This window comes from Coregonus clupeaformis, chromosome 1, assembly GCF_020615455.1.
Source record: "Coregonus clupeaformis isolate EN_2021a chromosome 1, ASM2061545v1, whole genome shotgun sequence".
NCBI lineage: Eukaryota > Metazoa > Chordata > Actinopteri > Salmoniformes > Salmonidae > Coregonus > Coregonus clupeaformis.
The window spans coordinates 81,219,249-81,339,907 of NC_059192.1; the positions used below are offsets into that span (position 1 = coordinate 81,219,249).

General features: G+C 41.2%; 3 protein-coding genes and 1 non-coding gene across 7 annotated transcripts; 1 reads left to right on the forward strand and 3 right to left on the reverse strand.

Moving 5' to 3' along the window:
- Positions 1-1,245: 1,245 nt before the first annotated feature.
- On the reverse strand, positions 1,246-91,718 carry prim2 (DNA primase subunit 2). 2 transcript variants are annotated; one of them, XM_041887783.2, is made up of 14 exons: positions 91,592-91,718; positions 91,137-91,309; positions 89,911-90,023; positions 82,684-82,778; positions 82,391-82,511; positions 78,876-78,971; positions 77,061-77,198; positions 35,233-35,300; positions 32,065-32,137; positions 30,136-30,321; positions 15,965-16,091; positions 15,575-15,657; positions 5,312-5,380; positions 1,246-1,648 (listed from the first exon to the last, which is right to left on the reverse strand). In XM_041887783.2, the coding sequence occupies exons 2-14, from the start codon at positions 91,282-91,284 to the stop codon at positions 1,418-1,420; spliced, it is 1,548 nt and encodes a 515-aa protein (XP_041743717.2). In that variant the 5' UTR covers positions 91,285-91,309; positions 91,592-91,718; the 3' UTR covers positions 1,246-1,417. The 2 variants fall into 2 exon arrangements, with proteins under 2 accessions (XP_041743717.2, XP_041743708.2); XM_041887774.2 differs by having other exon boundaries at positions 91,137-91,289; positions 91,592-91,716.
- A 311-nt stretch (positions 91,719-92,029) lies between these two features.
- On the forward strand, positions 92,030-109,746 carry LOC121575023 (ras-related protein Rab-23). 3 transcript variants are annotated; one of them, XM_041887794.2, is made up of 8 exons: positions 92,030-93,291; positions 93,717-93,798; positions 95,549-95,789; positions 97,871-97,956; positions 99,911-100,067; positions 100,220-100,302; positions 100,410-100,502; positions 108,373-109,746. In XM_041887794.2, exons 3-8 carry the CDS (start codon positions 95,635-95,637, stop codon positions 108,504-108,506), a joined length of 708 nt encoding a protein of 235 aa, XP_041743728.1. In that variant the 5' UTR covers positions 92,030-93,291; positions 93,717-93,798; positions 95,549-95,634; the 3' UTR covers positions 108,507-109,746. The 3 variants fall into 3 exon arrangements, with proteins under 3 accessions (XP_041743728.1, XP_041743732.1, XP_041743742.1); XM_041887798.2 differs by lacking the exon at positions 93,717-93,798; XM_041887808.2 differs by lacking the exons at positions 92,030-93,291; positions 93,717-93,798 and adding an exon at positions 94,562-95,189.
- Positions 104,816-104,891, reverse strand: trnas-uga. The gene has a single exon. It is a non-coding gene; the product is annotated as a tRNA-Ser (tRNA).
- A 4,273-nt stretch (positions 109,747-114,019) lies between the features above and the next one.
- On the reverse strand, positions 114,020-116,659 carry bag2 (BCL2 associated athanogene 2). Its single transcript, XM_041900000.1, has 3 exons — positions 116,379-116,659; positions 115,783-115,892; positions 114,020-115,240 (listed from the first exon to the last, which is right to left on the reverse strand). Exons 1-3 carry the CDS (start codon positions 116,501-116,503, stop codon positions 114,846-114,848), a joined length of 630 nt encoding a protein of 209 aa, XP_041755934.1. The 5' UTR covers positions 116,504-116,659; the 3' UTR covers positions 114,020-114,845.
- Positions 116,660-120,659: the final 4,000 nt, after the last annotated feature.

Consider the following 120,659-nt stretch of genomic DNA (forward strand, 5'->3'; position numbering starts at 1 on the left):
TCTTGCCTAAACAGTGCAATTGTAAACTGGTAAAGATCTCTGGGCTATTTTAAGTAGATAGTCATGTGAGGTTTGTCTGGAATGCTACATGGAACAACCATAGAAGCTCGTAAACTCAACATTAACTACATAGAGTATATTAAAATCTCTCAACATTAAGCACATTTATCTAAATCTGATACAGTAACTTAATTGATCAAGTTTGACTAGTTACACTGCGCAGAATTCACTGATATTGTATGATATTCTGTGGGCTGATGCGATTTGAATAACTAATGGAGTAAGTATGTGAGAAAGATTTGAAAGAAATATTAGCAATTTCCACCACACCACTTGGGTTATGCGCAACCAACATTTTCCACCTGTAATTCAGCCAAGAGGCCTTACAAATAATAAATAAATAAATAAAATAATATGCCATTTAGCGTACATATATATATATTTTTTTGTTGTGTGTATGGATGGTCCCGGGGATCGAACCCACTACCTTAGCGTTACAAGCGCCGTGCTCTACCAGTTGAGCTACAGAGGACCACAAGGCGGCAAATATTTCCTGATAGGGTGGGTTTGGGTAAACTGCATCAAGCGTATTCCAAGGCAGTGCAATATAACAGCAGAAATTGTGTTTCCTTGTTAGCCTCTGCCGAGTCCCCAACAACCGGATGTTCTGGTTTTCAAGGGAAATTGAAAGGGAGCCTGTGACACAACTTCCGCTTTTGGACGTTAACAAGGCGACACTCCATCTTAATTCCTCCTCCACATTTACTGGATTGGTTGAACAGTGCATAAGAGAACCTCCCAACAGTGTTTTTTCTTCTCATGAAGACCAGTATGTAGGGGGTCTAGTTTCAGGCGTTTATTTTACGTCTGCTATGTTAGGTTAATCCCTTGTGAGCAAAAACAATGACATTGCTTATGGGGCAGCTAGGATATTTTCTGGTCATAGCCCAATGAGCAGGCAAATCTTTGCCAGAGCGCAAAGTCTGGCTGTAAGCCATAGTTGTTTAAACCTGAATGGACCAAGCAGAAGATTAATAGAATTGCACCAATGTCAGCTTTCAAACTGGGAGAAAAAATTTAGATACATCACAGCAATGAATTAGAAAGAGCATCCAACTGTTCGGGTTTGAGAATTTTAGTTCTGTTGTCGGTAAATCCTAAGATTAACGTTAAGGTCAAGATTCAGCTTTTGCTTGGTATTGTGTTGCATTTGTCAACCAACAAATAAGCTCAAAAGATGAGATCTTCATATTATTCAACTTTATTACTACGTAGATGTGGAAGTAAAACAGAGGATAGCATTAAACATTTTGGAGAAGTATAGAAAATAATTTTCTTTGTAAAAAACATTTGACTGGATGGGAGCTTTATTCAAATCTACACAGAGAGGACATTTTATCAGGGATGTGTAGGAATATCAGGCATCTTGGAAGAAAGAATCCAGGTCCTCTGTTATTTCTGCTTCCACCTCTTGAGGGAGGTTCCCTGGTCCTGGTGTCTGGTGAGGGGACGGGTTGGGGGGTTTGGTGGCGGGGTTGTCCTCCCGCTTCACCTCCACCTTCACCCCAGCCCCAGGACCGCCTAGCAGCTTCTGGCTCTCCATGAAGTACTGGTTGGGGTGATTGAGTGAGAACCCAGAGTCCTCAATCTGGACACAACAGAAAAAAGTTTTGTTAGGTGTCAGACGGTAAAAAGAATACCTTGGACAGAAGAGTCAGAAAGGCAACTCTGCTTCAGTTCTTTTACTAATAGCATTGTACTGGTGTACTGAACTGATGCAATTCCTCCCTCCTATTTCAAGCCAGACTGTGTGATTGGGAGGGAACACACCGGCTTTGAAGTCTCCCTGATTAAGGCGTCAGCATGCTTCAATTCGGCTGGCGCCTAGCCGGGGCTAGCCAAACCGAACGAGTGTGCTTGCATATTCCCTTAAAAGACTGTCGCTTGAAAAACAAGAAAAAAGCAGCAATAGTACTGTTTCTCCATTTTGAGACGCCGTAGCCAGTATATAATTCCTCAAAATAGTCTGAATTAATCTACGATAACTAAAAAAAAATGTCATTAATTTTGACATTTATGGCGAGGAGATCTTAGTTGCACAATTTTACATCTAAGATGTTTGGTGCAGTATTTCTCAATGAAAACATTTGCATGAAAATGAGTATTGAAGAATCCCTACTGTTGACCAATCACAGACGAACAAAAAACGTCACAAATTTTTTTTTTCATAATATATGCACAAACTCTTCCTAACTGTTTCGGCTGGGAAGCATGCGGGCACTTTAAGTCCCTCTCCTGCCATCACCTTGAGATCATTGTCCGATTCCTTTGTCTAGCTAGGCAAATGCAAGCGGACTGCTCGACTGTATTTGAACCAGCTGGGGTCCACAGTGCCTGGTGATGTACGCCTATATATTTCAGCAGTACTTGATGGGAATATACTCCTTACAAAAGCAAGAATCAAAGACAAGTTCCCTACTCATTTAAGAGAAAAAAACCCATCTAATTTATCCTGTTAACTGTCCTGTCTGTTCACTGTCTGTGCAATAAACTTATGAAAAAGTAGAAAAATCTCAGAGCCACAGGTTGCACGAGTAGAGAACTGTGCAATCCATTACACCCTGATCTGTCTCAGCGTTACCACATAGCACTTGGCCTTCTGGATGTGACAAATGACAAATGAATAAACATGAAACAATCCGAACCCGAGATCAGAAACAAATCAATCTTTGAATAATTTTGCTGCTGCAGCACCCTCCCGCTCCCATAATCCGAGGTGAAGCATCTCGGAGCTCGCTCCTCTGGACGCCATTTCATTACTCTTTCTATTGTTTGATTTATTGCTCCTGTGTAAATATTTAATCAGTGAAGTATTATATTTTGACCTTTAATAAATGCTGCCAAGGAGGGAGGAACAACATATCTATCTGTACAAACCCACAGATCTGGAACCAGGTAGCACATTAGGGCTGGGATTTGCCAGGGACATCACAATACAATATTATCACGATACTTCTGTGGCGATACAATATGTATTGAGATTCTCACGATTCTATATGTATTGCGATTAAAAGATGAGATTTTATTACAATTTGATGTTCCAAACATATTGCTCACTATGTCTGCTGCAGAGAGACAAGAGAGAGCAAGCGGAAATAAGTGCTGAAAACACATTGGCTCACTATTTTAAAAGATGGCGATCAAGCTATAGGATGAAAAATACAGGCGTTTTAGCGCAGGTACAGCTGACTACCGCTAGGTAACTCTACCTACAGTATTAAAAAAATAATCCTGCGAAATGTAACTATCAATTTTTACCCCCATCACTATAGGACGTGGCAGATATTTAATTATCCCAGTCACAGGCAAAGGAGAAACGAGTTGGTAGTCTTTGTGCCCCATGATGACTATAATTTAGAGATGAGGGGGTCGTAGATTGGTAGAATTGCCCCCCCACACAAAATAACTATTCTTTACAATGCGTATTAATGTCACAATCGTGCAATTTGGACGACAGGACAAAAATATGGCTCTTGAATGTCATAAATGTGGATTTTTCATTTTGGAGGTGGTGGGGGGTTCCATTTATCTTTTAAAGGCTGTTAGAGCAAGCATGCTGTTTATCAGAGCTGCCATCTTATTTATTCCAGGGGAATTGTCCCTGGGACCCTCTGACTATACAGCTCCAGCTCCAGGCTATTAGTCAGCACCTATGACCCAGAGTACCGTTTCATTCCTCCAGAGGGTCCAATGAATGATACTCTTGGAAAGCAATGACAGAATTTACTGAAACACCATTTAGAGGCATTTAAATTGTTCTCTGTGACAGTGTGAGTATATTACAACACTAAATGAGAGGAGAAACATGCCCCACAAATATGAATCATAACCCTTAGGTGAATTACCAAACTGATAAATTGCAATAGTGGAATAGATTAAGGACATTTATGATACTATCGAGTCTAGATATATTGGTCTTGTAAGTAAGGCAAAGAAGTTGAGTAGAGCTGAAGCCAGTAGAAGGCTGTAATGGAGTATTACCTCAACCAATAAAGATAATTTAGGCTGGTAACCAGGAACAATGTGACCCACCCATCCAAGGGTGTAGCTAGGTCCCTGCAGACACAATGTCCTTTGCTTGGCTGGGGAAGTGTTCTCTTCAAGAAGCAAAGTGACTTTCAAAGTTACTTTTGGCTCTTACTCTCAAACTAGCAAAAATTGGGTCTTGTGAGTTGTAAAGTTTCAATGTGCAATGATGAAATGGAGTTTGAAGAAGAACACAACTATCATAAACGTGCCCAAAAAAGGCTAGGTAGTCTAAAACCTTATTAAATCGCTACATTTTGATCAGTAATCTGTCCTTTAAAACATATTTGGGATTACGGTATAAAGTATTATACATGTACTTTTCCTGGGTTATCAGATTGTAATGTGATCCGAGGATATTAGCTTCACAGAATAAACTAAGCACCAGAGCGATGGCAAACACTCTGAAAAGTTTACCTCCAACATTCACATCAAAGATGACTCCCTTCTCCGACTCAGTCAAATTAAACTGTCACATAGCAGATAGTCAACATTTACATCATGGTGCTACCTGCCCACATTCTCATCAGGATTCTGTCACTTCAGCTGCGTTGAACGCTGAGGGACAGGGGCACGTGTTAAAGAACTAATCCTGACTGACATCTCTAGATTATTGCTTTCTCACTCCCGCCCCCAAAAAACGCCATCTCTCTCCTCAGGCTGTCAGTTTGCAGAGCTTCCAATTTAAATACAATAAACAGTGCAGCACGGAAAATCACGCAAATTGTCAACACGTATCGGAGACCCGCTTCCACTCACTGACCCAAAAAAACACTGCTTTTATGGGTTGTTGGAAATAACACATTACCAAACCCAGAGACGTATGTAAGCAATCGCTATGATCAACGTGCATAACAGCAACCCCACACAGACAAAGAGCAATAAGAACATGTTATACCCTGCTTATTTCACATACTTTTTTTTTATCCCTCCTAAATAAGGAGTGAATATTAATAACCTTGAATGTGCCTGAAACTACGGATCTAAAAGTCCACTCCACTAAAAGGCATTAGATCAAATAAATGTAATATTCATTAGGGGCTAAATTAATCTAAAGTGCCATAATAAACACATAAAACTTAAACGGATATGACAGCTAATGATGGATGTGATTACAGAGCTCGAGGCCCCTCCAGAGGCTTCATGCATGTGCTGCCCCCCGGTCCCCACAAAGGCAGGCAGGCCACCCCAATTACATCCGGCCCCAAATGAAAGGCATCCTTACGCTGTGTGTCAGTTCAAAGTACTTCTGGCAGGCCAGCTGATAGTGCATTCCCTTGACCAACTCCAGGATCTGAAAACAAGAAATGAAAGCAAGGGAAATACAGACATTAAAGAGGTGTTGGGGTTAGAGAGAGATCTTGAATCATCATTTGTATACAACAGGAATGTTGTTGCGTTAAGAGAGGATTTGACGTTGACCAATAACGTGATTCTGGATGGCCAGACTGCTAGCAAGAATGACAAGAAACTGCCATGTGGTGAATCTTAAGTGGCTCGTTTCAGCTAGTTTCATATTGTTCTTGATACCATGACTTGTTTTGAGGTGCTTTTACTGGTTTCATGTCAATGCTAATATGGCTAAAATTAGCTAGTTAGCTAACCAACAAGCGCTCATTGTGCAAATGTATTGATGTTTTCAATAAACATTAGAGACGAAACATAGCTTACATGTGGTCGACAATCAAAGCCAACCCTTCTGTTTTTCCCCCTACTTGCGCAAGCGTCAGTTCTGTTGCTAAACAACCAACCCATCTATAAGCAGTTGCAGGAACAATTTTGCATGATGGATGAAGCGTTTGTGTTAAGGCCCTTGTGTTTTGTGGGTGCTAATTATGGAGCGTCATCATAGCGCAGCTTTAAAATGAGGCTCAAGGTATTACTGGAAATAATATACTGAACAAAAATATAAACGCAACATGTAAAGTGTTGGTCCCATGTTTCATGAGCTGAAGATCCCAGAAATGTTCCATTCACAAAAATGTGTTTACATCCCTGTTAGTGAGCATTTCTCCTTTGCCAAGATAATCCATCCACCTGACAGGTGTGGCATATCAAGAAGCTGATTAAACAGCATGATCATTACACAGATTAATCTTGTGCTGGGGACAATAAAAGGCCACTCTAAAATGTGCAGTTTTGTCACACAACATAATGCCACTGATTTTGAGGGAGCATGGAATTGGCATGCTGACTGCAGGAATGTCCACCAGAGCTGTTGCCAGAGAATTGAACGTTAATTTCTCTACCATAAGCCAACTCCAACTTAGTTTTAGAGAATTTGGCAGTACGCCCAACCGGCCTCACGACCACGTGTATGGCGTTGTGTGGGCGAGTGGTTTGCTGATGTCAACATTGTGAACAGAGTGCCCCATGGTGGCAGTGGGGTTTTGGTACGGGCAGGCATAAGCTACAGACATCGAACACAATTACATTTTATCGATGGCAATTTGAATGCACAGAGATCCTGTGACGAGATCCTGAGGCCCATTGTCGTGCCATTCATCTGCTGCCATCACCTCATGTTTCAGCATGATAATGCACGGCCCCATGTCGCAAGGATCTGTAGACAATTCCAGGAAGCTGAAAAAGGTCCCAGTTCTTCCATGGCCTGCATACTTACCAGACATGTCACCCATTGAGCATGTTTGGGATGCTCTGAATCGACATGTACAACAGTGTATTCCAGTTCCTGACAATATCCAGCAACTTCGCACAGCCATTGAAGAGGAGTGGGACAACATTCCACAGGCCACAATCAACAGCCTGATCAACTCTATGTGAAGGAGATGTGTCGCGCTGCATGAGGCAAATGGTCACACCAGATACTGACTGGTTTTCTGATCCCCACCCCTACTTTTTTTTTTTTTTTAAGTATCTGTAACCAACAGATGCATATCTGTATTCTCAGTCATGTGAAATCCATAGATTAGGGCCTAATGAATTTATTTAAATTGACCGATTTCCTTATATGAACTGTAACTCAATCAAATCTTTGAAATGTTTGCTTGTTGCGTTTATCTTTTTCTTCAGTATATATATATATATATATATATATATATATATATATATATATATATATATATATCCATGGCCTGACACTTAAAGGGATACTTTGGGACTTTGGCAATGAGGCCCTTTATCTACTTCCCCAGAGTCAGATGAACTTGTGGAAACCATTTTGATATCTCTGCGTGCAGTTTGAATGAAGTTACTAACTAGTGCTAGTGCAATTGCAAACTAGCTTTAGCGCAATGACTGGAAGTCTATGGGTATCTGCTAACATGCTAAAAAATGGGGAGAGAACTTGCAATACATCTTATTTGCACACACCAAACAAAAAATAAGAGCGTCTGCTAAATGACAAAAAATGTAAAAGAAGTGATTCAGAGGGTTTGTGTTATAAAGCGAAGCACAAAATCTCAATAAGCTATTGACCAGACCTTCAGATATTGTGCTTCCAAACCCCCTGTATTCCTCTCAGTACACCCCTGTACACCGAGTTGTGAACATATCGTAAGGTGCACAAATTAATTATCAACCTTAAGGAGAGATTAAACACCAATGTTCTACTTCCCACTTGTTAGGGCATGACATTAGGGTTTCTATAAAGCTTTATGGTGCCTCTTCTGCCATTCACATAGTGCAGAAGGGTGCATGCAAGTTTTTTTATTCCTATATTTATTGATATGATATTGAAAAAAAATGCAACTGATTTCAACAGACTTTCCATTTTGGTGCCCATGACTAGCTTTCCTGCTCCAACCACCAAGGTGAAAGCACTGCCAATGTCTGCCATTCTGAATGACAGACAGGTTAGCGCACATTCTTAGTGGGGGCATTGTCACATGTCGGTGTCTGGCCTCTGTGGCCTGCAGTGTCAGTTTTAGGGACGGGCAGCGCCATGCACACTGGGTGAGTGAGGACTGATGTTATGCATTTGAATCACTTCTCACTTTGGATTCAGTCTCTCACATTTAATAATGCTGCCTACATAGCCGGTCTCTCTGCTCAGGAGCCTACATGGTTCATGCATTGGCCTCCTGGGCTAAACTACACGCACACAGTGTCAGCGTGTCCTCCACTCAACGCAGAGTACTTCTATAGGGGTTGCTGAGGGGGACAGGGAAGAAATTATTAATTTAATTTGAAGAGGGATAAGCTCTCCTTGGGTTGGCTGTCCACTTAAATTAGCACGTTGTCATCTAGTCCTTCCCTAGTGCTCAATGGATTGCTTAGTACACAGATTATTTTAAATATTGATTAGCCTCTCAATAGTGTGTGGTCTTTAGACTTGTTTTTTTGCCTCTGTAGATTTGTACATCGAAATATAATCTAGATTTTATTTCTATAGATTTGAATACATAGACATACCTGGGCATGAATAGGCTACTTGACCAGTGCTAAGAATGGGCTGTGTTGAATGCTTCAGCACACAGTAACACTTAAATAAACTACCCTAAAACACTCACAGAAGCTGAATTGATCTCAATACATGCACTAGAGACATGTCTGGGAGCTGTATACAACCATCAATTTCATGTGTACTGTTTTTTTGGTGGGAAATAATTTGTGTGGAATGTTTGAGTGAAATACAAGCATAATGTTTGCACTGACAAGCGATCTGCTGACAATTTGTACTGCAAGTGACTCACTCATATTGAGAGCATTTTTCATTTGTCAATGAATCGGCAGAGAATGAAAAGTTTTGAGCTCTATTTATTGACTTGAGTGTTTTATATGGTCCCATTTTCAGTAAATAAATGTGGAAATGTATCAAATTCTAAATATAGCTTACAGATATTAAAAAGGGAGGAATCTTGCACTTGTAATACAAGACGTAATAGAGTTAGACTTTACATTACTGATCATGGAGGAGAGGTAGGAGAGCTGGCTTGTAGTCAGACTCCGAAGGAGGGCAAACCAACCACCGCTTCAGAGTATATAACTTGCTAATGTACAGTCTCTGGACAATAAGGTATGAGCATCTCCTTCCAGAGGGACATGAGAGATAGTTTTTTTTTTTTTTTTTTGGGGGATGGATCAGCTTAATATTGCAGATAGATTGTATCTTCTATCAATGTAACTGTCTGCATCACTTCCAATCCCCCATGTTTTTTTTTTATATACAGTGGGGAGAAAAAGTATTTGATACACTGCCGATTTTGCAGGTTTTCCTACTTACAAAGCATGTATAGGTCTGTAATTTTTATCATAGGTACACTTCAACTGTGAGAGACGGAATCTAAAACAAAAATCCAGAAAATCACATTGTATGATTTTTAAGTAATTAATTTGCATTTTATTGCATGACGTTATGTTCTTTAATGCAAGGCCGACAGACAAGTTCCTTACTTTCTCCCCCTTCCACTTTTGCGGTAAGGCTGCAATTATTTGGTTGTAATTTTGGGTAGAGCAGACATTTCCATATGTTTTTGTTAGCTGCATGTGCGACATAACTCCACCAGTCCTACCGATGATATCATTTACGAAGATTATACCCTTTTTAAACATTCTGTCCAAAAATAAAGGTTTTTTGTCAATTAGTATACAGTGGGGAAAAAAAGTATTTAGTCAGCCACCAATTGTGCAAGTTCTCCCACTTAAAAAGATGAGAGAGGCCTGTAATTTTCATCATAGGTACACGTCAACTATGACAGACAAATTGAGGAAAAAAAATCCAGAAAATCATATTGTAGGATTTTTAATGAATTTATTTGCAAATTATGGTGGAAAATAAGTATTTGGTCACCTACAAACAAGCAAGATTTCTGGCTCTCACAGACCTGTAACTTCTTCTTTAAGAGGCTCCTCTGTCCTCCACTCGTTACCTGTATTAATGGCATCTGTTTGAACTTGTTATCAGTATAAAAGACACCTGTCCACAACCTCAAACAGTCACACTCCAAACTCCACTATGGCCAAGACCAAAGAGCTGTCAAAGGACACCAGAAACAAAATTGTAGACCTGCACCAGGCTGGGAAGACTGCATCTGCAATAGGTAAGCAGCTTGGTTTGAAGAAATCAACTGTGGGAGCAATTATTAGGAAATGGAACGCCACTGATAATCTCCCTCGATCTGGGGCTCCACGCAAGATCTCACCCCGTGGGGTCAAAATGATCACAAGAACGGTGAGCAAAAATCCCAGAACCACACGGGGGGACCTAGTGAATGACCTGCAGAGAGCTGGGACCAAAGTAACAAAGCCTACCATCAGTAACACACTACGCCGCCAGGGACTCAAATCCTGCAGTGCAAGACGTGTCCCCCTGCTTAAGCCAGTACATGTCCAGGCCCGTCTGAAGTTTGCTAGAGTGCATTTTGATGATCCAGAAGAGGATTGGGAGAATGTCATATGGTCAGATGAAACCAAAATATAACTTTTTGGTAAAAACTCAACTCGTCGTGTTTGGAGGACAAATAATACTGAGTTGCATCCAAAGAACACCATACCTACTGTGAAGCATGGGGGTGGAAACATCATGCTTTGGGGCTGTTTTTCTGCAAAGGGACCAGGACGACTGATCCGTGTAAAGGAAAGAATGAATAGGGCCATGTATCGTGAGATTTTGAGTGAAAACCTCCTTCCATCAGCAAGGGCATTGAAGATTAAACGTGGCTGGGTCTTTCAGCATGACAATGATCCCAAACACACCGCCCGGGCAACGAAGGAGTGGCTTCGTAAGAAGCATTTCAAGGTCCTGGAGTGGCCTAGCCAGTCTCCAGATTTCAACCCCATAGAAAATCTTTGGAGGGAGTTGAAAGTCCGTGTTGCCCAGCGACAGCCCCAAAACATCACTGCTCTAGAGGAGATCTGCATGGAGGAATGGGCCAAAATACCAGCAACAGTGTGTGAAAACCTTGTGAAGACTTACAGAAAACGTTTGACCTGTGTCATTGCCAACAAAGGGTATATAACAAAGTATTGAGAAACTTTTGTTATTGACCAAATACTTATTTTCCACCATAATTTGCAAATAAATTCATAAAAAATCCTACAATGTGATTTTCTGGAATTTTTTTCCTCATTTTGTCTGTCATAGGTGACGTGTACCTATGATGAAAATTACAGGCCTCTCTCATCTTTTTAAGTGGGAGAACTTGCACAATTGGTGGCTGACTAAATACTTTTTTTCCCCACTGTATTTGAATTTAACCACAATATTTGTTGCATTATTTGTTGTGTCGTTTCTGGAGGATTAAATTGAAATTGCAACCAACTTTCTATGGCTTGTTTTAGAAATAGTGATATTTGGGAGATTATTTCCTTTTCAAATAACTGAAAGTGAGAGGTTGTAATCTGAATAAAGGGAAAAAGGCCTTTCTTGAACATTGGGTGAGACAATCTTACTAATTTGCTTGAGAACCAGTTCGGATTTAAGTATAACTTTTGTATGACTGAAGCTTTTAGTGATAGGTCTAATGCTTTAATATTTAATAATTTCTGTCCTCCGAATTCATATTCATTATATAAATATGCCCTTTTAATTTTGTCTGGCTTGCATGAGAGATTGTTAGATAATTTGTCTTAGAGACATGGCTCTCCCCTTCTACTCCATCCATACATCCTGTTGGGTTCTCCATACATCGCACCGACAGGACGAAAAAACTCTGGGAAAAGTAAAGGTGGAGGGGTATGTTTCATGATTAATAACTCATGGAGTGATTGTGGTAACGTACAAAAACGGAAGACCTTTTGCTCTTCCAATCTGGAATACCTCATCAAATGCCGACCCCATTACCTCAAAAGATAATTCCCATTGGTTATTGCCATGCAGACACCACAGTGGCACTCAAGGAGCTATACGGGACTTTAAGCAAACTGAAAACCGCATATCCTGAGGCTGCATGTTGTAGCTGGGGACTTTAACAAAGGAAATCTGAGGAAAATTCTCCCGAAGTTCCACCAACACGTCGTCTGCGTTAAACACGGAGAGAATACGCTTGACCATTGTTATTCTCCCTTTTGGGAGGGCTACAAGGCCCTCCCCACATATAGGCAGAAATTAAAGCACCTGTGGTAAGGACTGTTCAACGTTGTTCTGACCAATCGGAATCAATGCTACAGGACTGTTTTGATCACACAGACTGGGATTTGTTCGACTACACTGACTGGGTTCATCAGGCAGTACATAGAGGATATTGTTCCTACGGTGACGATTAGAACCTATCCAAACCTAAAACCGTGGATAGATGGCAGCAGTCGCGCAAAACTGAAAGCGCAAACCACCTGCATCACTATACGAAGAGTTTTGCGGTTTCTAAAATGGCTTATTTGGGTGTTTTTGGGGCATTTGTTCATGTTTTTTCAGGGCCCCCATACTACACAACAAGGATGTGGAAATAATTTGCTGATTGGGGTAAGTTTCTCAAAAACAAGGGAAATCACACAAAACCAGGTGTCTGGACTTCTCATTTAAGGACCTCAGCCACCCGAGCCATATAGCAGACAGAGATGGTACAAGTGCATCAGAGCCGGGACCGAGAGACTGAGAAACAGCTATCACCAGGCCATCAGACTGATGAACAGCCATCACTAGCCGGCTATCTGCCCGTAACTCATCCCTGCACCTTGATACTAATGTTCCATGACTATAGAGTCATTGGACGCTGGTCATCTCATTCCGTTTATACAGTATACTGTTTACTACCTGTTAACTGTAATTTTTTCCGGCACTGAGCAAATTTCAGGTCTGCCGAGTACAAACTTTCTGTGCAACTTCTGGCGTGCATTTATTGCGGACACCGAGGCTGCACCCGCTTTAAGTTACAGTTATAACAGTGGCCAAGTAGGCTACTGTGGCTACTTGATCATAATGTAGGCCTATCAGAGCGGCCTACCATTAAAAACAATGGAGAAAATGCATCTCATAACATTTCAACATGGAAATAGCTAAAATAAAGTTCATTATTATTCCCAATCCATTATTACAGAGAATCAGACAAATTATGCTACCCTCTGCCTATTGGTTAGTTAGTGTATTCAAGCCTGTCTCAAAATACAACACTGCCCTTTTAAAATAGAAAAAAATCTATTTACCTGACTCGCTTTTCAAAGATGGCTAGAAATGCACACGTTTTGTGCTCTTGTAGGAAGCAACCACTCCCCCATTGCTGACTAGAAATTTGCTATAACTGGGCTAATAACTCACTTACTAGCAAAGAATAAAAGAATATGAACAAATGTGCACACGTAGCTACATGCAGCTCTCGCGTTGATCTCAAAACAAGTGCATCTAATTGTGCACAATCAACGTTTCCCTTTACTGTGGCAATTGTGATCGAAACACATTATTAGTCACTTTCAATGCAACATACGGAAACAAAACATGCAAGAGATTTTGTTGTAGGCAGAACAAATCGGAGTAGGATTCTATTGTATTGACATGCACGACGCAGCCGTACTCTACACAGACCGGTGCGGCATAACCAGAGCTGCAGTAGGCCTATTTGCAAATAGACCATATGAATCTGTGCCATTTACTTTGAACTGGACTGTGTTTACAGCATGAGCGGTCGTGAGTAGATGCGCTTGTTTTGAGATCAAAGCGAGAGCTGCATGTAGCCACGTGCACATTTTGTTCACATCCTTTGCTAGTTAGTGAGTTATTAGACCAGTTATAGATAATTTGTGGTCAGTAATAGGGGAGTGATCGCTTCCTGCAAGAGTACAAAACGTGTACATTTCTAGACATCTTTGAAAAGAGAGTCAGGTAAAGAGCTTTTTTTTGTCTTAAAGGGGATGTGTTGTATTTTGAGACAGGCTTGAATAAACTAAGTAGCCAATAATGTAATAATGGTATGGGAATAATAATGCATTTTAATTTTGTAAAGTGGTTTCTTGCATCAAACAACAACATTTTCAGCCACCTTGTCTGAAGGACAAGTGGATAAACAGGTTAATGTCAAGCCCTGCATGTGTTTTTCCAAAAGTCTAATGGAATGTAGGCCTACATTGAACACCACACATTGGCTTCTACTGTAGGCTGAATGATAGAACAGCTATTTCCATTGTAAATAGATGCATTTTCTCCATTGTTTTTGATGGTAGGCCACTCTGGTAGGTCTACATTATGATCAAATAGCCACAGTAGCCTACTTGGCCATGTTAAAACTGTAACTTAGAGGGTACAGCCTATGTTTTGAAAGTAAACGCACGCTGGAAGGTGCACAGAATTTTCACATTGTTCAAGTTTGCGCTCAGCAGACCTGAAATCTGCTCAGTGCTGAAAAAAATGTGCGTGAACATTGGACGATTAGAATATGTCCCACAGTATAATCTAGAAATATAATGTTCTAAAGTCATTTGGAAGTGTCCTGATAGGCAATTACATCTAACAAAGTTTAGGGAATATAGACTATATTCACTTCCAAATGACTTTAGAACATTATATTTCTAGATTATACTGTGGGACGTTAGGCTGCGTGTATATGTTCTTCATACCAGACTTTGAACAGTGAACATTATGGCCCAATTAAAAGGGGACCATGAATTAAATTAACGTCCTGAAGGTCCATAACTCCATGAGAACGCAACGGCAAGACCTTACAACTTCATTTCATTACCTGCACCATTGAACCCAGTTTAATGTGTTGAGAAAACACATTGAAAGTGCTTAAAAAGTGCACTTGAAAATATGCCCCAATTCATTTTAAAAGACACAGATGCTAAGGCGGTCAAAGCTGTAAACTCAATGAGCTGAGCTGCTCATATATAAAAGCTGGCCTCTAGGCTGGAGCACTGCAGGTTTCAACTGCACGCAGGATATCAAATGCTAAAACTACTCACATACCTACCAAATACTACTGACGAGGCTAATGATCTCTGAGGAAAATTGCATCTGATGTCAACTGAAGCTAATTTGATTTGAGAAAATTGGTTAAACCTGTATTAAATAAACACTTAATAAAATACCGTTAACATATATGTTTCTGGTGTATACATTTTTTAAATGCATTGTTTTACTAAGAACTGTGAAAAAGCAATTAATTCCTCACTTTTTCTAGCGTTATAAAAATCTGTCGACCTTGTCGAAAGTGTGATGACAATCTACCTTTTGCGCTGCACTGAATACATATTCTAATCTACACCTAACTTTTAGTGAATTAAACTTTCTTCCTTTCCTTTCAAATTTCCTTTCTGTTATCGACAGCAGCTTAAGGCAGACTTTAATTAAGGAGGTCTGAGTTTTGTAACCCATTTTGGTGACACTGTACTGTTCATTTTACGTCCGTAATGTGTTTGTTTCTTGCCATCTAGGACTTGTCTATTTTTGTTTATTGTCAATAAAAAAAGTAAAAATTACAATAAGATCACCAGGTTAAACTACATTCATCAATACAAAGTAAATAATGTAGATGAGACTGCCTGAACATATTAGTGACAACTGCAGTCAGTTAATGTTGTATTGTGCCATGGGTTAACAACAGAGCATCTGAGAGGCCTGAGGCAGAGGCTGTTCTGTTGTGTTCTGGGCCTCACCCACCTGACTGATGCCGCTGGGGGAGACCTTATAGGACTGCAGCTTCTGCTTCAGCAGCTCTGGGTCACTGTGTCGGAATGGACAACCTGCAACCACCAGGTCATAGAGAGAGAAATTAGGCATGAGGGAATGGCAGGTATTCACAATAGTAGCTATGCCAGGAAAATTATTTTTTGCATGCATCAAACAATTAGACATTGAAATCAAAACACTGCCTTGCATCTGTTATTGCTGGGTTCAGAGGGAAAATTGAATGCATACATAACCCTTTTCATGCAGCAAATGTTCACCGGTGTCACTGCTACCAAGCTATAGGCTTAAAAGGCTAATAACGATAGAGAAAGGCTCATCACGTGTGCAATAACCATGCATCTCTCCAGGTCCATGACTCACCGTGCTGGTCGCCTTGGCTGGGTGGGTTTGACAAAATCACCTTCATGCAACTGTAAGGGGTGTAGTCTGTGCGCTTGCCTTCCTTCCCGAACATGTGGCGGATGCTGTAGGCATATGCTTTGTCAAACTGCAAGGCAAAAAGAGAGCGAGAGAGAGGAGAGGTGAGACATGGGGTTGTAGTGAAAGAGGGCAAGGGAACGGAGGGAGGGGAGGTTGGGGGTGGAAACAGAGACGTTGTCGTACATCATGTCAGTGGTGGCAGGGTGTTTTCCGCCATGAAATATCGCGCTATTAGAGGTAACCTGCTGCAGAGGTGTTGCCAAACTCCAGACAACTGTGACTGGATTATGGGTAATGTGGCTCCTTTCCCCCCTCCATCTCTTTTAACCCTCCATCTCTCTCTTCCCGGTTACTGGCTGCACACCTCTTCATATATGCTGTGATCATTTGTCAGAAAGGCGTTAACCAATTTAAAGCAGTAAAAACGCCAATCACACAGCAACACTATAGGCCCATACACTACAGACAACCTGTTATTGGAAAGTTCCTATTGAATTGTGGACCCATTGTTGTGGAAGATGACAATCAAAACCATCAACCCTTGTGAAAAAAATACATAGGCCTTTAATAATAATAATATAATATGCCATTTAGCAGACGCTTTTATCCAAAGCGACTTACAGTCATGCGGGGATCGAACCCACTACCTTGGCGTTACAAGCGCTGTGCTCTACCAGCTGAGCTACAGAGGACCACAAAGACATGACAAACACATACGGAAAAATAGTACTCAAAACTCACTCAGTTGAATAACTCAAGAAAACCCAACGAACCGCGCTGATCCAGTGAAAATCAAAATAAGCATTCAACAGTGAAGGCAGAATCTCTAAAGCAGCGTTTCCCAAACTCGGTCCTCGGGACCCCAAGGGGTGCACATTTTGTTTTTTGCCCTAACACTACACAGCTGATTCAAATCATCAAAGCTTGATGATTAGCTGATTATTTTAAATCATCTGTATAGTGTTAGGGCAAAAACCAAAACGTGCACCCTTTGGGGTCCCGAGGACAGAGTTTGGGAAATGCTGCTCTAAAGCATCCGAATCTTATCTTTCCATTTCATAGCCACAGCTCTCCCCCTCTTTGCAGACAGACCTACTGTCGATACCGCCACCTCAGAGGGTCCGCCTCCTGTCCTGCTCCAAAATATATGGCATGTGGTTAAGAAACCATTACAGTGTTTGCGTTCGATGGGGGTCACTGCATTCAATCTCAGCGGTGAACTCATTTTACCAATCATATGTACTCCTGTAGTCGCTCAAAAGGGAAATACGGCCTCCCCCTGATGGTAAAGTCAACAGTGGGCTGTGGGAGAGCGAAAAAACGTTAATCACGATTGTACTCATCATAATCCATTAAAGTTGCAATAAAACCCCTGAACTTGACAAGGTGACTCACTGCATCGTGGCAATATAAGGAGCGATAAAAACGACTCACCAATCATATTATTAATTATATGGTGCTCCTAAGGATTTAGGAAGCCATTTCCAGTTTAAAGATCACAGACTACTGTATTAAAATTGTTCTAGGAGCTCTTTGGTCGGTGCTTTGACATTTGTGTAAAAGTTTCCTGCGTTACTGCTATTCATGCATATTAATGAGTGACAGTGAACATGGATAGTTTGACACTACATTTTTAACATCGAGAACAGATAGTTAAGGAAAGGACCATCTTTTTTTGACAAGTACATCTACAAAACCACACAAGCTGAGAAGTTGGTAACTTTGATTGAAAGGTCACAAGCCACTACTAAGTAGCCCAACACCTGTATTTTGTCAACTCCCATGGTGCCTTCCGGATACCTACTGGTCCATCCAGTCATCAGAACAGCCTTCCGGATACCTACTGGTCCATCCAGTCATCAGAACAGCCTTCCGGATACCTACTGGTCCATCCAGTCATCAGAACAGCCTTCCGGATACCTACTGGTCCATCCAGTCATCAGAACAGCCTTCCGGATACCTACTGGTCCATCCAGTCATCAGAACAGCCTTCCGGATACCTACTGGTCCATCCAGTCATCAGAACAGCCTTCCGGATACCTACTGGTCCATCCAGTCATCAGAGCCACTCATATGGGAGCCGAGCTCCAAGGACAACAATGACATTAGCTAGATGAAGCCAGTCTAATTACACAGTGGCATAGCTATTGAGTGTCAGAAATGCCAGCCATTCATCCATTCAGTGCTCCGCTGAAAGACTGCCACACACAGAGCCTGGATTTCTTCCACTGCACACCCCACTTACTCTTATAACACTAGTTACTGTATTAATGTCAACTGCTTCCAAAGTAATGTATGCAAATGCTCATTGGAGGAAGTGCATTGTTATTCCATCACCGATCTTAAATTCCAGCGGAAATAAATTGGCAGCACGCTCTTTTCTTTTCTTTGCAATTGCAAGCTTTTTTTTAAGGCATAGTAGTAGCTGCTATTCTTTCCAATGTTTGACAGCAATATGTAGGCTAGTTGAAGTGAGATTCATGTAAGGCATGTCTGACACTAAACTGTAATCATAACTGAAAAGCTAGCTAATCCAATAATTAAATCACATTGTAAACATTTGTCCATTTCATAATCATTTATCTACAAAACAAATTCATTCAATAGCAAAAATGCCTCAAAGCATTCAGATGTTCTGTTTTGACCACCTACCAAAAACAACAAAAGCCACATGCATGCAAACAATAAAGCTCTCATTTCAAAGCTTTATCAAACACATCCCAAGGGGAAACAGTTCCTAAGAAGAAGTTGGCTTCAATGTGTCAAAATGAACAACATACAGTGAGGGAAAAAAGTATGAGATCCCCTGCTGATTTTGAACGTTTGCCCACTGACAAAGACATGATCAGTCTATAATTTTAATGGTAGGTTTATTTGAACAGTGAGAGATAGAATAACAACAACAAAATCCAGAAAAACGCATGTCAAAAAATGTTATAAATTGATTTGCATTTTAAATGAGGGAAATAAGTATTTGACCCCCTCTCAATCAGAAAGATTTCTGGCTCCCAGGTGTCTTTTATACAGGTAACGAGTTGAGATTAGGAGCACACTCTTAAAGGGAGTGCTCCTAATCTCAGCCTGTTACCTGTATAAAAGACACCTGTCCACAGAAGCAATCAATCAATCAGATTCAAAACTCTCCACCATGGCCAAGACCAAAGAGCTCTCCAAGGATGTCAGGGACAAGATTGTAGACCTACACAAGGCTGGAATGGGCTACAAGACCATCGCCAAGCAGCTTGGGATTACTTGGGAAAACACACGCCAAGGCAACAAAGGAGTGGCTCAAGAAGAAGCACATTAAGGTCCTGGAGTGGCCTAGCCAGTCTCCAGAACTTAATCCCATAGAAAATCTGTGGAGGGAGCTGAAGGTTAGAGTTGCCAAACGTCAGGCGCGAAACCTTAATGACTTGGAGAAGATCTGCAAAGAGGAGTGGGACAAAATCCCTCCTGAGATGTGTGCAAACTTGTTGGCCAACTATAAGAAACGTCTGACCTCTGTGATTGCCAACAAGGGTTTTGCCACCAAGTACTAAGTCATGTTTTGCAGAGGGGTCAAATACTTATTTCCCTCATTAAAATGCAAATCAATTTTTAACTTTTTTCCCTCTCTGTAAACATGCAAGTCAAAGTAGCGCACAGCCGGTGCGACTTCATTTAACCCAAAACAGTCCTCTACCCATTTTTACTGACGGGATTTGGAAGAGGCCGTGCGAAAACTATAGAAAGCAGCCAGAGCGGAGAGGAAGTAAAGCATGTTGACATGGCTGTTGGATAGTGTCTGCCCTGTGGGCCTATTGTACAGCCTGTTGGATAATGCAGTGTCTGCCCTGTGGGCCTATTGTACAGCTTGTTGGATAATGCAGTGCCTGCCCTGTGGGCCTATTGTACAGCCTGTCGGATAATGCAGTGTCTGCCCCGTGGGCCTATTGTACAGCCTGTTGGATAATGCAGTGTCTGCCCTGTGGGCCTATTGTACAGCCTGTTGGATAATGCAGTGTCTGCCCTGTGGGCCTATTGTACAGCCTGTTGGATAATGCAGTGTCTGCCCTGTGGGCCTATTGTACAGCCTGTTGGATAATGCAGTGTCTGCCCTGTGGGCCTATTGTACAGCCTGTCGGATAATGCAGTGTCTGCCCTGTGGGCCTATTGTACAGCATGTTGGATAATGCAGTGTCTGCCCTGTGGGCCTATTGTACAGCATGTTGGATAATGCAGTGTCTGCCCTGTGGGCCTATTGTACAGCCTGTTTACATCTCCAGTCCAACACACTTTGGCAATGGTGTCTGAGAAACAGGGCTAGAATAGAATGGATAAGGTGTGTGTGTGTGTGTGTGTGTGTGTGTGTGTGTGTGTGTGTGTGTGTGTGTGTGTGTGTGTACAAGCCTTGCCGTGGCTCCTCAGAGACAGTCCATTGTGACTGATGTGGCACTAGCCCTAATCCATTTTATGTGTACTGCCATTAAAACAGGTTTCATTTTAATTACCGCTACAAGCCTTATGCCAAAGAACACCTTGTCAAATTAAAGGGTGCAAACTCAGAGCAACATTGAAGATGAGGGACTCCACAATACATCATGGCTCTTCCCAAAATGCACATTCAGTTGTCTGCTGTTGCGGTTAAGAAAAGTGCAGCCTTCGGAGACCATTATATTAGTGGTTTGGGTAAATAGCTTGAGGATACAAGCTACATACATGCTACATAATTGTTAGGCACTTCCTGCCTTTATGGATGACAAATAAATGTGGTCCAACATTTTGGGAACTGTAGGCTGGCTGTGGATTTAGGTGGAAAGCACTGAGGATTTGGGATATATTAATATGTAAAGTCTTCTTAAAATCCATCCAATTTTAATCTAACTTCGGGAAAGGTTTCTTCAGAGAGTCCAAGCCCATTGTGGATTTTGAGGCAGTAGTCTAAGCAATCGTCATCTATGTTCAGAAGCTGTTTTTTTCAATACAGGAAGCCTTTTCTTTCAGTGTCAAGGTGCGAACAGAGCACAGCTCCTCCACCTTTCTCGTCTGGCTGTGTGAAATGTATCAAGAGCAGACAGCAAAAGCGAGAGTGCTCCAAAGACTAATGCTTCAGCAGAGACACTAAGCATAGAACTAGATGGAAACAGAGATTACATCCTGGGAGTGACTTGAATAATAAAAACCTGTAGCACCTTCAAGGAGCATTTAAATAGTTTGGAAGGGTTTTGCACACAGCCAGTCACGTACGGATTCGCCAGACACACTCAAGGTTCCTGGGTCATTTACTTAATTACCCGGTTTCAATCAAGGGCAGTGAATGAGAAACAATTCAACTACAGGAAAACAAAGTGCTTTATGGAGGACTGAGTCATGAGTAGGAGTGGATGGAGAAACAAACAGGACTGTTATAATAGGTGTTTTTGGTCTCACTGTAGGATATAATGAAAATAAACAAATACCTGCATCTAAATATCCATAACATCGAGCATAATTCTATTTTAGCGAACACTAGCGTATATTTACTACGGGCCTCCAGTTGAAGAACAGGATAGCCTACACTGTTCCGCCTCTGTCATGCATGGGTATATATACAGTGCCTTGCAAAAGTACTCAGATCCCTTGGATTTCTTCACATTTTATTGGGTTACAAAGTGGGATTAACATTTATTTAAATGGTCAGTTTTTTGTCAACGATCTACACAAAATATTCTACAATGTCAAAGTGTAAGAAAAATCTGTTGTTTTTTAAAGATTAATAAAGGTGAATTCCTTTAGCAAGCACTCTGACATAAGCACTCTGACATAAGTGGTCCTCTGTAGCTCAGCTGGTAGAGCACGGCGCTTGAAACGCCAAGGTAGTGGGTTCGATCCCCGGGACCACCCATACACAAAAATGTATGCACGCATGACTGTAAGTCGCTTTGGATAAAAGCGTCTGCTAAATGGCATATTATATTATATTATATATTATTATTATATTATATATATTATATTATATATAAGTCAAAACAAATGTTTGTTCTACTGCTCATCACACAAATGCAGAATAAACACGTTTTGTAGGTGAAAAAATAATTATCAGGAACTGCTAACATATCCAATTAGTACAGTAAGCTGATGCTTCTCGCTGTTTATTATCTATGCATAGTCACTTTACCCCTACCTACATGTACATATGACCTCAATTACCTTGACTAACCTGTGCCCCCGCACATAAACTTTCTTTTTTTCTTTTTATAACTTTAGTTTATTTAGTAAATATTTTCTTAACTCTTATTTTTCTTAAAACGGCATTGTTGGTTAAGGGCTTGTAAGTAAGCATTTCAAATAACATTTGATTTGATTTTGATTATATAGGCTAATCCAGGCCAAAACATCAACAGCGTTAACGCCTAGCAAGTACCCCCTCCTGATGGTTCAAATTGATTTAATGTGTTCATTTCTCACTCTCAACCACAACTTTAAAAAGGAGACTCAGCGATATGACGTAGATGCAGAAAGTAAACAGCATAGTGGGTCAATTTCTGCAACAACTAAGGCTCAACTTCTCCGCTATTTTGGTTCCGTGGCTACCATGCTGTAACAGCGTGAAGCGAACCCGTGCACATGCCCAGATACTGTGTGAGAATGTTTGAGAGCGAAGTGTTGCATCTCGCTCATTTCGCTGGGTCTACCTTTAATAAGTACAAATACAAACAAATAAGATCTGTGTTACCCATTGTCCCCAAAGTTATTAGTCATGCAAAACAATGTTTTCTAATCCAAGTCTTAACTTTGGAAAGATCATCGAGGTGATAATTACGCAATAATGTTTCAAAACCCAATGAACATTTTCGGAACTTTTGGAGGTCAAAACATTGCGCATAAACATAGTTAAATCAGATGTTATGATACTAAGAGCTATAGTTTCCATGATGCCTGACAGGCTTCTGCCATATCACTTTCACCCATCCTGTTTTCAGATTAGTGGAGATGAAGGAAAGGAGACAATGAGAAGAGGATGTTACTTTAGAGTTGAGATGCATCTTTGACAGCCACAAGTAAAATAATCTGACTCTGATCAGATAAAACCACTTTAAAAATCCAGCTCTCTTTCGATTTTGCTGCATAAATAGATTAAACATTGGACACAGAATTACTTTTCCACTGGAGCAACTCAAGTAAGGCGCTACTTCAGTCAAGGGCACATTTCATCAGCGTTTTAACCTGCTTGAAACCTTCACAGATCTAGTAGTGGTGAGTCCCACCCACTTCACACCCTGCCACCCTTGAGTGTCTCCTCTGTCTGTCAATTAGTGGTGGGAAGTCATGGAGGCGCAGGTGGGTTTTGTTGAGTAAACAGCGTCTAGGGCAGGCAGGTAGGGCTGCTTGATGGAGGAGGCCTCATTGGTGCTGTGGACTGTGATGTCTCAGGAGAAGGGGAGTGCTCTAATTAAACCGGCAGCTGCTTTGCAAGTGTGTGTGTGTGTGTGTGGCGCGTCTGTGTATGTGTGCTGTGTGTGCTGTGTGTGTGTGTGTGTGTGTGTGTGTGTGTGTGTAGATGAATGGGGATACTATACTACCCGTCTGGGCCGATCCTGCGCTTGTTGAACACCACATGCCTTTTTTGACATTGGAAAGGGGACAGCGTTTTTACCATACATTATACACCGCTTTCTGCCTGAAGGTGACAGATCAAGATATACAGTAAAGTAGACCTTGGTAGACAGTAGAGAAATAAAGAGGGTAAGATTGAGAGGACTACCCTGCTACTAAGCACAGCTATTCTGCACAGTAGTTGTAGAATATCTTGCCACTAATTGGCACAGAACAACCAACCACCTTTACGGCTCTATGCATACGTGAACAAAATATCAGGATTTGCATTACAAGTATGGGGCCTATACAATTTTACGCTGCAATAGGCATGAATTATCATCCTTATACCAAGAGCGATGTCGAAATATTTGAAACGCTTCTCAATTACAGACGCAGTCTGACCATTTACTCAAGCAGAGAAAGATAGAAGGGGCTGATCAATGCAGCTAAACTGTTGGGAGTGAAATTCCTACACGTAGCCTAGCTCTCAAACATCCCGTCAGGCTTAGACTGAAGTCTGGAGACCTTCCCAGGATACACTGCGGCAGGCAGCAGCAACCTAGGCAGAATCTGGCTGTGCTGGGCTGTTGCTGCACACCAGTGGAGAATATTAAGAATCTTGAAGAGGGGTTGGGTTAAATGTGGAAGACACATTTCGGTTGAATGCATTCAGTTGTGTAACTGACTAGGTATCCCCTTCTCCTGGTTGACTCCTTAGGCTGGCTGTTCAGGGAGCTGCTTCTCCCTCAGCCCTCTGTCTCAGTGGTCATCCTTCAAAAGCACCCTTCAGCACTTACAGCTCTACAGAACAAAGCCTAGTGATGCATGTGTTCTTAAAGTTTACATTGATAAAATAAAAAAAAGACACTGGCAATGTTAAAAAGCTTTGCTCTGCAATTTCCTGATACCATCCATTGTTGTCTGCCTATCTATCAAGCCATCTGTCCATGAGCAAACAAGACTAAATTCACTACACAAACTCAAATATTTTTTTTTGTAGAATATAAGTTTTACAGTAATAAACAGTCATTACGGTCCAGCCTGGAGTTAGCGTACCAATTTATAATCTATGCTCATCTCTTTTCAAACCAATTTCATTACACTTCCTGTGAATGATCCAGAGAAAAACAAACAAACAAATAGTGAATTCCAATTACAGTGCCTAGTGAGTCTACACACCTCTTGCACAGTCACCACATTTTGCTGCCTTAGAATTAGATCTAAAAATGGATGAAATTATTATTTTTTTAAATGATAAATGTTTCCCTAAGAGTTGTGCAAAGTTGGTAGAATCTTATTCAAAATGATTCACAGCTGTAATGGCTGCTAAAGGTGCTTCCACCAAGTATTAACTCTGGGGTGTGAAGACATACACAATCAAGACATGGTGGTTTTTTATTTTGTATTCATTTGTAAAATGTTCTATAAATTCTTCTTTCACTTTGGAAATGTGGAGTAGGTTGTATACATCAGTAGGAAAACAATTCTAATTTAATACAATTTTAGATCTAATTTTAAGGCAGCAAAATGTGCATTTTGGGGGTTGTATAATTGTTCTTTAACTTTGAAAATGAAATCAAAGTTTATTGGAAATAAATCCTTTTATTTTACCATATTTGACTGCAGAGTTAAATGTGGAGTAGGTTTTGTAGATTAGTAGGAAAAAACATCACATTTATTCCCTTTTGAGATTAAATTTTAAGGCAGCATAATGTGAAAACTGTGCAAGGGGTGTGTAGACTTTCACTAGCGACAGTATAACGGAATAATATTTGATTTGGGAGTTATCTGCAAAGTAACTTGAGTCTAATTCAGCTGAGCAGGAAATAAGAAAAGATCTCCTAGAGTTTTATGATATGCAATTTCACTCTCACTACATATGTAGCAGTTTTTAATTCTCCATAGACCTGGATATACATCCAACATAGTATCTGTGTTGGTGTCAGCTTCTTGAGGTCAACAGTACAACTCCACAGGTCCGTATGCCTGTGTTTATAGGCTCATTATACCAGCAGGCACTATAAAATATGCTCCGACATGCAGCTGCTACACAAGCTGCCAACACCTGCTAGACTGCATAAATAAAAATAAATATTTAAAAAAGGAGACCGCCAGCGCATTAAAATGCACTTTGGTCCAGACTTGCTGCTTTCATCTTCAGATGGAATGCGATTCGGAAAGGAAATAGGAATCACTAATGTAGATAGGGCATGGCGTGTCCCTGCATGGCCAGTTAGGAGGATTAGCTCCTCTGCAGGTCAGTCCGCCAGTGAGCCAGTCTAATGAGTTTCACCCTGACGCACCTCACATTGTCCACGCTCCATCAACACAAATGTTAACATTGTCCGCTTAGCAGCAGTGGAGACCTGGGCCGTTCTGCCCCGCCGGCCCCCTGGCCTCCATCCACAGAGAAGAAAAGGTTAACATGGTCCAGGCTATTGATATGGAGCGCATGCGGTCAGAGTGCAGAGGCACGAGACAGTGCAATATTGATGAGGGTTTTCTGAGGACGTAGTCACGTTCCAGAAGCATGGAGAAGGCTGAGAAGGAGCTGGGAGAGGGCCAAGGGGCTTCTTGCCATGATTTATTTACACCAAATCAACTTCATACTGAACTTAATCAATAATGAAATTTACATAGACTGGTTCATCACCAGTCGCCATGTCTGAGCTGATTCCGGCTGTTTCTCCTAATAGCACATCTCAGCTTGGGACTGATTTGACTAATGCAGTGCCACACTCGTGGTGGACATATTTGAGTGTCAGTCGGTTGACAAATAATTTACCTCCACTTAACCCCTTACACTTGTGGGGATTGGCCTATACGGATAGGGCTAAATTGAAATGTTTCTTACAAAAGAAATATGGAAAGTATATGCATAACCATGGTAGCAATTAAAAGGTTAGACGAAAGGTGAGGACAACAGTTCACCTGACTAGACTGAATCCAAACATTATACTTGATTTTATGTGCATTTTACATTTACTGTACTTTGCCACATTTGTTGATAATGAAATCTGAAAACACTCTGGACACATTCAGTTTCATGGTAAGAATATTCTTGGAAAATGTGCGGTAGGTGCAACATAAGACAAAAAGATTCCAAGGGTTTGAGTGAGAGGACTAACTGGTGTCTCCAAGTGGCCATGCACCTCTCCAAAGTGTGCACAGTTCCTAAGTAATGTACTTTTATGACTGAAGAGTATTCAACTATACGTTTAAAAAAAAAAAATTTAGCTCTCCTAGCTGTGCTGTTGAGGAACTACAGCAAGCACTTGTAGTTGTTTTGATTGGAACACAACCCTGTATCCCCGCCTTTACACAATTACAGTTGTTTACGCAATCCAAAAACGGTCCATTATAAATCGCAATCTGGGTCAGGCGGGCATCATTTGAAAGCTTGTTCTATTGCCAACATGACTAGCAAAATTATGAAATACGATCTTACAGTGTTAGGCTTTCACAAGGCAATTCAGAGAAGCAGATTTTGGTGCGCATAGAATGGAGTCATGAGTGCATTCAGGTGCGTGGTCCACTGTGAATTTTCTTCACAGTACAACAAACATAAGCTCATTCTGTTCAGGACAACAAAGGGTATAACGCCATGTCATATTGTAACTGTACATCAAACAGTGATCATAAATGTTGACACTGTATATTACATGAGGTTTATGATACAGAAATGTGAAGTACACATTTGGACTCACGGGTGTTTGGCTTGCTTGTATGACATCAAAGCGGTATTTATTATAATCCTCAACGTACTGGATCATCTTCCAAAATACATTGAGTCCTCGTAATTTACAGCATTTCCCTCACTCAGGAAACAAAACATTTGCAAAAGTTGCCCAATTACCAGGAGGGGTGGGAGCAACTTCTTGTTGCGCGTGCGGAGCTCAAGTTCAGAACGGCTGTCAGTCAAAATCAATACAGAGCGGTGAAGCGGCGACCCTCAGCTCTGACGTCATGTATAGCATGTTAGTGTACAGCCACTGCGTTCCAATTTAGGCGCTTATCGGTGTCCAAATCTGCCATTTCAACCTGTATACGGGTATGATTGTAAAGGGCTACCGTCAGATATCATAGCCAAGTACCCAGAGTCAACATAACTGCAAAACTGCAGCACAAAAGAGTAGTCATTCAAATTAATACCTTCCGGAGAAGCCCAGAAATCGATGGAGATCACGTTCGCTTCCATCCTTTTCTTCCTCCCTATTCTGTAATATTAGGTACCTATGCCAGCCAGGCAGGCCCTGTTTCAGCCTCGCTGGCTCCAATCTTCTCCCCCCGCGCCAGTCGCATGCTAATGGCGAGGCTTTATGCAGCCTGCCACGAACGGCACATACATCACTGGGAGAGCCACGACCTGCCTAGCACCAGCCTGCCTGTCCGCTGCCTCCTCCACCATGGGACAAAGGCCTGGGCTTTGTGTGCTCTGCAGTCCAGGTTACACCTGAGAGGGCAGACAGAGGGGACCCAGCCACCCTGAAAATAGGGCACTTTGAGGAGTGGCGTTCCATGACCGGCAGAGAATCTGTCTGCCCGCCCGGGCTGGGAGCCGCTTAAACAGGACAAATGGTGGGAGGCTACAGTAGGATGGGGGATGTGGAGGAGTAGGAAGTGAAGCTGGAGGAATGGAAAAGGGACACCCTCTTATTGCTTTTGAGAGTGTGTGAAAGTGGCTTAGCAGTAGTAAAGTAAAAGCAACTCTGAACTGTGACGTTCCTCCATAGAAGCCAGTACAGCGAGGCGAATGTTAGGTTGGCCCTGCTGTACTGCTGAAGGCTCAGTGGGAAAGGCCAGTCTTGATGGTGTCACAATGACCCTAATCTACTGGATGCCTAAGTCAGTCCGAAAGAAAGCTGAGAAGTGTATAGTACAAAATATACAGTATTGACTTATTTCACATTACTTTTTCCTCCCAACTTGTGAAAATCGAAGCGCAGCTCATTAAGTATACACTGCAGTGTGAAAGTGAGTGTATAAATTCAAGCGACAGTCAAATGGTGTTACTGGGTGGACATTGACCAAAGTGAAAATTGAATGTACATGAAATAATAACGTTAATTTCTATGATTAGCTAGTCTAACTCGTATCAAGTAGGCGTACATCAATGTAAATGTATGGCGTCTTATTCTGATTAAAACCTGTAAGACAATTCTAATTTCTAAGCCCCTGTTTGAATCTAGCTACTTGTGTTGGGCATGTCAGTTTATATTGTGAAACTAGAGTAATCTGTGGCCATTTGTCTTCCTTTTTGATGACATTTTTGTAAAGTGGTGCTTCAAAACAAGTCTTGTCCCAAAATTATTCAGCTAAATCTTAATTTATTGCTCTTACAAAGCAAAGTGGCAAAGGCACCCATTTTCTCAGCACTGTTGGCACCGAAATTGCCATTTTTAACATAATCAGCGAAAAAGCAGTATCTGCAGAAAGGGAACCATTGTGTTTCTTCTTCATTTTCCATTACTGGAGGTGCATAAACACACATCTTATCCCTCCCCCACCTGTCCTTGTATTGTCACAACGTAACACCTGTATTCTTAGCCCTCCATTGATCAATATGCTCGCTGCAGTCAAAGCACTTTAAAAAGCATACATTATTCATTTTGTACTATATTCTTCTCATTTGCAAGATAACACAGCTCACGAAGAAACACGAAGAAACAAACATAACCTTCCAGAAGTACGGTATTGGTTATGTTTCATCAAATCACGTTGTTTTCTTAATGCATAGATTATTCAGGCTCAACTGAAAATTCAAGTACAAATATAAATGAACAAAAGGTTCCCGTAAATGAATGATGCTGCTCCTACAGCATAACAAATGTTACGCCTGTGCTGTTGATACATTCTAGCCTATGTATACTGCCTGGGAATAACACTTGCAGAATCCTCATACACATGTCGTTAATGCAGATTTGAAAATCTATCCCGCACCCCTAGTATGAATTCGCCATCTTTCTGAAAATGTGAGTCTAAAAAGAGTGAGCAAACTTCCTCAAAACGTTTTTCATACTATAATTCCAAAGTTCCTAAAACTGCTGCTTTTATTTTGTCTGTTTACCCACCATAACTGCTCACATAACAGTTACGTGCAATCAGCCACTCAATCCACTAACCTTACCATACTGCCACAAATTGAAGCTCTTACCTGAAATACAGTAGCCACTAACATTATCACCATGGATGCATGCATGTAACTAGAAAACAGAAAGACCAGCACGCTTGACCTAACAAAGGGATACACTATCAGGGTGAATTTCACTTTAACAGCCAGAGATACAGCAGACATTGAGTGGCCAAGACTTGAGTGGGCAAAAAATTGGGAAGTGGGTGGTGTTATTCTCCAGCTGAGCCGGAGGTGAAATTCCACATGAACGATAAAGGAATTTACAGCTGAACAGCATGAGTGAGCATTCAAATCTCTTGACAAAGGAATATATTCAAATGTATGTACTGTTGTCTCCGGCTGGAGCAGTTATATATGCATTCTTTATTTTAAAAAATCAAATTAATTTGAAATCAAACTCAATCAAGTCCAAGAAGGTTACCTTGTCGGCGTCCACTTTGCCCTTGACGAACTCTGACCTCCAGAACTGCAGGGCCTGGTCCAGAGTGAGGCCGATGCCCTTGAGGAAGAGTCCGTACTGCATGCGCCCGCCGTGGCGGAGGTGGTGGCTATCCCTCAACCCCCGGTGGAGCTGCCTCATGCACAGGGGGTAGGACTTGGCCGATAGCTAGAGGAAGAGGAGACATTAACATATGCAGGCAAAAGGCAAGTCAACTATCTCACTCTACCATGGTGGTAATGCAATCAACAAGCTGCATGGAATGAACCATTTCATCGACCAATGACTTCATATTCCATATTTTATCTTTGCTCTATGAAAGCACAGATATGCAGCCAGTTTGTTATGTCGCCTGCAATATCCTAATACAGACTAAGCTAAAATGTCTTCCTGATTTCATCTAGGCCTGGCTTCCTTATCACTTAAAGCTGCGGTGGTACTATGAAATAAATACAGCTCAATATCATGTAAATAAAGCACCTCTACATAATTGCCTTCCTGTAGACTTTTTCCTATCTTGTTCCATGTTCCCATTTTATTTTTAATGCCCTCACTGTAGCACAGAGATGTAATGAAAAGTTCATTATAAATTAAATGTATTATTAATGGCTGATAAGAGGAATGCTTATTTAGCAGACTTGCGGGAGAGAGGAGTTGCGGTACCTGTCTAGCCCAGCCATCTGGTGATCAAAATGTTCTATATTAGCCACTCTTAGCCCAAGGCCAACTCCACAGGTGCCGATCAGAGGTAAAAAAAAAAAAAAAAAAACATTAATTTTTTTTTGATCCAAGGCCATAGACAGCCTTTTAATTCTGGTAGTAGAGTCTAGTACTGTGAGGTTGGAGACACAGCACCAGTTACCATCAGGTTAACTAATCTGTTGAGCACCACATCAAACAGTGAAGAGCTTAAAGCCCTCAGGTCTCGGTCTCACTCGTCCACACATGACAGGACCAAGTAGTAGAGGAAAGTCTTGCCAGTAGAGCAGACAAAAGCTGCTTTCCTGATCGACCCATAGCCTTGGTTTATTATCCATTTCCTGTTCACCTTCATGGCATGCCTGCGTCAGCACACTTAGAAAGAATGCTGTGAATTTGCCATTGAAAAATTTAGTACTAAATATGTTTTGCATAGAAAAAGAAAACAAAGCATTGTGTGGGTGACATTTCCTGTTGTATTGGGGGCAGGGAACATTTAATCCTGATTGCAAACATTTGAAGTCGAGTTCGTTGATTGAACGGAAATGTTCTTGTTTATGCGCCAGATCGTAAAAGAGCTTCTAATTTGATACATTACTTCCGTTGACAGCGAGTAAATGCAAACAAAATCTGAAGGACGAAATTAGCATTTGCTGACGGGCCACTTAATTGGAGCAGCAGCGGTCTCTGAAATGGAGAAAGTGAAGAATGCACAGGGAGTCTGAGCTGTGGCCTCGGTCAGTTTAACTCCCCCTATGAGAGACCACAATGGTTCATAAAAACCCCTTCGGAATCCCTTCTGAATGGCCATGTAGAGAACGGTCTGTGTCGCTAACGCAAAGACAGTAATCCTTGTGAAAACTGAAGACACAATTTGCCAAAACATATAAGCATGACATGACCCTGTGCAATCAATAGACAATTATTTAAAAAAGGTCTTTAAGACTATGTGCGAACTAGCTACTTGTTTTTATTGTGATCCTAAGGAGGTCTGATTATGGGAAAGCAGCGATGTAGTGGTAATAAAACATTAAAAGGCATTTACCCTCCACTACGCCACTGATGGAAACACACAGTATGGACCAATAATGAGATAGGTGGACAGAAAACTGCTGATATGACTGTTTACATTTCTGATATAATCAATATCCTCTCCATCTTACTTCTCCTCCCTAGTATAAATGTGCCCTTTGTGTTTCAATGCATACTCACCGGATCGATCTGCTCCAAAGAAATTTTCCCAATACTCTTCTGTATGCTGTAGTCCTGACCCACATAAGCATGGCTACAAGGACAGAAATGGACCAACAAGAGAGGGGCAAAGAGAAAGAGAAAATAGATTACTCCTGTCTATAACAATAGGTCCAGATAAATAACACAATGTCATTAGTCTACAAAGTGCTACAGCAGGACATGGTTACATGGTTATGGCTCAGGGTCCATTTAAGACCTTGAGACCACCGGCTCTATTACCTGGGGCTGTGATAACAAGCGTACTCTCAGCAGTCCTCATAGAAAGGTGTAATTGTGCACTATACATAAATTAAGTCTGACTTATTAATTGAATGGCGGCTTGCAGATACATTTTTCACCAAGTCCTTTAAGGCATAGTAGGGGGCAAGAAAAATATGTTTTAAATGCCCTTAAATTTGGGAAATAGGTCTAATGGGTCCCCTGTAGCTCAGTTGGTAGAGCATGGCGCTTGCAACGCCAGGGTTGTGGGTTCGTTTCCCACGGGGGGCCAGTATGAAAAATGTATGCACTCACTAACTGTAAGTCGCTCTGGATAAGAGCGTCTGCTAAATGACTAAAATGTCAATGTAATGGAAATGTTCAAATAAAGTATGGGGACCAGTGTTTCTGGAATAAGTCAAAAGTAACATTGTTCCTGCATGTTTTGCAGTTGTATCCATTTATATTGTCCCTCCCAGCAAAATGTTACATTGGTCAAGATCAATCCCATTGATCGATATCTGTGTGAATGATTTCCCAGTGCCTGACATTTGAACAGGAGCCCTCCATAAATTAACTGACTTGTCTTTGTGCAACTTTAGTATGCCTTGCCAAAGAACAACGGATCAATGAAGAGGCTCCCCAGAGTCCCTATGTATTACACAACCTCAGTAATCTTACCCAGTTAACAAAACACATGGGGTTACATAACTGGCTGAAAATTACAGGAAGATACTAAATTAATTTACACACTTTCAAATCAAAATATTGCTTCAATATTGCATTCTCTCAAATTGCCTAATTTGGGCATCTTGATTTGATGGTTTGGTGCCATGGGTAAAGGTCAAAACCATAATTAACCTACCATAATTAACCTACGAAAGCTTTATAAATGTGAGGTGTGTCTTCTCACTCTGATCACAGAGTCTTATGGCACTGATATAATCCAGATGACAGAAGTTGAGACTAAATGCCATTTGAACGGCCACTCGATTAAACTGGAACTCAACAGCCGGGTTAATCAGGTTTGTAAAACCGTATCCTGTATGACTTAGATTAGAGGCCTTGACCACCTAATTGCCCATGAGGCAACATTAACACAATATATTGGGTCAGACAGCGATCATTTAGAAGAAATGTGTTTAAACAAGGTCCTTTTTCAGCATCACTAAAACGGTGTAAACCTGAGCAGGGCTAAAAGCTCAGTGCCATTGCCTCTGTCACACGAACTTCTTAACTATAGCTGCAAACTTCTTAGATGAGGACATTTCATCTTATTGATTTATCATGTTGACTTACGGTAAACCAATATCTAAAAGCTTTGACATTTCATGGAAAATGATAGTGAATTATAACTGTATTTAATCAAATATGGCGCATTAATCATTCAGAATGTAGGTCCTATTAATTTTTGAATTTTCCTAGTATGCCTTACAATTCTAAAGGAGAGGTGGTGCACATTATTTTAAAAGGGGGATCAATGATGCACTCTAGAAGCTGCCTTCTGAAATTGGTTAAGCCACATTTGTGGTTCCCAGAGATACAAAGACAACTTTGGCCACGGATGAAACTGGACCGTTCCCTGGTAATCTAGCTTTTACCACAGAATGTCTCAAAGTGAAATGGAATAATCTGTGGGACCCAGCGACCGACGGTCCAATGAATACTCAAGCACAGGCTTTGGGCTTATGCTGCCTGCTCAATTCTGATGGAGCGTGGCCCTGCCAGCTATCGCTTTTGCGTCGAAGTCCTCTTGTTTTCCCGTTTCGATACAACAGCTGGTTTGCATGAGGACTCGGGTTTGTTTCGAGGGCACAAGCTGGCCCCATGACACTACCTTATCTGGCTGCCCCAGCAAGCATAGCCATGCATTGGAACACAGTGGAAACCATTCTGCAGTCGAAACAACCTAAGTGCCTGCAATGACGGATCCAATTAAAAGAGGCCTCAATCGGGCTTAATTAAAAACCAAATGACACGGCTGGTTGGTAGAGTTGCCTTTGGGGAATGCCTCCGTTGTTCCCCTATCCTTCACAATAATTGGACGGTGCAGGAAGGCTGCAGGAGGGCTAGATGGCCAGTGAGACGCAGGTGGAGGGGCTTTAATCTAGCCCAGGACATCCTGGTGGGTCCTTTTCTGAAAGCCAGGATGGGCTTTAGACCTGTAGGGCCCAGGTTGGATCATTCCTACACAGAGCAGGGGACTACGCCTGAGGCTATTTCAGAAAGCCATTGAAAGAGAGAGCATGTGTGGAAGAGATTTGAAGGAAGGAGAAAGAAAGAGATTGCGGAAAATAGAGGATGAAAGAGCAAAAGGCCGTGAGGGGGTAAAAGCACAAAATAAAATAGAGTCTAGTAATCTGCAGAGAGGTCATCGTGGTGATACAGAGGGGGATTCCTTGGCTTTATTTTGCTAAGGCAGTCTCTGCCGGTCATGGGTGGGTGGGTACTGTCGGGGCCTGGCTCTAAAAATAAAATCCCTGGCTTCCAGTTGACACATTAGCTTTGCTGTTTGCGTTCCATTATCACAGTGTTCGGAGACATAGGGGACACGGTCTCAGAGGGAATCTAGTGTTAGGAACATTAGGCCTTTTCAGGGAAAAGTGGCACACAAAGCGGAGTCGGGAACATTTGTGAAGTGAATTTGAGTCGACGTAGAAATTAACTTAAAAATAAGTACTGTTTTTTTAGGGGGTGGGGTGGGGGGAATCGTTTCTCACAGCTTTTTGGTTGAACTGCTATTCAACAGAGGACTCAAGGTGCGAGTTCACCACAGTTATTTCAGTACCCTTTCAATCGGGTCCCTGCATGCCCCATTGGTTTTGTCAAGCTGTATTTTTTGGGAGTGCAACCATGACTATATTGTCATAATGAATAAACTAAAGCAGCAGCAGAGAAAGCAATAATGCTACTAATGATGCCAATTACCTGAGGTGGTTAAGCAGAGGTTGGAGTCGTTCATCAGACTGCACTGCCGGTAGGGAGCGGGCTGTCAGCTGCAAAATAAAAAAAGGGCACCACATGAGAAACAGTAGCACATCAACATGTTTGGAAAACATCAGTGAACGTTGCTGAAAGTTGCTGCAATAATTCAATGTTACTGTAATAATACTTCAATCTAAAAAGCATAGCATAAAGCTAAGGTCTTACAAAGTTTAACATCCTCATTGAAATGACATCACTCCTTATGGAGAGAGGAAGTGTTTTTATTATCTTTGCCAGTTGGAAGAGTTAGGACACCAACCCAGCGATGTGATTCATGTTTTACACAAGAGATGTGTTATGAAACTCAACCACGAAGAGCCTTTTATCCCTCTCTGCACAAATTCCACAATTCTCACCCACCATTTTTCTAAACGAATACAGTGCCTTGCAAAAGTATTAATCTCCCTTGGCGTTTTTCCTATTTTGTTGCATTACAACCTGTAATTTAAATGGATTTTTATTTGGATTTCATGTAATGGACATACACAATATAGTCCAAATTGGTGAAGTGAAATGAAAAAAATAACTTGTTTAAAAAAAAATCTAAAAAATAAATAACGGAAAAGTGGTGCGTGCATATGTATTCACCCCCTTTGCTATGAAGCCCCTAAATAAGATCTGGTGCAACCAATTACCATCAGAAGTCACATAATTAGTTAAACAAAGTACACCTGTGTGTAATCTAAGTGTCACATGATCTTAGTATATGTACACCTGTTCTGAAAGGCCCCAGAGTCTGCAACACCACTAAGAAAGGGGCACCACCAAGACCAAGGAGCTCTCCAAACAGGTCAGGGACAAGGTTGTGGAGAAGTACAGATAAGGGTTGGGTTATAAAAAATATCAGAAACTTTGAACATCCCACTGAGCACCCTTAAATCCATTATAAAAAAAATTGAAAGAATACGGCACCACAACAAACCTGCCAAGAGAGGGCCACCCACCAAAACTCACGGACCAGGCAAGGAGGGCATTAATCAGCGAGGCAACAAAGAGACCAAAGATAACCCTGAAGGAGCTGCAAAGCTCCACAGCGGAGATTGGACTATCTGTCCATAGGACCACTTTAAGCCGTACACTCCACAGAGCTGGGCTTTACGGAAAAGTGGCCAGAAAAAAGCCATTGCTTAAAGAAAAAAATAAGCAAACACATTTGGTGTTCGTCAAAAGGCATGTTGGAGACTCCAAAAACATATGGAAGAAGGTACTCTGGTCAGATGAGACTAGCTTTTTGGCTATCAAGGAAAACGCTATGTCTGGCACAAATCCAACACCTCTCATCATTCCGAGAACACCATCCCCACAGTGAAGCATGGTGGTGGCAGCATCATGCTCTGGGGATGTTTTTCCATTGGCAGGGACCGGGAAACTGGTCAGAATTGAAGGAATGATGGATGGCGCTAAATGCAGGGACATTCTTGAGGGAAACCTGTTTCAGTCTTCCAGAGATTTGAGACTGGGACGGAGGTTCACCTTCCAGCAGGACAATGACCCTAAGCATACTGCTAAAGCAACACTCGAGTGGTTTAAGGGGAAACATTTAAATGTCTTGGAATGGCCTAGTCAAAGCCCTGACCTCAATCCAATTGAGAATCTGTGGTATGACTTAAAGATTGCTGTACACCAGCGGAACCCATCCAACTTGAAGGAGCTGGAGCAGTTTTGCCTTGAAGAATGAGCAAAAATCCCAGTGGCTAGATGTGCCAAGCTTATAGAGACATATCACAAGACACTTGCAGCTGTAATTGCTGCAAAAGGTGTCTCTACAAAGTATTGACTTTGGGGGGTGAATAGTTATGCATGCTCAAGTTCTGTTTTTTTGTCATATATATATATATATATATATATATATACAGTGGGGAGAACAAATATTTGATACACTGCCGATTTTGCAGGTTTTCCTACTTACAAAGCATGTAGAGGTCTGTAATTTTTTATCATAGGTACACTTCAACTGTGAGAGACGGAATCTAAAACAAAAATCCAGAAAATCACATTGTATGATTTTTAAGTAATTAATTTGCATTTTATTGCATGACATAAGTATTTGATCACCTACCAACCAGTAAGAATTCCGGCTCTCACAGACCTGTTCGTTTTTCTTTAAGAAGCCCTCCTGTTCTCCACTCATTACCTGTATTAACTGCACCTGTTTGAACTCGTTACCTGTATAAAAGACACCTGTCCACACACTCAATCAAACAGACTCCAACCTCTCCACAATGGCCAAGACCAGAGAGCTGTGTAAGGACATCAGGGATAAAATGGTAGACCTTTATTAGAAAATGGAAGAAGTTCAATATGACGGTCAATCACCCTCGGTCTGGGGCTCCATGCAAGATCTCACCTCGTGGGGCATCAATGATCATGAGGAAGGTGAGGGATCAGCCCAGAACTACACGGCAGGACCTGGTCAATGACCTGAAGAGAGCTGGGACCACAGTCTCAAAGAAAACCATTAGTAACACACTACGCCGTCATGGATCAAAATCCTGCAGTGCACGCAAGGTCCCCCTGCTCAAGCCAGCGCATGTCCAGGCCCGTCTGAAGTTTGCAAATGACCATCTGGATGATCCAGAGGAGGAATGGGAGAAGGTCATGTGGTCTGATGAGACAAAAATAGAGCTTTTTGGTCTAAACTCCACTCGCCGTGTTTGGAGGAAGAAGGATGAGTACAACCCCAACAACAACATCCCAACCGTGAAGCATGGAGGTGGAAACATCATTCTTTGGGGATGCTTTTCTGCAAAGGGGACAGGACGACTGCACCGTATTGAGGGGAGGATGGATGGGGCCATGTATCGCGAGATCTTGGCCAACAACCTCCTTCCCTCAGTAAGAGCATTGAAGATGGGTCGTGGCTGGGTCTTCCAGCATGACAACGACACGAAAAACACAGCCAGGGCAACTAAGGAGTGGCTCCGTAAAAAGCATCTCAAGGTCCTGGAGTGGCCTAGCCAGTCTCCAGACCTGAACCCAATAGAAAATCTTTGGAGGGAGCTGAAAGTCCGTATTGCCCAGCAACAGCCCCGAAACCTGAAGGATCTGGAGAAGGTCTGTATGGAGGAGTGGGCCAAAATCCTTGCTGCAGTGTGTGCAAACTTGGTCAAGACCTACAGGAAACGTATGATCTCTGTAATTGCAAACAAAGGTTTCTGTACCAAATATTAAGTTCTGCTTTTCTGATGTATCAAATACTTATGTCATGCAATAAAATGCAAATTAATTACTTAAAAATCATACAATGTGATTTTCTGGAATTTTGTTTTAGATTCAGTCTCTCACAGTTGAAGTGTACCTATGATAAAAATTACAGACCTCTACATGCTTTGTAAGTAGGAAAACCTGCAAAATCGCAGTGTATCAAATACTTGTTCTCCCTACTGTATATATATATTTGCATCTTCAAAGTGGTAGGCATGTTGTATAAATCAAATGATACAAACCCCCCAAAAAATGTAATTACAGGTTGTAAGGCAACAAAATAGGAAAAATGCCAAGGGGGGTGAATACTTTCGCAAGCCACTGTATCCCATAAGCATCAGACTTGGGAAGCTTCCAATTGGAAAACATGTTTGTAAAATTGAACAAGAAAGAAATACCAAGAAAGTCTGAAACGTCCTCAGGCCTTTAGAAAAGATGCAGAGATGTTAAATTTATGATATATGGATCCGACGAGGTCCAAAATGGCCACCGAAACAATTAAAGCACATACAGATATTTTGCCCTGCAAGGGTCATCAATTACTGCTGAAGCCAGCATGACAGGATATCTGTTTAGTGGAGCTAGAACAGAGACAATGAAGAGATGTGGCATTGGGAGCTTGATCAAACTATTGAAGCGGCGACAAATTGGATACCGTGGCCAGTCCACTGTGCCCTTTTCAGTCAATTGATCATCGCCTGCAGATCATAGGCGGTATCTTTCAGAGATTAAGAGCCAGACGAAAAAAGAAAAGAAAAAAAAAGACGCTGCAAACTGTAAAGGATGTCGTCTCACGGAGCTGGAGACAGATTTACTGACACAAGGGTCAGTGTTCCCCTTCCTCTGTACATTTACCTACAACAGCTGCTCGCCCTATTGACTGCTTCATTTTTCATGTGCCTTTTACTGAGGAGTGGCTTCAGTCTGGTCACTTTACCATAAAGGCCTGATTGGTGGAGTGCTGCAGAGATGGTTGTCCTCTCCAGAGCAACTCTGTGGAGCTTTGTCAGAGTGACCATCGGGTTCTTGGTCACCTCACTGACCAAGGCCCTTCTCCCCCGATTGCTCAGTTTGGCCGGGCGGCCAGGTCTAGGAAGAGTCTTGGTGGTTCCAATCTTCTTCCATTTAAGATTGATGGAGGCCACTGTGTTCTTGGGGACCTTCAATGCTGCAGAATTGTTTTGGTACCCTTCCGCAGATCTGTGCCTCGACACAATCCTGTCTCGGAGCTCTACGGACAATTCCTTTGACCTCATGGCTTGGTTTTTGCTCTGACATGCACTGTCAACAGTGGGACCTTATTTAGACAGGTGTGTGCCTTTCTAAATCATGACCAATCAATTGAATTTACCACAGGTGGACTCTAATCAAGTTGTAGAAACATCTCAAGGATGATCAATGGAAACAGGATGCACTGGAGCTCAATTTCGAGTCTCATAGCAAAGGGTCTGAATACTTAAGTAAATACTTTTCTTTTTTTAATACATTTGCAAACATTTCTAAAAAAAGGTTTTTTGCTTTGTCATTATGGGGTATTGTGTGTAGATTGCAGAATATTATTCATTTAATCAATTTTAGAACAAGGCTGTAACGTAACAAAATGTGGAAAAAGTCAAGGGGTCTGATTACTTTCCGAAGGCACTGTACACTTGCTTCGAGGCAAGTAACAACCATGCATGAGAGCACTAGCAGTTCCGGACGACTGTGCGACCTCGCTCGCTGTAGCTGATGTGAGTAGGACCTTTAAACAGGTTAACATTCACAATGCCGCAGGGGCAGGCGGATTACCAGGACATCTACTCAGAGCATGTGTTGACCAGCTGGCGGGAGTCTTCACTGACATTTTCAACTCTCCCTGACCCAGTCTATAATACCTACATGTTAAAAGCAGACTACCATAGTCTCTGTGCCCAAGAACGCCAAGGTAACCTGTCTAAATGACTATCGGCCCGTAGCACTCACATCTGTAGCCATGAAATGCTTTGAAAGGCTGGTCATGGCTCACATCAACACCATCATCCCAGACACCCTGGATCCACTCCCAATTCACATAGCGCCCCAACAGATCCACAGATGACGCAATCCTTATTGCACTCCACACTGCCCTCTCTCCCTCCTGGACAAGAGGAACACCTATGTGAGAATGCTGTTCATTGACTACAGCTCAGCATTCAACACCATAGTGCCCTCCAAGGTCATCACTAAGCTCAGGACCCGGGGACGGAACACCTCCCTCTGCAACTGGATCCTGGACTTCCTGACGGGCCACCCACAGGTGGTGAGGGTAGGCAACAACACATTCGCCACGCTGACCCTAAACATGTGGCCCCCTCAGGGGTGCGCGCTTAGTCCCCTCCTGTACTCCCTGTTCACCGACGACTGCGTGGCCACGCACGACTTCAACACCATCATCACGTCTGCTGACGACACGACGGTGGTAGGCCTGATCACTGACGACGATACCGTCTATATAGAGGAGGTCAGTGACTACAGGAAATGGAGGGCCGAGCAAGCCCCCATCCACATCGACGGGGCTATAATGGAGTAGGTCGAGAGCTTCAAGTTCCTCTGTGTCCACATCATTAAGGAATTAACATGGTCCACATACACCAACATATTCGTGAAGAAACGACAAAACCTCTACCCCCTCAGGAGGCTGAAAAGTTCTACAGCTGCACCATTGAGAGCATCTTGACTGGCTGCATCACTGCTTGGTATGGCAACTGCTTGGCATCCGACCACAAGGTGCTACAGAGGCTTTATTACAGACAGAATTACTCCTCAGTTTCATCAGCTGTCCGGGTGGCTGGTCCCAGACAATCCCACAGGTGAAGAAGCTGGATGTGGAGGCCCTGGGCTGTCGTGGTTACACGTGGTCTGCGGTTGTGAGGCCGGTTAGACGTACTGCCAAATTCTCTAAAACTGTAGAGAAATGAACATTCAAATCTCTGACAACAGCTCTGGTGGAGATTCCTGTAGTCAGCATGCTAATTGCATGCTCCCTCAAAACTTGAGACATCTGAGGCATTGTGTTGTGCTGTTCAATCAGCTTCTTGATATGCCACACCTGTCAGGTGGATTGATTATTGTGGCAAAGGAGAAAAGCTCACTAACAGGTATGTAAACAAACTTGTGCACAAAATTGGAGAAATTATATTGTTTTGCGTAAGGAAAATTTCTGGGAACTTGACATGTTGCGTTTATGTTTTTGTAGTTAGGACCACAATGGAAATAAGCTTTTAAGCTTTATTGTTTTATCCTTGATGGTTTTCTTAAATTGTATGTGGAGGCGTCACCGGCTGGAGCGCTCTTATGTATGTATTACAAAAAAAAGTATAATAAATTCAATAAAATCACTCAACTAAATAGCTACCCGGACTATCTACATTGACCCTCTTTGCACCAACTCTTGACTCATCACATACGCTGCTGCTACTGTTTATTATCTATCCGATTGCCTAGTAACTTTACCCCTACTTATATGTATATATCTACCTCAATTACCTCGCACATCGACTCGGAACTGGTACCCTGTGTATATAGCCAAGTTAACATTACTCATTGTGTATTTATTCCACGTGTTTTAATTGTTCTACATTTCTCTCTGCATTGTTGGGGAAGGCCCATAAGGAAGCATTTCACTGTTGTTTACAAGGCATGAAACAAATACAATTTTATTTGATCTTAAAGGGATACTTCTGGATTTTGGCAATGAGGCCCTTTATTTACTTCCCCAGAATGAGATGCTAACGCTAGTTAGCATTGGCTCGCAAAACTACCTCAAACTTCCTTCATACTGGACACAGACATAAAAATGGTATCCACGAGTTCATCTAACTCTGGGGAAGTAGATACAGGCCCTCATTGCCAAAACCCAGAAGTATCCCTTTAACATTTAAGTTTCATACCAATATGAAAGGTTCCAGTGTCCTTCTGGCAAACAATTATGGGGGGAGGGAAAACAACATTAATCAAAAAGGTCCAATGCAGCTGTTTTTATCTCAATAGCAAATAATTTCTGGGGTAACATTCTCTCAAGCAAGAATGTTGCTAAGATTGTCTGGGAGTCTGAGTGGGGAGGGGAAAACTGAAAACTAGCTGTTATTGCCAGAGAGGTTTGGAACTCTTTCTTATTGGTCTATTAACTGGTGATGTCACCAGGCAGGCCAAAACTCCATTCCACCAAAACAGGCTGAAATTTCAGGCGGTCTTTTCAAACAGCGCTTACACTAAAAGGGCATTATCATCATTTTCACAATGTCACAGTATTATTCCAACCTCAGTGTGGAAATGTATATAAAAACACAGGAGAATCACGTATTTGACTGCACTGGGCCTTTAAGAAAAAACATCTAAACATAAATTTGGCTTGCACATCACGAGAGCACTTTATGGTGCCATTTTACATATTCTGTGCAAATAACTGTGTTAAGCGTTTAAGTACATTTGGCCACACTAACGCACACCAATTAAAATTCCTTCCTGTATTATGTTAATGACAATACAGAGTTCTTCAGGACTATAGCGTTGCACTGATGTTTCCCACATAAGCGCTTCCCAACACCCCTGGGGCTGGTTTAATTATTTGCCCTGGGGCTCAAAATAGTTTTTATATGACTGACACTATTATATGACCCTATCCAATGTACAAAACGTGGAAAATAATGATAGTCTCAGTGTTTCTTCCTGTCAGTTATTGGACGGTAATTGTATTGACAGTTTCATGTAAAACACTTCAGTCTATTTCTGAGCAAAAAGGTTAGGTCATAATAACCTCAGCAATTTGAAGAAAAAATATGAACATGCTGTTTCTACAATTTAAATAAATAGGTTGCTTTCTGAAGTTAAAAAGTACTTGAGCAAACAATGCCTTTCACAAATGAACATGGTTCACTGGAAAGCAAATTGACTGCATAATGAAAAGACAGCTGCACCAACAGGCCAAACTGTAGAAAAAAACAGGTTCTCCAAGAACACAGTTTTTCCTCATCTTTACAATGAGAATTGTGTAGTCTATTCAATAACGGTCTCAAAAAATGTAATCATCACTTCAGGGTTTTCAAGAGACATTGACAGAATTGCTTTAGGCACTGCCTCTAGACTATTAGTATGAGGGACCAATGCACTGTTCCCCAATGTGCCATTTGGTCGACATCCAGAGTCCATCTGGATACAGAGAGGGCTTGAAAGCCAAAAAGGCTTGTGAACCAGACTGCCTCTGAACTTGAAACTTTGTCCTTCTAAGACTACCTGGGGTCATGCATCTGAAAGCAAATAAAATCAGTTGGAGATCTTAATGAGCTCACACACAGATGGCCAGATTGTGATTATAGCGTAATGCAATACTGAGGGAAGTTAAACTAGTCTAAGACCTATAGTGCTGACTGCTGAGATTCCTCAACCAGCCAAGAGCACTCTAGGAAGATTGACATTTCAGTGGCATTGTGAAAGACTGCATGCTTCATAAATGAAGCCGTTACAACATATGTCCCTCATTAGTCCTGGCTCCATTTCTTCATCAGCATGGGTCATCTGTACCTTGGACTGGCACTCCATGGAAACATCTTGCCAAGCATCAGCACGTAGCGAGAGGAGGTGGAGGAGAGGGGTGAGAAAGATGGGGAGTGAGTTGGGGTGGTTTCCAAAGTTACTCATCTCTAGAGCGTTGGTCAATAAAGAGCGACATCCCAGCTGCCTACGTTTGCAAAGGTCGACATCACATTGACTTCACAAATGGCTCATTTGCATGCATCTAATGATTCCCTAGTCAGCGGTTCTCCAGGTTTTAAAGACTTTTCTCAAAAGGGGAAAACGTCACGATCGCAGCGAAAAGTGTGTCAAAAAACACCAATTCCCTTTGGAGAAGATCTGGGTTTAGAAGATCTAGGAAGAGAGAAGTAAAGATATCTTCTTTCAGTAAATAAATCTTAAGGACCTTTACTCGTTTGAAAAAATGACAGGCAAAGAACATGGGACATTGAGTATGGTTACATGCACACAACACGATTGTGGATAGTCAGATATAACAGTTCATTTAAAACGTTAACATGCTTAGGAAGAAGCAGGATTTCCCTAATAATCCTGTTTACATGGACACATCTGAAATCAGGCCACCTGATGGAATTTAAATGACGAAAATCGACAATCAAAATAAACGTTCTACCACAGCGACCATGTTCTTTTTCCGAAGCATATTTTATTCAGAGTTCGGACATACGTTTGTATGTGAACTATTTCTAACATTCAGTTTTTCATAAATCACTTCACTCTCACATAAGAAGGAGGCTTGTGCTACCGGTGCTGGCACATGCGCAGCTCAAATACACAGCTGGAACGCCGATTAAGCTAATAATTTGAAAGCTCGCTCAGAAAACCATGTGTTTTAATCGGCGTAGGCTTACTTCAATTTTGACCATACGCCGATTCTGATAAGCAGAGTACAACGTTTACATGACTAATGCCAAATCCCAAGACGTCACTCTATATTGGCTATTGGATTAGAATGGTCTGGATATAAGATGGAACGTAATCTTCCCCTTGTTGACAGAGACATCAGCATCTCGATAGGCAATCAGTAATACGGAAATTGACTTTACAAGATTAACAATCTGGAACCAGTGAAGGGTATCTGTCCAACAAAGATATGGATGTTTAAGCACAAGGGGTTGAGTAGAGGTGTACTGCAATTGCTCCACTGCAAGAGATCCACAATATTGGCTATTTCTGTGTACATTCATTTCAGGAGCTTTGATGGTTATCGGAGAGCTAGCAAATAAATATTTTGGACACTCAAGTTCATTTTGGGCAAAAAAATTAATACAATAGGGAAATGTGTTCATGATCAGTGAATAGGGACTATCTCAAAGTGTGTTGGTGGTTAACCAAGCCCTGTGGTAGCATGATTACACCTACCTCTAAAAACATACCTCAAAACGCACCTCAATATTGACGGCTACACTCATGCATTTTTCGTGTATGAATAAATTACATTTTTAACATGCTCTGACAATGTGGCAGGTGGCAATGTGTCTATTAATTTAGAATTGAGACAATGTTCTGGTGGTATGGGTATCTGAGGGCACTAGTTTAAAGCCTGCAATGACAGGTGCGCTGAGGACTGGTTGCTAAGAAACACTAGCTCCACGCCTTGAGCATCTCAACACTACCACCTTAGAGGAAAATGAAGACAGGTGAGGGAATATTCTACTACAAAGACTGTCATTTTGCCTAACACAATGCAAATGAATTAGTTTAAGGAGTGTCAACAATACAAACAGTATTGTAAATAACTAAATTAATGTTGTTATACATGTTGTGTTGCTAGCGGGAGATATTAAAGGGTCTATCTGCAGTTGCTACATCCATTTTGGGACTTAAAATGTACCCATTGATTCTTGAAGAATATAACTTCAATACATAATAAGCTTAGTTCAACTGTTGTACCCCATCAGAACCCAAAATATAACCTTGTTTTACTCCAATGTTTGTAAACAAAGTAAAATGTAAACAAACACTATATAGCCTCATAACATGGTAAAAACGTTACATTTTGATATCATGATGGTCAGTCCTTGCATCCATAGCTCTGTCTATAAATGAGAGTGGTTACATTACTCCAGCCCCATCCCTCAGCTTTTTACTGGAACATAGGCGGGGAGGCCGCTTTGTTATGGTTTCAACTGCTGATTGCCGCTTTATGGAGTTAAAATCAACCTACAGTGGGAGTAACTACCTTCAGCTTTCCCTACTTTCACTGACTATTGGAAATAAATGTCATTATGAATCACATTGTGGCCTTGGTGACCAGTCACAAGCTTGCTGCATAAACATCATTATTTCTTTTATTTCAGCCAATGAAGCCCCATGATGCCAATTAGAACAGAGGAGCTTTCAGGAGCTGATTGATTAAAAACACCAACTGTCCTGCTAGCTTTACAGCAAAATGTCATTTTATGCTAATTCAGGGAGGCTCAGGGACAGCAGCGGAAGTGCAAAGTTGGCATTAAAGCTTGGCAGACCATGCAGACGGCTGACATATGAATTGATGAGAGCTGCAGGACCGTTTAAAAGTCTGAATACTGTGGATCATCACTTCACTTACACAAATGGAGCTACTGATATTTTCATGCAACCATCTAACCAAAGGTATGAAAGTGGACATGTACGCACATCTTAACTCCAGGAAATAGAAATGGGCAGATAATGATTCTGTTTACAAACATCATTATGCACAAACTGTACAAAGGGTCAGTATGGGGTTCATTTGAACTAATTCCAAAGCCTCAACTTCTATACACATGAATTTAGCCTTTGAGAACAATAAGGAATTAAATAGTTCAATACTTATTTTAATTTCACTCCCTTCTCACAGGAAAAAAATCAGAAAAAAATCAAGCACTTATTCAATACCATCTCAAGTCTGTATAAATCCCAATGACCTTATTGAATTTAAATCACACACAGAAAAAGTATGTATAGTGCATTTAACAGATTGTTAAAACTCATCCGAGAAGGAAGAAGTAGTGGGTAGTTGAAAAACAACATCACTCCTTTATTTGATCAGCCAGAGGAAGACATGTTGACCAACTGAGGAGAATGCTGCTGCTCTATAGTGAAATATCACAGTAGATCACAGAAGCAATTTCTTCGCTGGATCAGCGGTGAGTTAAAGGTCACCCATCTTAGAGGGAAAAGACTGTCTGCCTCCAAACACAACTCCACTGCTTCTAGGGACCAGCAAGAGGCGTTAACACAATGACAAAATTACATGTAAGGTTGCGACACAGTACTCTATTTAACAAAAAGTGCTGGAGGACAAACAGGGAAAAAAGGCACCTTTTCATATACTGGGACCAATGGCAACAAAAAAAGTCAAGCGTTTCCATATTTTCACTCTGCGCATAAAGAGGGCCTAAAATGTACAATTCATATGTCATGTGCACATCATGTCAGATACACATGCAAGGTGTGTGGCGTGGAAGAACATGTGCAGTACAACAAAAAAAGCAAAGAAAAAAGGCAAAGAGAATGGCGACTGGACGCCAAATGAATGCTAGGTCCCGGAGGGCAGAGGGACCTCTCAACACTTCATAATGGCTGTCTGCTGTTTCCACATACTGGCGGGTCTGGGGATGGGCTAATGGGCTGGAGAGATCTAGGGACACCAGAGTCAGTGACATTCACCAGGCAAAATGGGCTGAAAAAAAGGTTGCGGGCAGAGAGATATGTAGTCACTGAACGTGCCTGAAATGCATGCGAAGTTCTGCATCCGCAAGCTCCAAAGTATGCCCATCATTTGTTGACATCTGTCAGTGTAATGGCCAATGAGTATAGTATGGCCTAGTTTCAGTTGTTTAGACAGTCACTAAAGCCTTACATTTCCTATCCATAAATTAATTGGGCCTAATGTTTGGTTAAACTAAAGACACCAATGATATTAGAATTAATTGAATGGTTTCTGTTTGGGTATTAAACCCTCAAACACATTTGGTACATGCTACTCACAAAAAAATCCCCTTTAGCCTAATTCAAACTAGGTTAAACTGCTATATGGGCATATACACTATATCTATATCGTGGCCTCCTGTAGCTCAGTTGGTAGAGCATGGCGCATGCAACGCCAGGGTTGTGGGTTCGTTTCCCACGGGGGGCCAGTATGAAAAATGTATGCACTCACTAACTGTAAGTCGCTCTGGATAAGAGCACCTGCTGAAATGACTAAAATGTAAAACAAATCTACAAAAGTATGTGGACACCCCCTCAAATTAGTGGATTCGGCTAATTCAGCCACACCAGTTGCTGACAGGTGTATAAAATCGAGCACACAGCCATGCAATATCCATAGACAAACATTGGCAGTAGAATGCCATTACTGAAGAGCTCAGTGACTTCCAACGTGGCACCAACAAGTCAGTTCGTCAAATTCCTGCCCTGCTAGGGCTGCCCCGGTCAACTGTAAGTGCTATTATTGTGAAGTGGAAATGTCTAGGAGCAACAGCGGCTCAGCCGCGAAGTGGTAGGCCACACAAGCTCACAGAATGGGACCACCGAGTGCTGAAGAGCGTAAAACTCGCCTGTCCTCGGTTGCAACACTCACTACTGAGTTCCAAACTGCCTCTGGAAGCAACGTCAGAAGCCCAGTTCCAAATTGCCTCTGGAAGCAACGTCAGAAGCTTCATGAAATGGGTTTCCATGGCCGAGCAGCCGCACACAGGCTTAAGATCACCATGCGCAATGCCAAGCGTCGACTGGAGTGGTGTAAAGCTCGCCACCATTGGACTCTGGAGCAGTGGAAACACGTTCTCTGGAGTAATGAATCACGCTTCACCATGTGGACGAATCTGGGTTTGGCGGATGCCAGGAGAACGCTACCTGCCCGAATGCATAGTGCCATTGTAAAGTTTGGTGGAGGAGGAATAATGGTCTGGGGCTGTTTTTCATGGTTCGGGCTAGTCTCCTTAGTTCCAGTGAAGGGAAATCTTAACGCTACAGCATACACAATGACATTCTAGACGATTCTGTGCTTCCAACTTTCTGGCAACAGTTTGGGGAAGGCCCTTTCCTGTTTCAGCATGACAATGCCCCCGTGCACAAAGAGAGGTCCATACAGAAATGGTTTGTCGAGATCAGTGTGGAAGAACTTGACTGGCCTGCACAGAGCCCTGACCTCAACCCCATCGAACACCTTTGGGATGAATTGGAACACCGACCTCGTGCCAGGCCTAATCGCCCAACATCAGTGCCAGACCTCACTAATGCTCGTGGCTAAAGTCCCCGCAGCAATGTTCCAACATGTAGTGGAAAGCCTTCCCAGAAGAGTGGAGGCTGTTACAGCAGCAAACGGGGGACCAACTCCATATTAATGCTCATGATTTTGGAAAGAGATGTTCGACGAGCAGGTGTCCACATACTTTTGGTCATGTAGTGTATGTGCCTATACACTAAATAAACCTTTACAATTCTAAATGCAACAACAATTCCAGTTCAGTAAATTCATCTAACTTCTCTAGTTTGTCAATTGCAAATAAATGTAATTGAGAAGCACGCCATCGGAAAATTGCAAACTATGTTTACCCACGTATATTGTGCACGAGCACACAAGCAATGCATTGGCAACAAAGCGCTTCACACACGTACAACGTGGTTCATGTACAGTAAAAAAATTAAAATGGGACACTGTTGAAAGTTCAATAAGCAATTCGTCTTAAAGAGAACAGAAATGGGATGCCACAACAGTGACTCCAAGTCGGAGCGGAAACTGCTTGTTCGTGTGACACAGGCTCTCCTTGTGAAGATTTTCACCCGCACTGCTCCGGGAGGGGAGATGAAGCCTTTAATATTTAAACACCCTCTCTTCACCACAAGAAGCAATGTGACAAATAATTAGAATTTTGAAATCCGGTTGGCTTTTATACACGAAAGCCTTCATCAAGGTGGAAGGAAGGGTCTCAGCAGCAGCCCAGGTGGAGTTTTTACAGGTGGAATAGGATATCACAGACATGCTGGTGCAGTCTTCCTGGCAATCTCAGTTAGGAATAAGAACCCCAATAGGGGGTTAAATAATGTTCCTTTTACACCAACTAGGAACAGTCCTATTTTTAAAACACCAACAAAGTACATTGTTATATATCAAATTACAATAGGCAGCTCACATTTGATAACCATACAGTAAATTGTGATGAGCCAGCAACCCTAGCCCCTGCCCCTGACTTTTCCACAGCACAACAAATATCATGCGAACCATCAGTATCCTCCTAATCAACACCATTTCAAACTCTGTATGGGTAAATTACCCAAATTGATGGCTGCCTGTCCAGTGCAAACATCCAGGCGACTCATTTAGACAACGGAACAGACCATTCTCACCACCATGTCCCCAAAGGAATGCATCTTACAAGAGCATGGGCAAATTATGTTCTGCATTACAATGAGTGAATGGACACGGAGGCAGGAGAGGAGGGGGACGCAGGGACGGCAGCTGAGGCTTGATAAATGTTAGGACGGCGCAAGAGTGTTAGATGCCTGGCGAGTAGAGCCAAATAAAATCAGCTCCGGTTGTTGCTAGTGGTCCTCAAGGAGGTAATCTACTTCACTCAACATACATCACGAAACAGAAGCAGACTGAAAGTGACAGCCCTGGTGCTGCAAATCAATTGGTGGCTAGTAGTGCGACTTAAAAAAAGACATGGGGGATCTGTGCTTTTTAGAAAAGCCTAGTGAACAATAAGCATCCGCACCTTCAATAACTACAAATCAGCCATCACATCTCTAGCAGTAATTATTTCAGGTTACACATTAGAATTCTGGTGATGGCCATGTAAGTAGTCATACAATCACAATTTCAAATATACACTACATGACCAAAAGTATGTTGACACCTGCGCGGCGAACATCTCATTACAAAATCATGGGCATTAATATGGAGTTGGTACCCCCTTTTGCTGTTATAACAGCATCCACTCTTCTGGGAAGGCTTTCCACTAGATGTTGAAACATTGCTGCGGGGACTTGCTTCCATTCAGCCACAAGAGCATTAGTAAGGTCGGGCAATGATGTTGGGCGACGCAGTCGGCATTCCAATTCATCCCAAAGGTGTTCGATGGGGTTGAGGTCACGGCTCTCTGTGTAGGCCAGTCAAGTTCTTCCACATCGAGCACAGGGGCATTGTCATGAAACAGGAAAGGTCCTTCCCCAAACTGTTGCCACAAAGTTGGAAGCGCAGAATCATCTAGAATGTAAATGTATGCTGTAGCGTTAAGATTTCCCTTCACCGGAACTAAGGGGCCTAGCCCGAACCCTGAAAAATAGCCATACCATTATTCCTCCTTCACAAAACTTTACAGTTGGCACTATGCATTCTTGCAAGTAGCGTTGTCCTGGCATCCGCCAAATCCAGATTCGTCTGTCGGATGGCCAGATGGTAAAGCGTGATTCATCATTCCAGAGAACGCATTTTCACTGCTCCAGAGTCCAATGGCGGCGAGCTTTACACCACTCCAGCCGACGCTTGGCATTGCGCATGGTGATTTCATGAAGCTCCCGACGAACAGTTCTTGTGTTGACGTTGCTTTCAGAGGCAGTTTAGAACTCGGAAGTGAGTGTTGCAACCGAGGACAGACGATTTGTACGCGCTTCAGCAAATTATCTAAACCATTTTTAATTCAGGCTGTAAAAACAAAATGTGGAATAAGTCAAGGGGTATGAATAATTTCTGAAGGCACTGTATACACTCAACGACCAGTTTATTAGGTACTTATTCACGAAAATAGATCGCTCCTAGAGACAGTGAGTCACGTGGCCATGACTTGCTATATAATGCAGGCAGACCGGCAGAGGCAGTCTGTTAATGTTTGGTTGAACGTTAGAATGGGCAAAACGAGCGACCAAAGCGACTGAGCGTGGTATGATTGACGGTGTCTACGGTTTACTGAGAATGGTGCGACAAACAAAATACATCCAGTCAGTGGCATTCCTGTGGGCGAAAACAGCTCGTTAATGAGAGAGGTCGAAGGAGAATGGCAAGAATTGTGTAAGCTAATAGGTGGGCCACAAACAGACAATGGCGCAGTACAACAGTGGTGTGCAGAACGGCATCTCGGTACACACAACTTGTCGATCCTTGTCACGGATGGGCTATTGTAGCAGACGACCACACCGGGTTCCACTCCTATCAGCTAAAAACAATAAGAGTCGCTCCAGTGGGAACGTGATCAACACTGGACAATTGAGGAGTGGAGAAAACAATCACTTGATCCAATGAATCCCAGTTCCTGTTGCGTTATGCTGATGGCAGAGTCAGGATTTGGCGTGAGCAGCATGCGTCCATGGCTCCATCCTGCCTGGTGTCAACGGTACAGGCTGGTGGCGGTAGTATAATGGTGTGGGGAATGTTTTCCTTGCACACGTTAGGTTCCTTGATACCAATTGAGCAACGAACATTTCTGACACCTTGTAGAATCCACGCCACAAAGATTTCAGGCTCTTCTGGAGGCAAAGGGGGGTCCGACCCAATACTAGATGGGTGTACGCAATAAACAGTGTACACACACAGAGAGAACAGATATATGAAACGCAAAGCGTTCAATAAGCGTTGGTCCCATGTTTCATGAGCTGAAATAAAAGATCCCCAAAATGTTCCATACGCACAAAAAGCTTACTTCTCACGTTTTCTGCACAAATCTTTACATCCATGTTAGTGAGCATTTCTCCTTTGCCAAGATAATCCATCCACCTGACAGGTGTGGCATATCAAGAAGCTGATTAAACAGCATGATCATTACACAGGTGCACCTTGTGCTGGCCACAACATTTGAGAGAAATAAGCTTTTTGTGCATATGGAACATTTCTGGGATCTTTTATTTCAGCTCATGAAACATGTGACCAACACTTTACATGCTGCGTTTATATTTTTGTTCAGTGTAGAATCGTGAGAATCTCAATACATATCGTATCGGCACCTAAGTATTGTGATAATATCGTGAGGTCCCTGGCAATTCCCAGCCCTAATATTGACTGCCATATTAACCTGTCAGTTCAGTTAGCGACAGGACACCGCTGATTTGTCCGCTTGTTTCAGGCTTTGTGACCGCTGCAATGCGAAAGTTATCATTGGCTGAAATGACATTTGCCTACTCACTGGCTTGTCACCAATGGGCGCCTTGACGTCTAGACACACAATAACCACATCACAGATGCCAATCATTAATCACACAGTGAGTATAATAATTCTCACTCACTCGCTCAGAGGGGCCACAGTGATGGAACATCACTTCTCTACTTGGTGCTGTAGGATGTAACACAGGAGTCACTGCACCTTAAATTGGAATCTGGACTGATGGGTCAAATTGGATTGTTGGCAGTTTAAACAAAAAAGCTGGAAACATTTCCCACCTCCCAATGGTGACATTCAATTACATTGTTGACTCCTCAATGTAGGCGTTGGTGTGCTATAATGAAATACTTTAAATGCACAAAACAAAAACGAATCTAAATATAGGCCTGACATTTCAAAATATAAACCTTTTTTATATGGTTTGTAAAAATGTGAGGAATTTGATTAGCTTCATTGAGAACATAACTTTAAGTCTTGTATTGTGGCATGACACTTATCAATGAAATAACAGTGAATAGGCCTAGGTATAGCAGCTATATACAGGACTTGAGACTGATTAAAATATAAAAAAGGAGGTACCAACTCAAGCCTTCCTCTAGTCTAATCTCTTCATCGCATATTTCTGGCCATAAACCCAGTACCACATTTTACTTGTGACGCCGACTGCTTCACACAAATAAACTTGACTTTGACTTTCAGCAGCTCCTAAAACCAAAGCTTGGCTAAATATGCAGCGCACTGGAATAAACGTTTAGGGCAGCCCGGATGGAGCGCAGCGATAATGGACTCCGTGATAGCGATACTTTATATCCACAGGATGCCCGTTAAGCTAACAACTCTTCCCACTGTGGTGCAGTTCAGGGTCACCTTCGCCGGAAGCCAGGCAAGATAAATAGGAAAATGTAATCATTTTAAAAAGGCCAGTTCAAAGACGGTCCTTGAAGGAGGTGGATGGGTGATCGAGAAAGTGCAAAGAAAGTGTGTAAATGACAGTGCTCTGAGAAAAGAGAATTATAGTATGGTGTAGGAGTGCATCTGAATGACAAACTAGCATATATCTTTACGGGGTTTGTTACTAGACAATTATCAAGTCTAATACAAGACATCACGTGAGCTGGCTTCTCTGATCTCCCCACCATTACACGGACCAATATATTTACTATCTTAATAAATTATCTAGGGAAAACAGGCGAATGTTGTTTGTACAGTTTCTGTGTGAGCTCATGGCTACAAATGCTACATACAGAACACAAAGAATGGAAAGGAATCCTCACTTATTTTGAGCAGCTTTAGATTTTTCACAGGAGTAAACTTGCATCATTCACCTTTGTGCCAAATGTATCAAAGTATTTGTTCTACGGGCAAAACCGTGAACACAGAAGACAAATTAATCAAAGATATCTGAAAGCTTTTATGTGAAGGGGGTTTTCCCCAAAGAATACACTAAAGTAATTGCATCAAACGGAGTCATCATTCTGCCTTGAACATGTCATGCATTTTCCAATTTCACATTACCCCTTTCCAAGCTCTTTGATGAAGCTTTACTTTTCCAAAACTAGGGCCATGTTGGGAACTTGTCCTCAAGATCATGCCATTAACTACAAAGGGTAACTGATATTCTAATCACTATTCCAGATAAGGGTACATATATTTGGAATGGAAAAGACTGAAAGGCTAAGTAACTCAAAAACAGATTTGTTGGAATATTCAAGAGAACTACCAGTACAGTAATAATAATATAATAACTTAATTTGTATAGCGCTTTTCAATAAAGTAGCAAAGTGCTTAACATCATAAAATAAAAGTACTAACAAAGAAACAAAGACCGGAGGAAGGAGAATGAAAAAATATGCTAATTAAAATCCTACATTGAAATCATCTTTACAAAAGGGTTTTCAGCATGGAATTAAAAAGAGGCACTGAATGTGCAAGTCAGTACAACATAAGCTACCTTGTATATGAAAACAAAGAAAGGCACAAAGCTAGACAATCTGTGAGAACAAATGAGTTGCATTTGTTAATACAGTGAAACTACAGTGCCTTCAAAAAGTATTCATACCCCTTGACTTATTCCATATAAATTTTTTACAGCCTAATTAAATAGATTTTTTTTCAAGATCTGTTAAATTGGTTGTTGATTGCTAGACAACCATTTTCAGGTCGTCATAGACTTTGAAGAAGATTCAAGTCAAAACTGTAACTCGGCCACTCAGGAACATTCACGGTCTTCTTGGTAAGCAACTCTAGTGTAGATTTGGCATTGTGTTTTAGGTTATTGTCCTGCAGAAAGGTGAATTCATCTCTCATTGTCTGGTGGAAAGCAGACAACCAGGTTTTCCTCTAGGATTTTGCCTGTGCATAGCTCCATTCTGTTTATTTTTTATGCTGAAAAAACTCCCCAGTCCTTAATGATTACAAGCATACCCATAACATGATGCAGCCACCACTATGCTTGAAAATATGGAGAGAGCGGTAATCAGTAATGTGTTGAATTGGATTCGCCCAAACATAAAACTTTGTATTCAGGACAAAAAGTTTATTGCTTTGCCACATTTTTTGCAGTATTACTTTAGTTCCTTGTTGCAAAGAGGATGCATGTTTTAAATGTTTTTTATTCTGTACAGGCTTCCTTTTCACTCTGTAAATTATGTTAGTATTGTGGAGTAACTACAATGTTGTTGATCCATCCTCAGTTTCCTATCACAGCCATTAAACTAACTGTTTTAAAGTCACCATTGGCCTGAAATCCCCGAGTGGTTTCCTTCCTCCGGCAACTGAATTAGGAAGGACACCTGTATCTTTGTAGTGACTGGGTGCACTGATACACCATCCAAAGTGTAATTCATACACCATGCTCAAAGAGATATTTCATGTCTGCAAAAATGTTGTTGTTTTTTACCCATCTACCAATAGGTGCCCTTAGCGAGGCATTGGAAAACCTCATTGGTCTTTGTGGTTGAATCTGTTTTTGAAATTCACTGCTCGACTGAGAGACGTTACAGATAATTAATTGTATGTGTGGGGTACAGAGATGAGGTAATCATAAAAAATTATTGTTAAACACTATTATAGCACAAAGAGTCCATGCAACTTGTGACTTGTTAAGCACAATTTTACTCCTGAACTTATTTAGGTTTGCCATAACAAAGGGGTTGAATACTTGACTTAATACATTTCAGCTTTTCATTTTTAATGACTTAGTAAATTATGGGGTATTATTGGGGTATTGTGTGAAGGTCAGTGACAAAAAAAAATCATAATTTAATCAATTTTAAATTCAGGCTGTAACAACAAAATGTGGAAAAAAGTCAATACGTGTGAATACTTTCTGAAGGAACTGTATAAATATGGTGCTTGACATGTTGGTGCTTGACATCCTTGATAAAGCCCAATCAACAGCTTCAAGAGATGACAACATTACATTAAGCCCTTTTGAGAGGCGTTGGCTGAAGTGGGATACTTTGCCCTCTCGCGACAGTGCCTGCGTTCATTTCTGATGCATTAACACTTCACTGTGCTCGAGTGGAGAGCAACATGATTTAGTCATGTTCTCTCCAACTAGCTCCTGTGGAGGAGGATTGCAGTCTGAGGTGCACCTGGCTCAAACTGAGGCATAAAATAATTATCTTTCCTAGTAGCACACAAAACCTCTTCATACTGTACAACACAATGGTGGACACTAATGAGGTCAGGTTGATGTATGTGTATCCCCATTTGTCTCTTGATGCAGCTTGTATTGTGGCAGAGAAAAAGGTATGATTACCCAGATCAGTACCATTGTTATGAGTCCATGCGAGCTGTGATTCATCAAAACTAATGCTGGGACTACGAATAACACCTTTTATTGATGATCTCAATCCAGTATCAACCAACCACACACATCCTTACTTACTGGTGGTACAACTGGCATAGGCCTTTTGGAATGTATCAATTAAATTCAAATCAATGGTCATTATTTTTGGAAAAATGGTAAATGTCTTCTTAGTGAATAGTCTAATCAGCTAAGCCAAAATAGTCCCTAGAGAAAATTACACAACTTAAATGGAAATACCATGGTCTCTTAGCAGAGAACGAACCAACTTTCAGCTTTGGTCATTTGGTCAACCATTTCATTGGTTATTTGTTCGTCAAGGGCACAAGTTCAACAGGACAATATCCGAATATCCTCAAAATTCCACCCTCTGATAAATGTGCACAATACAATGATCCGGAATCCAATGACGAAAACAGTGCTTTGACACAATAATTAGCAGCCAACAGTGAGCAAAGTAAGTGAATCAATTGAATCCAAAGTCCGACTTGCCAAGGGGCAGGAAAAACAACCTGTGGCTTGTATTGCTTTTCTCCAGTCATCCCTGAAAAGGAAACAGGTCTTATGTTCGATTGGGTAAAGTGTCGGTTCCAAAGTTGTGTTGTTTCCAGTCGCAGGGAACAAGAGGGCTTCATTGAAATTCCTCACATTGCACCACGGAGCACAGGGTCACAGGCATCAGAAGAAAGCATTTTAGCTTATGCCCTAACCAAACGGCTGCACAAAACAAATAAATGCCAATGGGTTTGGGAAAAATGGTCCAGATCACAGTGCAGAACCTTCTGACAGACATCCAAATATAAATAGTTTATGGCTTGAGTGACTCAAGAGAGAAAAAGCACACATTCAAAGTAAAGCTGAAGACCTTGTAAACACTGTAGGGCCATGATGTGCACAAACAAAAACCTTGACACTGCAGTGTTTGCAGTTAAATTAGTTAAATTCCTTTTAAGATTAAAAGACGTTCAAGCTATTTTTTTCCTTTTCCTTTTGAAAAGCGATATCCCAAGTACAATGTTCCCCCGGGACTGCCTCGCAGAAGAAATATCAGCCCGTACAGAGAAGAACGAGATTGAACTTAACTCAAAGTTGAGTGTTCCCCCTTAATTAACACTATCAATTACAAAAATAAAGCGAATTGAATGGAACATTTTTGAAAAATGCACAAAAATTCTCTTGAATCTTCAACATAGAAATGCTACCAAAAATAATTTATAGAAACTTGTTACGAATGATGGAGTAATCCATGATTCATGAAATTATATTTTGAAAGAGGAAGCAAAATATCTTAAGCATATGTTTCCTTTTCAGTCTCCTCCATCTCCTCTGAATGATGTTAGCTGTAAGGATTTATTTCCTAATAATAATAATAATAATAATAATATAAAATTAACAAATGTGCAGAAAGACCTGTCTGAAGGCCAACTTACAGAGGAGGAAATTTGAGGCAATTAAATATTTTCAGTCTGGAAATACACCAGGACTTGATGGTATACCAGTAGAGTAGAGTTATATCAGACCTTTTTTGATTAACTCAAAAATCCATTATTAGTATGTTTTAATTACTCCTATAAAAATGGTAGACTTTCAGGTACTCAACAAGGTCTGATTTCATTACTACTAAAACAGGACCCAGGTTTTATGTATTAAGATCTTGTCCATTTATGAAACTAGAGGCCTCTTACACTTCAATGTTGTGTAGAATAAAAAAGGTTTTACCAGATATTGTTCATCCTGATCAGACAGGTTTTGTACATGGACGATATATTGGAGATAATATACGACAATCACTTGAAACAATTGAACATTATGAAACATCAAAAGATACCAGGCCTGGTCTTCATAGCAGATTTTGAAAAGGCGTTTGATAAATAAAGTACGACCAGAATTGATATACAAATGCCTGGATTATTTTAATTTAAGTGAATCTCTTATACAACGGGTTAAAGTTATGTACAGCAACCCCAGGTGTAAAATAGTAAATAATGGTTACTTCTCAGAAAGAATGTAGCTTTTAAAAGAGGAGTAAAACAAGGCTGTCCATTGTCTCCATATCTATTTACTATGGCCATCGAAATGCTAGCTATTAAAATTTGATCCAACAGGAACATCAAGGGGTTAGAAATCCAGGGGATAAAAACAAAAATAGTGTCAATGTATGCCGATGTCTAAAGTTTTTTTTCTTAAGTCCGCAATCTGGAACCCTTCACAGTCTCATTGAAGATCTTGACCACTTTTCTAGAATCTAGACTAAAACCTAATTATGACAAGTGCACCATGTTACATATTGGATCATTAAAAAGACAGCGTTTACACTACCTTGTAGTTTACCAATAAAATGGGTGGATGGTGAAGTAGACATACTTGGTATTCATATCTCAAAATATAAATGAACTTACCACAAGCAATTTCAATATAAAGTATGCAAAAATAGATACGATTATGCAACCATGGAGAGGTAAATACTTGTCTATTTATGGAAAAAAATCACATTGATTAACTCTTTGGTCCTATCACAGTTTACTTACTTACTAACTAACTAAATGGCACTACCTATTCCAGATGACTCGTTTTTTAAATCATATGAGCAAAAAATATTTCCCTTTATTTGGAATGTTAAGCCAGACTAAATTAAACGTGCCTATTTATAATATGAATATTACAATTATTAAATATTAAAGCATTAAACCTCTCACTAAAAGCTTCACTCATAATACTTAAACCCAAAATGGTTCTCCAATTGTTCAAAAATTGCCTTTATTACAGATTACAACTTCTCATTTCCAACTATTGAAAAAATACATTTTGTTTAAAGTATCACCCTTTCTTAAACAAGCCATACAAAGCTGGTTACAATCAGTTTTATCCTCCAGAAAAGATAGAACAAATATTACAACAAATAATGGGTTAAACTCAAATATCCGGATTATTATTTTTTCTTTTTTATGTTATTTACAGATTATTATTATTTTTTTAATTGTAGAATATTTATTAATGATATTATGAATAGAAACGGTGGAGTTGTCACATATGCAGCTATCGAAAATATATGGGAATGTCAGCTCAATCCAAACTGATTGCAGCCTTACCACAAAAATGGAAGCAGCGAGTGGAAGAGGGAAAAGGTAGGGAACTTGTTTGTCTACCATAAATTACAGATACAAATTGGCTGAAAAGGATTGGCATAAATATAAAAATATACCAGTTTAATTTGAGGACAACAATTGACAGCTGTACCATACAGGTTGCAAAAAAAAATTTAACTGATAAAAAAAAACACTTGATTCAACAGTTTCTTAAATTAAAAATTATTATACAAAATGCTTGCCACCAACAGAATTAGATATATACAGTACCAGTCAAAAGTTTGGACACTCCTACTCAATCAAGGGTTTTTCTTTATTTTTACTATTTTCTACATTGTAGAATAATAGTGAAGACATCAACACTATGACATAACACATATAGAATCATGTATTAACCCAAATCAAAATATATTTTACATTCTTCAAAGTAGCCACCCATTGCCTTAATGCCAAGAGTGTGCAAAGCTGTCATCCTCTCAACCAACTTCATGAGGAATTATTTTCCAACAGTCTTGTTCCCACATACGCTGAGCACTTGTTGGCTGCTTTTCTTTCACTCTGCCGTCCAACTCATCCCAAACCATCTCAAATTGGGTTGAGGTCACGGGATTGTGGAGGCCAGGTCATCTGATGCAGCACTGCATCACTCTCCTTCTTGGTCAAATAGCCCTTACACAGCCTGGAAGTGCGTTGGGTCATTGTCCTGTTGAAAAACAAATGATAGTCCCACTAAGCGCAAACCAGATGGAATGGCGTATCGCTGCAGAATGCTGTGGAAGCCACGCTGGTTAAGTGTGCCTTGAATTCTAAATAAATCACAGACAGTGTCACCAGCAAAGCACCCCCACACCATAACACCTCCTTCTCCATGCTTTACAGTGGGAACTACACATGTGGAGATCATCTGTTCACCCACACCGCGTCTCACAAAGATACGGCGGTTGGAACCAAAAATCTCCAATTTGGACACATTTCTACTGGTCTAATGTTCATTGCTCATGTTTCTTGGCCCAAGCAGGTCTCCTCTTATTGTTATCCTTTAGTAGTGGTTTCTTTGCAGCAATTCCGACCATGAAGGCCTGATTCACACAGTCCCCTCTGAACAGATGATGTTGAGATGTGTCTGTGACTTGAACTCTGTGAAGCATTTATTTGGGCTGCAATTTCTGAGGCTGGTAACTCTAATGAACTTATCCTCTGCAGCAGAGGTAACTCTGGGTCTTCCATTCCTGTGGCGGTCCTCATGAGAGCCAGTTTCATTGTAGCGCTTGATGTTTTTTGCGACTGCACTTCAAGAAACGTTCAAAGTTCTTGAAATTGTCCGTATTGACGGACCTTCATGTCTTAAAGTAATGATGGAATGCAGTTTCTCTTTGCTTATTTGAGCTCTTCTTGCCATAATATGGACTTGCTCTTTTACCAAATAGGGTATCCACCTTGTCACAACACAACTGATTGGCTCAAACGCATTAAGAAGGAAAGAAATTCCACAAATTAACTTTTAAGAAGGCACACCTGTTAATTGAAATGCATTCCAGGTGACTACCTCATGAAGCTGTTTGAGAGAATGCCAAGATTGTGCACAGCTGTCATCAAGGCAAACGGTGGCTATTTGAAGAATCTCAAATATATTTTGATTTGTTTAATACTTTTTCGGTTACTATATGATTCCATATGTGTTATTTCATAGTTTTGATGTCTTCACTATTTTTTCTAAAAATTAAGAAAAAACCTTGAATGAGTAGGTGTGTCCAAATATTTTTAATAACCCTAACACCATTTCCCTTCACTGTGGGAATTGTGATCGAATCAATGCAACATACCAAAACAAAACTAACTATGCAAGAGATTTTGTTGTAGGCAGAACGCACTGGAGTAGGATTCTATTGCATTGTCACGCACGACTCAGCTGGTACTCTACACAGACCAGACCGGTACGCCATAACCAATCAGAGCTGCAGTAGGCCTATATGCAAATAGACCATTGCCACATATGGATCTGTGCCATTCACTTTGAACTGGACTGTGTTTACAGCATGGGCGGCCGTGAGTAGATGGCTTGTTTTGAGATCAAAGCGAGAGTTACACTACCGTTCAAAAGTTGAGTCACTTAGAAATGTCCTTGTTTTCCATGAAAACATACATTAAATGAGTTTGAATAGGACATATAGCAAAATTAATAGGAAATGTAGTCATTGACAAGGTTAGAAATAATGATTTTTAATTGAAATAATAATTGTGTCCTTCAAACTGCTTTCGTCAAAGAACCCTCCATTTGCAGCAATTACAGCTTTGCAGACCTTTGGCATTCTAGTTGTCAATTTGTTGAGGTAATCTGAAGAGATTTCACCCCATGTTTCCTGAAGCACCTCCCACAAGTTGAATTGGCTTGATGGGCACTTCTTACGTACCATAAGGTCAAGCTGCTCCCACAACAGCTCAATAGGGTTGAGATCCGGTGACTGTGCTGGCCACTCCATTATAGACAGAATACCAGCTGACTGTTTCTTCCCTAAATAGTTAATGCATAGTTTGGAGTTGTGCTTTGGGTCATTGTCCTGTTGTAGGAGGAAATTGGCTCCAATCAAGCCCCATCCACAGGGTATTGCACGGCGTTGCAAAATGGAGTGATAGCCTTCCTTCTTCAAGATCCCTTTTACCCTGTACAAATCTCCCACTTTACCACCACCAAAGCACCCCCAGACCATCACATTGCCTCCACCATACTTGAAAGATGGCATCAGGGACCCCTCCAGCATCTTTTCATTTGGACTGCATCTCACAAATGTTCTTCTTTGTGATCCGAACACCTCAAACTTCGATTCGTCTGTCCAGTGTCTGTGTTCTTTTGCCCATCTTAATCTTTTATTTTTATTGGCCAGTCTGAGATATGGCTTTTTCTTTGCAACTCTGCCTAGAAGGTCAGCATCCCGGAGTCGCCACTTCACTGTTGACGTTGAGACTAGTGTTTTGCGGGTACTATTTAATGAAGCTGCCAGTTGAGGACCTGTGAGGTGTCTGTTTCTCAAACTAGACACTAATGTATTGTCCACTTGCTCAGTTGTGCACTGGGGCCTCCCACTCTTTCTATTCTGTTTAGAGCCAGTTTGCGCTGTTCTGTGAAGGGAGTAGTACACAGTGTTGTACGAGATCTTCAGTTTCTTGGCAATTTCTCACATGGAATAGCCTTCATTTCTCAGAACAAGAAGAGACTGATGAGTTACAGAAGAAAGTTATTTGTTTCTGGCCATTTTGAGCCTGTAATCGAACCCACAATTGCTGATGCTCCAGATACTCAACTAATCTCAAGAAGGCTTCTTTAAATCAGCACATCGGTTTTCAGCTGCGCTAACATAATTGCAAAAGGGTTTTCTAATGATCAATTAGCCTTTTAAAATGAGAAAAACTTGGATTAGCAAACAACGTGCCATTGGAACACAGGACTGACGGTTGCTGATAAATGGGCCTCTCTACGCCTATGTAGATATTCCATAAAAAATCAAATCAGCTGTTTCCAGCTACAATAGCCATTTACAACATTAACAATGTCTACACTGTATTTCTGATCAATATGTTCTTTTAAAAATGGACAAAAAAAATTGCTTTTCTTTCGAAAACAAGGACATTTCTAAGTGACCCCAAACTTTTGAACGGTAGTGTAGCCACGTGTACACATTTGTTCATATCCTTTGCTAGTTAGTGAGTTATTAGCCCAGTTACAGATCATTTGTAGTCAGCAATGGGGGAGTGATTGCTTTCTACAAGAGCACAAAAACGTGTACATTTCTAGACATATTTGAAAAGTGAGTCAGGTAAAAGAGCTTTTTTAGTCAGCGTTGTATTTTGAGACAAGCTTGAATAAGCTTAGCCAATAGGCAAAGGGTAGCATAATTGTTAAGGTTCTCTGTAATAATGGTATGACAATAATAATGCATTTTATTTTGTAAAGCGGTTGCTTGCATCAAACAACAACAGCATTTTCAGTCACCTCCTTGTCTGAAGGACAAGTGGATAAACAGGTTAATGTCAAGCCATGTATGTTTTTTTCAGGCCTACATTGAACACCACACATTGGCTGAATGAGAGAACAGCTATTTCCATGTTAAAATGTTATGGGATGCATTTTCTCCATTATTTTTGATGGTAGGCCTACATTAGGATCAAAAAGCCACAGTAGCCTACTTGAAATTAGAGGGAGCATTGCCGCTCAAGTATAAATACAGTACACACACTAAAGGGTAAGAAAATGTGTTTTGCGAAAAATAGTGTTTTTTAGACAACTGCAAAATTGTAGGGCATTCAAGGAGTTGGTCTCCCCCCACCTTGTGCCATGTCATGTCTGACCTGGACCACCTATTGAGATGGACCACCTATTTTTCCCACTTCATATTACCTAGGCTACTTTTCACTTAAGTTTCAATTCACTAGTCCGTCAAGCCCTCACCCACTTACCTGGTTAAATAAAGGTTAAATAAAGGTGAAATAAAGGTGAAATAAAGGTGAAATAAATAAATAAATAAAAAACAGCGGTCACCAACCTTTTCTGAGTCAAGATCACTTTCACAGTCAAAAAGCAAGCAGAGATCGACCGTTGTTTTTTTGTTGAGTGAAAATGTAACCCTATGCAACATTTACCTAATAAAAACAGTTCTGTGGGAATGAAGTTTGCAGTAGGCCTAATACAGTAGGCCTAACACTGCCAATATTGTTCTGACCATATTATATTTCAAAACTCGAGCTTTGATATGAAAATAGATTCAGTTGCTGCATCACTTGCAAGACACAGCTGAGCATACATTTTAATAATTTGCTTTTTATTTTACTGGACTGATGGTACCTGCATCTGATAGTCAATCTCAGCGGAGGGAGAGAGCAGCAGAGGGTCCACCTCTCACGGTCCCTCCTTTCCTCCAGTGAGACTGGGGTGTATTCATTCCACCAAACAGTTGCAAAACGTTTAGATTCGCAATTTAAACTAGTTTCTATTGGTCAAATGCAGGTGGGTCCCTCCCCATTTAGATCTGTTTAAGAAACATTATCGGCAGAATAAATACACCCCTGACCAGAGTTAGGGGACAGTCTTCCACCTGATGGCGAAACTAAAGTAACATCGCATTATTTCTGCCTCATGCACAAATTCATGTTGTTCCTATGACCAGAGAAAGTGAAATATTCCTTGATATTAAAAACAGACACGACGAGCTGCTAATAAAAACACAGACCTATCGATACACTTGCCTCCTCATTCATTGCAGCGTGAGTGGAAGTAGGGAGAAACACATGAGGTTTTGTAAAAGTGTTGACAGTGCGGAATAAAAACAAACATCAACTCACTCATAAAAACCTCAGCTCTTTGCTGTATTCTTTGACAGTCTCTCTCTGGTCATGGTTTTAAACACCATGAAATCTCACATAGGCTAGTATCAAACTTTGATGTGGGGTCGTGGAAGCTGTAGGCACAGTGATTTGAGCTTTTCGATTGTCCAGCGCAGTCAGCGCACTTGATTTAGCCACAGCTCTCCTGATCCGCCGGGTAGGCGGATGTTGTCCTTTCAGACAAATGAAATGGTTTAAAATGAGAACACTTTGCCTACCAGGCACGCAGGGCTTCTGAATCAAGTGCACCGACCACCAACAGCACAAGACAAAAAAAAAAAAAAAGCCTTTATCATTTTGACAGAAATGTTTGGTGATAAACTAGGAATGCCTTGAAGAATGACCAGTCCATCGCCCGGTTGGTGATCACCACGCTAGAATGAATGATAAACATCTTCTAGCGATGTATTGATAGGATAGGCGCCTGTCAGTCACAAAGCAAGCGATGACAGGGAAACGCAGTCTGCTGTCTGTCCCGCCTCCATGTACAATTTGTGTGCGCTGTGGTTGGTTGGTTGCAGTCAAATTTCTTTACACGGAGGAGGGAGAGAGCATGATGATCGTGAATTTGCACGTCCCATGTAATGTAAGCAGTATCGATGAGTCGAAATCCACTTAGCCTAATGATTGTTTCCCGGCCACCTATATTAATTTTATTTCGGATCTTTGCATGTCTGGCAGACATATCAGTGTGGATTACGGAACACCACCTCAAGCTGATCCTCGGCAAGACGGAGCTGCTCTTCCTCCCGGGGAAGGACTGCCCGTTCCATGATCTCGCCATCACGGTTGACAACTCCGTTGTGTCCTCCTCCCAGAGTGCAAAGAGCCTTGGCGTGACCCTGGACAACACCCTGTCGTTCTCCGCTAACATCAAGGCGGTGACCCGATCCTGTAGGTTCATGCTCTACAACATTCGGAGAGTACGACCCTGCCTTACACAGGAAGCGGCACAGGTCCTAATCCAGGCACTTGTCATCTCCCGTCTGGATTACTGCAACTCGCTGTTGGCTGGGCTCCCTGCCTGTGCCATTAAACCCCTACAACTCATCCAGAATGCTGCAGCCCGTCTGGTGTTCAACCTTCCCAAGTTCTCTCACGTCACCCCGCTCCTCTGCACACTCCACTGGCTTCCAGTTGAAGCTCGCATCTGCTTCAAGACCATGGTGCTTTCCTACGGAGCTGTGAGGGGAACGGCACCTCCAGGCTCTGATCAGTCCCTACACCCAAACGAGGGCATTGCGTTCATCCACCTCTGGCCTGCTGGCCCCCCTACCTCTGCGGAAGCACAGTTCCCGCTCAGCCCAGTCAAAACTGTTCGTTGCTCTGGCACCCCAATGGTGGAACAAGCTCCCTCACGACGCCAGGACAGCGGAGTCACTCACCACCTTCCGGAGACACTTGAAACCCCACCTCTTTAAGGAATACCTGGGATAGGATAAAGTAATCCTTCTACCCACCCCCCCAAAAAAAAAAACATATTGTAAAGTGGTTATCCCAAAAGTGGTTATCCCACTGGCTATAAGGTGAATGCACCAATTTGTAAAATGTCTTTCACATACAGCACATTCGGAAAGTATTAAGACCCCTTGACTTTTTCCACATTTTGTTATGTTACAGCCTTATTTTTAAATGGATTCAAATGTTTTTTTCCCCCTCCTCATCAATTTACACACAACACCCCATAATAACGAAGCAAAAACAGGTTTTTAGAATTGTTTTCAAATGTATAAAAAAATATTCCTTTACTCAGTACTTTGTTGAAGCACCTTTGGCAGCGATTACAGCCTCAAGTCTTATTTGGTATGACGCTACAAGCTTAGGATACCTGTATTTGGGAATTCCTTCCATTTTCTTCTTTCAGGTCTCTCCAGAGATGTTTGATCGGGTTCAAGTCAGGCCTCTGGCTGGGCCACTCAAGGACATTCAGAGACTATTCCCGAAGCCACTCCTGCGTTGGCTTGGGTGCCAGGTTTCCTCCAGACGTGACGCTTGGCATTCAGGCCAAATAGTTCAATCTTGGACTCCCTGAACAAGTCCCTTCTCCCCCGATTGCTCAGTTTGGCCAGGCAGCCAGCTCTAGGAAGAGTCTTGGTGGTTCCAAACTTGTTCCATTTGAGAATGATGGAGGCCACTGTGTTCTTGGGGACCTTCAATGCTGCAGAAATATTTTGGTACCCTTCCCCAGTTCTGTGCCTCGACACAATCCCGACAAGAGCTCTACGGACAAATCCTTTGGACATGATTTGGAAAGGCACAATCAATTGAATTTAGCACAGGTGGACTAGAAACATCTAAAAGGACGATCAATGGAAACAGGATGCACATGAGCTCAATTTTGAGTCTCATAGCAAAGGGTCTGAATACTTATGTAATTAAGGTATTAGTTTTTTTATTTTGCTAACATTTCTAAAAACCTGATCTCGCTTTGTCATTATGGGGTATTGTGTGTAGATTGATGAGGAAAAACATTGATTTAATCAATTTTAAAATAAGGCTGTAACGTAACAAAATGTGGAAAAAGTCAAGGGGTCTGAATACTTTCCGAATGCACTGTATATATTTTTAAAAGGAATGTCTTTATTCGAGAACTCGAGGTGTTCAAGGTGCTATTTTTGACACTTGCGTTTAGGCCAGGGCTGTTCCAGAAATCTACACGGTACAGGTGACACCCTCGATGTTCACTGTCTGACACTTCTTCCAATATGATTTTCATCCATCAAACAGTGAACCACAAAAAAAAAAAAAAAAAACATGTTTCTGGTTGGATTTAACCTGCCAATTGATTTCAACATGACTATGGAAACTATTTTGAGTCTCATAACAGTCTAATTCCGGCTTTGATTTACGGCGGCTCTCTGCCGTATGAAGACTGACACATTTCATTTTCTTCCAGCAGCCGATATTCCAAATGCCATCGGAGGGCAAATGTGCAGGCAGCATATGTTTTCATTTGGCGAGATGGATTAGAGTGATGCTTCATACAGCCATCACACAGCTCATTGATGCACTGTATGAGTGGCAATTCCTGACTGGCAATGTCTGTATCCGTCCGCAAACAAAATAATAATTTAGACGACTTATTTGATTGACTGAAGAGCAGGAATACTGGCCAGAAATGAAATTCATTCACTAGCTGTCACAATGCATTTGGCAGGAATGCAAAGGAGGCTTGTGTAATAGGGAGGTGGGTAAAAGCAAAAACTGGTTTGCCATCTACCAAACAGAGCCCTTAAATATGGCATATGCCTCCTTAATATTGCATTACAGAATTTTGAGAATTTAGGTTTACACTACAGTGTGGGGAAGAGATAGGCCTAGTTCTCTCCAACTAAAACGACTACAGGGTTGAGTAATGAACACAGAGCGACTTCCTTTGGATCTCTCAGCAAATCCTAATTGAGCAAAACCTTAGCAACTACTTCGCCTGATGATTGACTTTGGATGCAAACTTTAAGTACTGTTCCCAGACTTTAATTAAAAAGCTCAAAATCGGGCTTTGGGTTGGCAATATCAGTACATAAAGTACATTCTGTTCCCAAAGCTGTCAGATGTATTATTATTCCCCATATCATGTGTGCATTTTTAATATCCCTGGTTATAGCAGCAATTAAATCCTCCTCCACATTGTTTACTATGACCGAGTTTCTCATTTGAATTTTAGAGGTCATTAGACTCAAGCAGACTGTAGCTGCAATTACCACAGATTACCACCACCGAATCCACCATGTCATATACTTAGATACCTCGTATCTAAACATTTTCATCATAATGAGGTGGTACATGTCGAACTACACTTCCTGCAGCTGCAATGTACAGTTAAATGTAAAACTGAACACAACTTATGGTAATTATTCACAATCCATTTAGGGCTACTGTTTCATTACAAATGTCAACCATTTTTTGAGTATTTGTTTGTTTTCCACTGCAGATGTATATTTTATGTAGGCTACACTTTATTATCAAAACTCTATACATTAAGATGTGAACAATTGATATCATGTTTAATATAGGACTGTGTAGATGTGTACAAGTTTATCTAAAAGTATTGCATTTGGAAACAAATGTGAAAATTTGAATTTTCCCAACAAATTAAAAGGTTCCTCTCCCAGATGAAACCTCAGTGCCTCAGTTTTACAGATTTGTCAGTTTCTTCACACACACCAGCCTTAAACTCCTTTGTACTCCTCCACAACAGAGAGGAAGAAGGCAGTAATGGCCGTGTCATGTCTCTGCATGAATACCAGGACACTCCTTACAATACGCTTTTTAAAATGGTCACTTCCAGTGGAAATAGCCCATTGGGCTCCAATAATGCCAGAGACCTTGTGAGGAGTGAGATCTCATTGAGGTGTGCCACAGGGGATGACATGTCGCGCTGCATATCTGAAGAGAACTGTGAAGGATAGAGTGAAGCAAGGAAATTTCATGTGTATGCATACAAGTACTGGGGTTATACAGATTCCACCAATCTTGCCAAGACAATACATTCCAAGCACTGGTTTGTGATTTAGGCCAAGTACTGCAGTGGCAACAGCATATTTTTATTTAACCAGGTAAGCCAGTTGAGAACAAGTTCTCATTTACAACTGCGACCTGGCCAAGATAAAGCAAAGCAGTGCGATAAAAACAACAAGAGTTACATATGGGGTAAAGCAAAACATAAACTCAAAAATACAACAGAAATAAGTATATATACAGTGTGTGCAAATGTAGCAAGTTATGGAGGTAAGGCAATAAATAGGCCATAGTGAAAAATAATTACAATTAGTATTAACACTGGAATGATAGATGTACAAGAGATGATGTGCAAATAGAGATACTGGGGTGCAACTGAGCAAAATAAATAACAATATGGGGATGAGGTAGTTGGGTGGGCTAATTTCAGATGGGCTGTGTACAGGTGCAGTGATCGGTAAGGTGCTCTGACAACTGATGCTTAAAGTTAGTGAGGGAGATAAGTGTCTCCAGCTTCAGAGATTTTTGCAGTTCGTTCCAGTCATTGGCAGCAGAGAACTGGAAGGAAAGGCGGCCAAAGGAGGTGTTGGCTTTGGGGATGACCAGTGAGATATACCTGCTGGAGCGCATACTACGGGTGGGTGTTGCTATGGTGACCAATGAGCTAAGATAAGGCGGGGATTTGCCTAGCAATGATTTATAGATGACCTGGAACCAGTGGGTTTGGCGACGAATATGTAGTGAGGACCAGCCAACAAGAACGTACAGGTCACAGTGGTGGGTAGTATATGGTATCGTGGTCCTCTGTAGCTCAGCTGGTAGAGCACGGCGCTTGTAACGCCAAGGTAGTGGGTTCGATCCCCGGGACCACCCATACACAAAAATGTATGCACGCATGACTGTAAGTCGCTTTGGATAAAAGCGTCTGCTAAATGGCATATTATTATATTATTATTATTTATATGGGGCTTTGGTGACAAAACGGATGGCACTGTGATAGACTACATCCAATTTGCTGAGTAGAGTGTTGGAGGCTATTTTGTAAATGACATCGCCAAAGTCAAGGATCGGTAGGATAGTCCGTTTTACGAGGGCATGTTTGGCAGCATGAGTGAAGGAGGCTTTGTTGCGAAATAGGAAGCCGATTCTAGATTTAACTTTGGATTGGAGATGCTTAATGTGAGTCTGGAAGGAGAGTTTACAGTCTAAACCAGACACCTATGGTATTTGTAGTTGTCCACATACTCTAGGTCAGACCCGTCAAGAGTAGTGATTCTAGTCAGGTGGGTGGGTGCCAGCAGCGTTCGATTGAAGAGCATGCATTTAGATTTACTTGTGATTAAGAGCAGTTGGAGGCTACGGAAGGAGTGTTGTATGGCATTGAAGCTCGTTTGGAGGTTTGTTAACACAGTGTCCAATGAAGGTCCAGATGTATATAAAATGGTGTCGTCTGCGTAGAGGTGGATCTGAGAATCACCAGCAGCAAGAGAGACATCATTGATATACACAGAGAACAGAGTCGGCCCAAGAATTGAACCCTGTGGCACCCCCATAGAGACTGCCATAGGTCCAGACAACAGGCCCTCCGATTTGACACATTGAACTCTATCTGAGAAGTAGTTGGTGAACCAGGCGAGGCAGTCATTTGAGAAACCAAGGCTATTTAGTCTGCCAATAAGAATGCGGTGGTTGACAGAGTCGAAAGCCTTGGCCAGGTCGATGAAGACGGCTGCACAGTACTGTCTATTATCGATCGCGGTTATAATATCATTTAGGACCTTGAGCGTGGCTGAGGTGCACCCATGACTAGCTCGGACACCGGATTGCATAGCGGAGAAGGTACGGTGTGATTCAAAATGTTCGGTAATCTGTTTGTTAACTTGGCTTTCAAAAACTTTCGAAAGGCAGGGCAGGATGGATATAGGTCTGTAACAGTTTGGATCTAGAGTGTCATCCCCTTTGATGAGGGGGATGACTGCGGCAGCATTCCAATCTCTGGGGATCTCAGACGTTACGAAAGAGGTTGAACAGGCTAGTAATAGGGGTTGCGACAATTTTGGCGGCTAATTTTAGAAGGAAAGGGTCCAGATTATCTAGCCCAGATGATTTGTAGGGGTCCAGATTTTGCAGCTCTTTTAGAACATCAGCTGTCTGAATTTGTGTGAAGGAGAAGCGGGGCGGGGCGGGGTAGTGGTAGCCAGTTGGAAAGCATGGCCAGCCGTAGCAAAATGCTTGTTGAAATTCTCGATTATTGTAGATTTATCGGTGGTGACAGTGTTTCCTAGCCTCAGTGCAGTGGGCAGTTGGGAGGAGGTGCTCTTACTTTCCATGGACTTTCCAGTGTCCCAAAACTTTTTGGAGTTAGTGCTACAGGATGCAAATTTCTGTTTGAAAAAGCTAGCCTTTGCTTTCCTAACTGCTTGTGTATATTGGTTCCTAACTTCCCTGAAAGGTTGCATATTGCGGGGACTATTCGATGCTAATGCAGTACGCCACAGGATGTTTTGGGGAAGGTCAAGGGCAGTCAAGTCTGAGGAGAACCAGGGGCTATATCTGTTCTTAGTTCTGAATTTTTTGAATGGGGCATGCTTATTTAAGATTGAGAGGAAAGCACTTAAAGAACAACCAGGCATCCTCTACTGACGGAATGAGATCGATATCCATACCTGGGCCAGGTCAATTAGGAAGGCCTGCTCGATAAAGTGTTTTAGGGAGCATTTGACAGTGATGAGGGGTGGTCGTTTGACCGCGGACCCGTTACGGACGCAGGCAATAAGGCAGTGATCGCTGAGATCCTGGTTGAAGACAGCAGAGGTGTATTTAGAGGGTAAGTTAGTCAGGATGATATCTATAAGGGTGCCCATGTTTACAGATTTAGGGTTGTACCTGGTAGGTTCCTTGATAATTTGTGTGAGATTGAGGGCATCTAGTTTGGATTATAGGATGGCCGGGGTGTTAAACATATCCAACTATATATAGCCGTATGGTATAGGGTAGTGTTGTCACAAGACCAGAATTTTGACTTCGATACCAGGTTTACTATCACAATACCATCACAATACCAAAATTATGCCATGGCAAAAAAAGAAGGCATATTAGCCAAAGTCACAGAATGGCACTTCATCCAGACAGATAAACTCAGCTACTGCTCTGTTCAATCATTGGGCATCTTTTGAGTTCAATATCATTACATTTGAACATTTTTATGTCAATTTTTCAGAGACAGCAATGTACGCATTAATGAATCAATCATACAATCAATTTGACTGTTTTTACCAATCGAACTACATTTCGGTAATAATTTATTTGAATGGTAAATCTATTGATAACTGGGTATGGCCTATCCACAATACAGGTGAATGCATATTCAACAGGAGTGTGTGCATGCATTGAGTTTTAGCTTGTTTTGGCTGATTTCATGGGGCTACAGACGACAAAAAATCAGTTTCCCTTCCATTTAAGATGTTGTTAATCAGTACAATAAATACATTTGCATAGAAGTAGATTATTTTATAAAAATGTGTGCTGTCGCTAATCAGTAATGACATCATTCACGAGGCAAGAGGGAGCGGTCCGTCGGAGCACAGTCAGTTCGCTGAGGCAATAGATCATATTTTGGAAGAGACGTGAGCGAGACCAAATAATCAAATTAATGAAGTTTTTGGTGGCAATCAGCCTTGAAATCAGCATATTTTGCATTATGGTTTGTATATAACAACAAACAAAGTACTTGGGTAGTGAATTGATGTTAGCTTTACCTAGCAAGCAAAGCTAGCCTACAAAGCTGGAAGCTACCGGTATCTTCTTGCATTGTAAAGTGTTCTAGCACATATGGACATTGTTTTGTGAAGTTGCGAACAGTAATTTACAGTTTCAACATTTCCACATGCGCGTCGCATTATTCAAGTGTGTTAACTTCTGTGCAGCATGAGCGGGGAGCTAACATGATTCAGACTCCCAGTGAAGGCTAGCAATGAGTAAGTGGAGCAGTCACGGTTGGCGCTATAATAAAAGGGGTGGGCTGCGCTGATAGACACATTTGACAGTACTGAAAGTAACAAAAATTTGAGTACCAAACCGTTTTTCATGTTCTAGTATCAAAAGGTTTCGGTATACCGTGCAACACTAGTATAGATCACATAAATGGAGAAACATGAATAATCCAAGCCATGCATAGGAAAATGGTAATAGCAAGACAAATGTATAACTTGGAAAGGAAATTGGTCAAGTAGCCTAGCCAATACCTGTAACAGCAATACGCAATCTACTTATGTTGGATACAAATAAAAAATATATCCAGATAAAGAACAAATGTGCGCCATGTTTCACACAGAGACAAATAAAATGTCAAAATGTGTGCAACCCCAGTGTATTTTTCTACTCAACTCCTCTAAAGTAGAACTGCCTCTGGTCAGCCCTCCAGCAGGCCATATAGTACTGCCTGCACACGTCAGACAGACAACTCCACTCTGGTACCCACACACTCCATGCAACCATACACTACTACACATAGTAAGAGGGGGACTGATTTACTAAACCCAATTACCAGAGGTCATGGGTTAAGGATTGGAGAACCACTCAACTCTTATTTTTTGTCAATATTGAAGTTCATTGTTATCATTGAGGAGAATATTCAGAAAAACAACCTTTCAATAGAATTATCAAATCTCAGACAGAACCAGAATAGTAGAACTAGTTACATGGATAACTAATAGAAACTGTCTCTACGGCGTGACATGATAGCTGCTTGGTAAAATGTGTGAGCAGCTTGATATTCTGGCATGAAGTCCCTTCATGATGTCACATGCCCATACACCAGGGAATGTAGCTTAAGGGGCTGTGGATTCCAAAATAAAAGCATGGTCTCATAAACAAACTCTCAGTTCTACATTATTCGTCTGGTACTTCATGCCATCATGGCATATGTATGTGTCTGGTCCACAGCATTATTTCTGTTCTCCGAGATATAGACTCACAGAAAGTGAAACACTAACAGTCATTCAGAAGTTCATGGGGAAAAGGCAATTTCACTTCGGAGCTGTCACCTAGCAACGCAGATAAGCTAATGTTTTTGGTGCGGAACATGTTGGAATGGATAAAAAATCTGTTGCGTCTCTGACAATGGAATGAGAATAGTGGGTGGAGATAAAGGTGCTATGCTCTGTCAGACATTTAGGCTACCATTTCCTTTTTTGTGACCCACAGGTACAATATAGAAATTCATATAATATTCAGCTCGTAATATTTTTAAAGGTACATAAATACAAAGTATTGATCATTAAGACCATAGTAAAATTTAAAAGTAATTAAACATTTAATATGTAAAGGAAAATATTTTCCTTTACGGGTTTTCGCTCCACCCTTGTACTTGATTGATGAATTAAGGTCAATAATTAGTAAGGAACTCCCCTCACCTGGTTGTCTAGGTCTTCATTTAAAGGAAAAACTAAAAACCCACACACACTGCCCTCCGTGGAATGAGTTTGAGACCACTGGTGTAAGTAAGCATGTCACTTTCCCACTTAAAAAGGGAAATAGCACACATTTTCATAATCTCTAGCACCACTCCAACATCAACAAAAGAAAAAGGCGCGTTTCTATGTTTGTGGAATAAAAAATAGCGGAAGATAAGTGTTTCCAATGACATCGGTGTGCATCATGTGACTTTAACCAATTCCGAATAGGCATTGTCTACTAATGTGCTGGATGACAAATATGAATTGGACATTTTTTTAAATTTCCCTTTAATAAACCATCTCTCACAGAAGTCCCTGGGCATATCCATAATACCGCAACAGCATATCATTATTTCAAGGGAAACTTCTAAACGGCCAATTAGGGCCTACTACACCTGTATCCTACATAAGGAGCACAATGATATATTGATATATTCCTAGGGGAATGGGGCTCCATCAAAGAGGACTAAGTTGCATGCTGTTATCAATCTTTGGGAGAAAAGCCTTGCCGTCTAGCCTATAACACAGTGATTCTGCTTTCTAAAGCACCAACCTCAGAGCATCTCTGATCTCAGCTTGGTTTTAATCTCAGCCTGGTCCGTGGAGGGGGAGGAAGGTGGTTTGCAGGAATGACCTATAACTCCTACACAAGTGTACGTTGTCATCCGTTCTCAAAAAACTATCATCTTTCCCGCCTACTCCTGTCGGCTTGAAAAAGCAATCCAGTCCCACTGCCTTCCAATCTCTCACACATCCACCTCATCCCATCGCCAGCCCCGCGACAATCATCTTCTCATCAGACATCCCACTCACTGCTCACTGACATCCAAGCAGGTAATTACTCCAATGCAGGCAAATTACAATGCGCTGCAGACATCTAGATTGCTTTGTATATGCATGCATGTATGACTGACCAGACTGTCTGTCCAATCGACCTTGACCTTGTTAATGGAATTTTGTTTTGTCCAAAGACATGCTGTAAGACAGGCCATATCAAACTAGCACAACAGCACTTAATACTAAATGAATAAATTCATACTAAATGCATTAATTAATTGTAATTTCACCAAAGCATGCTGACCATTGTCTTCAAAACACACCATGATAGATATGCATTTTATTCATAATGATGTACTATACTGCTGCTTACATTTACTGTACCAAAGCTTTTATTCAGACTCTGCCATCTTCTACTATTCAGAGAAAGGATTGACATTTCAAATGTGCACCATAACACAGGGCTAGATATCCACTTAGACATTTGAGATCCCTTTTCCCCTGTGAGCTAGTGTGATAATGGCATTTGTGAGCACTACAAATGCACCGTTTAATTTACTGCGTTATTCCTATCGATTTTGGAATCATTGGTGGAGCCCTCCTCCACCTGCCACCAGTAAATACAAGCCTTGCAAAATGTATCATCATTAACAAATGGAGGACAATAATATTTAAATGGTGCTCAATTTCTAATAAATGAATAAATTATTGATTGAGAAAAACTAAATATATCCCTTCCTCTATTCTCAGGGGATGTAAGACTTCAAATAATGGGCAGAGTAATCCCTAGAATAATATGGAGTTACTCGTAATACCTCCATAAAGTCCTAGAGGAACAGCTTATGTCGGGCTGTGAATGATGTGATGTGAATCTGTAAATAATATATGACACATTTAAACCCATGTTATAGTCTTCAAATTACAAGTATTCCAGTTACATGCCATTATTCGGCATAAAAATAAAAACAGAGGTCTACAAAAATGTCCTTACCGCAAGTGCTTTGGACAGTCTTGTACGGAAGTCGTTGAGAACGATGGTGACAATGTCCTGGTGAGGGATGTAGACATAGCCTCCCTTCAGGTAGACCTTCCTGGTTCTCACCAGATCCAACGCATCTTGGAATGGGACCTTGAAATAAAACAGAAACGGGGGTATGAGGTAATACATTCAACATAACTTGCTCATCCAGATGTTTTGCCTCCCAATAGAATATTCATTCTCTTAACACAGGGGTGCACTTACAGTTGAAGTCGGAAGTTTACATACACCTTAGCCAAATACATTTAAACTCAGTTTTTCACAATTCCTGACATTTAATCCTAGTAAAAATTCCCTGTCTTAGGTCAGTTAGGATCACCACTTTATTTTAAGAATGTGAAATGTCAGAATAATAGTAGAGAGAATGATTTATTTCAGCTTTTATTTATTTCATCACATTCCCAGTGGGTCAGAAGTTTACATGCACTCAATTAGTATTTGGTTGCATTGCCTTTAAAATTGTTTGTTTAACTTGGGTCAAATGTTTCGGGTAGCCTTCCACAAGCTTCCCACAATAAGTTAGGAGGAATGGGCCAAAATTCACCCGACAGAGCTGGTGTAACTGAGTCAGGTTTGTAGGCGTCCTTGCTCGCACATGCTTTTTCAGTTCTGCCCACAAATGTTCTATAGGATTGAGGTCAGGGCTTTGTGATGGCCACTCCAATACCTTGACTTTGTTGTCCTTAAGCCATTTTGCCACAACTTTGGAAGTATGCTTGGGGTCATTGTCCATTTGGAAGACCCCACAGCATGATGCTGCCACCCCCGTGTTTCACGGTTGGGAGGGTGTTCTTCGGCTTGCAAACATAACGATGGTCATTATGGCCAAACAGTTGTATTTGTGTTTCATCAGACCAGAGGACATTTCTCAAAAAAGTACAATCTTTGTCCCCATGTACAGTTGCAAACCGTAGTCTGGCTTTTTTTATGGCGGTTTTGGAGCAGTGGCTTCTTCCTTGCTGAGCGGCCTTTCAGGTTATGTCGATATAGGACTCGTTTTACTGTGGATATAGATACTTTTGTACCCGTTTCCTCCAGCATCTTCACAAGGTCATTTGCTGTTGTTCTGGGATTGATATGCACTTTCCGCACCAAAGTACGTTCATCTCTAGGAGACAGAACGCGTCTCCTTCCTGAGCGGTATGACGGCTGCGTGGTCCCATGGTGTTTATACTTGCATACTATTGTTTGTACAGATGAATGTGGTACCTTCAGGCATTTGGAAATTGCTCCCAAGGATGAACCAGACTTGTGGAGGTCTACAAATTTTTTTCTGAGGTCTTGGCTGATTTCTTTTGATTTTCCCATGATGTCAAGCAAAGAGGCATTGCGTTTGAAGGTAGGCCTTGAAATACATCCATAGGTACACCTCCAATTGACTCAAATTATGTCAATTAGCCTATCAGAAGCTTCTAAAGCCATGACATCATTTTCTGGAATTTTCCAAGCTGTTTAAAAGGCACAGTCAACTTAGCATATGTAAACTTCTGACCCACTGGAATTGTGATACAGTGAATTGTAAGTGAAATAATCTGTCTGTAAACAATTGTTGGAAAAATTACTTGTGTCATGCACAAAGTAGATGTCCTAACCGACTTGCCAAAACGATAGTTTGTTAACAAGACATTTGTGGAGTGGTTGAAAAACAAGTTTTAATGACTCCGACCTAAGTGCATGTAAACTTACGAATTCAACTGTATATGTCCTCTAATATAACCACGTGAGGATTTCACCTTTGTAGAAAAGAACGGAAAATTGATAACTCACTTTGTAGAAGTCTTGGTAGTCAACCGTGGTTCCACTGACAGCAAATCTTGAGTTGATGAGTTTGTCCATCAGGTTGTTCTTCTCTTCAACACTAATCTAGACATTAGGAAAAGGTAGTTGGCATTCAGTCACAGAAACAAGCATATTGACCCTTGATAGTATAGCTATCTAACGATGTAATGTTGTTGCATTCTCCAGAGTGAGATGAAGACTGTTGTACACTTGCCCATCTATCATGTCCTCTTACGCCTAAACAAACGAAAGACAATCTGTCCTCGGGCTGTCGATGACCTATCTGACTGGTATGGGTCTCAATCAATAGAGTGGAAGCAGCAAACACATGGTAAGGCGAGGGAGTGGAGAGCTGGTTCGTATTCATTAGTTCATATGAGTCACTCCCTGTTTCAGTCCATTTTGGCCTGGCATAAATGCCATTGTGGGATATCTTACACTGAAGACCCATAATGCATCAGATGCTTTATCATCACAACATATCAGGCTTTAATAATAGCTACGTTTCATAATTGGTGACAATATGCGCATTTTCCCACCACAGATGTGTTTCCATCAAATGTACTTGCTGCGGATAAAAGGCTGAGCATGATGACGTAGTGCACATAAAAATAACTTTTGCGGTTCAATTCCCATGTACCAAATAAAATACAAGTTAAATGGGTTTTCGTCGCATTTAACTCTGATGGTTTTGTCACAAAAAATGTGCGCTCTAGCCAACAGCTTGCACATACAGTGCAGGTATAGCACGTGATGAGATTTTAAAATGGACAAAAGAGCAAGATTTTTATTTGTCAAAACGGCAGCCAAGCATCGATCATGTCACCAGAACGAGACCCTCTACGTTTATTGTAAAGGAGCATCAAGGTCTTCACTGTGCATTTCATCTGTAGCCTAATACACTGCACGCTTCCAGAGTCGTAGTGGGAGGAACACACAACATATCAGAGTGACTCCATGTTTACTTTGACATGGTTATTATATCAATATTTGCACATAAAAGGAGTTGACCGCAATTTCTTGCATAATTAATTTTACCGACACAAAAAGATCCCACCTTGTCTAGCGTATTTTGTCTTGTCGACATTTGGAAAGTTTATCAACAAATCTGCTTTTCCTGTTCCCATCAGGTCAGTCGTGACATTTTTTATCCGACATGTATTTTACTTGCATAAAAAGGTTGGCTGGAAACCTGGTTACTGTAATAGAAACGGGGATAAACACAGCCAACCATAAGGGCAGATAAAACACAGCCAACCATAAGGGCAGATAAAACACAGCCAACCATAAGGGCAGATAAAACACAGCCAACCATAAGGGCAGATAAAACACAGCCAACCATAAGGGCAGACGGAGTTAGAACCTTGCCACCCATCTCCCAAGACATTATCAAAGAAAGGCTGCCAGCTATGTAGAACCTGCGGCCATAACAAACGCTTTACCATCTGTCACTCAAATAATGATATCCAGGGCAGAGTATGTGAGCGGAGCGTGATTCCCAAAGGCTGGAGCGTCGGCCTTCTCGCTCGCTCCAATTTCGCTCCAGTAGCGCTCACTTCACGAGCTCAGGGCATGCCCGGCCCAGCATTCATTTGCTTTAGCTACTGTCATGGAGTTCGCTAAATATTTTCATAAACTGATCAAACACAGGCGCTAAATCAAGGTGACTTACAAAAACTAAGACCAAGAGCAAGAGAGGGAGTGCGGTGATGTAGTGTCCACAACTAAAGAATCATTGTGGAATCTGAAAAAACACGTATCCCGAAAGCATGATGCTTTACTTACTACGTGTACATGCTAAAAGAAAGGAACGAGGTGGGTAGATAACTGTGTGTCATTGTAGCAAAGTATTTCTAAACTAAAAAGCAGATCTCTTAAACTTTTCGTTCATTTTTGTTCTATCTTCTATACAATAGGCCATAACGGTTTATGGCCCAATAGGCCTGGCATATTAAACAGCTTTCCGTTTTGATTGTTTTTTTTTTGCCTAAAAACCTTTAGGCCTACCTATAGGAAAATAATAAACATCTCTGCCCAGCCTGGCAAGAGTGGCCAAAAGGGTGTTTAGCATCCCCAGTGGCTCTGCAAGTGTGGAGAGGATATTCTCTCCGCTGCTGGTCTACAGGCACCATCGGATGAGCCTGAAGCCGCAGACTGGCCAAACTCGTGTTTCTAAAAATGAATTCAAAAAAGGCACTAATAAGTCATTGTTCGTTTAATTTGTATTTAAGTAAGACTATGATGATTCAATACAACAGAATGTTGTTTAAATGCTGAAAGCTGTACGTCCCTGCCAACCTATTGTGTCGCACTCGCAGATGCTTCACAATGTATTCCTTTGTAGGCTATAGGCTTGAAATAATATAGCCTAAATTATTCATTTTCGTTCCATCTTAGGCTCCCTGTCTGGCTGCCCTACTTAGTGTTTATATGCTGTTTAATATGACATGTAGCCTATTTGAAATTATGTTCGCTTCTTACATTCACCTTTTCATGTTTACTCAAATACTTTTCATTCAAATCCATATGGTTTGGTTTCAATAAAAATAGATGGTGTTGGTTAAATTGTGATTTTAATGAATGGAGTGAATTTGGAGCAGCAGTTTCTCACAGGTTTTTTTCTGTGAGTGTGGAGCGGTTTTTAGTGGAGCGGTAGGAAACGACATGGAGCACCGGAGCGGTGTGCAAGCACCTCTCCATGAGTGATGAGCGGGATCTCCAACCGCTCATCTCCACTCACATGCTCTGATCCAGGGACTGTTTGGGGAAATGTTCTACCTATCCCCTTCTGGGCAATGTATGTGATGAATGGACTTTTTCACAGTGCAAAATATGCGAGTTGGTGGGAGGGAGGGGAATCACCTCCCTTGTTGCCATATTGCAATACTAAAAACACTGCTCTACTCACTGGTCATGTCAAATTAAATGAAAAGGAGCATGTTCTATACAGTACTGTAAATGTGTACTATTTAATTATTTGAGTTCAATTGATTTATCTTGTACAAGTTTTAATTTATCACAACAAATCTTATGGAACACACCTGGAAGTAAAACAGAATTCAACTTCAAAATAGATCGATTGCAAAAACAACCCTCACCACAGCAGACGTTTTCAGACAGGTATACTATTGTGAGCTGACACCGCCATCTGCTGGCGGGTCTGAAACATTACCAGAAATATGTCCAAACAGCATCATGAACAGACTTACTGAGAATTTATATTTAGCAAAGTTGACACCTGTTACTAATATATATATATATATATATATATATATATATATATATATATATATATATATATATATATATATATATACACAAATAAATCGAAACTTTGCACCAGTGCATACCACTTCTGCATTCACCAATGGAGGACAGGGATGAACCATTTGCTTGGTTATGCCAATTCCCGTCTTTATATTGATGGCAGAGCTGTTTTGCTCACATTTCAGAGTAAAATGTGCATTTCCCTCCACAACAACAACATAAATAAATAGACTCACTGTATGATAGTGAAGATTATTGCGATGCAGAAATTCGCTTTGGTTTTTGGGATGCAGGTGTTTGAAGCGATAACGGAAGAGGTCAATCTCTTGCTGGATAAACCACCGTCTGAGATCTTCTCTGCAAGATTAAAAAAGTAAACTTATTGTTTGTTCAATTTACAAAGTAAGAGAATCACTTGGTATGTTGTGTCACAAATCATTTGGTAGAAGACATCCTCCTCTTGGTACATGCCTATTTGGAGAAAGGGACATTACATGTTTATTGAAAAGGCTGTAAAGACTTCACTTACGTTTGGCAGTATGCAAGCCGGAGAATGAAGTGGGAGATATGGTCCTTTCTTCGCTTCTCAAATTCACTGGGCCCAGTTTGAGGTTTCCGGTCATCCTTAGTGGTTTTAAAAGGAAAGCATACCTGAACATCTCAACATCCCAAAAGAAAGCATTCTCTATTTCAATATCAATGTCAAACTCTTGATCACCACCTGCAATTCACCAGTGTTTTCTATTTTCCTTTGATGAAGGACTGAAAAATCAATACACACTATGAGTAGAGCTGACCCCAATTATTCGACTGGCGCAGCGGTGTAAGGCACTGCATCTCAGTGCTTGAGGCGTCACTACAGACCCCCTGGTTCGATTCCAGGCTGTATCACAACCGGCCATGATTGGGAGTCCCATAGGGCGGCGCACAATTGACCCAGCGTCGTCCGGGTTTGGCCGGTGTAGGCCGTCATTGTAAATAAGAATTTGTTCTTAACTGACTTGCCTGGTTAAATAAAAGGTGAAAATAAATAAATAATATACAAAAATTGGTCGATATAGGCTGTTGGTCGACCGAGAAGCAAATATACACTACCGTTCAAAAGTTTGGGGTCACTTAGAAATGTCATTGTTTTCGAAAGAAACGCAATTTCTTTGTCCATTAAAATAACATCAAATTGATCAGAAATACAGTGTAGACATTGTTAATGTTGTAAATGGCTATTGTAGCTGGAAACTGCTGATTTTTAATGGAATATCTACATTGGCGTACAGAGGCCCATTATCAGCAACCATCAGTCCTGTGTTCCAATGGCACGTTGTGTTTGCTAATCCAAGTTTATCATTTTAAAAGGCTAACTGATCATTAGAAAACCCTTTTGCAATTATGAAAACGGTTGTGCTGATTAAAGAAGCAATAAAACTGGCCTTCTTGAGACTATTTGAGTATCTGGAGCATCAGCAATTGTCGGTTCGATTACAGGCTCAAAATGGCCAGAAACAAATAAACTTTCTTCTGAAACTCATCAGTCTACTCTTCTTCTGAGAAATGAAGACTATTCAATGCGATAAATTGCCAAGAAACTGAAGATCTCGTACAACGCTGTGTACTACTACCTTCACAGAACAGCGCAAACTGTCTCTAACCAGAATAGAAAGAGGAGTGGGAGGCCCCGGTGCGCAACTGAGCAAGAGGACAAATACATTAGTGTCTAGTTTGAGAAACAGACGCCTCACAGGTCCTCAACTGGCAGCTTCATTAAATAGTACCCGCAAAACACCAGTCTCAACGACAACAGTGAAGAGGGCGACTCCGGGATGCTGACCTTCTAGGCAGAGTTGCAAAGAAAAAGCCATATCTCAGACTGGCCAATAAAAATAAAAGATTAAGATGGGCAAAAGAACACAGACACTAGACAGAGGAAGATTGGAAAAAAGTGTTATGAACAGACGAATCGAAGTTTGAGGTGTTCGGATCACAAAGAAGAACATTTGTGAGACGCAGACCAAATGAAAAGATGCTGGAGGAGTGCTTGATGCCATCTGTCAAGCATGGTGGAGGCAATGTGATGGTGGTAAAGCGGGAGATTTGTACAGGGTAAAAGGGATCACTCCATTTTGCAACGCCATGCCATACTCTGTGGACGGCGCTTGATTGGAGCAAATTTCCTCCTACAACAGGACAATGACCCAAAGCACAGCTCCAAACTATGCAATAACTATTTAGGGAAGAAGCAGTCAGCTGGTATTCTGTCTATAATGGAGTGCCCAGCACAGTCACCAGATCTCAACCCTATTGAGCTGTTGTGGGAGCAGCTTGACCGTATAGTACGTAAGAAGTGCCCATCAAGCCAATCCAACTTGTGGGAGGTGCATCAGGAAGCATGGGAAGAAATCTCTTCAGATTACCTCAACAAATTGACAACAAGAATGCCAAAGATCTGCAAGGCTGTAATTGCTGCAAATGGAGGATTCTTTGACGAAAGCAAAGTTTGAAGGACACAATTATTATTTCAATTAAAAATTATTTTTTCTAACCTTGTCAATGACTACATTTCCTATTCACTTTGCTATATTTCCTATTCAAACTAATTTCATGTATGTTTTCATGGAAAACAAGGACATTTCTAAGTGACCCCAAACTTTTGAACGGTAGTGTATATACAGTACCCGTCAAAGGTTTGGACACACCTACTCATTCAAGGGTTTTTTCTTAATATTTTTACTATTTTCTACATTGTAGAATAATAGCGAAGACGTCAAAACTAAGAATAACACATATGGAATCACGTAGTAACCAAAAAAAAGTGTTAAACAAATCAAAATATATTTTATATTTGAGATTCTTCAAAGTAGCCACCCTTTGCCTTGATGACAGCGTTGCACACTCTTGGCATTTTCTCAACCAGCTTAATGAGGTAGTCACCTGGATTGCATTTGAATTAACAGGTGTGCCTTGTTAAAAGTTAATTTGTGGAATTTCTTTCCTTCTTATTTTGTTTGAGCCAATTAGGTAGTTGTGTTGTGACAAGGTAGGGGTGATATACAGAAGACAGCCCTATTTGGTAAAAGACCAAGTCCATACTATGGCAAGAACAGCTAAAATAAGCAAAGGGAAACAGTCCATCATTACTTTAAGACACGAAGGTCAGTCAATACGGAATATTTAAAAGAACTTTGAAAGTTTCTTCAAGTGCAGTGGCAAAAACCATCAAGCGCTATGATGAAACTGGCTCTCATGAGGACCACCACAGGAAAGGAGGACCCAGAGTTACCTCTGCTGCAGAAGATACGTTTATTAGTTACCAGCCTCAGATTGCAGCCCAAATAAATGCTTCACAGAGTTCAAGTAACAGACACATCAACTGTTCAGAGGAGACTGACAATCAGGCCTTCATGGTCGAATTGCTGCAAAGAAACCACTACTAAAGGCCACCAATAAGAAGAAGACACTTGCTTGGGCCAAGAAACACGAGCAATTGACATTAGACCGGTAGAAATCGGTCCATTGGTCTGATGAGTCCAAATTTGAGATTTTTGTTTCCTACCGCCGTGTCTTTGTGAGACGCAGAGTAGGTGAACGGATTAACACTGCATGTGTGGTTCCCACCGTGAAGCATGGAGGAGGTGGTGTGATGGTGCTTTGCTGGTGACACTGTCTGTGATTAATTTAGAATTCAAGGCACACTTAACCAGCGTGGCTACCACAGAATTCTGCAGCGATACGCCATCCCATCTGGTTTGTGCTCAGTAGGACTATCATTTGTTTTTCAACAGGACAATGACCCAACACCTCCAGGCTGTGCAAGGGCTATTTGACCAAGATGGAGAGTGATGGAGTGCTGCATCAGATGACCTGGCCTCCACAATCACCCGACCTCAACCCAATTGAGATGTTTTGGGATGAGTTGGACCCCAGAATGAAGGAAAAGCAGCCAACAAGTGCTCAGCATGTGGGAACTCCTTCAAGACCGTTGGAAAAGCATTCCAGGTGAAGCTGGTTGAGAGAATGCCAAGAGTGTGCAAAGCTGTCATCAAGGCAAAGGGTGGCTACTTTGAAGAATATCAAATATATTTGGATTTGTTTAACACTTTTTTGGTTACTACATGATTCCATAGATGTTATTTCATAGTTTGATGTCTTCACTATTATTCTACAATGTAGAAATAGTAAAAATAAAGAAAAACCCTTGAATGAGTAGGTGTCCAAACTTTTGACTGGTACTGTATATATTTTATGGCACACGAGACATCTTAGCTCCCTCTGTAGATGCCTACTGGACAAATGGATTTGTATTGCTTTTAAGACTTTTAATGAATTTTTATCTTAAACACATTTTATTCTAGGTAGCTAGTTGTATAGGTAGCTATCAAGTAAACGCCTGTCTTATTTGCGCCCATCTCAGTGAACTAATCCATTGCGGAGGCCGCGGGGATGGCGCAGTCCAAGAAGGGGAGTGTGGCTGCACAATGCACGTCTCTTCAGAATGCGCCCTCTCCCACCAATTTGTGCACATTCATTGTTTCATAACTTCATTGTGTGTATTGTTTGCGTTTGATTGTTAGTGTATTAATTCCCCATTACATATATCACCAGTAGTACATTTACTGTTACTTCCTATAATTTCTAATCTAACATGTTTTTTTGATTACGGTAATGTCTGTTAATGCATTCTATTATATACAGTGGGGGAAAAAAGTATTTAGTCAGCCACCAATTGTGCAAGTTCTCCCACTTAAAAAGATGAGAGAGGCCTGTAATTTTCATCATAGGTACACGTTAACTATGACAGACAAAATGAGAAGAAAAAAAATCCAGAAAATCACATTGTAGGATTTTTTATGAATTTATTTGTAAATTATGGTGGAAAATAAGTATTTGGTCAATAACAAAAGTTTCTCAATACTTTGTTATATACCCTTTGTTGGCAATGACACAGGTCAAACGTTTTCTGTAAGTCTTCATAAGGTTTTCACACACTGTTGCTGGTATTTTGGCCCAATTCCTCCATGCAGATCTCCTCTAGAGCAGTGATGTTTTGGGGCTGTCGCTGGGCAACACGGACTTTCAACTCCCTCCAAAGATTTTCTATGGGGTAAAGATCTGGAGAATGGCTAGGCCACTCCAGGACCTTGAAATGCTTCTTACGAAGCCACTCCTTCGTTACCCGGGCGGTGTGTTTGGGATCATTGTCATGCTGAAAGACCCAGCCACGCTGATGGAAGGAGGTTTTCACTCAAAATCTCACGATACATGGCCCCATTCATTCTTTCCTTTACACGGATCAGTCGTCCTGGTCCCTTTGCAGAAAAACAGCCCCAAAGCATGATGTTTCCACCCCCATGCTTCACAGTAGGTATGGTGTTCTTTGGATGCAACTCAGCATTCTTTGTCCTCCAAACACGACAAGTTGAGTTTTTACCAAAAAGTTCTATTTTGGTTTCATCTGACCATATGACATTCTCCCCAATCCTCTTCTGGATCATCCAAATGCACTCTAGCAAACTTCAGACGGGCCTGGACATGTACTGGCTTAAGCAGGGGGACACGTCTGGCACTGCAGGATTTGAGTCCCTGGCGGCGTAGTGTGTTACTGATGGTAGGCTTTGTTACTTTGGTCCCAGCTCTCTGCAGGTCATTCACTAGGTCCCCCGTGTGGTTCTGGGTTTTTTGCTCACCGTTCTTGTGATCATTTTGACCCCACGGGGTGAGATCTTGCGTGGAGCCCCAGATCGAGGGAGATTATCAGTGGTCTTGTATGTCTTCCATTTCCTAATAATTGCTCCCACAGTTGATTTCTTCAAACCAAGCTGCTTACCTATTGCAGATTCAGTCTTCCCAGCCTGGTGCAGGTCTACAATTTTGTTTCTGGTGTCCTTTGTCAGCTCTTTGGTCTTGGCCATAGTGGAGTTTGGAGTGTGACTGTTTGAGGTTGTGGACAGGTGTCTTTTATACTGATAACAAGTTCAAACAGGTGCCATTAATACAGGTAACGAGTGGAGGACAGAGGAGCCTCTTAAATAAGAAGTTACAGGTCTGTGAGAGCCAGAAATCTTGCTTGTTTGTAGGTGACCAAATACTTATTTTCCACCATAATTTGCAAATAAATTCATTAAAAATCCTACAATGTGATTTTCTGGAAGAAAAAAATCTCAATTTGTCTGTCATAGTTGACGAGTACCTATGATGAAAATTACAGGCCTCTCATCTTTTTAAGTGGGAGAACTTGCACAATTGGTGGCTGACTAAATATTTTTTTTCCCCACTGTGTGTGTGTGTGTATATATATATACACTGAGATCATGTGTTACTTAAATAAAGTCCACCTGTGTGCAATCTAACTAATTATGTGACTTCTGAAGGTAATTGGTTGCACCAGATCTTATTTAGGGGCTTCATAGCAAAGGGGGTGAATACATATGCACGCACCACTTTTCCGCTATTTATTTTTTTGAATTCTTTGAAACAAGTTATTTTTTTAATTTCACTTCACTTCACCAATTTGGAATATTTTGTGTATGTCCATTACATGAAATCCAAATAAAAATATATTTAAATTACAGGTTGTAATGCAACAAAATAGGAAAAATGCCAAGGGGGATGAATAATTTTGCAAGGCACTGTAAATGTGCCCATTTGGAGATCTGACAGTATTTCTGATTGGCTTAATTCACCACCACTAATGAGCTGTGGAGCGTCTCAAAGTAATGTTTCCTTCACCTCAAACAGAAAGCAAACAGTCTGTTTCTACATCCATTGAGAATGAAAATAATTCCTCAACATTAGATTTTTTCCCCCAACCCTCTCCCTTTCGATAACCACTCAGCGTGAAAGGGAAAAATGTAATGCTTGAATCCAGTGGAAACACAATAAAATAGGCCTACCTGATTACTTCTTATCCCTTGCGCAAATAGCCTACAGATGTGTCTGTCCCGAGCTCACTGGTGCAGGAAACTGAGGGCCCAGAATATTTTATACAATGTTGCAAGGAGCTTCAGGCTGGACCCAAGTTAATAGTTGAAACAATGTTTCAATTTCGTTGCAGACAGGCCATGTATAGCCAATGTGATTTATTGGATTTTTATCAGGATATTTTCTAATTACAATGTTTTTATTTGTTGGCTTTATAGGCTATTTTTACATTTGGCAATAGAAATTACTTTTTAGGTTCGTATCATTTTCATTTAGATAGAATTTTGATTAACCACATGACAATGATTTTGAGATACGAAGACGTTATTATAAATCAAATGAAACTGTTGCACAAAAACGTGCATATGAAAATCATAACTGGCACGCAGATCGTTGGAAATGGTAAGATAAATTGCCATTCCACATGAGAAAGTTTGCCGATTACTGGCAACTTCAGGAGAGTAACGGCAGAATTTGTGAAAGCCAGTAGAAGCGGGAGGAGGATGGTCGGGACAGGTTAAGTTTTTTTTTCTTCTGGTTATCTTGATCTCTGGCTCCCTTGAGTCATTTGTGTCTTATTTCATCAAACAGTGAGCTTAAAGCATCAGACAAGCTTAATGCATACAATATATACAGTAGCTGATTTTATTAAAACACAGGTTGTTTATATGGAAAAATACATGTTTTTAAATTTGGTCGAAAGAACAGATGACATTCGGTCGACAAATATCTATTTTTTTTGTCAGGGACAGCCCTAACTATGAGTATCTTCTTTATGTAGCTACGCACTATGGAATTCTGAATGTCTCAATTTGATTCATATTGATCATCATGTTGTACTCACAGCCTCTATTTTGTAGGGAAAGTTCAAGTTTGAGAACTCTGCATCCAGTTTCTTGGTATATTGTTCAGATGTTCTCACATAGCTCACTCCAAGGTTTTCAACAGTCTTCAACACTGGAATGACAAAACATGTTCAAAACACCATGCAACGTTAGCTATGTAAATAAAAGGTGACACTGTCAGACAAATGTATCCCGTTAGTGGTAACACTTTACTTGACACCCAGCTTTATAACACATTATGACACAGTCATAACCATGTCATAATATGGTCATAACACTGTCATGACCCATATATTTACACCTGTTGTGACATACTGCATTATATTATGTCTACATAAGTGTCAAAACCCACATTTATTCAAATGTGTTTTTTCCCTGCCAAGAAAGTTTGTTTCTTAAGTCAGTTGTTGTTGTTGTAATGAATTCTTTACTGTCATGTTTATTTTCTCATCATATTTTAAATAACTAGCAGAAAATACACTATGACACTGTCCAGAAGCATTATGACCATCATAATCATATAAGCCAGATAGGCCTATCACGTACATGCCCTTATGTCAGTCAGTCAAAAAGAGGGTGTCTTCTCCTGCTTCTGAAATCTGCTCCTGCATTCATCAGCAACAGAGCATTGGGGTAGGTGCATGTCTGACATCAATTTGTGCACAGTTACAATCATATTTAATATGGTCAATTTCAGAAAATGTTATATAACAAACATACTGTTGACAAGTTGTGGTCTTCTGTAGCTCAATTGGTAGAGCATGGCGCTTGTAACGCCAGGGTAGTGGGTTCGATCCCCGGGACCACCCATACGTAAAAATGTATGCACGCATGACTGTAAGTCGCTTTAGATAAAAGTGTCTGCTAAATGGCATATATTATATTACAAGTTGGCTATGGTGTAATGGAATGTTTGTCTTGTAAGTAGGTGTCATAACCAGCCATAAAATAATTACATGGTAGGTTTTGTGGGTTTTGACAATCTTCTGTAGTTGTCATAACCAGCTATAATAAAAAAAATAATGTTTATATATATAAATAAATATATAACAGGTCTAAATATGTGTGATGACAGTGTTTTGACCATATTACGACAGGTTATGTCAGCTGTTATGACCGTGTCATAACGTGTTATGACGCTGGGTGTCAAGTAAAGTGTTACCCAGTTAGTTCATAACAGTACACGTGTAAACCAGCAGTAACTGAAGCTAGCTAGACAACTTACGTTTCAGCCTTTCCACAGCGAAGGTCTCAAACTCGGAGAGAGAAATATTTTCGATGGGGGGCTGACCATAGAACTGAAGACAATGTCCATACAGCTGCTCAGTCTGAGAGTTGCCAATCAACTTCTTTCTTCTGCTGAAGAACTGCATGGTTCCTGAAGTTGAGGCAAGGCATCTCAAAGATTATGAGTTAACAAAATTACCTTCTTGGCCATTACTGTACTCTCTTTTGGTTAGAAGTATTAGCTAGTTAGTCAAAGAGAACGTCTCTGACAGTTGTCCAAAATAAAAACTATCACACACTGCCTTCATAACATTATTATGGCAAGCTAACGTTAGTTAGCGTTAGTTAACTACCGTGCAACTGGTAACTACGAACAGGTTTTAGGTTTAGATTTCACAAGTTAAACAATACGTAAGTGAATAGCTAAAACGTTCTACAATTCCAACAACTTACCGGTATCTCGCTTCGCTTATTTTATCAAGAGAGCTAGCTTTGCTTCTGTCTATTCTTGTCTTGATTCCCGCCAATTGCCACAGAGCGTTCTAATCTCAGCGCGGGAAAATGACGTAAATGCGAGTCTGTCAGACGTCATTTCCGTTTTTTACCACGTTGACAAATATATTTATTATTAACCCAAGATAATTCATCTGTCTCGTTTAAAGTGGGAGCAAATTAAGCACAGTGGGCAGAACAAGCAAGTAGGTGGGGCAAAGCCAAGCACGAGCTAGCGAGATCCTATTGGCGCGTTGTAGTATATATTTCCATATTTCCGTTAGGGAACGCCTCCTCTGTGAAGTGCGCGTGTGCACAAACATAATTCGACCTTGCACTCCTTATAAACAACGCCATTTTTTTTTACTTTGGCAAAGCGTCAAGTCTATAAAACGTAGTTCACTGTGTTCATAACAGATTGTAGTTTTGGGAACAGACAAATGTATTGAGATAGATGTTTAATCGATGAGACAATTCGCAGGATGTTGGCCCAGTTTCGTCCTCTACCACTACCCTCGACTTTCTAAACGGATGCTTCAGCTTTATATGTGTTACCCCTTCTGTCTGTGACGCCGACTCTGTCTCTCATGACATTCTTCCATCTCTAACCACAGATCTAGGATCAGAACACCCGTCCCGCAAACTCCGAGGTGGATGGAAAAATATAACTAGGAAAACTGACCATTGATCAGTGTATAGCGGGAGTAGCCACACAATCTGTGAAGTAATTTGTAATTTAATCACGACATAACCTGGCCACAAACAGACAAGATCAGCTAGGAGTATGGTATTTTACACGCGTTGTATTTCAGAAACTGACCCAGGGACAGAAGAGAGTTGCAGTGAATGGTGGATCTTCTAGCTACCGGAAACTAAAAGCGTTTATAGCAACCGGACTGCAGTTGTAGGTTGTCACTAGTAACCCAGCCACAAAGTAAAAATGCATGGAAACTAAAATTCGCTTTTTGGTCTTCATTTAAGGTTAGGGTTATGTATAAGGTTAGAAGTGTGGTTAAGGTTAGGGTTAGGTTTAAAATCAGATTTTAGGAAAATCAATTATAGAAAAAGGCGGGGTTTAGCCATAATGACTTTGTGGCTGTGGTAGCTTGCAGTTTGTGGGAGAGCCAAGCAAACAGCTAGCAAGGCAACCAAAATGTCTTGATTTTAAATCGTCGCTTTGTGAAATAGAATTAGACGACTTATTACATCTATGAAAAGCTTTGATATTAATTTCTTTTTTGTGTCAACGTCATTATAGTTTTCGCTAGTTATTGTTGAATGATTTATGACATTGGCAAACGTTAAAGTGCTAAGTGCTAGTAGCAAGCCCAGCTAGGTGCTATTTGTAGCTACGCGGAGGAGACGCGCTACCTAACGTTAGCTGAACGTGGAGGCCGGACAATACATCGTTCTTTAGTTTAGCGAGTTAGCGAGCTAGCTAGCTAAATTAGCGTTTCAAATTATTACAACGATTTACATTGTTACTACGGTACAGTTTTCATTATAACTTGTTATATTTATTTTGGGCCAGGGGAAAAAAACAGCCGTTATTTCTCTTTCATTGCGCAGCAATTCTATTTTGTAGTCCTGTTGCAGCAACTGAGGTATAATAAGAACGGTTGCAGCTGCAAGAGTCGCACAGTCATGTAACTGTAATGCCGGTAAGAAACAATTAGTTTATCACTCAAAATGATACAATTGTTGCCAGTCGTTGTCCCAGATATTGTTTCAGTGTTCCTCATGAGGGAGAATGTGTATCAATCTTTGGACAGCCACCGATCAGAAATAACATTAATACTAGCTAGCTATTAACGTTACTGTGAAATCATCAGCTTGCATGAATCTCACATCTTGTAAATTTATTTCGTGGATTTAAAAAACACTTTTTTTCAAACACTGTTCAGCAAGTCCTAAACCTTTGCAATATGCCCCATCCTCTCTCAGCTCACTGCATGCAGAATTCCCTGGTGATGATGTCTAGCTACAGTTCCTACGCCAGATATGTGATAACTATGTTTGCTTTACTGGGCGTTACAGGTACAAAACATGTATTTAATATCTTTCTCAGTTTTTTTTTTTTTTGTAGAACCACCTGTAACTGGACACGGACATTTATAAGATACCTTTTTCCCAGAAGTTGAGAACAAAGACCTTATCGCCAAGAGCAGGTTAGTTGAAAAATCTATGGCAGCGTTTTGTATAATCAAACCTGTAACGCCCAGTAATGGAAACATAGTTATCACATATCTGGCGTACAAACTGTAGCTAGATGTTGTTTAGTGGTGTCATTCTAAAGTGAACCTCATCAGCAGCTGCTGTTGATGTTCAGCAATTTGTCAATTAACTGTCTTCCAATTTACCAATTTAAAGTAGGCCATTGTGACCACCTTAATGGAGTGTTTACGCAAGCACTGTGGATGAATGCCTAGTTACCAGTTTGTCAGGCTAATAACTATGCAGTCTACAGGTAGGCCTAGACATACCAGCATGTTCCTCTAAGACAAATGTCTTATTTTATGCTAAATCTAGCCAGTCAGAGCATATTTGAAGAGTCAATGTAAGGGAATATGTTTTTATACAGTGAAACATCCAGTTCTGGCAAGGTTTGCTGCATCTGCTGAATTTGAGCAGAATTCCTTTAAGTGCATGTCACTTCAACAGAGTTTGCAAAATCGAAGCTGATGTGTCCTTGCATGCAGCTAAGTTACAGCCAGCGCTGTATTCAGTTACTTTTGGTGAGACGTTGCGGGAGAGGCTCTACTTTGTAACTCAATCTGTGGGCATTCCAGTCGCCTAGTAGCCTCATCTACCTAGAATATTCCATGTTTGCCTGTATAAGCTTTGCTTGTTGTGTTCAATTTAGGTTACACAAGGACATGGCTTGGTTAATAGGCATCAAGGTAGTGGTTTCATTGTGGTTGAGACACCAGCCCGTTTACAGTGGGGTTTGGATTTCGGATCATCCACTTTATGAATCGGACTAGCTAAGGATAACAAACAGCTCTGAAAGTTTAAATTCAGGAAAAAGGCCCACCTTGGCTTTGTGTGCCGTGGAACCCTAGACAGATCAACAACACATTCCTTGCATAGTCTGAGGTTAAGTCAAACCCAGTGAACACAATGTTTTGTTTGGACTTAAGGTCACTGATAACGATAGGCCCATAGCACTAGCCTCTAGTATTATTTTACTACAAAGCTAATACTTTGTTTAGGCCAACATGTTGTGATATTGTCGATCACATTACCAGGCAAAGGGTTTGGGCTGTCATGGGTGGAGTCGTGGGGATGTTTGCCTGTTCATATCCAGGAGATCTGGGATTTAGCTAAATTGTCAGTTCCCTCAACACTTTAATCCCTGCCACGTCAGCTACACCCTCTCCTAGCCAGGCCCAGGCAGCCAGCCAGGCCCAGGCAGCTACCTAATGGAAAAGTGTGTGGGAGCAGAAAGACGGAGGCAGTGACTGAGCTAAGTGAAGCTGACTAGCATGTAAGGACGAGGAACCCATCAGCTGACGTTACCTCAGAGGGCTGCAGCCTGAAAATGTATGCACGCACTACTGTAAGTCGCTCTGGATAAGAGCGTCTGCTAAAAGACTAAAATGTAAAATTGATGCACTGGCTAATATTTACACTCAGCTGTAAAACAGCAGACCGGCGGGCCAGCAAGTGATGGTTTTGTGGGAAGACTGAGGAGCAGTGAGGTAGAAAGTGTTCTCCTCATCTAAACAAAGTACATCATATTGCTGAACAAACAGAAGGATGTTTTTATGTGGGCTAGGCTCGTCAGTCAGCGAGAATATAACTTGGATATTCGAGCTGCAGAACGACGCAGGTTTGTGCAGAGAAAATAACAATAAGACCTTAAGTCAGGTTTATCAATATGTAAAACGTAAGTTTGTGTCGTTGTTTCTCTTTCAGGAGGTGTCTAACTGATCCAGTGCCAGCCCCCCTGAAGCAACACCAGACTGCCTGGAAGTGTTAGGAAAGCCCAGCAACATACAGCCATGTTAGAGGAGGACATGGAAGTGGCCATCAAGGTGGTGGTAGTGGGCAATGGTGCGGTGGGGAAGTCCAGCATGATCCAGCGCTACTGCAAGGGCATCTTCACCAAGGACTACAAGAAGACCATTGGTGTGGACTTCCTGGAGAGGCAGATACTGTAAGGAGATTTTCTATTGGCAGTGTGTCATACATAGCCTATGTAAATACACTGAATATACAAAACATTAAGAACACCTGCTCTTTCCTTGACAGACTGACAAGGTGAATCCAAGTGAAAGTTATGATCCCTTATTGTTGTCACATGTTAAATCCACTTCAATCAATGTAGATGAAGGGGAGGAGACAGGTTAAATAAGGATCTTTAGACCTTAAGACAATTGAGACATGGATTGTGTATGTGTGCCATTCAGAGGGTGAATGGGCAAGGCAAAACATTTAAGTGCCTTTGAACAGGGTAGGTGCCAGGCGCACCGGTTTGTGTCAAGAACTGCAACACTGCTGGGTTTTTCACACCAGTTTTCCGTGTATATCAAGAATGGTCCACCACCCAAAGGACATCCAGCCAACTTGACACAACTGTGGGAAGCATTGGAGTCAACAATGGCCAGTATCCCTATGACACGCTTTCAACACCTTGTAGAGTCCGTGAGGCTGTTCTGATGGCAAAAGGGGGGGGTGCAACTCAATAAAGGAAAGTGTTCCCAATGTTTGGTATGCTCAGTGTATACATACGGTACAATACGGCAAGGTTATATTACAATCGCAGCCATGCCTAGAGACCTAGGGGAGCATATTGAAGCTGAAAGGGACCACTGAAGATGCATCAAAATACAAAGTACAACTCTTACATATATGCATACATACAGTACAATCCGACAAGGAGGTATATTACAATAGCAGCCATACCGAGAGATCTAGGGGACCGTACTGAGTCCTAAGTCAGTGGTTTTCAAACCTCTCCTCGCGACCCCCAGACGTTTCACAATTTGGTTGTAGCCCTGAACTAACTCACTTGATTCACTTAGTCAAGGGCTTGATGATAAGTTGGCAAATTGAATCGGCTGTGCTAGCTCTGGAATAGGCCTAGATCAAATACATGGAACGACTGGGGGTCCCCAGGAGAGGTTTGAGAACCTCTGTCCTAAGTGATCATTGAAATCAAAATACACGCATTCTAGCTGCACAGACCATCTCTTAAAATGTTATTTTATAAGAGATCCCTGTCATCCATGTCTAACTGAAACTGTTTTAGGTAACTGTGTTTTGGCTCGAGAAAGACCTTAAGGTTTTGGCCTAACGCAAAAAAATGTGCTTCCGCCTCCCGAGTGGCGCACGGTCTAAGGCACTGCATCACAGTGCTTGAGGCGTCACTACAGACCCGGGTTAGATCCTGGGCTGTGTCTCAGCCGGCCGCGACCGGGAGAGACGGTGCACAATTGGCCCAGCGTCGTCCGGGTTAGGGGAGGGTTTGGCCGGCCGGGATGTCCTTGTCCAATCGCGCTCTAGCAACTCCTGTGGCGGGCCGGGCAAATGCACGCTGGCACGGTCGCCAGTTGTACTGTGTTTCCTCCGACACATTGGTGCTGCTGGCTTCCGGGTTAAGCGAGCAGTGTGTCAAGAAGCAGTGCGGCTTGGCAGGGTCGTGTTTCGGAGGATGCATGGCTCTCGACCTTTGCCTCTCCCGTGTCCGTACGGGAGTTGCAGCGATGGGACAAGACTGTAACTACCAATTTGGATTTCACGAAAAGGGGGTAAAAAATTAATATATAAATTGCTTCCCAAAGCCACTCATTTTCCTTATCGTTCCAGTAAGTATTTTTCCTTATTTTTATGCTTAACAGATGTGAAGCAAACCCATAACTTGCATGTAAAGTGTCAAGCGGTATTTCATTCAGCTGTTTTATGAATAAGGCATGATAATGGCTTTGGTCACAGATAATGGACATGCAGTGCCCAGATGTATAAGGAGGCATAGTTATTCTCAGGAAATGCCAGAGAGAACCCTGAAAACTGTAACTAACTGCATTGAATAATACAGGCAGAATAGCCAGATGAAGGTCCGCTCACTGAAGGCTTAAAGTATTGTTTTTTTATACGGCAATAAAGGTGTGGAGGACATTTGACAGTCAGTACACTATCCCTCTTCTAGTGCAGAACTGTTAAATGAATAGTTTCAGGTATAGAAATGTATACACACAATACAAAGTATTTAAACTCCCTTTTCTGTTCCCTTCCCAGAGTGAATGATGAAGACGTGAGATTGATGTTGTGGGACACCGCAGGGCAGGAAGAGTTTGACGCCATCACCAAGGCCTACTACCGCGGTAAGACTCCTCACTTCCAGGGAAGGACATGATACTCCTCCACTGGGTCTGTCAGACAACCTCTCATGTTTCAGGTCATTTTTCAGAATGGATTTAGCTGTCGAACTGCACCAAGACCTGACAGGGAACGATCCAACTAACATTATGTCCATATTTTATTTCTGTTAAAACAAAACACAAGAAATACAAACTGGTGTGTATGGAAATTGAACAATATAAATAATACATAAAAAAATAAAATAATACTAATCAGTTATTTGATTCGAAAGCTTCTTCTTATGTACCACAACATACAGTGGGGAGAACAAGTATTTGATACACTGCCGATTTTGCAGGTTTTCCTACTTACAAAGCATGTAGAGGTCTGTAATTTTTATCATAGGTACACTTCAACTGTGAGAGACGGAATCTAAAACAAAAATCCAGAAAATCACATTGTATGATTTTTAAGTAATTAATTTGCATTTTATTGCATGACATAAGTATTTGATACATCAGAAAAACAGAACTTAATATTTGGTACAGAAACCTTTGTTTGCAATTACAGAGATCATACGTTTCCTGTAGGTCTTGACCAGGTTTGCACACACTGCAGCAGGGATTTTGGCCCACTCCTCCATACAGACCTTCTCCAGATCCTTCAGGTTTCGGGGGCTGTCGCTGGGCAATACGGACTTTCAGCTCCCCTCCAAAGATTTTCTATTGGGTTCAGGTCTGGAGACTGGCTAGGCCACTCCAGGACCTTGAGATGCTTCTACGGAGCCACTCCTTAGTTGCCCTGGCTGTGTGTTTCGGTTCGTTGTCATGCTGGAAGACCCAGCCACGACCCATCTTCAATGCTCTTACTGAGGGAAGGAGGTTGTTGGCCAAGATCTCGCGATACATGGCCCCATCCATCCTCCCCTCAATACGGTGCAGTCGTCCTGTCCCCTTTGCAGAAAAGCATCCCCAAAGAATGATGTTTCCACCTCCATGCTTCACGGTTGGGATGGTGTTCTTGGGGTTGTACTCATCCTTCTTCTTCCTCCAAACACGGCGAGTGGAGTTTAGACCAAAAAGCTCTATTTTTGTCTCATCAGACCACATGACCTTCTCCCATTCCTCCTCTGGATCATCCAGATGGTCATTGGCAAACTTCAGATGGGCCTGGACATGCGCTGGCTTGAGCAGGGGGACCTTGCGTGCGCTGCAGGATTTTAATCCATGACGGCGTAGTGTGTTACTATTGGTTTTCTTTGAGACAGTGGTCCCAGCTCTCTTCAGGTCATTGACTAGGTCCTGCCGTGTAGTTCTGGGCTGATCCCTCACCTTCCTCATGATCATTGATGCCCCACGAGGTGAGATCTTGCATGGAGCCCCAGACCGAGGGTGATTGACCGTCATCTTGAACTTCTTCCATTTTCTAATAATTGCGCCAACAGTTGTTGCCTTCTCACCAAGCTGCTTGCCTATTGTCCTGTAGCCCATCCCAGCCTTGTGCAGGTCTACAATTTTATCCCTGATGTCCTTACACAGCTCTCTGGTCTTGGCCATTGTGGAGAGGTTGGAGTCTGTTTGATTGAATGTGTGGACAGGTGTCTTTTTATACAGGTAACGAGTTCAAACAGGTGCAGTTAATACAGGTAATGAGTGGAGAACAGGAGGTGACTGACAGGTCTCTGAGAGCCGGAATTCTTACTGGTTGGTAGGTAATCAAATACTTATGTCATGCAATAAAATGCAAATGAATTACTTAAAAATCATACAATGTGATTTTCTGTTTTTTTGTTTTAGATTCTGTCTCTCACAGTTGAAGTGTACCTATGATAAAAATTACAGACCTCTACATGCTTTGTAAGTAGGAAAACCTGCAAAATCGGCAGTGTATCAAATACTTGTTCTCCCCACTGTAACTGTGTGAAGATCCAGCATTTCTTAGCATTGTGGTGACAGCTGCTCTTTGTATGTGTTTCAGGTGCCCAGGCGTGTGTACTGGTCTTCTCCACCACCGACAGGGAGTCGTTTGAGGCGATCAGCAGCTGGTGGGAGAAGGTGGAGATAGAGGTGGGAGACATCCCCACTGTCCTGGTGCAGAACAAGATAGACCTTCTGGATGACACGATGATCAAAAAGTAACACTTCCTGTGACCCATTTCCCTTCTTGAACTTGGCCTGTTGTATAAGATGCATGGCTTGTAGAACGTACGTCTTCATTAGATATTCTGATATTTCAAGCATGGCAGAATTGATCAGTAATCATGATCTTTTTCTCCTGGTACTATAGCGAGGAGGCAGAAGGTCTGGCCAAGAAGCTCAAGTTGAGGTTTTACCGAACCTCCGTAAAGGAGGACCTCAATGTCAATGAGGGTGAGATGCAGAAAATGTGTACAACTGACCAGTTAAAATAACTTATGTTAGGAAGGATGCAATGGGAATCACCCCAAATTTAAATTTCTACCATTTCTTCTTTTCAGTTTTCAAATACCTAGCAGATAAGTATCTGCAGCGACTCAAGCGGCAAACAGCAGAGGAACCTGAGGCAGTGCATACAGCAGGCAATAAAATTGGTAAGCATCCTGATAACCACGCCAGGTAGTCCAAACCTCTGGGACTGATTTGTACAATGCCACAGAGGGATTTGTCTAGTACTGCTAGTTCTGCAATGACAGTTAGCATTTTGGATCTGTTTTTTCCACCAACAACATTAAACCCTTACACTCTTGGAAATTGTACATGAACATGCCCACATTGAAATGCTTCTTACCAAGAAAATAATAAAATATGAGACACATTATGCATAACATTTACATTTTATCTTTACTATACATTTGTCAATTACATTCAGTAACATGAAAACATTCATGTAAAATGTAGAGTTCATACAACATAAGACCAAAAAAGGGTATTGAGTAAGAAGTCTGTCTCCGGGCTCTCTTTTAACAAAATGTACAGTGCCTTCGGAAAGTATTCAGACCCCTTGACTTGTTCCACATTTTGTTACGTTACAGCCTTATTCTAAAATGGATTAAATAAAACATTTTCCTCAGCAATCTACACACAATACCCCATAATGACAAAGCGAAAACAGGTTTTTAGAATTTTTTTGCAAATGTATTAAAAACAGATACCTTATTTACATAAGTATTCAGACTATTTGCTATGAGACTCGAAATTGAGCTCAGGTGCATCCTGTTTCCATTGATCATCCTTGAGATGTTTCTACAACTTGATTGGAGTCCACCTGTGGTAAATTCAATTGATTGGACATGATTTGGAAAGGCACACACCTGTCTATGTAACGTCCCACAGTTGACAGTGCATGTCAGAGCAAAAACCAAGCCATGCGGTTGAAGGAATTGTCCGTAGAGCTCCGAGACAGGATTGTGTCGAGTCACAGGTCTGGAGAAGGGTACCAAAAAATTTCTGCAGCATTGAAGGTCCTCAAGAACACTGTGGCCTCCATCATTCTTAAATGGAAGAAGTTTGGAACCACCAAGACTCTTCCTAGAGCTGGCCGCCCTGCCAAACTGAGCAATCAAGGAAGAAGGGCCTTGGTCAGGGAGGTGAACAAGAACCCGATGGTCACTCTGACAGTGCTCTAGAGTTCCTCTGTGGAGATGGGAGAACCTTCCAGAAGGGCAACCATCTCTGCAGCACTCCACCAATCAGGCCTTTATGGTAGAGTGGCCAGATAGAAGCAAATCCTCAGTAAAAGCCACATGACAGCCCAAAAGACTCTGACCATGATAAACAAGATTCTCTGGTCTGATGAAACCAAGATTGAACTCTTTGGCCTGAATGCTAAGTGTCAGGTCTGGAGGAAACCTGACTCCATCCCTACAGTGAAGCATGGTGGTGGCAGCATCATGCTGTGGGGATGTTTTTCAGCGGCAGGGACTGGGAGACTAGTCAGGATTGAGGGAAAGATTAAAGGAGCAAAGTACAGAGCGATCCTTGATGAAAACCTGCTCAGGACCTCAGACTGGGGCGACGGTTCACCTTCCAACAGGACAACGACCCTAAGCACACAGCCAAGACAACGCAGGAGTGGCTTCGGGACAAGTCTCTGAATGTCCTTGAGTGGCCCATCCAGAGTCCGGACTTGAACCCGATCGAACATCTCTGGAGAGACCTGAAAATAGCTGTGCAGCAATGCTCCCCATCCAACCTGACAGAGCTTGAGAGGATCTGCAAAGAAGAATGGGAGAAACTCCCCAAATCCGCTATGCAATCCGGTTTCCGAGCTGGTCATGGGTGCACTTCAGCCACGCTCAAGGTCCTAAACGATATTATAACCGCGATCGATAATAGACAGTACTGTGCAGCCGTTTTCATTGACCTGGCCAAGGCTTTCGACTCTGTCAACCACCGCATTCTTATTGGCAGACTAAATAGCCTTGGTTTCTCAAATGACTGCCTCGCCTGGTTCACCAACTACTTCTCTGATAGAGTTCAATGTGTCAAATCGGAGGGCCTGTTGTCTGGACCTATGGCAGTCTCTATGGGGGTGCCACAGGGTTCAATTCTTGGGCCGACTCTTTTCTCTGTGTATATCAATGACGTCGCTCTTGCTGCTGGTGACTCTCAGATCCACCTCTACGCAGACGACACCATTTTGTATACATCTGGCCCTTCATTGGACACTGTGTTAACAAACCTCCAAACGAGCTTCAATGCCATACAACACTCCTTCAGTAGCCTCCAACTGCTCTTAAACACTAGTAAAACTAAATGCATGCTCTTCAACCGAACGCTGCTTGCACCCGCCCACCCGACTAGAATCACTACTCTCGACGGGTCTGACCTAGAGTATGTGGACAACTACAAATACCTAGTTGTCTGGTTAGACTGTAAACTCTCCTTCCAGACTCACATTAAGAATCTCCAATCCAAAGTTAAATCTAGAATCGGTTTCCTATTTCGCAACAAAGCCTCCTTCACTCATGCTGCCAAACATGCCCTCGTAAAACTGACTATCCTACCGATCCTTGACTTCGGCGATGTCATTTACAAAATAGCCTCCAACACTCTACTCAGCAAATTGGATGTAGTCTATCACAGTGCCATCCGTTTTGTCTCCAAAGCCCCATATACTACCCACCACTGTGACCTGTACGCTCTTGTTGGCTGGTCCTCACTACATATTCGTCGCCAAACCCACTGGCTCCAGGCCATCTATAAATCACTGCTAGGCAAATCCCCGCCTTATCTTAGCTCATTGGTCACCATAGCAACACCCACCCGTAGTATGCGCTCCAGCAGGTATATCTCACTGGTCATCCCCAAAGCCAACACCTCCTTTGGCCGCCATTCCTTCCAGTTCTCTGCTGCCAATGACTGGAACGAATTTCAAAAATCTCTGAAGCTGGAGACACTTATCTCCCTCACTAACTTTAAGCATCAGTTGTCAGAGCACCTTACCGATCACTGCACCTGTACACAGCCCATCTGAAATTAGCCCGCCCAACTACCTCATCCCTATATTGTTATTTATTTTGCTCATTTGTACCCCAGTATCTCTATTTGCACATCATCTCTTGCACATCTATCATTCCAGTGTTAATACTAATTGTAATTATTTTTCACTATGGCCTATTTATTGCCTTACCTCCATAACTTGCTACATTTGCACACACTGTATATATATTTTCTGTTGTATTTTTGAGTTTATGTTTTGCTTTACCCCATATGTAACTCTTGTTGTTTTTATCGCACTGCTTTGCTTTATCTTGGCCAGGTCGCAGTTGTAAATGAGAACTTGTTCTCAACTGGCTTACCTGGTTAAATAAAGGTGAAATAAAATAAAATAAAAATACAGGTGTGCCAAGGTTGTAGCGTCATACCCAAGAAGACTCGAGGCTGTATTCCCCGCCAAAGGCGCTTCAGCAAAGGACTGAGTAAAGGGTCTGAATACTAATGTAAAGGTGATATTTTAATTTATTTATACATTCGTAAACATTTCTAAAAACATGTTTTTGCTTTGTAATTATGGGGTGTTGTGTGTAGGTTGGGGGGGCAATTTTATAAATTTTAGAATAAGGCTGTAACGTAACAAAATGTGGAAAAAGTCAAGGAGTCTGAATACTTTCCGAATGCACTGTACCTAATGGTAAATCTTAGCACAGCCACATGGTGCTTTCTAGTTGTGGGTTCGAGTTGTGGGTATTTTCACAGCGGGAATCGTGCGCAATAGCTGGCGGTGGCGCAAAAGGGCTGGGTTTTGATTAATAAATAAGTTGTAGGTGTGGCGAGGGCTTGACCACTCACTTGGGCAATGAACGTTGTCCATGGCTTAATACTGCATGCGGTTGTGTAGGCTATTGACGGTATTTGCGTAATCATCAACTCCAATTCGGCTGGAGGGCACAGAATATTCTCACAGTAGAATGCATCCAGTTTTGCTAAATATGTTTGGCGTTTTTGCAGTCCACATCGTTCTAGTTGGCTTTAACATGTAGGCCTAAAGGTCTTTTACGCATTACATTCGCACTTGTCCTGAAAAAATTATATTAGGCTCCTATAAATTGTATTGTATGTGCGAGGCACATTCTCAATAAGCAAGATACATTCACAATTGATATGGCATTTATAGGACTGAATAATTGAAATAAGTTTGGAAGAGCTTTTACTGACGCAAGCCCATTTTAAGTTTTTGTTTGGAGCACACACCTGCGTTCTCAACATCGGTCCAATTACAAATCGGGATTGCGGTGTATTATTTGAAAGCTTATTCTATTGCCAACATGACTAGCTAAATTATAAAATACGGTGTTGCAGTATTTTATTAAAACTCAACTTTGGTATTTACATTTTAGTCATTTAGAAGACGCTCTTATCCAGAGCGACTTACAGTTAGTGAGTGCATACATTTTCTTCATACTGGTCCCCCGTGGGAATCGAACCCACAACCCTGGCGTTTCAAGCGCCTTGCTCTACCAACTGAGCTACACGGGACCAGTGGTATGCACTGAATGTAGTCATAAGTGCATTCAGGTGAGTTTACCGTGGCTAATTTTATTCACAATATGGTGAACATATGCTCATAGTGTTCAGAACAACTCAAAGTAAACTTTGATACTGTATCACTATTTCTAAAACAAGCCATATAAAGTTGGTTGCAATTTCAATTTAATCCTCCAGAAACGACAGAACAAATAATGCAACAAATATTGTGGTTAAACTCAAATATACTAATTAATAAAAAAAACAATTTTTTGACAATGTTTAAAAAAGGTATAATCTTCGTAAATTATATTATTGGTAGGACTGGTGGAGTTATGTCGCACATGCAGCTAACAAAAACATATGGAAATGTCTGCTCTACCCAAAATTACAACCAAATAATTGCAGCATTACTGCAAAAATGGAAAAGGAAAGTGGAAGGGGGGAAAAGTAAGGAACTTGTCTGTCGGCCTTGCATTAAAGAATATAATTGGTTAAAGAAAATTGTGATAAATAAAAAAAGTATACCAGTTTCATTTAAGGACCAAAGGATTGACAGCCGTCCCATATAGATTGCAAAATAGTTGGGAAGAGATTTTTGATGTACCGATTCCATGGCATAGTGTTTATGAATTGATACGCAAGATAAAATAAAAAATTAATTGATACGCAAAACGACGCCGGATTCAAAACTTATAATTCTTCAATTTAAATTATTATATTGGTAGCAAGAATTGTATATAATGTCATTTATATGGGGGATACAATCTTCCCAGCTCTGCAGATTTTGCTGCGAAGAGACAGAATCATTAGATCGTTTGTTTTGGTACTGTCCATCTGTAGCTTGTTTTTGGACACAGGTCCAGGAATGGCTAAAGGATTGCAATATTTACCTGGAGCTAACCCTGCAGATAGCACTACTGGGTGATCTGAGAAGTCATAGTCAATTGATCAATAATATAATAATACTTTTAGCAAAAATGTTTATTTTCAATTTACAATCTGTAGAAACAATGAGAATAGAAATGTTCAGAACTTTTGTAAAACATCACAGTACAGTTGAAAAATATATGGGAAATAGAAATCCAATATGGATGGTGTTAAGAAAAAGATGGGAGGTGTTGAATGGAGCTGAAGGATGGGACTAATAACAACAACTAATAACAACAAGATAACTAATGTAAAGCATACTGTGTCCATAATAAGTATGTAGGTTATAGGTTGAGAGCTTTTGTGAAAGAGCACAGTTAGAAAAATATGGCATATAGAAGCAAACCAGATGGTCATCATGAAAATGATCGGAGGAAGTTCAGGAGTAAAAACAAACAAAATATAATTTATTGTAGAATTTGACTGTGTCCATAAAATGTATATAGTATGTATGGGCTGGAAGTAGAGGCGTAAGTGTTGTTGTTCACTAGTTTATTCCAATTGGGGAAGGGGTGGTGGGGTTGGAAAGTAATGAAGGGAAATATAATTTAAAAAAGGATGTGTGTGTGTATATATATATATATACACTTGTTCTCCCCACTGTGTGTGTGTATTTGATACACTGCCAATTTTGCAGGTTTTCCTAGTTACAAAGCATGTAGAGGTCTGTAATTTTTATCATAGGTACACTTCAACAGTGAGAGACGGAATCTAAAACAAAAATCCAGAAAGTCACATTGTATGATTTCTAAGTAATTAATTTGCATTTTATTGCATGACATAAGTATTTGATCACCTACCAACCAGTAAGAATTCCGGCTCTCACAGACCTGTTCGTTTTTCTTTAAGAAGCCCTCCTGTTCTCCACTCATTACCTGTATTAACTGCACCTGTTTGACCTCGTTACCTGTATAAAAGACACCTGTCCACACACTCAATCAAACAGACTCCAACCTCTCCACAATGGCCAAGACCAGAGAGCTGTGTAAGGACATCAGGGATAAAAATGTAGCCCTGCACAAGGCTGGGATGGCCTACAGGACAATAGGCAAGCAGCTTGGTGAGAAGGCAACAACTGTTGGCGCAATTATTAGAAAATGGAAGAAGTTCAAGATGACGGTCAATCACCCTCGGTCTGGGGCTCCATGCAAGATCTCACCTCGTGGGGCATCAATGATCATGAGGAAAGTGAGGGATCAGCCCAGAACTACACGGCAGGACCTGGTCAATGACCTGAAGAGAGCTGGGATCACAGTCTCAAAGAAAACTATTAGTAACACACTACGCTGTCATGATTAAAATCCTGCAGCGCACGCAAGGTCTCCCTGCTCAAGCCAGCGCATGTCCAGGCCCGTCTGAAGTTTGCCAATGACCATCTGGATGATCCAGAGGAGGAATGGGAGAAGGTCATGTGGTCTGATGAGACAAAAATAGAGCTTTTTGGTCTAAACTCCACTCGCCGTGTTTGGAGGAAGAAGAAGGATGAGTACAACCCCAAGAACACCATCCCAACCGTGAAGCATGGAGGTGGAAACATCATTATTTGGGGATGCTTTTCTGCAAAGGGGACAGGACGACTGCACCGTATTGAGGGGAGGATGGATGGGGCCATGTATCGCGAGATCTTGGCCAACAACCTCCTTCCCTCAGTAAGAGCATTGAAGATGGGTCGTGGCTGGGTCTTCCAGCATGACAACGACCCGAAACACACAGCCAGGGCAACTAAGGAGTGGCTCCGTAAGAAGCATCTCAAGGTCCTGGAGTGGCCTAGCCAGTCTCCAGACCTGAACCCAATAGAAAATCTTTGGAGGGAGCTGAAAGTCCGTATTGCCCAGCGACAGCCTCGAAACCTGAAGGATCTGGAGAAGGTCTGTATGGAGGAGTGGGCCAAAATCCCTGCTGCAGTGTGTGCAAACCTGGTGAAGACCTACAGGAAACGTATGATCTCTGTAATTGCAAACAAAGGTTTATGTACCAAATATTAAGTTCTGTTTTTCTGATGTATCAAATACTTATGTCATGCAATAAAATGCAAGTTAATTACTTAAAAATCATACAATGTGATTTTCTGGATTTTTGTTTTAGATTCCGTCTCTCACAGTTGAAGTGTACCTATGATAAAAATTACAGACCTCTACATGCTTTGTAAGTAGGAAAACCTGCAAAATCAGCAGTGTATCAAATACTTGTTCTCCCCACTGTATATGCGAGAGAAAAAACATGGGGGATTGGAAGTGATGCAGACAATTACGTTGATGGAAGTTACAATCTATCTGAAATATTAAAGCTGATCTACCCCCTAAAACATTTTTTAAAAAATAACTTTCATACTGTAAATTGCATGAGTTTTGTTGTATAGGGATGTGAACTACAGATTTGGACTAATGAATGACATCACAGCGGTATTTATTATAATTCTCAACTTATCTTTCAGAACACGCGCATAGACATACAAGGGCTATTTCATATGCGTGCTCTTAGGATATTCTTAGTAGCTTTTGCGTGTCAGAAATGAGTATTTTTTAAAAGTTGTATCACTTAATTAACACATCTCTACCCTAACAGGCGTTTTCAACACCACAAGTAGTAACCTATCTAGTCAGAACTCCAGCAATGGCTGCGAAGTCATCAGCTTGCGGCCTAACAAACAGAGGACCAAGAAGAGCAAAAACCTCTTCGGTAGCTGCAGTCTTCTTTAGAATCAATCCATTCCCTGCAATACTGTAAGTTTTGACTGCCATATGTGAGGGAAAGAGTCTCAATTGATGAATGGTTGTGTATTATAGGGGTACATTCTTTCACAGACCAAAGTCTGCATAGGATATGGTATGTTATATCAAGTTTGAGCTCAACCTAGATCTAATCTGCACCTGCACATTTTGCCTATCATGACTTTGAGCATCTTTACAGATCCAGTCCAGCCTTTGATTCTCATAGATAGATATGAGATATAAAGCACCAGAATGGCGACAGTAACAATAGTCCTCCTGGTGGCTGCAATGGATACGAAAACCTAACACAGACGCTATGTTGTAGCATGAATGGAATGCTTGAAGCATATCTTTTGGGAAATTGTAGTTGGGCATTGCAGGGTTTTCCCATTTACACCCTTCAACATGTTGTAGGGAAGGGTTCCATTCTAGTTCACTAACAAGACATATTTGTATGTTCATATGTGACTTTTGCAGCTTACCATTTGTGCATTTGACTGTTCATCTGTGCAATATGTTTGTATTGTAAGAGATATACAGATTATTTGGTACCATCTTTTTCTAAAATATTAATGGAATATGGTTGAATATATGCTGTATATCATGGATAAAGACTTGGACATAATTGTTTATTGTTTTCTGAAAGGTATTTTTATATGAATTTTAAGTGTTTAACCAATGTTGGCAGACAATGCGTTGCCTAAAACCTAACATAGTGCCAAATAGTTTCTAAACATTTTATTGTTGTAAGAAATGTACATATTTTAAAGTGGAAGGTAGGCGTGATTGGTAGTTGTATGAGAATATTGAATTACAACAAAGACTAATAGAATGTGCTCTTATATTACCAAAACAATTTGAAATTCACACAATAGGCCCTCTACTTCAGTCACAAAATTATCAAATGTACTAATCTTATAGAATGGATGAGCCAGTGAAGAGGGTTTTGTTACACAGAACATACCAATCAATATATCCCTCTTTATCTGGTTAGCACACACAGGTGTTTCATGTGATACTAGAAATCACAATTGTTTACATGTTACATATTGCTGCATTTAAATCATATCTGTGCTATATTTGTTTCTACTGTGGTACAATTGTAACATCTTTAATGTGCTCATATTTGTGAGTCTAAGATGTATATTTGTTACATTTATACTGAACAAAAATATAAATGCAACATGCAATAATTTCAATGATTCTGAGTTACAGTTCATATAAGAAAATCAGTCAATTGAAATAAAGTAATTAGGCCCTAATCTATGGATGTCACATGACTGGGCAGGGATGCAGCCATGGGTGGGCACAGGACCACCCACTGGGGAGCCAGGCCCAGCCAATCAGAATTCGTTTTTCCCCACCACATGTCTTTATTACAGACAGAAATACTCCTCAGTTTCATCAGCTGTCTGGGTGGCTGGTCTCCGACAATCCCCCAGGTGAAGAAGCTGGATGTGGAGTTCCTGGGCGGGCGTGGTTACACATGGTCTGCGATTGTGAGGCCAGTTGGACGTACTGCTAAATTCTCTAAAGTGACATTGGAGGCGACTTATGGTAGAGAAATGAACATTAAATTCTCTGGCAACAGCTCTCGTGGACATTCCTGCAGTCAGCATGCCCATTGCACGCTCCCTCAAAACTTAAGACATCTGTGGCATTGTGTTGTGATAAAACTGCACATTTTAGTGGCCTTTTATTGTCCTCAGCACAAGGTGCACCTGTGTAATGATCATGTTGTTTAATGAGCTTCTTGATATGCCACACCAGTCAGGTGCATGGATTATCTTGGTAAAGGAGAAATGTTCACTAACAGGGATGTAAACAAATTTGTGCGCACAATTTGAAAGAAATAAGCTTTTTGTGCATATGGAACATTTCCAGGATGTTTTATTTCAGCTTATGAAACATGGGACCAACACTTTACATGTTGTGTTTATATTTTTGTTCAGTATACAGTACCAGTCAAAAGTTTGGACACACTTTTGTAGGTTTGTCCAAACTTTTGACTGGGACTGTGTATTTGTTAGTTTCAGGAGAAAGTAACACTACATTATTGTTTACTAAAGAAATGTCACATTTTATGTGTGAGTGAAAACAGATCTCATAATTAATGGCCTCTTGTTTGAATGTTCTTAACATTATGAACAGAACTACAGGATAGCTTTGTAATGGCTTAGTTTTCTCGCCTAGTCATCATGCTTGGATAGTGTTCTGTACTGTTTCCACTCTGACCGCTATGTTGCCTTTTGAGGCAAGACTAGTATTCCTGTTCTAATTTCACTCTAGGACAGAAAGGAAAGTCTCATTATTCTTTATACTGTGCTCGTCATTATAACTTCCAGTTACCCGTTAATACTATTCACAAATCAAAATGGCACCATGGTTATAAGGACATTCTACTGTATATTGAAAAGGTACTCTAATATTTAGCCTGTGTTTTGGTATCAGTAAATGTTGTATGAAAATTTGCATGCTTGCCTTGTTTGGTTTTTCCAAGTGAATGAATATGGAACCACAGTTAATGCCACAAAGCCTTGTCCATGTATGTTTACATTCTCATTCATTGTGTATCTTAAACATAGTTTTGTTTAACTAGTTTGTTTTAAAGACGCCTGCTCAGTAAATATTGTAAATCACACACCATCCCTTAACAGTTGCTGTTTGTAAAAATTAAACATTTTCCATTTTGTTAAAATGGACTAAAGGCACTTTAACAATGAGATGTTTAATAATTTTTTTGTCTCCTGAAAATACACAATGTTTATATTGACCATTTAATTCATTAATAATTCAATCAGTTACCATTCTTATAAAATAATATACGGTCAAGTGCGCTTTCACTCAGGTGTTGTGAGAATCACTGTAATCCATTCTGATGTTATGTTATTACAGATGGCTTACTGATTTATTACATACTGCTTCCATGAACTTTGTACCTAGATAACCTAGCCTGAGTGGCAGTCTGTTTCTGCTCTCTTTCCAACTCTTATGGAATTGTCATGCCAAACATTGGTCAGCTTGGAGTAGGCAAGAGCACTATATCCCTGGGACCAGGCAAAATACTTTTAAACTAAATGTTACATTTTGTCAGAATTGTGTGACACAAAGTAGTTGGTACAGTGTATATCTCACCTAGTTTGTTAATTTGTATTACTTTGATTTAACAGTGTCTCAAGGTGTGCCACACATGCAGTACTTGCACCTGCGGCTTTGTTGACAATCTGTTTGATGGTGATCTAGCAGAAATAAAGCCTCTATTTTCATTGTTTTCTTCAACAGTTTCTGTAATTTCCACTTTACACACGGCTGATTGTAAATCTTGACGTACACAGTTTTATTGTACACAATTTACATTTGAAATGATGCATTTAAAAAAACTAATGTAAGAACGTATTGGCTATACTTATAATAATTGTTTAATTTACCCTCCTTTTCAATTGTGTGTGGTTTGTTAGAATTACAGGTATAAACATTGGAATGAGACCATCCCTCCAAAATTGTAGAATAACAATGCCTTTCAGCAAGTGGAATACATCAATCATATTTATTTATTAAATCTAAAATGACTGCCTAGTATTCCGTACGTGCATGTGCTGTGCATTTTGCTCCCTTTGCACCTGCATGTGAAATGCCTATTCATGATGTATTGACATAGTACATTGTCTCTAATGATGTCTGTGGCCATCTGTCACAGCAAAGAGCTCTCACAGATACTGTTACTTTAGCTATTTCTGGAGTGGTTGTTCACAATTCCATACGTACTGTACCAAACACATCCCTACATAAAGATATTAAGATATTAACCTTTTGTTTTGAGTTAGGTTGTGACCTATAATCCAAGTTTACTGTAATGACCTGAGAGTAGCAAAACATTTCTGTCAATAGATACCATGTCAATGATTAACACTTAAGATGTAAATTATCATATTAAGATGATTAAACAAAAACAATTTAGATGCATTTTGAAATGCCTAAATGAGTGACAGCCTGTGTGCTTTTTGAAACTACATAAGGCAGTGTGTAGGTACAGTTGAAGTCGGAAGTTTACATACACTTAGGTTGGAGTCATTAAAACTTGTTTTTCAACCACTCCACACATTTCTTGTTAACAAACTATCGTTTTGGCAAGTTGGTTAGGACATCTACTTTGAGCATGACACAAGTAATTTTTCCAACAATTGTTTACAGACAGATTATTTCACTTATAATTCACTGTATCACAATTCCAGTGGGTCAGAAGTTTACATACACTAAGTTGACTGTGCCTTTTAAACAGTTTGGAAAATTCCAGAAAATGATGTCATGGCTTTAGAAGCTTCTGATAGGCTAATTGACATAATTTGAGTCAATTGGAGGTTCTTTGCTCTTTGCTTGACATCATGGGGAAATCAAAAGAAATCAGCCAAGACCTCCACAAGTCTGGTTCATTCTTGGGAGCAATTTCCAAACACCTGAAGGTACCGCGTTCATCTGTACAAACAATAGTACGCAAGTATAAACACCATGGGACCACGCAGCCAGCATACCGCTCAGGAAGGAGACGCGTTCTGCTGCGAAAAGTGCAAATTAATCCCAGAACAACAGCAAAGGACCTTGTGAAGATGTTGGAGGAAACAGGTACAAAAGTATCTATATCCACAGTAAAAAGAGTCCTATATCGACATAACCTGAAAGGCCGCTCAGCAAGGAAGAAGCCACTGCTCCAAAACCGCCATAAAAAAGCCAGACTACGGTTTGCAACTGCACATGGGGACAAAGATCGTACTTTTTGTAGAAATGTCCTCTGGTCTGATGAAACAAAAATAGAACTGTTTGGCCATAATGACCATCGTTATGTTTGGACGAAAACGGAGGTCACTTGCAAGCCGAAGAACACCATCCCAACCATGAAGCACGGGGGTGGCAGCATCATGCTGTGGGGGTGCTTTGCAGCAGGAGGGACTGGTGCACTTCACAAAATAGATGGCATCATGAGGAAGGAAAATTATGTGGATACATTGAAGCAACATCTCAAGACAAATGGGTCTTCCAAATGGACAATGATCCCAAACATACTTCCAAAGTTGTGGCAAAATGGCTTAAGGACAACAAAGTCAAGGTATTGGAGTGGCCATCACAAAGCCCTGACCTCAATCCTATAAAACATTTGTGGGCAGAACTAAAAAAGCGTGTGCGATGCGAGCAAGGAGGCCTACAAACCTGATTCAGTTACACCAGCTCTGTCAGGAGGAATGGGCCAAAATTCACCCCTTATTGTGGGAAGCTTGTGGAAGGCTACCCGAAACGATTGACCCAAGTTAAACAATTTAAAGGTAATGCTACCAAATACTAATTGAGTGTATGTAAACTTCTGACCCACTGGGAATGTGATGAAAGAAATAAAAGCTGAAATAAATAATTCTCTACTATTATTCTGACATTTCACATTCTTCAAATAAAGTGGTGATCCTAACTGACCTAAGACAGGGAATTGTTACTAGGATTAAATATCAGGAATTGTGAAAAACTGAGTTTAAATGTATTTGGCTAAGGTGTATGTAAACTTCCGACTTCAACTGTAAATTCACATTCAGAAAATAATGTGAATGTTAATACTATTAAAGTTTGCAATAATTTTATATGCAATTTGTGGTGACAGGGTTTGAATGTGACAGTGTTAGTAATATCATGGGTTGCATGTTTTGTCACAATATTGTTTTGGGCGTTGATTAAGATTTAGTCTAAAGTGCATTATTGTGGCTTGGAAATACAATTACATTTCAAAAGGAGGAAAAAAATTAGTAGGAAAACCTTTTGTCATCATTTTGATGTCGCCAGATTGACTTTAGAATCAGTATAACGTTAGCTAGCTAGTTAAGATTAAGGGGAGACCACCGAATTTTAGCTAGCGTTAGCATTGCTAGCTACTTTTGACAAACAGTATTTCCAGGCCACTATAGTGTAATTTAGACAAAAAATCATTAGCCTCTGTCCAGAATGACTGGGAATCACTGGACATTTGGGTATCAATATGGCTTTGCCGTCTGTAAAACGTTCATAACAATGGCAACGACATGACAGAGTGACGGAGGTGCAACCCATGGTAGTTGTAAGAGCTGTTCAAATGTTCAAAGCACTAAAAAAATCTATAGGTTCAAATGTTAGGGAACTGATTGATATGCATATGCCTCATGCCATGCCAGGAAGATGGGGCGAATGCCATCTTGTCAACTAATTATGTGAGAAAATAGGTAATAGTGAGTTTGGTCTCCCAATGTAGGCCTAATGAGGTATATTATGCCTTTCTATTGATTAGGGCTATTAGGGGGATCAGTATGAGTGCCTTCATTTGCCATTGGCACTGTTTAAGTCATCTACTTTCTGGAAATCCATTATCTTGATATTCTTCTCAGCATTATCCACATTCCTTATCAGAGTTTCAAGCCTCCTCTTGATTTTCTTCTGATCTTCCAAGGCGCAGGTGATGACGATCGTCTGGAATTTTGTATCGATAGGAACAGGTGGTGCCTCGGTCACACAGGCAGCGTGCAGTGCCATCAGGCGCTTTCTGGCACCATCCATGTCGTCAAGCAACTTTGTTGCAATCTCATCAATCAAAGAGGTAGCCTTGTGTAACGCATCCTCCTGTGTGGAGTTCCTTATGGTTTCCACTGAGATTTCAACTGTTAGCGTCCTACCCAGAAGACGATTAGCAGTTAAAGATAGTTCCTCTCTCTCTCCTGAAATAGAGATATAGCACAGTGCTATCAGAGGTAGGTGTTAACAGGACAGTTCACTCTAAGGTAAAAGTTTATCAGAGGTACAAAAACCTTACAGAAGTTCTAATGTCAAGAAGTATGAAAAATGTATGCACTCACTAACTGTAAATTGCTCTGGATAAGAGCGTCTGCTAAATGACTAAAATGTAAGAATTCCTGTCTGCCATAAATGTAGATCGGCTATAGGCCTATAACCCAAACATCCCACATGAATGGAAAAGATGAACAGCAAATGGAATTGCATGGTGCCTACCTTTTCCATTCATTTTGGATTGAGGTAGGCTATATAGCTGGATTTCAACAAGATATGGCAGGACTTGTACTCAACATAAGACCCCTTTTTAGATCTAAAAACATCTGACAAACATTATTTTGGAGTGATTTATCCCTTTAAATAAGAATTCCAACCAGTTAAGTGTCCCATTAATTCAACCAAATGTAGGCCTATGCAGAAGCCTGCAGGCAGAAGTTATCTGATGGCTGTCAAACAACACATAGCCTACCGTCACAAATGCTGCGCATTTCTTCACTATTCTTTATGGATTGTATCATATCCAGTAAGCACTCTCTCTCCTGTTCCATTGAGGTTGCGGCTTCACGTAAAGCCTCCACCCTAAAACAGATGTCATTGCCATGAGATATTTCTATAGAATATGGTGAGTGTAGACCTACGAGACTCAGAGACTGTTGTGAACATATTATTCATCCCATTGCCTATGCTACAACTGTTTCTCAGTGTTGATTTTTTATTTTATTTAAATGTACTGTTTAAATAAGGCTATGGGTTTGTTATTTTAGAGGACAAACACAGTTTGGCACCGTAAAATATTCGAATAAACCAGATTGTAAACGATAAGGTCCTATTCTGCACTTTAGTGTGCACACGTATTCAGATAACTTTCTTCCTTCTTCCACTGTCACCTGTCTGTTTAGAATCAGAGTTTAAAGCAGCTGTCGCATGGCACCGTAGTAGCACACGGAGAGATTGTGTAGTCTAATAGGCTACTGTGTGTATTCTTTAAAGATACTAGATAAAAACATTTATATGATACTGTTTCATACAGTATTCATGCTGTTAGGCTAGCCTTCTGCAAAATACCTTATTTCCAGCTGGTCCAAACTTTCAAGTAGTTGTCCGGAGCGATCTGCCATAGACATTGATCTGCTGAATTTGCCTTTAGCGGCTTCAGTCATTTTAGCATGGTGGATTTTTGCTTGAGCCATGTTTAGTTAGTAGAATGATCTCCCTCGAGATTCAATTCCAATGGACACCTAACGGTACACTACTAGATGGTCCCTAGAGTGCAATCTAGAGGTTTCTGCCTGACAGACAGCACCCCAGAGTAAACATTTCCAAACATGGGCTGGAGCTTCCCTTTCTGTTCTTACCAACCCCTCGGACGGGATTGAGGAGTACACTTCGGGAACGTTCAAGAGGGTGGGCTTCATTCTGGGTGAAGAGAGGACATGAATAAAACAATTATTCCCTCTTTATGTCGAGATCACAACTTATTTATCTCATGATCAAGACATAACAAAAGTTGTTTTGTCGAGATCACGAGATAAACTCTATAAATAGAAGTGGACATATTGATGATAGTTTGACAGTATGGCTGAGGCGACAGATCCCACAGTGGATCAGCGCATATGTTTTTATTGATTGCTACACTAAGGGATGGTACTGTATATTTCATGCTAACGTCATGCTTTCGTTTGGAGCTCATTATCAGTTTATAAGTTAGAATTTAAGCAAGCTAAATGTCCCTTACCTTGAACTAAGAGTTCTTGGGGCATCTAAAAGCTCTTGGGGCATTTAAGCCCAGGCTGTGTGCCACCCCCAAGACCACAACCAGTTGCATGAAAGAAACAACGCAGAAAACTTTATTAGTCTTGTGAGCAAGCACGCTAGCTAGTTAGCTAGGTAGTCTTCTTAGCCAGTTAGTTAGCTTGTTATCTATGGTGGTTGTTAGCTTGCATAATTGATATGCATATAATTGTAAAGGACACTTCATGTGTATATTATGGATAATATTAACATTTACAGAGTGGGTGAGCTCCATTCCTGACAGGCTGATCAGATTCAATTTCAGCCACAGAGCTTGATCAGGTTCAATAGCAGCCTCAGAGGCTGATAAATCAGGATTCTGCCTTGGCTGTTTCATAGGTAAAGCTCCTTGCAGGCAGATTAGCAGTCAGTGCATTATGTATATCATCAAGACTGGGTGCGCTCTATTTCTGGCAGGCTGATTAGATTCAATAGCAGCCTCTGAGGCTGATAAATCAGGATACTGCCTTGTAGGCTGTCTGCAAGGAGCCTTCCATATGAAACAGCCTACAAGCAGCATCCTGATTGCTATGGAATCTGATTAGCCTGCCAGTAATAGAGCTAACCCACTCTGGATTATAAACATCAACCTATAAGGATTATAAACATCAACCTATAAAGAGCTGACAGCTAATCTGCCTGCAAGGAGCTTTACCTATGAAACAGCAGACAGCCTTACCTATGAAACAGTGGGTGAGCTCTATTCTCTATAGGTAAGGATGGAAGTGGTGTTGGAGGGCTAGTAGGAGGCACTCTTTCCTCTGATCATTTTTTAAAATCCCAATGCCCCAGGGCAGTGATTGGGGACATTGCCCTGTGTAGGGTGCCATCTTTCGGGTGGGACGTTAAACGGGTGTTCTGACACTCTGTGGTCACTAAAGATCCCATGGCACTTATCGTAAGAGATGGGGTGTTAACAGGCGCCTGCAGGCTGACTTCGGTCATCAATTGAACGGTGTTTCTTCTGACATATTGGTGCGGCTGGCTTCCGGGTTAAGTGGGCGGGTGTTAAGGAGTGCGGTTTGGCGGGTCATGTTTCGGAGGACGCATGACTCGACCTTCGCTTCTCCCGAGCCCGTTGGGGAGTTGCAGCGATGAGACAAGATCGTAACTGGATCGCAATTGGATATCATGAAAAAGGGGTTAGAATAAAATAAACAAATAAGGGTTGAATAAAAAAAGACAGAGCTGCCTGTCAGGCATTGTTCAGGGCTTAAATGCCCCTCATTGTGATCAACGCAGCCACATGGCTCCTTGATGAACTGATTGTTGTGCATCTGAACAAATGATCGTGCATCTGAATGAATGGATGATGCGTGGTACTTTGATTATCTCGTGATCTCGAGAAAACAACTATTGTTATGTCGTGATCACAAGAAAATTATCTTATGATCTCGACAAAACAACTTATGTTATGTAGTGCTCATGAGATAAATAAGGTGTGATCTCGACATAACGAAGGAAAAAAAAAAATATTAATATGTCCTCTCTGGACTTCAGAACAAAATAGAGGAGGATTGTCTAACTTTTTTATGTTGCTTTGGGGAGGGTTGTAGATGGATGTCTTCACAGGTCCAACAGATTCCGAGAGGGTCCGGGTACTATATTCTGACTTTTGTCTCAGATCTGGGTGGGTCTGATATAACTGCCATGGTCTCGGGTATGTGCAATTAAAATGTGTAATTAAAATTGATTTACTGACTGGACCCGATTGGACCTGTCCTCTGTTAATGTAACGTGTGTGAGGTGATGAGAACTGCTCAAACTTGTTATCTGTGTCAGCCAATTGCAACTCAATAAAAAGTATAACTTATGTCCAGCTGAAACTGGTTTCGGCTGCTCACCACATGTGCATCTGCTGCCGAGGAGCGAGAGAGAGCGAGTGAAAGGAGCCTTGGCCTAGGCTACTATTGATTGCCTTTTTCATTGAAGTGAAACAAAAGTCATAGGAGAAAGAGTATAGTGAAAAGAAGCGGACAAAGATGAGAAGAACATTGGCACAGTCAAATGGAGTGTGTGCAACTCACTATTTGGGTTTCCTACAATTTTCTAGCTTTTATAGTTTTATTTTCGTATCTATTATCATTTGTTTTATCATTATTATTATTGTAGGCCTATTTAAGAATCTAAACCAGTTCTTTAAATATGCAAAAATATTTATTTCATTTTGTTGAGACATTTTCATTGCCGAAATTAAGTTCGAACTGTCTTTTTAATTTTGTACTCCGTATTTAGGCTAGTTTAAGATAGGTCTATAGGCCTAAGGTTCTCTTCCTTTATATTTATTTTTAAGGCCTACAGTGCCTTCGGGAAGTATTCAGACCCCTTGACTTTTTCCACATTTTGTTACGTTACAGCCTTATTCTAAAATTGATTAAATTGTTTTTTCCCCCTCATCAATCTACACACAATACCCCATAATGACAAAGCAAAAACAGGTTTTTAGACATTCTTGCTAATTTATAGAAAATCTAAAACTTTAATATCACATTCACATAAGTATTCAGACCCTTTACTCAGTACTTTGTTGAAGCACCTTTGGCAGTGATTACAACATCGAGTCTTCTTGGGTATGACGCTACAAGCTTGGCACACCTGTATTTGGAGATTTCTCCCATTCTTCTCTGCAAATCCTCTCAAGCTCTGTCAGGTTGGATGGGGAGCGTCCCTGCACAGCTATTTTCAGGTCTCCAGAGATGTTCGATCGGTTTCAAGTCCGGGCTCTGGCAGGGCCACTCAAGGACATTCAGAGACTTGTCCCGAAGCCACTCCTGCGTTGTCTTGGCTGTGTGCTTAGGGTCGTTGTCCTGTTGGAAGGTGAACCTTCGCCCCAGTCTGAGGTCCTGAGCAGGTTTTCATCATGGATCGCTCTATACTTTGCTCCGTTCATCTTTCCCTCGATCCTGACTAGTCTCCCAGTCCCTGCCGCTGAAAAACATCCCCACAGCGTGATGCTGTCACCACCATGCTTCACCGTAGGGATGGTGCCAGGTTTCCTCCAGACGTGACACTTGGCATTCAGGCCAAAGAGTTCAATCAGACCAGAGAGTCTTGTTTCTCATGGTTTGAGAGTCTTTAGGTGCCTTTTGGCAAACTCCAAGCGGGCTGTCATGTGGCTTTTACTGAGGAGTGGCTTCCGTCTGGCCACTCTACCATAAAAGGCCTGATTGCTGGAGTGCTGTAGAGATGGTTGTCCTTCTGGAAGGTTCTCCCATCTCCACAGAGGAACTCTAGAGCTCGGTCAGAGTGACCATCGGGTTCTTGGTCACCTCCCTGACCAAGGCCTTTCTCCCCCGATTGCTCAGTTTGGCCGGGCGGCCAGCTCTAGGAAGAGTTTTGGTGGTTCCAAACTTCTTCCATTTAAGAATTATGGAGGCCACTGTGTTCTTGGGGACCTTCAAATGCTGCAGAAATGTTTTAAAACCCTTCCCCAGATCTGTGCCTCAACACAATCCTGTCTTGGAGCTCTACGGACAATTCCTTCGACCTCATAGCTTGGTTTTTGCACTGACATGCACTGTCAACTGTGGGACCTTATATAGACAGGTGTGTGCC

What these genes read in the sequence shown, in the direction of transcription:
- prim2 (XM_041887783.2), bottom strand. Translation starts at nt 91,284, where the DNA reads ATGCAGTTCTTCAGCAGAAGAAAGAAGTTGATTGGCAACTCTCAGACT. An exon ending in TTCCCTACAAAATAGAGGCT is followed by an intron (nt 82,779 to 89,910) that starts GTGAGTACAACA and finishes AAAACCACTAAG; the next exon opens with GATGACCGGAAACCTCAAAC. An exon ending in CGGCTTGCATACTGCCAAAC is followed by an intron (nt 82,512 to 82,683) that starts GTAAGTGAAGTC and finishes TTAATCTTGCAG; the next exon opens with AGAAGATCTCAGACGGTGGT.
- LOC121575023 (XM_041887794.2), top strand. Translation starts at nt 95,635, where the DNA reads ATGTTAGAGGAGGACATGGAAGTGGCCATCAAGGTGGTGGTAGTGGGC. An exon ending in GATGACACGATGATCAAAAA is followed by an intron (nt 100,068 to 100,219) that starts GTAACACTTCCT and finishes CTGGTACTATAG; the next exon opens with CGAGGAGGCAGAAGGTCTGG. An exon ending in GGACCTCAATGTCAATGAGG is followed by an intron (nt 100,303 to 100,409) that starts GTGAGATGCAGA and finishes TCTTCTTTTCAG; the next exon opens with TTTTCAAATACCTAGCAGAT.
- bag2 (XM_041900000.1), bottom strand. Translation starts at nt 116,503, where the DNA reads ATGGCTCAAGCAAAAATCCACCATGCTAAAATGACTGAAGCCGCTAAA. An exon ending in TTGGACCAGCTGGAAATAAG is followed by an intron (nt 115,893 to 116,378) that starts GTATTTTGCAGA and finishes CATCTGTTTTAG; the next exon opens with GGTGGAGGCTTTACGTGAAG. An exon ending in AATGCGCAGCATTTGTGACG is followed by an intron (nt 115,241 to 115,782) that starts GTAGGCTATGTG and finishes TCTCTATTTCAG; the next exon opens with GAGAGAGAGAGGAACTATCT.